General features: G+C 48.8%; 4 protein-coding genes and 2 long non-coding RNA genes across 17 annotated transcripts; 1 reads left to right on the top strand and 5 right to left on the bottom strand.

Moving 5' to 3' along the window:
• Nucleotides 1-6692: 6692 nt before the first annotated feature.
• On the bottom strand, nt 6693-52629 carry TRIM33 (tripartite motif containing 33). 2 transcript variants are annotated; one of them, XM_030231489.2, is made up of 20 exons: nt 52167-52629; nt 37551-37669; nt 36336-36483; nt 33880-34012; nt 30512-30628; nt 28236-28350; nt 27235-27381; nt 24997-25114; nt 23470-23717; nt 23056-23220; nt 21655-21855; nt 18706-18838; nt 17662-17725; nt 17202-17361; nt 16177-16523; nt 15500-15623; nt 14469-14543; nt 13454-13606; nt 11743-11793; nt 6693-11660 (listed from the first exon to the last, which is right to left on the bottom strand). In XM_030231489.2, the coding sequence occupies exons 1-20, from the start codon at nt 52591-52593 to the stop codon at nt 11448-11450; spliced, it is 3258 nt and encodes a 1085-aa protein (XP_030087349.2). In that variant the 5' UTR covers nt 52594-52629; the 3' UTR covers nt 6693-11447. The 2 variants fall into 2 exon arrangements, with proteins under 2 accessions (XP_030087349.2, XP_050840934.1); XM_050984977.1 differs by lacking the exon at nt 11743-11793.
• Nucleotides 40160-44985, top strand: LOC127060784 (uncharacterized). Of its 10 annotated transcripts, none has more exons than XR_007780088.1 (4): nt 40160-42539; nt 42608-42630; nt 42675-42793; nt 42899-44985. It is a non-coding gene; the product is annotated as an uncharacterized LOC127060784 (long non-coding RNA). The 10 variants fall into 10 exon arrangements; XR_007780091.1 differs by lacking the exon at nt 42608-42630 and having other exon boundaries at nt 40160-42579; nt 42675-42725; nt 42760-42793; XR_007780090.1 differs by lacking the exon at nt 42608-42630 and having other exon boundaries at nt 42737-42793; nt 42950-44985.
• Nucleotides 45398-46340, bottom strand: LOC127060785 (uncharacterized). Of its 2 annotated transcripts, none has more exons than XR_007780092.1 (3): nt 45936-46340; nt 45670-45886; nt 45398-45536 (listed from the first exon to the last, which is right to left on the bottom strand). It is a non-coding gene; the product is annotated as an uncharacterized LOC127060785 (long non-coding RNA). The 2 variants fall into 2 exon arrangements; XR_007780093.1 differs by having other exon boundaries at nt 45429-45536; nt 45796-45886.
• A 1673-nt stretch (nt 52630-54302) lies between the features above and the next one.
• Nucleotides 54303-57668, bottom strand: BCAS2 (BCAS2 pre-mRNA processing factor). Its single transcript, XM_018922198.3, has 7 exons — nt 57516-57668; nt 57339-57431; nt 57009-57079; nt 56584-56745; nt 55872-55922; nt 55253-55333; nt 54303-54749 (listed from the first exon to the last, which is right to left on the bottom strand). Exons 1-7 carry the CDS (start codon nt 57606-57608, stop codon nt 54620-54622), a joined length of 681 nt encoding a protein of 226 aa, XP_018777743.2. The 5' UTR covers nt 57609-57668; the 3' UTR covers nt 54303-54619.
• A 278-nt stretch (nt 57669-57946) lies between these two features.
• Nucleotides 57947-86755, bottom strand: DENND2C (DENN domain containing 2C). The gene is given in 20 exon segments (XM_050985259.1): nt 57947-58358; nt 58918-59004; nt 60731-60970; nt 63454-63559; nt 64471-64512; nt 64842-65019; nt 65377-65525; nt 66087-66227; nt 67394-67471; nt 67801-67870; nt 68770-68879; nt 70824-71005; nt 72640-72684; nt 73007; nt 73326-73421; nt 76083-76250; nt 76604-76716; nt 77245-77393; nt 78852-79770; nt 86643-86755. Coding segments are annotated over 19 exon segments (2772 nt in total). The 5' UTR covers nt 79637-79770; nt 86643-86755; the 3' UTR covers nt 57947-58326.
• A 232-nt stretch (nt 86756-86987) lies between these two features.
• AMPD1 (adenosine monophosphate deaminase 1) lies at nt 86988-97678 on the bottom strand. The gene is made up of 16 exons (XM_030232271.2): nt 97657-97678; nt 95914-95925; nt 94705-94879; nt 94052-94229; nt 92492-92654; nt 92094-92313; nt 91602-91731; nt 91138-91332; nt 90794-90925; nt 90549-90712; nt 90302-90428; nt 89446-89609; nt 88986-89106; nt 88372-88545; nt 87856-87966; nt 86988-87228 (listed from the first exon to the last, which is right to left on the bottom strand). The coding sequence occupies exons 1-16, from the start codon at nt 97676-97678 to the stop codon at nt 87073-87075; spliced, it is 2244 nt and encodes a 747-aa protein (XP_030088131.2). The 3' UTR covers nt 86988-87072.
• Between the last annotated feature and the right edge of the window lie 5753 nt (nt 97679-103431).

The raw sequence follows: 103431 nt of genomic DNA, 5'->3' as shown, positions 1-103431 counted from the left end.
GGAGCAGGGCTGAGCCCTTCACTCTGAGAATCTCTCTTTCCAAAGTTCCTTCCCTGTCATTCCCACACTGGGGGATCTCTAGGTGTCCTCAGCAGGGCCCTGTGAGGGGGGCAGATGAAGCAGGGCCGAGCCCTTCACACTGAGAATCCGTCTTTCCAAAGCTCCTTTTCCTTCCCAGCCATTCCATGGGCAGCACTGAGGGATCTCTGGAGGGCACCAACACAGCAGGGCCCTGTGAGGGGAGCAGATGGAGCAGGGCCGAGCCCTTCACTCTGAATCTCTCTTTCCAAAGCTCCTTCCTGGCCAGTCCCTGGGCCACACTGGGGGATCTCTGAGGGGCACCAGCTCAGCAGAGCCCTGTGAGGGGAGCAGATGGAGCAGGGCTGAGCCCTTCACTCTGAATCTCCCTTTCCAAAGCTCCTTTTCCTTCCCAGCCATTCCATGGGCAGCACTGAGGGATCTCTGGAGGGCACCAGCTCAGCAGAGCCCTCTGAGGGGGGCAGATGGAGCAGGGCTGAGCCCTTCAGTCTGAGGGAATCTCCCTTTCCGAAGCTCCTTCCCAGCCATTCCCTGGGCCACACTGGGGGATCTCTGGGGTCGCCCCACAGGTTCCCTCAGAGCCCTGTGACGGAGACAGATGGAGCAGAGCAGAGCCCTTCACACCAAGAATCTCTCTTTCCAAAGCTCCTTCCCTGTCATTCCCACACTGGGGGATCTCTGGGGTCGCCCCACAGGTTCCCTCAGAGCCCTGTGACGGAGACAGATGGAGCAGAGCAGAGCCCTTCACACCAAGAATCTCTCTTTCCAAAGCTCCTTCCCTGTCATTCCCACACTGGGGGATCTCTGGGGTCACCCCACAGGTACCCTCAGCAGAGCCAAGCCCTTCACTCTGAGTGAATCTCCTTTTCCAAAGCTCCTTCCTGGCCATTCCCTGGGCCACACTGAGGGATCTCCAGGGTTACCCCACAGGTTCCCTCAGAGCCCTGTGAGGGGGGCAGATGGAGCAGGGCCGAGCTCTTCACTCCGAGGGAATCTCCCTTTCCAAAGCTCCTTCCTGGCCATTCCCTGAGCAGCATTGGGGGATCTCTGGGGTCGCCCACAGGTGCCCTCAGCAGGGCCCTCCCCACCTGCAGAACCCAAAGCCGAGAGTTTCTGCCCCAGAGCGGCTCCTGCTCCCCCGAGCCCGGCCTGCAGAGCGCTGTGCTCACAGCACCACCTGCTGCCGCTATCCTGGCAGCGGATTTTAAGGAATGCGCAGTTAATTTGGGGATTCTTGGCAGGATAGTGTATGAATTACACACCGTGGTCCCTGCCTTCATGGTTGTCCAGAGCTCTCTGTGCTTCCCACCCCATCCCTGAAGCAGCAGCACCTTCCCTGAGCTCCTGAGCTGAACAATCCCAAGGCTGGCTCCAAATCTGTCTCCAAATCTCTGGTTTAGAAGCAGAATTCACCCTGAGCCTGGGCACTGCTGGTTGCAACATCTGCTTCCTCTGAAAACATTTAGGGCAAATAGAGAGGGTGAAGAACTTAAATTTGGGATTCCCTGGAGACACAAACTCAGAGAGGAAACGACTCCGTTTGGAATTTTGCACCTCATTCTGCCGTCAGCAGCAAACCCCTGTCAGATCCGGGGCACAGACCATGTTGCTGTGCCTGGTGGCAGTGGCAGAACTGCACCAAACACAGCTCCAAAAGAAAATTCCAAATGTGTGGAGTGGGGGTTCCAGGCACTTTCAGAGTGCTCTCTTTCCTGACAGGAAGGTGATCTGAAACAGATGCACACTGCAATGCAGATCCCATTGTCCACAGCACAGCCCAAAGGTGTATCCCAGCCCCATATTCCCACAGTGGTGTAAATCTTCAAAATATGTCATTTCCAAACACCTCAGAGCAATTCTTCCACAACAAAGTCTTTTGGTTTTGTCTCTGATACACAAGATAAAAAAATTAAAGATACTCTGAGCCAGTCAGCTGCCGGACAGGTTTACTTGGGATGGTTCATCCTGCCCAGCCCCAGAGGTTGTGTCTGAGGCAGGGCAGGGGCTGAGCTGCACAAACAGCAGCAAGTTCTGCTCCTGGGCACTGCTGGGGGTACAAAATGGGCCAGTCAGCAGATCACAGAATCCCAAAAGAGTTTGGTTTTTAAGGAACCTTAAAGCTCATCCCATTCCACCCCCTGCCTGGGCAGGGACACCTTCCACTATCCCTTCCTCTATTCCAAGCCCTCTCCAGCCTGGCCTTGGACACTCCCAGGGATGGAAGATGAACATCAGTGCCAGGATGAAGCAGCAGATACAGCCCAGCACACTCTGCCTGCTCCTTGGTGAGGGGTCCCCCAGCACCCCCAGCCACTGTGACCCAGCCTTGTGCCATCTGCTCAGTGAGGCTCTGTGCTAAACGTGTTCATCTGATGTGTCAATGAGAGGAGCAGGATTTTCTATCCCAGGTTTTTAAACCCTGCTAATTTAGCAAACATTATCCAGGTTCCTAAGCATTAACCCAGGTGGAGATCAGCCAGCACTGTGCTTCAGCCCATGGGAAGCAGTGGAAGGTAATTTGGCCAAGAGCTGTTTGCTCAGCCTTAAGTGCTTTGTTCTGCTCCATCTGCTCCACCAACACTGAGCAAAGGACACAGGAACAGTCAGGAGAGCAGTTCAGCCCCTCTCAGTCTGTTCAGGCACTGGAGTGACCCAGAGCTCACATGGGGAGGGAGATTAATCAGGGGAAGGAAGGCCAGTGCTCTGGAGGAGATCCAGACTCATCATCTCAACCCTCAGACAGCAGTAACTCCAAAATCATCTGTGTCTACAGAGATATCCACACCCTGGAAGTGTCCACAGCCAGGCTGGATGGGGCTTGAAGCAAGATGGGACAGTGGAAGGTGTTCCTGCCATGGCAGGGGTGGAACTGGATGAGTTTAAAGCCTTTCCAACCCAAACCATAGTGGGATTCTGTAACAGATGTGAATTCTACAGTAGCAGCAAGGGGTTGAACAGTTTAGCAGCCGTTTCTAATCCTGGGTAGGATTTTGGGATGGGATTTTTCACCCTGGGATGAAATGAAAATTGGCAATTGTGTGATGGAGTGAACAGCTCAGTGTCACTGGAGCAAGCCAGGAGAATTAATTAAAGCCAGGAGAATTAAACCCAGGGCATTAGGAGAAAGAAAATCCAAGCAAGCCTGAGCGGAGTCAAACAGAGGAGCTGCAAATGCCAGATGCCAGCCCAGCCATAAAGGCCAACTGCAGCCACCCAAAGAGCTGGAGCAGATGGGCTGGCAGGGCTGCAGCAGATGGGCTGGTGGAGCTGGGAGTGCTCTGGACACAGCCAGGCAGCACCTGGCAAAGAGAAACAAACCCCCTCCCGGGACCTTGATGCCTCAGGTTTAGCTTTTCTATTTTTCAGGTTCTGTGCTGCTTTAGTGTGAGGGTCTGGGCTTCAAATTAGGGGATGGTGAGCTCTGTGCACAGAGCAGGGAGACAAAACAATTCCTGCTGTAGCTGGGGACCAAGGACAAATAATCCAAATCTCAGACCCAAAAGTACAAACACCATGGGCTGGAGAGAGAAAAACAAGAAGGATGGGACTGCATGGGCTAAAGCTGTAACTGGACAATTAACTCCAAGATGCAAAGGGAGCAGAACTTACAAAAGTGAGAGACCTGGTGACTGGTCATGCATTTTGGGACCATTTGGGTTCATCCTGGGTTCATTTTGTGACCATTTTGGTTCATCTTGGGTGCAGCCCTGGCTGGGCTCTGGTGCTGCCCAAGATGGATCCATTGAGGAGATCCTTTTAATAAATCCCTGCTTTATTCTTCAGCTCTGTCTGGTCTCTGTTTTAGCTCAGCTTTCATAACACATCAGCCTCCTCACTGCTGCTCTGGCAGCTCCAGGGAGGCTGAGCAGGGCACTCCCACCCCTTGTGCCCACACAGAGCCAGCACCAGCTGTGCTGCCAGGGTTTGGGCTGAAAGTGCAGTGGTTCAGGTGCAAACCACCCAGTTTTGCCTGGGTCCTGGCTCTGCAAAGAGACTGGAGCAGTTGTTGGTTGGTGTAAAGTTGTTTATTGCATGAATACATCAGCCTCCAAGGCGAGGAGTTCAGATTATTAAAGTCTGGGCTAAAAAACCCTAAGTTTTCTGCCCTAGAGTCCTGATGTTCTGAGCAGAAGCAGCAGAAACTACTGCCACCTTTTTTTTTTCTTTTTTTGCACCCCAATACAGGGGGATTTTATTCATAAATCATCCATTCAGCTAAAAACATGATTCTACAACGTTTTTCCTACACCAATCTGAGCTTAATTCCATTGTGAGAAAGCAGGGTCAGTTCTTATACAAATAGTTCTATCTGTGTAGATTCTACACAAATAGCTCTATCTGTTCATGCAAATAGTTCCATTTGTTCATTCAAATGGTTCTATCTGTTCATGCAAATAGTTCCATTTGTTCATTCAAATGGTTCTATCTGTTCTATCTGGAAATGCAAGCAATGTTCTGCTATGTTGTTGTTATGTCTGGAGCTAAGTTATTTTTGTGAAATGTAACATTACTGAGCTTTAGGGCTGTTACTGGCTACCACAGTCTCTTAAGGCACTGAAGATATATTTCTACTTATTTAAAACTAAAAGTTACACTCCTACTTCATGTCTGTGAGGCTTGATATGTTTCAGTTTCTCTAAAGGTTGCAGTTCATTCCTCTCTCTCTGAGGGCCTCAGAAGGATTTCCTTTGATGCATTCCAGCAGGGCTGTTCCCCTGGGCAGGGAGCAGAGCGCTGCAGGTGCAGCAGAGAACGCAGGTGTGCTTTGTTTCAGCAAGAACAGAAGCTCCAGTGAAGCTCACTGAAGCTTTTCCCAGAACACAGCTCTCATCAAGGAGCCTCTGTGACACTCAGCCACCTCAGGCACTCCAAGAATAAACACAGAGGGAGAGAAAAACCGGAGTTGGTGATGAGCCTGAAGGGAGCTGCCTGGATCAGAGCCTTCAGCTGGGTTTTGGAAGTTCAGAGACACCCCCAGGCTGGGAGGCACTCCAGGGTACCTGAGCTCTCCCTCACTGGCTGAGAAAAATTATTTCAGGGGAATTTAGCTGAGGTGTGGGAAAAATGACCAGATAATATTGGCTTTCACACTTATGTATTGGATTTTGCATGCTGTTAGTGACTATAAATATTTAGAAATAGTACCAATTATAACTCTTTTTAGATAATAAATATAATTATAATATGATATGACAGGGATATAAGGTAAGATAATATAATATAATATAATATAATATAATATAAGTATAATATAATATAATATAATATAATATAATATAATATAATATAATATAATATATAAATATCAGCTTAAGTATGCACTGTGTTGCTCATAGAAATGTAGTGTAATGAATATAATATCTATGTATTGCTTATGGAAATAAGAGTGTGATGAGTGTATTTTATTATAGACTTAGCAAAAGATAAGATTTAAAAACAAAGGCTTTTGTGAAACTACAACCAGTGTAAGTCCATCCACTGTCCAAGTGATAACTGTGACACAAAGCAGAGCACTGGAGGACAATTAGAGAACACCATGGTAAATTTAAGGAGGACACACTAAATCCTTATCGGAGGATGTGAAACAGCAGGATGGAGACACAAGAAGAAATAAAATAAATTGACCTGACAGCCAGGACATCATGCAGTGTGAAGTCAAACAAAGGAGTTCCCAAAACATCAGAAAATTCACAAGAATGTTTGAATAATGCATGAAACACACGAATCTGCATGTGATGCTATAAAGATAACACTGTCTGCATGCACCTGTGTGTTCTTTGGCTGTTGGGAATGGATTTGTAGAATAATTTTTGAACCTTGTTTCTAGCTCCATTTCTCTCTCAGCAAACTCTGTCTCATTCCCTGGCATTTCTCAGTCAGCATTTCTTATCTCAGTGTTTGCATACAGATGCACACTGTGTGCGCCTCCTGTCAGGTTTGGAGAATTTTCTACAAATCCATTTCCCACATTTCCCCCTCTCTCTCAAATGGAAAAAAAAAACTTCTTTGATGGTTTAGAAGACTAAAAATAGAATAAAATGTTTTAAAACACCTCTCAGTGCCCTATCTGTGGGTCAGAAAAAGACATAATCCAACACTGGAGTTTTGTCTCTTATTTTATCCATGATTAAACTTTACAAAAATTCTTTCTCCTGTTTTTCACAGGTGCAAACTCACTCCCCTTCCTCCTCCTGGAGCTGCAATCACTCCTGGCTCCTGGCAGAGCCATCCCTGCTCCAGCTGCTGAGCTGAGCTGAGCTGAGCCCAGCCCAAGACCTGCAAAGCTCAGTTCTACCTCTGGTTCTGAGCAGGAAGCCAGGACACTGCTCCAGCAGCAACATCCCCACAAAAATTGGGATTTTACAGTGGTGGGAGCAGCTCAAGGCACATCCAGCAGCTCCAGGTGAGGGAACACAGCAGAATTGCAGGTGTGCAGATTTTCACTGCATGCAAAAGGTCCAGAGACCTCCCAACCCTTGTGTCCCGTGCCCAGGTGTAGATAAATGTGACAAATCATTTTTTGCAGCCTCAGCTGGGCTCACCTGGGCTCCTGCAGCCCAAATTTCACCCAATTTCTCACTGCAGGTGTTGTCAGGAAAGTCTTATGCCAGGTGTGGATCTGTATCTGATGACGTGCAAGAAAGAAACTCAAATTGAAAGAATGATTTTTCTAATTTAATAGAAATAACCAACCAAAATGGGTTCCAAACAATGCTTTAAACTGAGCTAATACAACTTCTACAGCACATTCCAGAGCACTTAACAAGAAATATTTACAGGCAGCTAAAGTATTAAATAACCAGGGAAAGAAAAATTTGATTTTAATTACACACCATCAAAAAAACACAGGAACAGAACAATCTGAAACAATAACTCTTAAAAAAAAAGTCAAATTGGATGATTCAGATAATACAATATCACAGAAACAGCACTTGGTTTTTTGTTTTTTTTTTTGAAGAATCATATTAAAAGATGAGGCAAGTTTATGATGTGCAAAATGAGCCAGCTCCAGTACTGGAAGCAGGAAATAATTGAAGAATCAAAGAATGCCATGATTGAACCCTTCCAGGAGGATGTTTACATGTAAAACAAGCTTTGCACTGCACAAATCTCTATAGGATTATTTACATGTGTCCTGGTGTTCTGAGCCTAAAATTCCCCCAGTGCAGGTGAGCACAGGTGTGCCAGGGGAGCTCACTCCAGCCTGAATCCTGCCAAAGTCCAGCTTACAAAATATTCCAGTACCTCTCTTTGTAGAAATCCCATAAATTCTAAAGCAGCAGCCTCCAGCTGTGATTTGACCCAACAGAAAAGGCCCAAACTGCATTTCATACATCTCACAGTCCACTTACAACAAAGATTCCCAAATTAACTGCAAGTTTGGAAAGCTGTTTCAATCCTGATGCATCAGAAAGCCCAGAAAAAAGGATCCCCATAAGCCAAGTGGAAGTAGATGGAAGAGTTACTGCACACACACTTTGAGAAGACAAAATAAATCACCATACCCAAAGATACAATCCATATGTGCCATCTCTGTAAACTGTGGCATTTACATTTTTATTTTAAAAAAGTACCTCCATTATTTGCTCAAACAGCTACTTCTTAAAAAAATATGGAACTTTCCCCAACGTTTTAAAATAAAATGCCACACTCTATATTGTCAGGAACGGCTGCAGACTTCGTTTTGAAAAGCTAGGCTTTGTAATTTGCATACAAACTTCCCTATAAAATCGTTATCCTAAGGAAAGGATTCCTGGCATGCTGACAGGCAAATGACAAAGCAGTTTTATTGCTTTTTTCTGAGGAAGAGAGTGAGAAAAACAGGGAAAAGCCAACTGGGAAAAGCCAATTCCCAGTACACCACACAAACAGATTTAAAATACTGTTGCAATAACCTGAACTTTTCCAGGTCAGCCAAAACCAGGTGATAAACCAGAAATTTGGGCTCATTTTAGGGACTTTTCCAGTCTCTTGAAATGTTCGATCCAGCATGAAGAGTGTCACAGTGAAGTGTCACAGTGACATTCCCCACTGAGGAGCAGCCTCTCCACCCTTAACTGAGCATTTCTGTTTGCAGAAGTTGAGAAAATCCCCTTTTTTGGAATAATAGCTCTGCCTGATTGTGCTCTTGATTGCAGGGCACAGCTAAAGAACAGCCCTGAGCCCATTCAGCTGTTGAATTCCTCTCATCACCAGGAATCCATGGCAGGACAGCTGCTCACACTGGGCACTTTGCACCCTCATTTCAAATTGCCTTTTCCTTCTTTGGATTAACTTAAAACTTCAGGGACAACCAAAATTCTCAGCCAAACTGATGACAAAAAATTTTGGGAGTATTTTAAACGAGAGCAGAGTTGCACCAAGTGCCAGATTCCTCCTGCCACCCCAATTTCACAGATTTCCTGATGTAAAGTGTGCTCTGATTCCCCAGGCAAAGCCAGTGACACGTTGCACACCCAGCAGCTGGCATGGAGAAGATGCCCAGTGAATTAATGTGGCTCATTAACACACACCCAGTAATGAGTTACACCAAAATTGTTCCCACTGAGCAAACCCTTCCCAGTCCTGTGATGAACACCCAGCCTACAGGGTCAGGGAAGGGATTAGCAGAGTTTATCTACCCTTCCAAATAATTTCAAATAGAACTTTGATGCTTTCAAAACAATCACCGAGTTGCTGCTTTGGGAGTTCAAAAATGAAGGGGAAGAAGAGAATGTTTTGTTTCTTTGTATAAAAGAAGCACTTGAGATTTCTTGCACACATTCAAAATTCCACATAATCCTACTGAGCCCTGGGGATGCATGGGAGGAGCAGTTCTGGAGGGTCCCAGGTCCAGCTCAGCTGCACTCCTGGTGGGCAGAAGATGCTGAGCATGAGCTGGCCAAGTTCTCCACCTGCAGTGAAGTGTTGGAGAGGCCACCTCAAAGGAAAGGCTGTCCCAAAACACTGGGAACTGCTCTGGGATCTGGGAGGGGAGCAGAGGGTTCTGGTCCTGCAGCAGCCAGGGGGCATGAGCTTCTCTGGAGGGTTTGGGGTGAGTCCTCCCCACTGTGCTCCACCTGGGATCCCCTGAGCTCCATGTGGGATCCCCCTGACTCCATCTGGGGATCCCCTGAACTCCTGGGATCTCCCTGTCTTATGCTGGGATCCCCTGACTTCATCTGGGGATCCCCCAGGCCCATCCCATGCTCTGGCTCATCCCCAGGGTCTCTGCAGGATCCAATCCCCAGCTGCTGCCCAGGGAAGAGCTCAAAAGGCACAGCCTGAAGGTACCAAAGTGCCCCAAAAACAGGAGGCCCGAGTGAAGAGAGTTCACAGAATCTTATTTTCATGATAATTTTAATAATATTCCTTTTGCAAAATGAAGCTGAGAAACTAGAAATGCATAAATAGGCAATACACAGAGCCATGAAATGATCCCTTGTCACTACCAGTGTCCTATTCACACATCAGCTTTTCCACAGGCAAAGTTGTTGCTCTTTGTCAATTTAACATGTTGAAGTGGAATTCCTTTTCCTTTCACATACAAACTGGCAAAAAATAAACTTAAAACAGCACTGTTCATGTCTAAGAAATTTAAAAAAACAACCAGTTTGAGTTTGAAGTGTAACATTTGAGTGAAGAAGTGAGCTGGAGGGTAAAAACATCTTCAGTCCCCTCATTTATTGCAAGAGGGAGAATCCCAAGGTACACAGACCTGGCTCTTATAAAAGAAACCAAATCTGCAGTGATTTGCATAAAAACTGCTGAGAGCATTTCTCAATTTGATATTGTGCTAAAATATTTCTCTTTACCATGATGGTAAAGCGTGGACAATGTCACAGGAATTGTTGTGCTGAGCACACCAAAGCCCCAGGGATCTCCCACAGAACTGCTGGATCCACACAGAGGATGGCAAACTCAGAGTCTGCCACCTCGAGCTCATTGCTTCCAAGAATTCTTCAACTTCCTTGAACAAGATCAATATGAAGGGCAGAAATTGTATTTATTTCTAGTGCTGACTTGTGTCAGTAAAGAAAACAACTCCTGGAGCTGTAACTCCTTGTGATTCCATGATTTCTAACCAGGAATGCTGGGATGGAGGCAGTGCAAGGGAAGGCACTGCAGAGGTGCCCCAGGGGGTACTGAGGGAACTGGGAAATTGTTCTGTTCTCACTCTTTGACCAAAAACCACTCGAGGCCAAACCCTGTGCAAGTGCTTTGTTCAATGGATGGACAGGCAAGCCAAACTCAGACTGATTCCAATCTTCCTGCACATTTCCCTCACAAGCTGCTTCTGAAGAAAGTTCTGAGAAGTACTCTAAGAAAAATAAGACAGAACCTCAAAATGAATGCAATGTTAGAAATAGCATATATTACAAATCTTTTCTTGATAGGAACAATCAATAAGAATACATATTAGCTTAAAAACAGTTCAGCAAATGTTGCTGACCTGCAAGAAATCTCAATTCACTATTTACAAATAAGACAAAGTGAATACAGGAAATTTTACACATTTGGTAGTTAATAGGTTATTGTTTGCCGAGTGGTCTATTAGAAACTGATATTTAGGAAGACTGGAAAAACACCCCAACCAGTTATTACCTCTTCAGTCTATATTTTAAGTACAGAAAAGTAGAGCATGAACACTGGAGAGAACATTCTGCCTCGTCAGGGGGTCAGGGACAGATGACAATGCTGAGACTTCTGCCATGGATGCCATTAAAATGTTCTGGGAACAGGAGTTTAATAAATACACCTTGTCCTACTGAAAGGGGTTGGAGCCACCAGCTTAGCCTTTCATCTGCCTCCCATTCCTGCACTCGCCCATTCAGAACAGTTTAATGATTTTTCATCTCTTCTTCCTTTTGCTATACATGAAATGGGGTAAAGAAAGCAAAATGTCAACAGTTGGATGGACACAGAAGATCAGATATTCACAGTCCTGCTTCAATGAGATGATCAAAGCAACGACCAACACACACTTGAGTGGACACAGAGGGGGTTTCAGGAGCTCTGCTCACAGTTTACACTGCAGTGTAATGCAAGACACAGTCACTGGGTGGGTCCAGTCCCAGGTCCTGGCACTGCAGTCTCATCTGCACATGGAACACCTCCTATCAAATCTGCTTCTCTTCCACATTCCTCCACCTCTGTCTGTGAGACCAGCATGAGTGTGTCCCCTCCATCAGGAAAAGAAAGAATATAGCAAGTAATCAAGGAAAAAAAAAAATACAAACCACCAAAAATTTACAATACAGGTTTTTTCCCCTTTTGATGCGAATGTTTTTCTGTACAAGTGTTTTTTGTTATCTAATACTGTTTAAAAAGCTATCAGCTTCTGCAAGATGGCCACTGTAGGCATGATAATATTCCAGGAACACTTAAATAACAGTTTTTACAATAAATTTTAGGTCCATCTCATTAGATTACTTTATATGCACTGGTCTCTCATCTGATTTTAGGCGTTTTCTACGTGGTTGTATAAAATCTTCATCGGAGTCCTCAGTTATTTCACCATCATCCTCTTCCTGCTCAAATTCAGGCAAAGGCTGGAAGGTCCTGTCTGAGTAGATCTCTGTAAGTTTATCTTCAAAGTACAATGCAACTGCCTTCCCTGCCTGTGCTACTTCTGAATCAGCCTGTGGATGAAAGAAGACAGGAATATTCACCTGTTGGAAATGCACATCCCTTCACCAAGTGTGCATGGTCTGAAACGCTTACCTTCAAATTAATCTCTTGTGTTTCTGCATAAACTTGAACAACTTTCATCATCTAAAAAGGATACCAGAGTCAAAAAAAATGAAATTATAATCCTTTCTAAAGTTACGAGATCGCACAGGGTTGGATGACTAAAGTCAGCCATAACAACAACACAGTTTGTTATGGTTTGTTAGCTTTAGTTCCCAAACTGAGGCAGAGGGTTCAAACAGTCTTAGGTGGTAAATAAACCTTCAACAGAACACACAACTTTTGTACAAGTGGCTCCCAGCCATTTCCTACTCAGGACTGCTTTCCTCAATCAACTGGAGTTGCCTGGACATGATTGTGGGAAATTCTCCTTGGGAGGGAGGAGCTCCAGGAGATTTCCTGGGGATTACCCCACTTGGAACTCTGCTTTGGAAAAGCATTTGGCTTAGAGGCACTCGACATGATGCTGCTGTGAGAGGTCAGAGTGACTCAACTTTTGCCATGAGCCAGGCAAGCTGAAACACATTTTTTTTTTCTTTTTAAAAAAAGTAAGAAAAAAAATCACCACATCTCCCAGTCCTTCCTGCCTTGTTGTACTCTGGTCTCTAAGAGCTGCAGCATGTTTTCCTCTAGAGTGGATGCTTCATTAATTCCCCTGATTGAGAAGTTCACATAATTAAATTACCTCATGAACCTCCCCTAATGCAGGGACATAAAAGAGTCAGGGCTGTCAAAATCCCAAATGCTTGTGAGCAGTTCCAGCATCACATCATTGACCCTGATTTTTCCTAGGGAGCTTTTAATTGCAGCTTTGTGCACTTCCTGCAGTTTCCTTCTGCACAGGGCCAGAAATGCAGCCCAAACACTGCAAGTCCAGGTTATATTTTGCAGAGAAATAAGAAATAATGGCTGTATTCTGCATTTTAAGGTCAGAAGAAAGCCATTCCCTGTGGTGCCTTCTGTCATTCTTGCTTTAAAGCATCTCAAAGATTAGGAACCCCCATAGCTCCTACTGAGTTTCAGCACAATATCACCTTTTTTTTGGATATTCAGATTATTTTTTCCATTGCTCCACTAACAGTAACATTCAGGTCATTTATCTCCCCATGTCACATTTCAGGTATAAGGGATATTTCATTATCAGCTGGGATCATTGCAAAATTAGTAAAAAATATGACCCCATACCCAAGTTATGCACTGAAAATGATTTTTGTGAGAGCCCAGCTACCAAGGAGTTCAAGCAGGAAGGTTAACAAGAGCCATAATGGCCACAAAGTTTTGTTGAATTTGTGTGAGGTACAAAAACCACAATAACTTCAGAAAGGCAGATTTCTCCTCAGTAGAGGAAGTTTCTCAACAGATTCTACCATGTTCCACGAGTGTAAAACAATTACCAGGGCAGCTTGAGACACTTTTAAGGACTCTTTGGTTGTCTTTAGGGCACTTCCTAAGCACTTCTACAACCAATGTGATGCTCAGTAACCAGGTCACCCTGCTCCTCATTCCCAGAGACCACTGAATGCATTTAATAGTTCCCTCTGCTCTCCCAATTTAACTAAAAAAGAGAAGTTATTCTGCAATTGCCTCGAGTTTGGTTTGCTTTTTAAGTGTCTGATTCAGCATCTGCTCCAAAAGCAGAAGTTACAGCTGGAAGCAGAGCTTTTCATGGGAGAAACTGCACAACCAGGTTGAAATAAATCTTGATGGAAAGGACAGATGGTGCTCAGATTGGAAGTTAACATACTTCATTAAACCTTTCACAGTTCTTGAAGATCAGCCGGACGTCGGCCACGAAGTCCTCGGGGGTCTGGTAGTGTTGGGAATGTTTCTTCTGCAGTTTCTTCTTCACCGTGGACAAATCCATGGGTTTCTTTATGATTTTATAGTAGTTTGGTATCTGTAAAAAACCAACAGTGATTTAGCACTGAATGGCTACAGAGCCCACAGCTGAATTTCCACACTGAAGGTATCAATCCCTTATCTCATTTCAGGCATGTTCAGCAAAGCAGAACAATTTCCTTTCTTCAAACTGAACTTTAAAAAGTCCTTTATAAGAGTATGGAGTGACAGGACAAGGGGGAATTGGTTTTAAATTGAAGGGGGGTAGATTTAGAGTTGATATTGGGGAGAAATCCTTCCCTGGGAGGGTGGGCAGGCCCTGGCACAGGTGCCCAGAGCAGCTGGGGCTGCCCCTGGATCCCTGGCAGTGCCCAAGGCCAGGCTGGACAGGGCTTGGAGCAGCCTGGGACAGTGGAAGGTGTTCCTGCCCTGATAGGGGTGGCACTGGATGGGCTTTGAGGTCCTTTCCAACCCAAACCACTCTGGGATTCTTTGTAACCTTCAGTGTCTCTCACAGAACAGCAAAGCTTTTCATTACAGTTACTTCTTTTCCAGCTGAAAACACCAGAGTCAAAGCAGTTTATTCCCTCCTCTCATTCACAAGTTTGTCCAAAAAGCAACAAAAAGCCCTCCTAAAGCATTCTGAGTTTCATGGGTAGCCTGAGACATCTTGTTCCAATTCAATAACTGCTAATTGAAGTATTTTTAAATATCTGGTTTTGAGACTGGGAGTGAAGAATTGGCCTGGAGCAGCTCCAGAATCAGCTGCTCTCCCTCTCAGCCCCAGGAAATGCTGGATGACTGCCAGAACTTTCAGACTGATCCTGGTGAAAGCAGTCAGCTCCTTCCCAAATTCAGCTGCAGACTCTGAGGGCTGTCCCACCACACAGCAATCCCCAGGTGTTTTTCAGGACACTCACCGAGGCTGGGACTGGCTCCTGGAACTCAATGCTCAGCTCGTGGCAGTACAGGTAAAGCAGGAGGCGTTCACATTTCTTAGAAAGAAACAAACAGGGTCAGATTCATATTTCATTTATCCCTAGCCCAGAAATTCACACATCCATACTTTAAATAGGCTTCCAATTTAACAGCATAGTACTAGAAAATTTAAATGCAACCCCCTGAACTTAATTAAAAAAGGTAAAGTTCTTAGGAGGGCAGAGTTGAGAGGCAAAACCCCATTTACTGCTCACAAATTTCCTCTTTGTTTTCTCCCTCCTACCAAAAGCCAAGGGCTGAAGTCAGTCATGGAGAGCTATGCTAATATACTGCAAATTAAAAAATAAAATACAACAACCACTTTTAGTGCTTTTGTCCAATCACAGCCACCTGTAACAGGAAAGGACTGAGCTGCAGACTTTTCTTCTCCCCACAAGATAAAACTGAACAATCTGAAAGCAGAGCCAGAGTGTTTCTATAAATTCCCTGTTGAAATATTTTTCCTTGCTTTGTTTGTAATTCCTTTAGAGGAATTTGATTTGATAATACTCCTAACAGAACACAGAGGCTGATTGATAAAGCTAAAAATAATTCTGATTGTCAGGATCATTAAAATTCCCTAAGAAAGCACCTGAATACTCCCAGCACCTCTCACAGAATGCACTTCAACACACCAAGCTCCCAGAAATATTTTATCAAGGTGACACCAATGCTAAATGCAAAGGACTTTTAATGAAGTGCAAGTTAAATGATGCATTTAAATACAGAATTTGTGTTCATGCTGAATTTTAGCTCCTTAATGATCACAGTCCCAAGGCACTGGGGCACTCCCATGGTCACCAACACCTGGAGATGTGGCCACAGCAGGAAAAATCTCATTTGGGTTGTTTTACAAAGCCATAATTACATTTAATTTGCTTCAGCCAAAGCAAAAGCATCTCCAGTCAGTGGGGGCAGCTGATGTGAGAAAGCATTTTCCTGGGAAGCAGATTCCTGCAGGTTTGACACCCACCCTTTGGTCCACAGGACTCAGGCCTTGTGCTGTCTTGCCCTTCTTGCTGTGCTGGGAATTGTCACAATCATATTCCACTTCAGGTTTGCTCAGGTCTCTGCAGAATGTACATATCCACTCTCCACTAAAGAAAAAACCACAATTATTATTATTATCATTATTATCAATATTATTATTATTATTATTATTAACCACAGACATCCAGGGATAAATTCTCACCAGTGATGACTACAAATAGTTTTTACTCACTCTTAAAGATTCACATTCTACTGCAGTAAAGACCTTACCCAAAGCTAAGGATTGACCCTTCATGCTCACAATAATTCTGCCAGTCAAGGCCATTTTCCCTGCCCTCATATGATGCTTTAATACTTTATATAAAGTATTAACTTTATAGTACACCCTTCTCACCTTGCCTTAAAATGAACTCTATACAACAGAATCGCATTGTGAGACTTTACACAAACAGATAAACAAACAGGATTCTGTGACCAGATAAACACTGATCAGCTACACATAAATAACTCAGGCAAGGCCTTGGAAATATATTTTTGTAGAATAAGAATATGATATTTTTGTGGTATGAGAAACCACCCAGAAGGAGCTGATTTTGGAGGAAACACCACTTTGGGCTCCGTGCCCAACCTCACCCACCCCACTGCTGCTGCTGGGGGTACCTGGGGAAGCTGAGGAGCGTGGGGACGTGGCAGGTGAGGTGGAACACCTTGGGGCACTTCTCACAGCACAGCAGGTCCCCCCCATTCTGGCACACAGCACACCAGTCCTCGTTGGGGTCGTCATCCTTGTTGTTGCCCTCTCCTGCCACGCGGGCCGAGCGGTGCATGAGGCTGCGCACGGGCGACTTCCCGTTCACCAGGCTGTGCCCAGACTGCTTGCAGCTCTCACTCAGATCTGCTGGCTCTGTCTTCACGTGGTTTTCCAGGCTTCCCAAAGCCTCCAGTTCACTCTCCAGGTGTAGGTTAGTGGATAGTGGTGGTGTCAAGCTGCTCTCGGGGCTGCTGAGCTGGAATGAAAGCAGCACGTGGGAAATCAGAGTTGATTTCACAGCAGGATCTTTCTTCAAAATCCTCCCACCATATCACAAAAACCATGGGAAATCATGAGGGAGGACTGAGTTGCACACAGTATTGATAACTGCTTTTTCACATGTCCTTTCTTTGTAGAACACTCTCATTTCTTCTGATATATAACATGAGAAATGCTACAAGAAGCCAAACACACTAAGTCATTAAAAGCTGTTAATGACAACTTGATTGTCATTAGGAAAACTCCTCAACTCCACCACCCTGCTCCCTGTACACAATCCTGTTCAATCAAGCATAGCTGGGAAACACTGAAAAATATTAATTTGCTAATTATTTGATTTATACTTTGGTGTAAGAACTTCTGACTGACTGGAGGGTTCCTGACTGCAATCACCTATGTGGGACTGTCCACTAGCAATGGGTGACTCACAGCTTTTAATAATTAGGGATTAAAAGCAGCAAATACACCCTATTACACTTCATTTCAATCATTAAAGATGAAATTTATATTACAGGTCACTCTGTACCTGGCAGAGCATTACCAAGGAGAAAATGCCTCTTAGAATAAAGCCTCAGAGTAAAAATGCTTTTATTGTTTTCCTTTCTAAATTCTTAAACATGCTGCCAAGAAAACATTGAGCATAAACTAACTTTACCATGCAAGCACTCCTTCTGCCATCCTCTGTTTTTTCCTGCTTTACTGTTCCTGAGAAGCTGCAGATCTCTTCCTCTGTGCCTGGCTCCTGCTTTACTTTCACTTGGTCGGCCTTGAAGCCAATGCCAGTTTTGTCAGCAGTCCTGCCTGAGGAGCCACAGCTGCAGAGACACCAGCACAGCATGAGATAAATATCAGGATAAATCAACAAGGCAAAGAGATTCAGGTGAGTGTTTCCCTAAAGAAAGGCAAAGGGTGTCAGCACATTTATAACAGCTCCAGTTTACAACACAGGAGAATCACAGAGCAGGCAAAAAAATTAAAAATGGGAAACTTCATGTAAGCATTCTTCCATTCCTTGGTCACAGTCATGACAAAGTACAATTTGCCAATTGCCAGATTTTTAATGGAATTATTCATATCTGATTCTTTTAGCCTGACATTGTTAATATGACACTCACCTTCCTCTGCTGCCTGTGCTGGAGGTGCTGGGAGGCCTCACAGGAGTGTGGGAGTTGGATAAACCTGCAAAGAAGCAGCACAGAAGCTGATCTGGCACAAGTTTACATTCACTGAGTAGAGCTGAGCAGCCCCAGAAATGCTGCAGGAATATCCCAATTTACCAAGTCACCTAAGCCAGCTCTTCTCTCAGTCTTGTGATCACAACAAATCAGGCACATCACATTAAATTAAAAAGTGACAACACACAGCTCTTAAGAGTCCCAATAATTATTCACCTAATCCAAACAGTGCTAAAGCCTTCAGACCACTACATCCTCAAATTTTATGCCCTGAGAGCCACCAATAAAGTCAGAAAAGCAGCCTCTGATGGTTTGCATGCAGGTTTGGAGAAACACAGGAAGCCCCGCTCTGCACCCATTCATTGACAGGACCTTACAAGTCCTGTAGAGAAAACCAAGAGAAACATCAAATCCCAGAGTGGTTTGGGTTGGAAGGGACCTCAAAGCCCCTCCAGTGCCACCCCTGCCATGGCAGGGACACCTCCCACTGTCCCAGGGTGCTCCAAGTCCTGCCCAGCCTGGCCTTGGGCACTGCCAGGGATCCAGGGGCTGCCCACCCTCACAGGGAAGGATTTCTTCCTATTGACTGAAATAATCTTCTTACTTATAAAAATGAACATTTTCAATGTTTAACTACCTCAGTATTAGGTACTTAATTTGTTCATGTGCATAGAAAAGCTCCACCATTAATGAGTTATACTCAGAATGACCCTGACAGTGTCTCTATATGGATATATATAAATATACATATACATATATATCTGGAATACTGCATCCATGTGTGCTGGCAGTTTGTTACTATAAAGACATCTCTAAAGGAGGGTAAAATTTAAATTTCCAGAAGAATCTATTTCTGAGCAAAACCAAATTTTAAATAGAACATTGCTTCCCTTCTAGCAGGAAATGCTAAGCAATTATTTTCAACTTAAACACCAGAAATACCCATCACATTCTGGAATCTCTAGAAAAACCCATCAGATTTACCTGATGACCCTGGAGACAGAGCTGAAGGTCCTGGGGAGGGATTCATGGTGCTGGTAGGCTGTGGGGGGAGGTGGCTGCCTGTGATGTATCTACTTAGCAGATTATCTAAACTACTGGAACCAGCATCTTCCAGCTAAGGAGGAAAAACAAAAACCTGAATCAGAGAGGTCTCATTCCCACCTTCACACTGTGATCACTGTCTTTACTGGAATTGTTCCCTCTCCCTTCAAGGATTCAGGACACAGCAAATATTTTTATCAGTTTCATGCAGAAATCAGGCTTTCAAACAAGTAATGTTTTTCAAAAGCTCCTAAATCTGAGGTTTTTTCCAGTATGATCCTGGGCTGCACATACACAGGGTCACTGCAAATTTTCTGGCTGCCAGCTGCTCAGTGTGTCAGTCACACACTTGGTGCTGTGTTAGCCATGAAATACCAGATTCCTGAGGCTGCAGAAGTCATTCCATAATTAAGATATTAAGGGAGGCCATAATCTTGTCTTTCCTTAACATGATGGGAAATCTCCCACTCACTTTCCAAACAGATTTTGGTACTTGTTAAACCCAAGGAAGCAGTGACCCTGTTGCTGTAACTGCTTCAATGTGTAAAATGCAATAATGTGGTTGAAACACTCTGCATTCCAAGTGGGGTTTAATGACTGCACCAGCAGCTTGAAGGACTAACACCTCCTACCCACCAAACCCAACTAAACTCCATTATTGCATGAACAGGTATAAAAAGAAGAGTATCTCAGCAGAATTCTGCATTTTCAGTGCACCTGGAAGTTGCATGGTGATGCTTTGTCCTAAAGCCTCAGCACTGCAGGCTGCTCACACTGGGATGGGATTCCTCCTTCCCCCCATTCTCACATTAAAAATGACCTGCAGCCTCCTGAGAACACTGAATACCAGCCCTGAACATTTAAGAGTTGCAAAGTTGCAGCTGGCCATCTTGGATGAAATTTATTTTGCATTCCAGCAGACCATCTTGAATGAAATTTATTTTGTTTCCTGTAGGGTGACCAAATCTCCTGGGTTTCACAGGGGCATTTCAAGGCAAAGGTCCTGTTCTCAGGATGAAGCCATCACTCTCCTCCCCTCCCAAACACTCCTGCAGAAAACACATGACTTTTACTTTCCTTGCCTCCATGTGTACATTACATTGTGCTTTTCACCTCTCCAAATGAGCTTCAGAGTCTACCTCAGCTTGTGTCCCCTCTCATGTCCCATGTCCCCTCTGTGCCTCCTTCTAGGAACATCCAAGAGAAACTCCAGGCACTTTAAGCCTGAATAAATCACCCTTCAGAGCACTCAAAATACATCTCCATTAATTATTCTATCTTCCCACATGATGGTCTTGTGGAAGAAAGGAAGTGAACACAGTACTTGGCATGAATTAAAGTCTTAATTTTACTACAAGACACATCAAATATTGATTAATCTAAAGGTTCCCAGGTGGAGCAGGTCCTTCTAAGGTTTGGGCTATAGACATAAAATGTTTCTTGGCATTGGCTTCTACTTCCTCACAGGTGGAAACCTTCTGGGGCAAGGTCAGGAAGGGAAACCCAAACATCCCCCAGGGTGAGACCCCAGGGCTGGGTTCCAATCCTTAACAAGCCCAAAGGAGACATCTGATCCATGACATCTGGGTTTCAACCACCAGCTTAACCAGAGTTCTTTGAAGGGTTTGATTCATCCTCTCCACACAACCACAACTCTGTGGATGCCATGGAGTAAAATTCCCATTTTACTCCCAGGGCTTGAACGACTTTTTGCAATATTTTAGAGGTGAAACAAGTTGGAATGGTGCAAGTTTAAATGTAAATTACACCAATCCACAGCCAAGTCCTGGTACCTAACTACAAAAGCAACTGCATGCCTAAGAGAAAGGCTGAAGATTTTAATTCTCCAACTTTAAATGCTAATTACACATTCCATGGCCAAGTCCTGGTACCCAACTACAAAACAGAGGGGGGGAGAAGCACTGCCCTGGGTGGGGGGGATGTCCTGCAGGGAGGGCAGGTTCTCTGGGCTGGTGACAGAACAACTTTTTGCAATATTTTAGAGGTGAAATGAGTTTGAATTCTACAACTTTAAATGCTAATTACACCATTCCATGGCCAAATCCTGGCAACTAACCACAAAAGCAGAGCAGCTGAGTGGAGCAGGACTACAGGACACATTAAATATTGATTAATCTAAAGGCTACCAGGTGGATCAGGTCAGCCCTACCTGCATGCCTAAGAGAAAGGCTGAAGATTTTAATTCTACAATTTTAAATGCTAATTACACCATTCCATGGCCAAATCCTGGCACCTAACCACAAAAGCAGAGAAGGAGGAGCAGCACTGACCTGCATGGGGGGGATGTCTGTCAGGGAGGGCAGTTTCTCCATATTGGTGATGGAGAACAACTTTTTACACTGTTTTGGAGGTGAAATGAGTTTGAATTCTTCAACTTTAAATGCAAATTACACCATTCCATGGCCAATTTTAAATGCAAATTACACCATTCCATGGCCAAATCCTGGTACCCAACTACAGAACCAGAGAAGGAGAAGCAGCACTGACCTGGATGGGGGGGATGTCTGGCAGGGAAGGCAGGTTCTCCAGATTGGTGATGGAGAACTTTTTGCAATATTTTAGAGGTGAAATGAGTTTGAATTCTTCAACTTTAAATGCAAATTACACCATTCCATGGCCAATTTTAAATGCAAATTACACCATTCCATGGCCAAATCCTGGTACCCAACTGAACCAGCAAAGGAGGAGCAGCACTGACCTGGATGGGGGGGATGTCTGGCAGGGAAGGCAGGTTCTCCATGCTGGTGATGGAGAACTTTTTGCAATATTTTAGAGGTGAAATGAGTTTGAGTTGTACAACTTTACACCATTCCACGACCAAGTCCTGGCATTTAAGCCCAAAAGCAGCGAAGGAGGAGCAGCACTGACCTGGATGGGGGGGATGTCTGGCAGGGAGGGCAGGTTCTCCGGGTTGGTGACGGACGGGATGAGCTCGATGGCCGACACGGACGGGCTGGTGGGGCCGCGGTTGGCGCTGGCCATGGTGGCCGTGGTGGGGCTGGTGGGGTTGATGGTGGTGTTGTGCACCGAGACCACCGGGAAGGGCCCGGCGTGGCCGGGGTTGGAGTGCTGGGGAGACAAAGACATGGTGCTGGGCACGGGGACACCGCCCTGGGCACGGGGACACCACCCTGGGCATGGGGACACCGCCCTGGGCACGGAGACACCACCCTGGGCACGGGGACACCGCCTTGGGCATGGGGACACCGCCCTGGGCATGGGGACACCGCCCTGGGCAAGGGGACACCGCCTTGGGCACGGGAACACCGCCCTGGGCACGGGGACACCGCCCTGGACACGGGGACACCACCCTGGGCACAGGGACACCGCCCTGGGCACGGGGACACCGCCCTGGGCATGGGGACACCGCCCTGGGCAGGGAGACACCACACCGGGCACGGGGACACCGCCTTGGGCACGGGGACACTGCCCTGGGCACAGGGACACCGCCCTGGGCAACGGGGACACCGCCCTGGGCAGGGAGACACCGCCCTGGGCACGGGGACACCGCCCTGGGCATGGGGACACCACCCTGGGCAACGGGGCCACCGCCCTGGGCACGGGGACACCGCAGCTCCCGCTGCCCTGAGAGAGACCTGACCCCGAGCACAGCACTGAGGGCAGAGCAACTGCTCCTCTTCCTCTCTTGGAAAGTAAAAAATACTTGATGGGCCTTGATTTTAAACAGACAGCACTTCTTCCACCAAGTATACAGTGGTGTTTTCTTAAAGCAATTACTTCCTCCAAAGATAGCTTTGGAGTTTATATGTCTGGGGTGTTTTTTAACTGTTTCAAGTAATATAAAGTCACTTTTGGTATTTCAGTCACATTAACATGCATTGTCAAGGATTTTTATTCTTAATGGCATGCAGAGTTCTGCATCAATGCTTCAGGTGTGAATTTAAAACCACTTCAGCAGCTGATTTAATCAAAACCCCTCAACTACATCACTTGGAACTTCACTACTCCCTAATAAACCTCTGAATGTTCTTTTCAGCTGAATGCCACTGAAAAGAGCAAAAGGAAATGTTTTACTTCCCAGAACTAAACTGCAACACAAACATTTCATTTCATTTCATTTCCACCCCTAAGGTTTGAATTTCCTTACGTTCAGCAAAACTGTCCCAGCACAGTAATGCAACATGGAGAAGCAGCATATAAATGTGTGTAACTGTGAGCTACAGAAAAACACATTTACAGCTGGAGGTACCATCTACTGGCATGAAAGGCTGGCACAATGGCACAATGAAGCATGTACACAGGATATACTTGTCTTTGAAGGTGAGGTTGCATCATGGAGTACTGAGGTCCATTGTGGCGTGGGATTCCTGGGATCCGAGCAGCATTCTGAGCCATTCTCATCTGATGTGCTTGGAAAGCCCCACAGTTCATGTTACCCCTCTGCATGGTCTGCATGCTGATCAACCTGGGAGGCTGCAAGGGGTTGGGATTTTTAAAATTTTTGTTTTTAACATGGAGAAAAGAAGCCCATCTCTTTCCACAGCAGTAGTAACATAACATCAAGCAAAGCCAAGAGCTGTCACATTAAAGTACCTCAAATCTCAAAAGATTTTAGTTTATAAACTGCTTTGTAAGTTTAGATCTGACAGGGCAATTTTAAATCTCAGTGTTATGGTGAAATGAAGTGAAAGAAGGTGAAATAAGAAGACATAAAGGACTCACCTGCTGCTGCAGGACTTGGGGGCTGCTCTGCCTGGGCACAGAGGCAGAGGATGGCTGGGCCATCCTCATCTGCTGCAGCTGCTGGTGTTTCTGGGCATACACCTGCTGCTGCATGTGCTGCAGCCGGAGCTGGGCCAGGTTGATTTGTCCTGGAGCTTTGTTGACGTGGTTTGTTCCTGGAGGAGTTTGCCCAACCACTACGTTGGGAGTGTAACTAGGGGCTGGTTTATTTTCAATGACCAGGTTACCTATAAAAACCCAAAGAGGCAATCAACAGTTAGATCTCATCATCCTCCAAAGGCTGACATATGTGGCATAATCAGATGTTTTTAATGCAGTTTTCTCAGAGCAATTTAAGAATGAAAACTTAAAATTTAAGCTCTTTGTGTCTTCAATACCACACACGATAAAAGCAAAAAGAGAACTCAGACTGCAAGAACTAAGTGCAAAATTAAAAATATGATCTGGGAGGGAAGAGTTAAAGAACTGGAACTGCACAGCCCAAAAGCCACAACAGACAGAAATGACTTCTCTGCTTCCACAAGAAATGGACAAGATGAGAAATAAACCAGACAAAAAACATGTTAAGCACAAAGTTTCTGTGTCTAAAGAAGAGATATTTGAGTGTGCCACCACTGAGTGACTTCAAACAGGTTCTACAAACACAACACCAAACCCTGCTACAAGCAAGTCCTGTCTGGCTCCAGTGTCATGGACCATGCTGCCTCTCCAGATAACTCCTGTCCTATTTTTATATGGAAAGGCAAAATGTTGATTTTTTAATCAATTTGTGAATGTGTACTCAGCAGAATCTGCACGTCCCTTTTTATTAAGGTTGGCAGTTTCCTCTCTACCCTAGACAATAAATACTCTTGGCTGAAGACAGGAACACCCCAACCTGGATGGTGGACTCAGAGCAAGAAGTGAGTACACATAAAAACTGGTATTTTGATCAGATTTTCCATGAAATTTTTATCCAACAGGGAAGCTCACAAGGAGGTGCTAACAGGTATCTCTGTCTCACTGTGCTCTGCCCTCTGCCCTCATCCCAAACCTGTACTTTGCAAACTCTAAGTGATCATATTTAATATACTGGAATAGGCACAGGTCCAGGGTTCAATCCAGAGCAGCTGTTGCTGCCCCTGGATCCCTGGCAGTGCCCAAGGCCAGGCTGGACAGGGCTTGGAGCAGCCTGGGACAGTGGAAGGTGTCCCTGCCATGGCAGGGGGTGGGATGAGATGACTTTTAAGGTCCTTTTCAACCCAAACCACTCTGGGATTCTGTGCTTAGGGCCATTCCTAGAACCAGTCCCAGTACAATATCCATTGCATCCTGGAAAAAATATCCACTGAGAGAAAGCTTTGCTGACAGAAAGAACAGAGGAGATAAGGAGGATAATCAGGGCTGGAAGGGTTATGAGAGTTTTTGTCTCCTGCATTGAGAGAACTGCACTCACTCCAGCTGGAGGAACCCCCAATCCAAGAGAGTTTTCCCTCTATCAGAAATTGAACACTCAGGGTTTCTCACCCAGGTTGACCACGTTCTTGGCCCAGAAGGTGGGGTCACAGTGGAAGCGGATGGCGCCGTTGGCAGCAGGGACGGGGTCACAGCGAGCCTTCAGGATGTGCCTCAGCTGGAAGGTGATCTGAGAGCAAACAGAAACAGCCTGCTGCTGACAGAGAAACACAGAATGAGAAACCAGTGTGTGCTCAGGCCATGGAGCACCAACAAGGACTGGCAGCAGCAGCCTGGGAAAGTCTCAATTTGTCAGGAAAATCCCCCACTGTACAATTCCTCACTCTGAGGACTGCAGAGCAGCACTTACACCACAACATTACTGCAATGAGTCCAGTGGAACAGAGAGCCCTCAGAGAGCTGACCCCATTCCTTCTGCACTAACACTGCCTAAACCCTGATGGGAAAGAGTGAAGTGTTGCCCAATTGCTTGGCTCTGCTGGAAGATCTGAAGCTGAAGATAGGGTGCCATGATGGAGCCACATGGCACAACTGGGTGTATCCTTTGGATTACCAACATTTGACCTCATTTGTGTCCCAGTCTCACTCTGGAGATATTTGATTCCCCTGCTCCTCTGTGTTTGTGGCTCAGGACACGTTCCCAGACTGGGAACACTGGTGGCAGAGTGATGCTCTACAGCAGCAGTGGTGAGCACACCCCTGGGCTTGCAGGTGCAGAACTGGGTGTATTCTTGTCAATAAAAGTGAATTACACTTTGGTTACCAACCCTTGACTTTGTGTCTTACCTCCCTCTGGGTATATTGGAACTTTTGCCCTCTCTGCACACATGGATTGGGACAGAATTGGCACAGCCAGGTCTGTGCAGTCACACAAGGAGAGGCTGAGGGCACTTTGTTCTGCTGGAGAAGAGGAGCCTGAGGAATTCCTGGCCTGGAATTCCTACCAGAGAATGTTTTGTGACATTTCTTGAGCTCTCAGATTAATTATTACCTATGTGACTGCCTCTTCCAGTGTGTAACATTTCTATGCTTGACAACGTTGTGTTCTGGGAGCCTCATTGGGGCTGCAGCTTCTTCCAAGGGACAGCTCTGATCTCTGTGAGCAGGGGCAGGACCTGAGGGAAGGGCTGGAGCTGTGCCAGGGGAGCTCAGGTTGGATCTCAGGGGAAGGTTCCTCCCCCAGAGGGTGCTGGGCACTGCCCCAGAGCTGATAGAGCTCCAGGAGTGTTTGTACAACACTCCAGGGATGCCCAGGGTGGGATTTTTGGGGTGTCTGTGCAGGGCAGGGCTGCACTGGATGACCCCTGTGGCAATCACAAATCCTCTGAACAGAGAGAGACAGAACTCTCTCCCAGGATTTTCCTGGGAAGCTGTGAGAAAGCTGAGAGAAAAGAATGAGAAACAATTCTTATCTCCACTTGCTGCACCTGCTGTTGTGCACATGGGCTATGTGTGATGGAGATTTGTTTACCAAATTTCTTAACTGGACACTGGATGGTGTTTGGATTGATTGACCAATTAAGTCAAAGCTGTACTGGACTGTCTGCAAGGGGATGAGCTTCTTGAGAAGTACAGTGTAATACAGTACAATAAAGTGATGGATCAGCCTGCTGTAACCATGGAGTCAGTGCTAATTATTCCCTGATTGTGCAAACCCAGCGCACCCAGGGAATGTTTCTGTGTCTGCTCTGGGTGCCCTGACCCCAGGGGAGCTCTGACTGTGACCCTCACTCATGGAGAAAGTTTCCTGGAGTTCAAGATAGACTGGAATCCACAAAAGTGTGAAATGGATTCTAGAGAGCAGTGTGGGTGTGTCAGTGGGTGAGAAATTGAGGGTTTGGGGTTTTTAGTGTGTTGGGGATGGCAGCAGGATGGAGGGCACAGGCTGTCATCCTGGGTTTCTTCTTCATGCTGCTTCTTCCTCCTTCTCCAAGGGTTTGGGTGGCATTTTGTAATTGGGTGGGAAAATCCCCACTGGGGCTCTGTGGGATCAGTTATTGGGTTAAAAGGGAAATAATCCAGGTGTCAGTTCTAAATTGGATAGTTTAGTTTTAAAAGCCCTTGGAACAAGAGATTGTTGGGCATTTTGTGCCTGCTGATGAAAAGCTGCAGAACTCCCAGCAGTGAGAGTGTTCCACTGATCAGAAATAATGAACACCTGAGTGTGAGCATGGACTATCACCTCAAGTGCCTTCAGGCCAGACCCAGAGACACCCACAGGGGGTACCCCCAGAGCTGATCAGGGGCCTGCTGCCCCCAGGGGTCCCTGGCAGCCCCAGGTGGCCTCACCAGGCGCTTGCTGTAGAGCAGGGCAGTGCTGCTGCCACTGGCAATGGCCCAGTTGGTGAAGTTCATCACGTGCTTCACTTGTCGTGACAGCCCAGTGATGTCATTCTGCTGCTGGATCAACTTCATCTGCCTCTCCTTTGTCACGTTCTGCAAAGAAACAGAGGCTTTACTACAACAAAGGAATTGTAAATTGCAAATTGTAATTTATTACAACGGGGCTTTCAGATGTAGGAGGAAAACACAAACTGCTTGGATCAAAAGGGAAATGTCCCAAGGAAATTTTAATGAATGCTAGGTAAATAAGAAAAGCCAAAGTTCTTGTAATTTTGCAGTATTTCTTTTACTAATGATCAAGTTACTCCTTTCTTCCAGGAACATTTGATTTCCTTGCCAAGTCATTGTTCCTTAAGCAGGAAAAATCTATTGTGATTCATCTGATCTTAAATCTTTCATTCAGGCTGGCCACATGCACTGAGCCAACTTCTTACAAGGGACTTCTTCTATTCAGACAAAACAGGCAATAACAAGTTACATTTTCATGGATTTTAAGTCAGAATGTAATTATTCAGAACATGCCATGTGGAAAGGATGCTTGAACCCATGGTCTCTAAAGCTCTATAATACAATTTTAAACAGCAGCATTACACCTTCATGTAGAAATACTGCTCTGACTGTTTCTACATGAACATTAAAAAGCTATTTGAGGGAAATATTACATCATCCACACCTTAGCATTATGTTAAAATACAGAATATGGCAAACAGAACATGAAAAGGAGATTTTCAGCCACTCCTGTACAAGGAGCCCAGTTTTGAATACAAGGCACAGCCACAAAACTGAAGGAGCTCTGATGAGAGGAGGAATAAGAGACTGAACTCCAGCACATCCCTCAGAGGCAGTTTCAGGGCTGCAGCCACACCAAACAAACCATTTTCAAACATTTCCCCCCAAGTAGGGGACTGGAAACTCAACACCACCACTGCTTTTTATTTCAGGTGTACCTCAAGGTGCTGCAGGAGAGATTTTCCCTTTTTATTGATTTCATTGATGAGGGTGAATATTGCCACCTTGATCTCCTGTTCCACTCGTTTGTTGGTCTCATTTACTTCTTTTATCCTAAAAAACAACAACAACAAAAGAGCAATGGATTGTCAGTCACTTTACACTTCACTCCAAATACAAATTCACGACTTGTTTCATTTCAAATAATAGAAAAGTCCTTGTAGTTTACACATTTTATACAGAGAAATCACCAGCCACAGCCACATGTGTCTGTATGGACATTTATAAACTCAGATCCAAATTGTGCCACTATGAAAAATTTATAGCTGATGCTTTCAACTTTTAAGATAATTTATATTAACCAGAAATCAACCCTGAATTTCAAATTAATTCCTCCCTTGTAACAAAAAAGTTATTACAGACCTGTAATTAATCCACAATAAAGACATTTCACTAATGATGTGCCTGGTATTAGTTTAGATTATTTGTGTTTACTACTGTCAGATTTTTATACCTCTTCATCACTGCCATTTTTCCTCAGTTTTAGTGCATTTTCAGCTTCTTCAGATTCAAACAAATCATCTTGAGCTCTGTCCACAGAATTTGAAATTACAGAATTTCTTAAACTCATGGAACATCTGGATTTATTTGACCCTACACTGCCTCAATCTAACAAGACCACATGGCAGCAGAATTCTTTGCCATGAGCCAAGGTGAAAACTTCAATTGTCCTTTTTAGAAGAGTTTTTTTGCTGCCAGATCAAGGATCTGACATCCCTCAGGCACAGGACCAGCACTCTCTGCTGGAGTCAAAGCCCTGCAGGCACCTGGGGCACACATGGATTTTGTGACAGCACAGCCTGGTCTCCTACTCCAAAAACACCCAACCAACCCTTCATTAAGTCCATGGCATCCACCCTTGGCTTTGGCACCCAACAATTATTCCAGCAGAGCTCAGGCTCCACCACCACAGATGATGGTGATTTTGTACCATCTGCCAACAAATTTGGGAAATTACCTCCATTTTTGCCATTCCCTGAAGTTTTTAGGGTGGATTTTGTGTCCTACACACCAGCAGAGCAGTGGAATGAATTGTCTCACCTGCAGCAGCCACTTGGCTCAGCAGAAATCTGAGATCTTGACACAAGCCCAGCTGCAGAAATTCACTGCATTCACTGAAGCCAGAAACTCTTGGGCAAAAACCCCAAACCCCAGCATTACAAAGTGTGAATTGCATCACCCATTCCTGGCCTGGAATTCCTACCAGAGAATGTTTTGGGACATTTTGGAGCTCCCAGTTGAATTTCTGCCTCTTCAAGTGTGTAACATCTCCATGCTTCACAGTGGGCTTGTGTTTTGGAAAATCAGCACATAAAAATCCCAATTTTCATTGCTTCCCTCTTCACACCTTTGCCTCTGTCATGCTCTCTGTTCTTCCTTCCTTCCACTGCTTTTTATTTTCAAATAGAGATGGCACCACAAGGAGTTAAAAATTTGCATCAGAGCTTCTCTTTCTCTCTGGGTGCACATCCTCCTCCTGCCCTGTGCTTTCCACCCCCAGCTGATGTGTCATCTTGCAAATGACCTCAAAGCTGCAGAAGGCTCAGCAAACCACAGAGAGTCAGGGTGGAATTCCCTGAGCTGCAGCAGAGCCAGCAGGGACCTCGTGCTCCCTCTGCCTCTCTTCTGGTGTTTAATGTGACTTCAATTTCAGCTAACTCTGGAGATCTTAAGTGAAGCCACCTAAAAAAACCCCAATCAAAACCCCACAACCAACCACAATTTCCTATTCAAATTCACACTAAGTTTTTGTTACACAGTTATCAGAGGCCTTACTATGCAACATAAACATATTTTAATATTTCAACTGTTACAGATGAATATTAAAAATATTTTAATATTTTAATAGTTATCAGAGGCCTTCCTATGAAATATAAAAATATTTTAATATTTCAACTGTTCTGTCACCTAGAGCTAATTTAAATAAATTACAGGATGGGTTTTCTTGCCTTTTTTATTCATTTTTTTCTCCCCCATCCCCAAAAGGTAATGAATGTGTCACACTTTGGTTCTATTCAAAGCTGTCACAAAAAACACAATCTTTAACATTTATTTCTTGTAAGAACTTCCAAGAGATGCAGAGTCTTGCAGGGGCAAATAAACATTATGAAAAGGAATTAAACACAGAATTAAGTGTGTTATTCTAGTCCCAGCATCCATCTTGCTGTGACTCATTAAAAGGCAATGCCACAGCTGATCCTTTGGGGGAACTCACCTATTTTGAACTTGGGCAGCTGCAAAATTTACATAATTCTTCTTCTCCAGGAGTTTGGCCAGGAGGTTCTCAATTGCACCCTTCTGGTTCTGAAAAGCTTCTTCCAGGAACTGGTACCTTTTCAACAGGCAAGAGAAGACACTGATCACCAAGGGACAGGGGGCTGCAAAGCCAGGGAATTTTGAAAAAATATGACTGAGAAAAAAAAACATTGAGGAAAAGAGAACACTGAGAACAATCAGCCTCTGAATACTCTGACCAGGGTGCAAAATGTTGAAAAAAGTCCTTTGGTACTGGCCAGGAGACTGAGCCTCTGTGGGAATGATCAATTCCAACCCCACAGGGCTCAGTGCCTCCTTCCCCAGGATCCCCAGAGTTTGATGAAGAAAATGCACCAAAAGTTTAAACACAATTAAAGGATACCAAAACCAGCCCCTAAACTATCCCAAATTCCCCTGTTTTTCAGCTGAGATGATCTTGATCATGTTTGACTGCTTTAGTTTAACCTGAAGAAAATTTCCCTATTAAAAAAACTTCAAATTTTTTCCACCTCTGCTGCTTCCAAGTGAAGAATATTCCCTTCCAAGGCCTTCAACTGAACAGCTGCTAGCACAGGTACTTTCCATTGCTTCATCTGAAAGAGGGGAAGTACCAGCACTGAGGGACAAGAACAGGATTGGTGCCTTCTCCTAAAATACTGGAATTAAGAATGCCACAGAAACACACTGCTGAACATGGCCAAGGGGAATTAAAATTAAAGCAGCTCCACGAATTTCTGATCAACTGCTCAAAATCCAGGATTCCTAACTTGCTAAGTCTTGTCTTGGCAAGAAATAAACCTCATGCTTCTGAAATGTAATTTGTTAACAATAGGGAAAACTTAATGTCCCAGAACACCTTGGCAATGTTTTCCCAATATTCAAACTGGCAGAAAATTGCTGCAATTAATGAAGCATTCTATAAGGTGCATTAGAAACAATTGACACCAGCTTCCAAAGAGAATGAAGAAGAAATTAGTGCTGTTTTCTGTCACAATGTAGAACATCACAACCCAAAGGAAAAGACTCTGGATTGTCAGCAAACCCAGAGCAAGACAGTTTTTATTTAAATGACTCACAGCCAAGATAAGAGAGACTCAGACAAAGAACATCACAACAAAAACAACTCTACTCCTGTTAATTCAGTTTGTACCAGCAACAGACAAATCTGAACTCCAAGAGTTCAAATTCTTCAGTCTCAGTGCTGGAATTTTGCTTTTTCTAAGAACAGTCTGAAGTTCTTGCAGACAGACAGCAGCACGAGATTTTAGATACTACAATACAAGAAAAAGGAGCATTCCTAAAGCCCAAGGAATTGAAATGTTTGGGAGCTGCTGATTTTCTGAAATTATTTTCATAAAGTACAAAATTATATTTCCACTTGAAGGAGAAGTGAAAAATCTAGTGCAAAAGCTTGCGCTGCTAAAATGTTGCTGTAGCTCCTTTTCTTTTTTCCAGCACTGCACTCCCAGTTTCCCAGTTGTGTGGACTGGAAAGGACCCAAATTAGAGGAATCTCACAGCACCAGGCTGCCCAGGGAATTGTCAGCTCTCACCAGAATCCCCAGCAATCCCTGCCCTGCCAGGCCTGGAACTGGATGATCTTTAAGGTCCCTTCCAACCCCAAACCACTCTGGAATTCTAAAATTGAGACTCTGAGCACTGGCCCTGAAATGGTGATTCACTCTCCTTTGGGGTAAATTGTTGGGATTTCAGGTAAGAAGAGAACAGGGGATTCAAATCAATTCTTTTTCTCTTGGCATGACTGCCCACAAAAGCTCAGCTGTACTTCAGGCAGACAGAGCAGTGCCTTAATCATCTGTAATTCCCACCTGCACTCAGAACCAGATGGAAAGAATATTCTGCAAAAAAAAAGCAGATTAATACCAACAAATTCTCCTTCTGGAGGAGCACAGGTGAGCAGGACAAGATCCATCTGTTAATCCATCAGCAACATGCACAGAACAGATGCCAAGAAAGCAGCTAGACCAAGTTAGTGAATAAATCCCAGGAGAGCACCCTTGGTGACAAGGGAGTCATCCAGGATATTTCTGCCTATGAAAGAACAGAGCAGGATGATTTGAGGGTGTTAATATTTTAATAATAATTATTTCAAAAGTAAAAGTTTGCCACAGGCTGCTGTAGCAGTCTGAGAATAATCACTATTCTGAGAGAAACAGAATAGTTTTTCCTAAAATAAAAAGAAAGCCAGAGCACTGAATTCAGTATTACACCTTCAGAGAGAAGAGCTCAGGAAAAGCAGCGCTGCAGTGGTTGATAAATATGTATTATCCCCAGATTCTCTATTATAACACTGCAAAATGTTGTTCAGACATTCAAACAGCTACACAGAGCTGCTAGAGAGCAGGAAGCTGGAATGTGTCTCCAAGGGGTTCCAGCTCCTTTTCCAGCAGAGGCAAACCCAGCATCTCCTTCTCCCTGGAATCAGGCAACTTTTAACCAACTAAACCCAACCTCTTTTTCCCCTCTGCACCAGAAGGATATATTAATGTAAGAGGCAAAATTTAGACTTTCCTTGACAAAATTCCCCTAAAGAGTGTTGCACAACCAAAAATGCCCTTTCAGAAATTGCATTACCTCAGCCATGACTCACTCTATCACTTTTGCTTCTTTTACAGCACCAGGTGTTCAGGGCTGCAGGAATTTCCAATCAAGTCCTGACCCCAGAGACAGCACTGGGAACTGCCAGGCAAATGAACACCTGAATCACTGCAAACCTCCCCAGCCCATCGTGCTTCAAACCTCAACTGACCAAGCTTCCATCACTCCACACAGGTTCTCTGTCACCATCATATTTTTTTTTTTTTAATCTTTTTGCCCAGGATTTTCTCCTGGGAAACTGAAAAACCTCAGAGAAAAATGAAAACAATGATTATTTAATTTACTTCTCTTGTATTTTGCTGCTTTGGAATGTGTTTGGACATTGTTTGATTGGTTTCATGTGAATTATTTTAACTTAATGACCAATCACTTCAAGCTGTGTCAGACTCTAGAAGGAGTCACAAGTTTTTCATTGTTGTCTTTCAGCTTTCTGTATTCTTTAGTATAGTTTAGTACAGCATTCTTTAATATATTACAGATCATAAAATAATAAATGAGCCTTCTGAGAACACAGAGTCAGATTCAGCACCCCTCCCTTCATCAGGGAACCCAAAAAATACCACAATTCTCTGCACAATTCTCTTCAGTCCACCCAGGAGGAAAAGCAGCAGAATTTCCAACACCAGCAGCTCCCATCAAAGGCACTCCATGCCCTGAGACAGCACAGCACAGGAGGTCAGACACACTGGGAATATTTGGATATTTGTACCTGTGTTCCTTGTGCTCCAGTAACTGACAGTCTCTGCATGTCAGCCTGTCACAGGTCTCACAGAAAAGTTTTAACTGCTCTTGTTTGTGGACAGGGCAGAAAACAGGACGTTGACCAGATGCTCCCACGGCCTCTGTTTTTAAAAATAAACCATTTGTGCATTTTAAAGAAAATTGAGACAATCTGAAGAGCAAAACAACCTGAGTACCCTCCAGCACCAACCAAGAAGTGCAAAGCAGCTCCAGAGGTGTTCTCAGTTGGATCACTGTGAGCACACCAGCTCAGGGGTGGGTCTGGTGATCTCAGAGCTCCTTCCCAACCTGCTGGCTCTGTGATTTACAGTGCCACTGCTGCAGAGCTCTTCTCACCTGGTTCACTCCTTTTGCTTTATTCATTTACTCATCCTTGCTCATGAGCACCCAAAGGCCCTGTGAGGCTGCATTAAATTAAATCCTTACACACCAGCACGGTGTTTGTAAGGATTTAATTCCATTTCATTCCTCTGACACACTGAAGGATGGCTCAAACCTTTCCAACCTTTTTAACCTTTTTTTAAACCCTTTTTACCCCATGGTTTTCCAGCTCAGCCCTTCCAACACCTCATTTAGTCAAACACAGCTGGAGTGGGAGCTGCAGAGCAAATGTTGCCCGAGTTAAAAGTTACTTAAACCCCCAAATAAATAAATAAATAATGGCAAAAAAACAGCTCTGGGTTCACTAAAAATTTTCTGTACAGTGTTCTGAAGATATTTTGAGCTTAGCAAAGAGGAAAGCAGCCTTTGGAAGGTACAGCAGGTAGGGTTTAAATTAATTTCCCTCACTCTAAAATGTTTTTGAAGCTGGTTATATCATGCAAGTTACTGTAAAGAAAGAGCTGATGAACCTACAGCTGCCACTCACTGAGAGAAATTTAAAGTCTCCAGGGCACATCTTTGAGTCTAAGAAGAAAAAAAAAACAATGACCAGCCCTTCCCCACAATCACAACAAAATTTCTAATTGAAAGTTTATTTTATAAACTTTATTTTACAAACTTTTAAAAATATTTTATACTGAAAATATAAAATATTTTTATATTTTAAATTATAATACAATTTTTTTGTTTTAAATATTTTAAAAGTTTAATTTAAACATAAAAAGTATTTAACTAACTAGTTAGTTAACTAACTTTGTTAGTTTAATAATAGTTTATTTTATAAACTTTATAAACTTTCTGGTTTTGGAGCAGTCACTTTTCAGCCTCTTCCCAGCAGGAATCAGAGGGAAAGCTGAGCTGGAATGTCACACTGAGAGTCACAATTTAGCATTCCTTGTAAAAACATCAATAATTCTTTCTTGGGCCCTGTAATTTGAATTTAAGGGTTTCTTATCTATGAGGCTTAATACATTAGATCTTAAATGGATAATATTTCTTATTAAAAATATTCATTAGGACACAAAGAGAAGCCTCTCCAAAATGAGGTTTATTTGACAGAGCAAATGAAATAAAACCCCTGTGTAATCCCAGAACAAAGCTCAAACTTTTTAACTATTGAACAATTTTTAGAAAGAAAAGTAATGTTTGTTCCTTTGAAAGGATACAACAAGACAATTATGGAGATCTTAATTAATTTTAAATGAATTTAAATGAGGAGAGCAAAGTGTTGACATCTCTCTTCCTCAAAGTGGAGAACCTACAAGTCTTTAAATCAGAACTTTTAACCCATCTACAAACAGAATTTTCTCATCTAAAATCCAGATACCCTGGGCCTGTTAGGAGAACATTTTCCACATTATCTCACCAGGCCATAAATGATAAAATCCAGCTAGCCTGGACCTGTTCTGAGATGATTTTCCACATTACCTCAACAGGCTACAAATGATAAATGATCAAACAACAGCTCAAGAATTTCATTCTAATAAGGCTGCACACCTGAACAAACCCTACACTCACTTCACAAATGAAATTTTGCTCACTGAGAGATTAAACCTAAAATAGACTCAAACTCTACATTTACTCAGTAATAATTCAGAGTGACAGCATATATTGAAGGTAACTATATAAAATATATAACTATAACTTTTTATAAACTTATATATAAATTTCTACAGGGAGAATTATAACCAAATACAACAAAATGGGAAATTTCAGTTCCTTGGACAATGGGTAAGATTATCTCCAGATTCCACCCCCTTCATTTAGTTACTTGTACTAAACAAAGATTATTAAGAATGGATCTAAATCCTTTCCAAAAGCATTGGACATAAATTGCACAAAGCAACACTGCCATAAATTAATTCTTCCTCTATTTTTACAGCTACTAATTTTGCACTGGGAACTTTCAAGTGCACTTTTCCCAAATCCTGGGGGAGAACACACAGAGCTGGCTGTTCCCTCCACCATCCTGCCCCTTTTTTTTAACACACAAAGAGAAAAGGCTCCTGGAGCAGGCAGGACAAAGTGACACCCAACCCTCACCTGAGGACACATCCTCTTTTTTCCTGATCATGTGGTCCTTGGTAAACTTCACTCGCTGGTGAGCCTCGATGCAGGTCTTGCACAGCCACTCCCCACACTCCACACAGAAGCCCACAGCACTGGCATTGTCCTCACAGCTGGTGCACACCTGGGGGGGACAGAAACCAGAATTAGCCTGGGCAGCCCCAGAGGGCAGAAAGGGTTGGGGGAAAGGAACCAGAATTGGTCTGGGGAGAGCTGACAGGACCAGGGAGCAGAAAGGGTTGGGGAAAAGAAACCAGAATTGGTCTGGGGAGAGCTGACAGGACCAGGGAGCAGAAAGGGGAGGGGGAAAGGAACCAGAATTGTTCTGGGGAGAGCTGACAGGACCAGGGAGCAGAAAGGGTTGGGGGAAAGGAACCAGAATTGTTCTGGGAAGAGCTGACAGGACCAGGGAGCAGAAAGGGGAGGGGGAAAGGAACCAGAATTGTTCTGGGGAGAGCTGACAGGACCAGAGAGCAGAAAGGGTTGGGGGAAAGGAACCAGAATTGGTCTGGGGAGAGCTGACAGGACCAGAGAGCAGAAAGGGTTGGGGGGAAGGAACCAGAATTGTTCTGGGGAGAGCTGACAGGACCAGGGAGCAGAAAGGGTTGGGGGGAAAGGAACCAGAATTGTTCTGGGGAGAGCTGACAGGACCAGAAATCAGAGAAGGGGTGAGGAAAAGCCACCAGCATCATCCTGGGGAACACTGACAGGACCAGAGAGCAGAAAGGGGAGGGGGAAAAGGAACCAGAATTGGTCTGGGGAGAGCTGACAGATCCAGAGAGCAGAAAGGGTTGGGGGGAAAGGAACCAGAATTGTTCTGGGGAGAGCTGACAGCCCCAGAAATCAGAGGAGGGGTTGGGGAAAAGGCACCAGAAATGTTCTGGGGAGAGCTGACAGGACCAGAGAGCAGAAAGGGGAGGGAAAAAGGCACCAGAATTGTCCTAAGGAGAACTGACAGGACCAGAAATCAGAGGAGGGGTGAGGAAAAGCCACCAGCATCATCCTGGGGAACACTGACAGGACCAGAGAGCAGAACGGGGAGGGGAAATGTAGAGGAAGGGTGGGGAAAAGGCCCCAGCATTGTCCTGGGGAGCACTGACAGCCCCGGAGAGCAGAGGAAGGGTGGGGAGAAGGCACCTGAGGAGAACAGGCAGCCCCAGAGAGCAGGGGCTGGGGCAGGACAGTCCCTACCTGCTCTGACTTCTCGTCGGAGCTGCTGGGGCTCTCCGAGGTGTCCTTCACAAAGTAATTGTCCACCAGGTCGATCTGCCGGCACTCCTGGCGGCAGATGGGGCAGCGGATCACCCCCACTGCAACACAGAGCACACCACGGGCTCTCAGGGCAGCACATCCCAGCAAAACCCAGCAAAATACAGCAAAACACAGCAAAACACAGCAAAACACAGCAAAATACAGCACAACCCAGGCTCTCAGGGCAGCACATCCCGGCAAAACACAGCAAAACACAGCAAAATACAGCAAAACCCAGCAAAATCCAGCAAAATCCAGCAACACCCAGCAAAACCCAGCAAAACCCAGCAAAACCCAGCAAAACCCAGCAAAACCCAGCACAACCCAGGCTCTCAGGGCAGCACATCCCAGCAAAACACAGCAAAACAGAGCACACCACGGGCTCTCAGGGCAGCCCAGCCCAGCCCAGCCCAGCCCAGCCCAGCTCAGCCCAGCACAGCCCAGCCCAGCCCAGCCCAGCCCAGCCCAGCCCAGCCCAGCCCAGCCCAGCCCAGCCCAGCACAGCTCAGCCCAGCCCAGCCCAGCCCAGCACAGCTCAGCCCAGCCCAGCCCAGCCCAGCCCAGCCCAGCCCAGCACAGCTCAGCCCAGCCCAGTACAGTACAGCCCAGCCCAGCCCAGCCCAGCACAGCTCAGCCCAGCCCAGCCCAGCACAGCCCAGCAGAACCCAGCAGAACCCAGCCCAGCCCGGGCTCTCAGGGCAGCCAAACACAGCACCCCACTGCAGCCCCACATTTCTCTTCACAGAGAAAAGCAAGGCCCAATTCTTCCCGAGAATATTTCTGGGTTTCACATTCTGTGAACATCAGAGATAGAAAGCACAATTCTCCTTTGCTGTGTTTGTGCCAAAGCAGAATGCAATGTGGAGATTGTTTGCCCACAGTGATGGGGTTTTGTTTCCCATCAGGGCCAAGTGTGTGTGTTGGGACTGTCACTGACAGACACAAGACTCTGGGCAGGGTTCAGTGCTTGGCAGATTCAGTTTTAGATGTATAGAATAATTCTGTATAATAAGTAATTAATTAGCCTTCTGATATCCATGGGAGTCAGATGTATCATTTTCTCTCCCCTTCCACAGAACACCTGCAGTATTGCAATATGCCACAGGCTCTCAGGGCAGCAAAACTCACAAAGTAACCTGCCCAAAGCACCAAACACAAATCACACTGCTCTCTCACCCCAAACACAGAGCACACTGCCCCTCTCACCCCAAACACAGAGCACACTGCCCCTCTCACCCCAAACACAGAGCACACTGCCCTCTCACCCCAAACACAGAGTACACTGCCCTCTCACCTGGTAAAGGATTCCAGGTTGGCATTGTCATTAAAAAACAGCCAGTACAGGTGTGGAACAGTTTTCACCCCAAAATACACTCCCTCAACTAATCCCAAAAACCCCCACAGACCTCTACAGAAAAGGATGCCCCACCTCACTGGGGACTTCCCTGATTTCCCTAATTTCTACCTCAAACCCAGTTTTTCCAACTTATTTCTTCCCCAAAAAATCCCATCTTTTCAGCAAAGCAATTTGCTGTCCCTAAACAAATATTTAATTTTGTTTTCCCTGTTGATTTCGGATAACAAACCCCAAGACACTTGGTTTTCTTAGATTATTTTTTAGACCAGTCTATGCTCCAGCCTGACTCGAGACAAGCATTAAGAGGGCTGTGCCCAGATAGCAGAAATTTTTGTTCTTCAGTGATGAAGAGCTCCAGGGATGCTCCTGAAAATGCCACAGGAGTGGCACTGAGACACAAAGTGTCCCTCAGGGTTCTCCCAGGTAGCCCAGGAAGATTTCTCATATAATCTATTTCCATGAGGTCAGGGAGGCAGCTGAAGCAATAAAACACCAGCATCCTGCTTTGTTATCCTTTGTAATCACTAAATGAGTTTGAAATCCTCAGCAGAGCTGCAAAGGGGTTACCCCATGAACCAAACTGACATTTAAAGATGTCTGTGAACAGCCCCCACAAAGGTTTGAAAACCTATTTATAACTTAGGTAGTGACACTTCACAGAAGTGTCATTAGATCTTCAGTCAAATTTCTAAACAATTTATTGAGAATATCATCTTCAAGAAGCTTCCCAAGCCATTGGGTATTTTTGCACACTAAAACAACTTTGAGAAGTGTAATTAAATGATGCTCAGCTCCTTTGTGGATACTCGATTAGGACAGCAGGACTTGTTTCAGGGAGATTAATTACATTAGTAGTGGAGTAGCATTAATTTTTTTCAAGTGCCAAAATTAATGATGGCTTCAGAACACAGGAGATTCACTGCAGAGCAGCAATAATCCAAGTAAAAATTCCCTGTCTCACCAAACCACACACATCTCAAGAGCAGGATATGAAAAATAACCAGTACTGCAGACATCCAAGAGCTTTCACACACAGTGAAACCTTCTCCATATGCAGAACTTTGAGGTTTTCTGACAACTGAGAGACAAAATTCTGTAGGGAACACCAGCTGAAAGCCATCCAGCAGCTGATGTGTATACACTTACAGAACAAAAATTCAGATATTTACCATTAAAACTACTCCATCCAAACCAAACCAAACCAAACCAAACCTCAACTTGCTTTTTAGTGCTGCCTCGGGTCAAACAAACAAAATATTTCAGGAAAACAACAAAACAGAAGAAGCTCAAGATCTGTAATCTCTGGACATCAGAAAAGTCAAATTCTACAGATGAAAACCCCTTCCTGTAAAGCAATTTTTGGGTTGGTTTTAAAGTAGCCAAACCAATAAAATCTTGAATAAAATCAAGCCTTTTGATGCAAGTGAGAGCCCACAGGTTGGATTCTGGCCAGGGGTAACCCAACACCCAATTTTTGCACCTCCACATTGAAATAAAACCTGCACACAAAGCGCCCCCAGTGTTCTGCACAAACCTCAAGAGATCAAAACTCAAATTCAAGGCTTTGCCATTCTCATTTGGCACATTACACTCCTTTTTCACATCTCAACACCCTTTATTTCCAACAGCAGCTTTCCAATAATATATGAGCCACTAAACATCTCATATCCTGGTCTTTTAATCTAATAAAAACCAAATTACTGCAGCACCATTTGTACTAGAAACTGAATGCACTGAAAAGATACAGATGTGGCTCATTTTGTAAGGTAGGAGGGAAAAGTAGAGAAAATCCCACTGAAATAGCATTTACATAGAAAAAAAGATTCTTAGCTGTCAAAACTTGAGATTATTTGTGAGCTAACAAAGTTTATTGCAAAGAGTTTAGTGAGAATGTATTTTAGGATAAACTAAGATTCAAATGTTTATATAACCTCTGTGAAAAACAAGTTTTCACTGTCAGTTTCCATTTCTAAAAAATCTTATATAAAAAAAATAAAAGTAAATACAGAAGTATCATCCTATTTATACTCCAGCAGAACTCACTATGTTGTTTTTCTGCATCAAACAAATCAAACACATTAGTCTGGGTACAAACATTCCCACTGTAACTCTGCTTTCCAAAAGCATTAGCACATAGCAAACACTACTGTTTAAAGATCAATTTTATTTTTCAAATCACAGATGAATTAAAATAAGACACATTCACACAAATTCTGAAGGTCACACTGGTTTATGATCTCCCCCAAGCCTAATTATTACCCTCCAGATTTCCAATGTCCTCAGAGGTGGCTCCATCTGATTTTTGAGCTGTAAATTGTTGCTGCAGAGGTCAAGAGCAGCACTGAGCAGAGAAGTGAGCAAAGGGAAGTTTCTTTCAGGAAGTTCTGACCACACCACGTGAAACCCTGCACAGGGGCTGAAACCCTTGGTGCAGCAGTTCCTTTGTGCCTTGCAGAGCACTGCCACCAAAACCCTGCCCTCAGCATTAACTGCAGCAGCACAGCTCTGCTTCAGCTCCCCAAGAAAGAACAATTCAGCACCCTAGAAACTTCACCACTGCTGTGGGTACCAGCACTTGCATAAAGAAACTCAGGGAGAATCATCCTTTGGACCTAAAAGGCCACAGGAAATGAGGAACTATTTGACAGGAGCTGCAGATAACAGGAGTGGGCTTCCAGGCCTCTTTAGCTGTTCTTTAGGGGACCAATATTGCTCATTTTCCCACTTGTTTCTATCACAAGACCTGTAACAACCATGAGCTCCAACCAAAAATAACATTAATAATCATTAATAATGCTAAAAACCAAAACTACTCATTATCCCTCTTCCACAACTCTCTGCACCACATTTCCCCTTCCCTCATTTCCTATTCCCAACTAATGCTGCAGCTCAGACCAGATTCTGCTTTTGGTCCCACCCTTGTGCAGAACAGCAGAAATCTCTGCAATCACACCCATTCCCTGTCCCCCATCTGCTGCCACACACAGCACCCAGCCCAAATGGACTCTGGATTTTCCTTTCACCCTAAAGGGAGAAGCAGGAAGAGTTTCCTATCCAGTTTTTGAGGTTTTTTTTCTCCAATCTGGAGATTTGGATTGTCAGGAAAAGCCTGCCTGGCACTGCCAAGCCTGCTCTAAGGGAGGTGGGTTTCATCTCCTCACCTGAGCCATTCCTCCCTGCCAGGACCTGTGACTCAGGGAGGAAAGAGGAGACTCCCAGGGAGCCTCCTGAGCCTTTCAGGAGCTGAGGAGCAGCACAAAGCACTGACAGAAACCCAGGAATGTGCCCAGGGATGGATCTGTAGGAGCTCCAGGAGCCTGCCCCAGGAGCAGCTCTCCCAGCACATTGCTGGGAACTGGAGCAGAGCCCACACTGCTGACAATGGGAATTTTGGCACATCCCAGGAATGCTCCCTGTGCTGGGAAAGGCAGCTCCTGCCCCACTGAGAGCCCAGGTCACTGCAAGTCAGCAGCAATGAAACCAAGGACACAACAAGAACCTTCCTGGAGGCTCCAGGACCTGCCCTTCCCACCAAGGGAGCCCAGAACAGCCCAGGAGAAGGTTCTGCCCAGGTGAAGGTGCTGCCCAGGAGAAGGTTCTGCCCAGGTGAAGGTGCTGCCCAGGAGAAGGTTCTGCCCAGGAGAAGGTTCTGCCCAGGAGAAGGTTCTGCCCAGAACAGCCCAGGTGAAGGTGCTGCCCAGGAGAAGGTGCTGCCCAGGTGAAGGTGCTGCCCAGGAGAAGGTGCTGCCCAGGAGAAGGTTCTGCCCAGGAGAAGGTGCTGCCCAGGAGAAGGTGCTGCCCAGGAGAAGGTGCTGCCCAGGAGAAGGTGTTGCCCAGAACAGCCCAGGAGAAGGTGCTGCCCAGGAGAAGGTGCTGCCCAGGAGAAGGTGCTGCCCAGGAGAAGGTGTTGCCCAGAACAGCCCAGGAGAAGGTGCTGCCCAGGAGAAGGTGCTGCCCAGGTGAAGGTTCTGCCCAGGAGAAGGTTCTGCCCAGGAGAAGGTGCTGCCCAGGAGAAGGTGCTGCCCAGGAGAAGGTGCTGCCCAGGAGAAGGTGCTGCCCAGGTGAAGGTTCTGCCCAGGAGAAGGTGCTGCCCAGGAGAAGGTGCTGCCCAGGAGAAGGTTCTGCCCAGGAGAAGGTGCTGCCCAGGAGAAGGTGCTGCCCAGGTGAAGGTTCTGCCCAGGAGAAGGTGCTGCCCAGGTGAAGGTTCTGCCCAGGAGAAGGTGCTGCCCAGGAGAAGGTTCTGCCCCAGCAGGGAGATGCCAGCACACAGATTTCACTGCCAGTTACACAACTGCAGGCCCATCTCCTTCCACTGCAAATTAGATCTCCTGATTTGTCCAAGACTTTAAGAACACTAATGAGAGCAGCATCTCTGTAATCCTTTTAAGTGCTTATGGTGGAGATAAAGCACCCTGAGCCAGAGCCCAGACATCAAAGCATGTCAGAAAGCACCACACTGAAGGAAACTCAGGAGGAAAGTTGATTTTGTTTTCCTAGGAACAGAAAGGGGGCTAAAAACCCTGCCTGATAATCCAGCAGCAAATCACTGTGGAACCCTGCAAAAACCTTCACATTTCTAGTGGAAACTGCTTTTAATCTACCACTCCCAACTCACACCTAAAACTGCAACACAGTTTATTTTTCTTAATTGTTCCTCAGAACTCTGTGAATACCTTTTATATATTTCAACTTAACTCTTCCCAAGGGTAACTGTGTTCCTCTGAATGCATCTCAAAACAGGTAATTTTTTCAACAGTTTCATCTTGAATTAGTTTCAATAAGGCAAGTATTAAAAACCTGCTTAGAACTGCTTCCTCCAGGCTGACATATCAATACCAACAATACCAAAATACTGCCAAATTTCAAGGATGGTTGATTTCTCTGAATTTCTTGTAGGATCAAAACAGAGACTCTCAAAGAGTCAACTCCTCTTTGCCCTATGTCCCCATTCCAGCTTGATATTCAGGAATCAGAGTCTGTTCAACTCATACCCATTGATTTAGCACCAGAAAAAAGCTGGAATTTTCTGAATCTTCTTTGCTCCCTACCCACCCTTCTGGGCATTTCCTTCTGGAATCCCCTCAGATGTTTGAGGCCAGCTCTACAACAAGGCTGCCTGAGGCAGTAAGAATTAACCTGTTCCCCCTCCAAACCCACCCACAGCCATCCTCTTGATCTGGTTTTTTAGTTTTTGTTTACAAACACTACAGAAGCCTCCAGCCCTGGGAGAGAAGGGGGAGGTGGGGTGAAAGGAAAGGGGAACACACACAAGGAGCCAAGGAAATTCATCTACTGCCTAAACCCAGCACAGCAAAATAAGGAACTTATAAAAGAAGCACCACACTGAGGGCTCCACATTCATTTGTTGGCTTCAAGTCCAAGCTGATTTAATCAATTTAAAATAAACACACCACACTGAAAATCTCACAAAGATTTCAAAGTGAAAAGAGATTTCAAGAGAACAAAAAGCCATAATGGAATAATTAAGAGAGTTATTGATCTGGATGAACAAGGGAGGGCAGATCATGGACAAGATGTACAAGATCCAAAAATCCCTCTGCACCTCAGCAGCACCCAATGGATCCTCTCCATCACTGGGACATTGCAGGGAACCTTTCCAGCAGTTCAAATTAATAAATTCAAAGTTTATTCAAACACTTGTGTTCCTAAACACCTCTACTCACAGACTACAATTCCTATTTTCAAGATACAACTCCTTTAACATCAGCTCTGATGTGCAGCACAAAAATCTTTATCAATTTTTTAGATGCTTCATAACATTTGGAGTACTGAAACTATAAAAAAAAACACCAAAGAGGATAAATAAGTAAGTTTGACCTCAATACCCTAAAATAAAATGTTTGAAGTGTGTTATGGACAAGTTGAACAGGAGCCAAGAGCAGATCCTTCAAAAGACAGCAATGAGTCCCAGGCTGCACCAGCAGGACAAGGACAGCCATCCCTCCTTGTGGGAATCAGAACAACAGAAACTTCCACAGACACTGAGGGATTTGATCTGCAGCCTTGGGAGAGGCTTGGATTGATGTAAAAATACAATACACAGATATTAAACAGAAAAATCACACACTTGTATTTCTATAGCTATAAGTAAGAATATGCCTTAAGTAAGTGAGAGAATGTATTAATAAGAGGGTGAAGGGTTTATAATGTAGGGGTGGGGTTGTGTAGAATGAACTGAGAGTTTAGAACTTATAATAGAAACACAGGTGGGCCTCTGAGAAAAAAACCCATTAGATAAAAGTATCTGCAGAGCAGTAGAAGTAAAGGTGATAGGTTAGAAAAGCAAAATAAACCCTGTAACAACTGTCCATTGGGATAGAAAGTTCTATATTGCCTTGTAACAAAAAAATCTTGTGATTACTCTTGAGCTGTGGCTGAGTGCCTGCTCCTCTGAAATCCCACAGCCTCTGAGACTGGTGTTCATCTCAGCCATAAATCATTTTAGCTTGAAAATAGTCCCTTCATTACCAGCAGTGACACTGACACCTCCTCCTGCTCAGCACTCCAGGAGACCTCACTGGGCCAGTACAGGGCTCCCAGGGTGGGACCTCACTGGGCCAGTACAGGGCTCCCAAGATGGGACCTCACTGGGCCAGTACAGGGCTCCCAAGATGGGACCTCACTGGGCCAGTACAGGACCTCACTGGGCCAGTACAGGGCCTCACTGGGCCAGTACAGGACCTCACTGGGCCAGTACAGGGCTCCCAGGATGGGACCTCACTGGGCCAGTACAGGGCCTCACTGGGCCAGTACAGGGCTCCCAGGGTGGGACCTCACTGGGCCAGTACAGGGCTCCCAGGGTGGGACCTCACTGGGCCAGTACAGGACCTCACTGGGCCAGTACAGGGCTCCCAGTACAGGACCTCACTGGGCCAGTACAGGGCTCCCAGTACAGGACCTCACTGGGCCAGTACCGGGCTCCCAGTACAGGGCTCCCAGTACAGGACAGGCTCCCAAACTGGGGCAAACCCACAGTGCTGAGCCAAGGGCTCAGGGCTGGAGCACACAGGGGTGAGGAGAGACCTGAGCACTGCCTGTGGGCCAGGGGCAGAGCCCAGGGTATCACAGTATCAGTGTCACTGCTAAAATGAAGGGATGGGGCTATTTTCAAGCTAAAATGATTTATGGCTGAGATGAACACCAGTCTCAGAGGCTGTGGGATTTCAGAGGAGCAGGCAGTCTGCCATAGCTCAAGAGTAGTCACAGGTTTCTTTGTTACAAGGCAATACAGAACTTTCTAACCCAATGGACAGCTGTTACAGGGTTTATTTTGATTTTCTCACCTATCACCTTTACCCACTTCTGCTGCACTGTGGATATTTTGTCCAAAAGGCTTCTGTCTCACTTGCACACAGATGCTTCTATTATAACTTCTAAACTCTCAACTTAACCTACACAACCCCACCCCTACATTATAAACCCTTTACCCTCTTATTAATACATTTTCCCACTTACTTAAGGTATATTCTTACTTACAACTATAGAAATACAAATTTATGATTTTTTTGCTAAATGTCTGTGTGTTGTATTTTTACATCAACCCAAGCTTCTCCCAAGGCTGCAGATCAAATCCCTCAGTGTCTGTGGAAGTTTCTGTTGTTCTGATTCCCCCAGGACAGCACCAGCAAGAAGAGAGGGATTTCTGCTCCCCAGGGTCCAAGGAGGATGGTCCTGCACTGCTCCTCCTGGACCAGGCTGGAGGAAGCTCCTGTCACTGCTGTCACCAGAGCAGCTCTGGGCAGGGGTGGGGCTGGGCACACCTGGCCCTGCCACCCCACCTGATGCCCACTCCAACCACCTTTGTGCCAAAGAATGGCTTCAAACTCTGCTGATACAAGGGAGACAGCAATGAGCACAAGCCTGGAACTATCACATCACCCCCAGACAGCTGGGGATAGCTCCCCAAGCCCAGCTCCTGCTGAGCAAGCAGCTCCCTTGGAGACTCAGGCTCCACACACAGCCCTGGGCTGGGGGCAGCCCCACACTGACTGCCCACACATGCACTGAGGGACTGCAATAATTAAAGCCCTCTCAGATGTTTACACTGTTACAAATGATGCCTCAGGTTTAGCTTTTCTATTTTTTAGGTTCTGTGAGGCTTTAGTGCGAGGGTCTGGGCTTCAAATTATGGGATGGAGAGCTCTGTGCACAGAGCAGGGAGACAGAACAATTCCTGCTCCAGCTGGGCACCAAGGACAAATGATCCAAATCTCAGCCCAGGAGCACAAACCCCGTGGGCTGGAGAGAGAAAAACAAGGGTGGGACTGGATGGGCTAAAGCTGGGATGGGACACTGAACTGCAAGATGCAAATGGAGCAGAACTTACAAAAGTGAGAGACCCCATGACCAGTTGTCCATTTTGGGGCCATTTTGGTTCAAATTTGGTTTATCCCTGGCTGGGCTCTGGTGCTGCCCAAGGTGGATCCATTGAGACCTTTTAATAAATCCCTGTTTTATTCTTTAGCCCTGCCTGGTCTCTGGTTTAGCTCTGCCTTCTCAGGGCATCACAATGAACACAAAACTTCCCAGTTCAGGAAATATTTGCAAGCACTTGTGCAATCCAGCACCTCCAGCTTCCCTTCTGGGCTCAGGCTGGGCAGGGGATCAGCCCTCTCAGGAATGAATCTCTGCCAGGTCCCACTGATTGTAGCAGTTACTCCATAATATTGTGCATAATATTTATTTCTCTAACACTACAAGGGTCCAAGCACGTTTCTGCACAGCCATACATCAAAACCTGCTCTAATTTCAGTGATTAGACCTTGAAACAAACCCTCACAGGTCAAGGGAGTGATACAATCAGATTGAAATCTGTCAGAATAAAAATACATTTTAAAAAATTACCTGCTTTCAAGGTCTATTCCTAGCTCAGCTTTTTGGTTTTTGAACAATCCTTGACTATATTGCAATTATAACACACTGAACTGACAATACATTATATTTATTAATAAAAAAATTACAGCTGCCACAGTTATTAATTCTTATAAAAATAACACATGCCTTAATGTTGTCTAATGATGGAAATATTTTACAATACACTATTAATTTAGACTGAAATTTTCACAGCAAGATTTTAGTAAATCCAGAATATGAACTGAACATTTTCCAGGACCCAGCATATATTCCTGAGTCTCACTTATGAACACAGGAGAAAAGTAAAGAATCAAGAGAGTTCAGGGGATGTCTACTCACACCCAGTTTAATAAAACTTAAGATGCTGCATTTACACAGCTTAAAGAGCCTTATTTGATGCAGGAATTTTCATTCTTCTAGACTGAAAATACAGTAACTACCACTAAACTCAGAGTAAGGGACATGTCCCATCCTCATACACACCAGACCTTTTATGTCCTCCTTTCACAGCAAATTAAAAAAGGCAAAAAAACTTCATGTGTGATTAATACAACACAGCAACAGTGGGTACAGGAGCTGATTTCAGCATCTCAAACCCATTTCTGGTACCACACATCACAGCCCTGGTAGTAAATGTGTTGTTCCTCAGTTTACACACACAACCACCAACTGTGGAGGTTTTTCAGCCTAATTGGAATTGTGACATTCCCAAGGAGCTGGGAGAGCCCCACGCTCTCTCTGCTGAGATAATCTTCTTTAGAGAGATTGGAAATATCTCATCCAGGCAGTGAAACCACAAAACAACCTCAGCTCCAGGAGCAGGGGCAGCAGTGGGTGCAGGAGAAGTTGTTTTACAGAATCTGTTTCAGTCTGAAATCTCTAACTTAGAAATCAGGGGGTTTTTAAGAATACTGTGATATAAATGCAGGCATTTCCTTGTGACCTACTCAGCCTGAAAGGAGGAGTCCAGACCACTACAAAATCATCCATCCACCAAATAAAATGCACATTCTCATACCCAGTGTAGAAATTAAACTGAATATGAGATGCTACTTTTCAGGTTAAACAAATGCATATTTTAAATATATGAAACAAGAATCTTCTATTTTTTCCCTACATAAATGGAATCAACAGCAAAACAAACCTTTTTCACCAGCAAAACAGGTAGGACCCACCAAGAACTTGTTTTTAATGCAGCAAACCACAAGTTCAGATAATTCTTTTAAGCTTTAGTCAGGGGTTCTCTAAGTTTTAGGAATTGAGATGATTCTTCTGTGCTCTTCAGCAGTGGCTCTGAAGGGAGTGGGAGCTTGGCAGGAGCAGAGATGCTGATCCAGACCCAGCTCTCCAGGAGGACAGAGGAGGTGCTGGCACTGAGAGAATTGCTCTGGGGCACCAACCTCACCCTCCATTTCCACAGTTTTTACCCAATAAATACACAGATCTACTGTTTTAAGTCCTGACAGCTCTCACTGAGCAAACTCTCAAACTAATTAAGAAAGCAATTTTTATGAAAATATCACTTTTAATACTTTTCTGGTTTATGTGAAGAGATGCAGAAAGATAGCAGGGACACAATCCAGTGAGAGCCTGCAGCAAAGTGCAACCTGCCCCAGGTACAGCTACAGGTGCCACTTCTCTGTAATTCTTCCTTCATGAAAAAGCACCTGCTCGTCATGAAGGAGACTTGAGAATCAGCAGAAGTGGAAGTAACACTTCACCCTCTGTGACTGCCAGAAGAGGGAAGGAACCTGTGTGACTAAGCACTGTGGTGCCTCTCAGGAGGCTCAGAGTGTCCATTTTCTGTCTGATTTACTGGTAACCATCTCCTGCGCCACTCAACTGATTCCACCCTCAAGGTGCAGAGAGCTGCCCACAAAAATGCTTCTTGCAGGTCCATGGGCCATCCTCAGCTGGGGATGAGCCAGTCCTGCCATATTTCAGGGTGTATTTGTAATCCCAATTGGAAAAGTACCAAATACAAAAGAAACAAATTTGTAAGTCCTCAAGGAGATTCCCTCTAGAAATTGGAAATATTTGACTCCAGCCAAAGTTTGGCCCAAGAGAGCATTTCCTACTTTCCTAAGGAAACAGATTAAAACTAAATACCCAGAGACATCAGGATGTAGCTGCCAGTTCCTGTGCTCCTGCAGGCTGAGGTGGCACCACAGCTGGATCCACAGCTGGATCCACAGCCCTACAGGACACTCCCACAATCCCACAACAGCACCTCTGTTGGAAGGCACCTCTGCAGATCACCCAGTCACCTGGAGCAGGTGACTCAGGAATGTGTCCAGGTGGGTTTGGAATGTGTCCAGAGAAGGAGACTCCACCCCTTCCCTGGGCAGCTGCTCCAGGGCTCTGCCACCCTCCACAGCAAGAATTCCTTTCTCATGCAGGTGGAACTCCTTGTGTTATAATTTATGGCCATTGCTCCTTGGTCTGCTCTGAAAAGAGCCTGACACCATCCTCTGACCCAGCCTGGAAATATTCTTACAGATTGATGGGATCCCCTCTCAGTCTTCCTTTCTCCACACCAACCAGGCCCAGCCCTGCAGTCTCTCCTCACATGAAAGATGCTCCTGCACCTTGCTCACATCACCTAAAACTTTTTATTGCAACACTCCAAACATGAACTCTTTCCACACCAAAGCACACCAACAAACATTCTTAAAATGTGTACAACAAGAAGTGATATTCCAGTTTGTACCCAGTGGTTCCCACACCTGTGGGGAAGACACCTCCCACAGACACAGCAGGACTCAGATAACTCTGCTAATCCTAACAAACTAAACCCTGCTTCCCAAATTCTGTGTATGTCACTGGCACATCACTGCCCAGGCAGGGTGGGCAGGCCCTGGCACAGGGTGCCCAGAGCAGCTGTGGCTGCCCCTGGATCCCTGGAGGTGTCCAAGGCCAGGCTGGATGGGGTTTGGAGCAACCTGGGATAGAGGAAAGTGTCCCTGCCCAGGGCAGGGGTGGGACTGGATGGGCTTTGAAGTCCCCTCCAAACCAAATCACTCTGTCACTCTATGATATAACACAAAATGTAGAATCTGGAATTTACAAACACGGATCACAAAACCATCTGAGTGCTCTACTGAGTGCACTGGCAAACTGTATTTAATACATCATCTTTTTACCACCAATGAACTTCCTAGGATCACATCCCAGATGGACTTCTGAACAGTCTGGATGAAAAAATCCCTACCAAGCCAGGTTAATTCCTTCACTGGGGAACACAGGAAGGGCTTGAGTGCAAAGATGTCACCAAACAAGGTCTCCCTGACCAGAGAGCCCATTTAGGACCTGCAAAACCACTTACCAGGGCCCTACTTTGCTCTGTACACACAGCCCATGAGTCACCCCACCCAAAGCACTCGAACCTTTTCAATTCCATCCCTGCACAGAGATGAGAAAAGAAAAATCAAACCCAAGCTGTGGTTCTGCTAAGAGCAGGTGGAAGGAGCAGTGCACTCCTGTCCCCTGGTCCAAGTTCTGTAGAGGCAGAGCTGACAAACAGCACTGCAAGGTTTTATCTCAGCACACAGCAAAGCAGGGGCAGTGCACACAGCGTTCCCACCTGGGCAGGTAATGCTGCAACAAGAGTGAATCTCAATTGAACCAGACACGTTTTACCTCAGCGCCGGAGAACCCAGCAGCTGCCCACCCCTGTGTCACCGCTGAGAGCCAACACAAAACACACAGGAGGAGAGAATGACAGAAGGTTTGGGGTTGGAAAGGGCCTTTAAAGGTCATTAGACCAACCCCCCTGTCACGAGCAGGGACATCTCAGATCCGAGCAGGTTGCTCGGAGCCTGATCCAGCCTGACACTGAATGTTTCCACCACCTCCCTGAGCAATTTGTTCCGATGTTTTAACACCCTCATGGTAAACATTTCTTTCTCACACTTAATCTAAACCGATCCTGCTCCAGTTTAAAACCATTACCCGCAGTCCTATCGCAACAGGTGCCGCTAAAAACTCTGTCCTTATTTCTATTGCTGACTCCCTTTAGGCACCAGAAGGGGCTTTAGGGTCCCCCTGGAGCTTTTCTCCTCCAGAACATCCCAATCCCCCCGGAGCAGAGCTGCTCCACGCCTCCCGCCAACTCCAACAGGTCCGCGTCCCTCCTTCCCGGGACGGAAAGCCCCGGCCGCGATCCGCACTCCCGATGCCAAGAGCTCCCGAGCCCCGCCGATCGCAGCCCCCGGAGCCCCCGCGCTCCCGGACGGGCCCGGGCCAGCCCCGGGAGCTCCGCGCTGCGGGCGGGCGGGCGGCTGGCGGCGGGATGTGCCGGAGGAGCCCGCGCTCGCCGCGCTCACCTTGCTGCACGTCGCCGTTGGCGCCGCCGGGCACGGGCACGGTGAGCTGGCGCTCGGGCTCGGGCAGGCAGCGGCGGCAGAAGGAGTGCAGGCAGGGCAGCAGCTTGGGCTCGGCCTCCCGCCGGCTCTGCAGGCTCTGCGCGCACACCGCGCACGTGTCCAGCAGCGAGAACGGCCCCGGCGCCGCGGGCGTCAGCGGCGGCACCGGGCTGGGGCCGGGCCCCGCCGCCGCACCGGGCCCCGGCGCAGCCTCGGCCTCGGCCTCGCCGCCGCCGCGCTCCGCCGCCGCCGCCCCGGGGCTCTCGCGCTCTTCGGGCGGCGCGGCGGCGGACGGCGAGCCGGCGGGAGGCTCCAGACAGCCGCCGCCCCCCGGCGCGGCCTCGGCGGCCGCGTCCCCGCCGCCGCCGCCTCCTTTGTTTTCCGCCATGTTTCCTCCTTTGAACCCGACCCCGCTCCGCGCACGCTCCGCGTCACCGCGTCACCGGGCGGGACCGGAGCCGCGCACGCGCGCGCGCTCCCGCGGCAACGGCGCGGCCGGGGGGGGCGGGTCGTGACGTCAGTGCGAGGCGGGGCTCTGGATCCAGGGGTGAGAGCCTATTGGGTGGTGGTGGCGGCAGGGGGTGTGGCCATGCCCCCTCGGGAACGCCCCCAGGAACGGATCACCGGGAATAGGGAATAACGCACCGGGAATAGGAACCGGGCATCGGCAATAGGGAATAACGCACCGGGAATAGGGAACCGGGCATCGGCAATAGGGAATAAGGCACCGGGAATAGGGAACCGGGCATCGGCAATAGGGAATAAGGCACCGGGAATAGGGAACCGGGCATCGGCAATAGGGAATAACGCACCGGGAATAGGGAACCGGGCTGGGAATAACGCACTGGGCTGGGGAATACCCCATCGGAAGGGGGAATTCCGCACCGGGAGGGGGAATAACGCACCGGGAACGGCGCACCGGGCTGGGGAATAACGCACTGGGCTGGGGAATGCCCCATTGGGAGGGGGAATGCCGCACCGAGGTGGGGAATAACCCTTCCGGACGGGAAATGACACACACAGGCTGGGAAATAACCCACGGGGGAGGGGAATAACCCACCGGGCCGGGGAATAACGCGTGAAGACGGGGAATACTCATCGGCATGGGGAATAACGGATTAAAGCGGGGAATATCCATCGAGGTGGGGAATTCCCATTTGGATGGGGAATAACCCACCGGAACGGGGAATAACGTCCCGGGAAGGGGAATAACCCACAGGGAATAATGCACCGGGGTGGGGGAATGGGGCACCGGGATAGGGAAAAACCCATTGGGATAGGGAACAAAGCACTGGGATGGGGAACAGGCACCAGGATGGGGAATAATGGACCAGGATGGAGAACAGGGCACCAGGAACAGGAAATAGCAGAGCTGGATTGGGAATACCCCACTGGGATGGTGAGCAGAGCAGCAGGATGGGGGATGGCACACCAGCATAGGGAAAAGGGCACTGGGACACAGAGCAGTGCATTGGGATGGGGAGATGGGGACAGGGGACAGACCAGTGGGAGGAGGAAGATCAGGAATTATGCCCTGGCATGAGGAACAGGGCAGGAGGTGGCACGTGGCAGAAGCTCTCTGGCCACAGAGAGCAACACACAACTTTCCCAGGCCTTTCTGGGGAAGGCTGTGAGGAGATAGAGAAAAGAGAAATGAGAAACAATTCTTATCTTCACTTGCTGCACCTGGTATTGTGAACATGTGAGATTTGTTTACCAAAGGGTGGTTTCTTAATTAGCCAATGGTGGTGGTGTTTGGACTGGAGGACCAATTAGGTCAACCTGTATTATAAATATATGATATTTGTGTATTATATTTGTATATTATGAGTATATAAAAGCAATGGGTTTCTTAATGATATAATAAAGAGATTGATCAGCCTTCTTTGAATCATGGAGTCAATGCTAATTATTACCCAGCTGCAGTGGCAGTGGCACCAGAGTCTCCTCTGTGGGCACTGCACAGCCCCAGTGCTGCAGAGACTATCCCACCCCAAATTCCAGATTCCCCCTGCAGGGGATTCCCAGGGTCCATCTGGCCCAACCATCTCCTCTCCACAGCTTTGGGCTTTGGACATGAAGCAGAAACCAGAGAAATAGCAAAACAGGATTTATTAAAGGTGTAGGGGAAAACACAACCACAAGAGCTCCTGCTTTAAGAGCTCCTGCTTCAAGTGTATAAAAAGTGAAACAATTCACTGTACATTTAATGGTGCCTGTGATACATTTAAACAGCATGTTAAGAGTCCACCCTGCCTCCTCCTAGAATTTAAAATAAGGAAAAGAAAGGATGGAAATATCCTTTTACCACCTCACACAACTGCAACTAGAGGTGTCTACAGACACAGCATCTCCAAAGTGTGTCTGGTTTGTAGCTTTTAACACATGCAGCACTAAGATAAGTCAGGATTAATTCACTGAAAGTCTTGCTGGATATTCTCCTTGTTTGCTTCCCCATGCTGCTGCTTGATTTGTGAAATTTCATTTTCCAGCTGCACAATGGTTCGTTCAATCTCATAATTTTTACTGACAAGAGAGACCCACCTGGAAGGGAAAAGAAATAAAAAGAGCCTTTAGATGTTATGTAACAAGACTCTGGAAAAAAATCAAAGACAACCATTGCTCCAAAGCAAGCAGAAACACTAAATAAAGCAGTATTCCTCCTAACACATGACGATCCTTAGTTGACATCAATGGTCATTGGAACAACCAAAGTGACAATGAGTAATTTTTAACCGTTAAACCTGAAAATACAAAAAAATTAATCACTTGACTCATCCACCAACTGCCAATATTGAGATATAGAAGAGTTTAAGACAACTTAGGAGATTTGAAGCAGCTAATAAATATCCCCTCTTCCCACCCGTTGATCCACTCAATCTCAGTAATTATAATATGGAACCAAACTACAAATACTTCAAAACACCTCCTGCAAAGCAACAGTATCCTACAGCAGCAACAAAGGATCACTGAATTTCAAGTGGAAGGTGAATTTCAAGCAATGGAGAAAGCTGTGGAAGGGTTAACAGAGAACTGGCAATACTCACGTGGATTCCATCTCTCTCAGCTTAGCCCCAGCTGTGAGCTGCATGTTCTTCCTCTGCCAGTTCAGGTCTTGAATGTTTTTCCTGGGGAGAAAAAGATGTACTTTTATTTCCTCATTTCTTTGGCATCTGCAGTACCTGTTGCTAATTTCCAAGTACACTCAATCCCTGGAAATACTGCCAGAAAATATCTGTGTAGCCAGGACTGTAATGAAAACATCCAGATGGACAAATCTCACTACAGGGCTCACAGAGAACCCTGAGATAAATCAAAATAAAAGGTCAAACCAAACATCAGGGAAGATGTCCTTACAGAGACAACTGCACATTATAAATAAATTATCAGGAGTGAAAAGAAAGCATCGCTACATTTCAGGGAGGATTCTACAAATCCAGAGCAGAGGTTCAAACAAACCAAACACAGAACTTTGAGTAGAACAGACATGATGAATGTAACTGCCTAGGGAGGGCAGGGTCACATTTCTTAATTATTGTTTTTACTGGGTCTTTTTCCCTGTGACCATGGCAGCAGCCAGCACATACATCTTCCTCTGTATAGCATGGGGAGAGAGAAAGGTTCACTTCCAATTTCAGTACAAAAATATAAATAAGAATGACCCACCTCAATTTCTGAAGCTCTTTCTGGGCTTGTTCTATCATATGAACCAGGTGCCTGACAACAGAAAGCAAGCAAAGCATTAAAAGTACACAAATGGTAAACCACCCCATTTTATCTGACATTTAACTTCTCAGAGTTAAAGGATTCAACGAGTCCCTGCAGCACCTTGGCCCAGCCAGCAGATCCTTTACCTGCTTCCCCTCTCCTGAGCTCAGGAGCCCTCTGCCTTCTCTCTGAGCTCAGGAACCCCCTGCCCTCTCTCATTTGGCATTCCTCTGGCCTACTCCTTTATCTAAGGCTAAACCAACCCTTCTCAAAATGGACATTAACATTCTCTGTCTGAAACAGCCCCAGTGCTTCCTGCAGCCACACTCCACAACCTGTTCTTGGCTTTTGCAGCAGCTTTATTACAGCTCCAGGCTAAGTCCAGGATCTGTAGTAACTCATCTTCATTTCCACTACTGAGTTGCTCCTTCACAGGCTATCGCTAGCCTTAATTAACACCCACTATCATCAACAACAACCCACAACATTCAAGACAGGGATGTATTAAAACACATGCTGTTTCTTGGCTTTGAGATCAGCCTCTTCTTTCTCTTCCAGGGGTTCATCTATCCCAGCCTATGTTCTAAAGACCCCCACTGGATTTACACCCAATAAATACACAGAAATTCAACACAGAACTTGGTGCCCAGCAGAGCAGCTGAGGCCTTACTCGTTGTACACCTTCCAGGCATTGCAGCCGTGCTGGGACATGAGCTCCAGGTTCTCGATGCGCACAGCCTGGTGCTCCAGCTGTGCCATGGAATTGTTCACACATTCCTGCCACGCCGTGATGTCGTTCTTCTGCCCGGAGGAGGGGGCGGGCAGCTCGTACCTGCAAAGAGCACGGCTCACCCCGGGGCATAGATGACCCGGGGGCACCGGGCACGGCTCACCCCGGGGCACAGATGACCCGGGGGCACCGGGCACGGCTCACCCCGGGGCACAGATGGCCCGGGGGCACCGGGCACGGCTCACCCCGGGGCACAGATGACCCGGGGGCACCGGGCACGGCTCACCCCGGGGCACAGATGACCCGGGGGCACCGGGCACGGCTCACCCCGGGGCACCGGGCACTGCCCTGCCGGCCCCCCTCACCTCTTCATACTGAGCAGCTCCAGGGGCTGTCGGGCCGCCAGGCGCTCGAACTCGTTCCGCATGATCTCGGTCTGTGGAGAAGGCAGCGATGGGACAGAGGCGACACAAGCGGGGTATGGAGGGGAGGACGGGGACAGGACACAAACGGGTAACGGGGGAGAGACACAGGAGGGGTGCGGGGTGGGCACGGGGGAAGGACGGGGACAGGCAGGGTCTGTCCCAGCCAGGTTACGGGGTGGGGACAAGCAGGTTCTGGGGGCACGGGAGCCCGGTCGGGGTACGGGGAGGCACCGGGCCGGGCTCTGGAGCTGCCAGGCCGCCTCAGCTCACCTCGAAGGCGCTGTAGTCGTGCGCGGGCAGGTAGCTCAGGTAGTTCTTGGTCGGCCGGTACCGCCGCGTCTCCTCCTCCACCAGCGCCGCGGCCTAACGCATACAGGGCGTCAGGCAGGCGGGCAGCCCGCCCGCCGCCCCGGCCCCTCCCCGCCGCCGCCCCGGCCCCGCACGCACCGCCTCCCGCACGCCCGGCGCCTCGTAGCCCTGGTCGAAATAGGGCAGCGCGTCCACCACAACATCCCCGGCCACCAGCCCCGGGCCCGACATCTTGGCCGCGGCCGCGCGCACTGCGCGTGCGCACTCACGCCACGCCCCCCCGTGGAATAGCACACGGCTCGGCCCAAGCCCCGCCCCCAGCGATCAAACCCCGCCCCTCAGCCCAGGCCCCGCCCCTCCCGGTGTGACTCCAGCCCCGGTTCCGCCGCTCCGGGAACGTTTCCAGGGCTGCCCCGCCGATACCGGTGAGATTTCGACCCTGGCCCTGCCCCTCCCTGCCCGGTTCAGCCTCTCCCGGCGTGACTCGAGCTCTGGCCCCGCCCCTCCCTGCCCGGTCCCGCCCCTCCCGCCAGGCCACGCCCCATTAAGGAACTGAGACACATGAAGGGTCGGATCGATGAGCTGTTATTGACCCATGGGACTGGTTATCGGTCTGTGGAACTGGTTATCGATCCATGAGCTATTATCAGTCTATGGACCTTGTTATTGATCCATGGAACCCGTTATCGATCCACGGGCTGTTATCAGTCCATGGACCTCGTTATCAATCCATGGGCTGTTATCGATCCATGGGCTGTTACGGATCCCTGGGCTGTTATCGATCCATGGGCTGTTATCGATCCCTGGGCCATTACGGATGCCCGTGCCGGTTGTTCCCGCAGCACACCCGGAGCCCCCAGCCCGGCCCGGCCCTCCCGGGGCCCGGCTCAGTCTGTCCCGGTCGGGGTCCGTGGTTCCCCCTCCGCCGCTGTCCCGCAGCAGCGCCCGGTCACTTCTTCTGGAGGAATTTCATTTTACTGCCTGCAGAGAAAAAACAGCATTAGGAGCTTTAGGCGAGGGTGGGCAAGCCCTGCAAGTGTCCAAGGCCAGGCTGGGCAGGGTTTGGAGCAGCCTGGGACAGTGGGAGGTGTCCCTGCCATGGAAGAACTGGTCCCTTCCCACCCAAATCATTGGGGGATTCTGTGAGCTGGAGACACTCCAGGACTCATAAGGCTGAGGAGCTTAAGGTGGGAAAGCCACACATGGCCACCTCTGCCAGCAGACACAACTTCTGTCCCCTGGGCATGTGCTCAACCAGGACCAAAGTTAAGGAACAAGCACTCAGAGCAGCAACTCTCACAAAGTTTATCTAAAGATACAAAAGCTTAAAAAGAAAAATCTTACACAGTGTGCAGTGCCCCCTGAAGCAGTAAATGTAAACAAGGGAACATTTTCCTTCACAAAGGAAATGTAAACAAAGGAAAACAGTTTGCAGAAGGCAAAGCAGCCTTTCTCTCCTCCATAACAAATTAATTATTCAATAGCTACAATTAATAAAATAAATTTTAACAATGAACAAAAGCAAGGGGTCTTCCTTTACCAAGGCTGCGAAGGATTTTGTTCATTCCAGTTCTTTCTGTCTCTGGAATACGCTCCAAATGCTCCAAGGCACGGACCTCAAAAAGGCCTAAAGAGAAAAAATCAATTAAAAATTAAAAATCACTCACCAAATGAGTTACTCCATCTTTTAGCATGTGGCATCATGATTAACAAGGCCACAAAAGCAAATCCTGTATGTAGTGTGTGCAAGCTGCAGGATGAAGGAGAAAGGAGAGATATGAAGAAATTCTTCATAAAATGAATTATTTTGAGTAATTACAAGGGCACAGGGCAGGTGACATTCTCACTGAGCAACCTAGTCCAAGACACAAATCCTACAGCATTTACATACAGCCTATAAGAATCATTACATTACCACACTGTGTTCCATTTTAAACCCTACAAACTCCTCTTTGGGCCCTTCTGCCAGGCCAGCAGGGTCTGCTCTGCCCCTTGGAGCTGTCTGCAAGCACAGGGTGTTGTTCCAGCCAAAGGGGATTGCCTTCAGCCAGCCACACCATTGTTTGCCAGGTGTTCAGTAACTGAGGCATCTCAGAGCTGCTTTCATTTCAATCTCACTTAGAGTTTCCATATTCTCAAAATCTTTTGCCAGACAATCACATTTATAAGGCTTTCCTGTTTCACTTTCCCCAACATCAGAAAGCCCTGGGAGAGAGCTGTCTCTCTCTGTTCAGAGGATATGTGATTACCACATCTAGCCTCTGTTCTAGGTGAGGCTTTGCAGCAGGCCCAGGTCCTGCAATGCCTCCATGGCATTCAGGAATTCCAGGTCATGGGGACTGGGCTAGAAGCCCCTCTCTTCTGCCTTTGGACCCTTGCTTATCTCCCTGTAACCCTATAGGTCACTTTCCTTGGACCCTTGCTATTGGACAATTTCTGATATCCCTGTACCCTATATAAAGAGCTGGTTTTGCCCAGCTCAGCAGAAGAGCTGTCACTGGGAACCTTCACAGAAGAATCAATGAAGACACTCCAGTGGAACCTCACACAGCCTTCTCCTCTCTCTCCCTGTGTCTGCCTGCCTAGGCACCCAGCAAGCTGAGAGCTGAAATCACAATGTGCAGTGGGGAAACACTCTCTTGTGCCCCGAGGGTGCTGAGGGCAGCTAGGCCAGTGACCTTTGCAGCAGAAGAGACACTAGAGCCATGGCAGAAAATAAAAGAGCCAACTCTTAGCAGGGGTTAATCCAAGGTTCCATTCTAGGAGTCCTGAAGGAGCTCCTACACCTCAGTGGGCTCCTGCTGAGAGCCCTGGGAGATGTGCCAAGGTTACATTTAGAGGGAGTTGGAAACCTAAAGGAGATAACATTTACTGACCAATAAGTGACCCTGAGGGATGGGTACTGGGGGACAGACATTTGGGACAGCATATGGGGTAATGACTGAGGGGTTGACCCCTGGCCTCTGGCTAATCACTCAATGGCCTGGACTGAAACTTCTAGATAGAAGGGATGGGATGCTGAGTGATTGACAGAGAGCCAGGGTGGGGATTTGGGGATGATCTCAGCAAAGGAAAGGGATTACACAGGTAAAGGGAGGGGGGTACAATCTGGAATAAACCACTTGGGAAAAACACGGGGATACAAAACCAAACTCTTACAAAGTATTACAGACAATAAAAACACACTACAACAGCAATGAGCTGATAATCACTAAAGAGCTGAGATCACTTAAGCTTGCTAAGGTTGCCTGTGGCTGAGCCCTGCTTGGGAGCTGCACCATCCAGGACCCTGCAGCCTGCTGGGGACACCCCGAACCCAGCCAAAGCCACAGCAAGGCTTCACAAGGCGTCACCTTTGGCCAGGCTCTTGCTGAGCTCGCGGTCCTGGATGAAGCCGGCGAACATCTGGGTCTCCATGAAGCAGTGCAGGAAGTGGCGCACGGTGCGCGAGCCGTGGCTCTTGCGGAAGGGCTCGCGCTGGAACACGCGCTGGCCCTGCTCCGTCACGCTCATGTGCAGCGAGTAGTGCCCCACGATCTCCACAAAGAACTGCACAAAAGCCTCCGACACCAGGGAGTTCAGGCTCATGGCACCTGTGGGGAGGACATGTGGCACTTTGGTCATTCCTCTCTGTCCCACATTGCAAGGCAAGATGGCAAGATGGATTCTGTTTACCATCTGCATGGCAGCTGTCTTCTGTCCATTGGGCAGTTTTCCTTATCTCTTCCACACTCACTCCTCTCTCATGGAGACACCTGCTGATACCAGGCCATTGAATGTCCCTGCATGGCTGATAAGAGCTACAGCATCCCATTGGGAGATGTGAGCCCAGGGGGAGGAGCCAAGCATTCCTACCCGGATAGAATCTGGAGATTCTGGAACACCAGCACGGCTTCTGCACTGGATTTCCCAGAGGAGCAGCAGCTGCCTCTGCCCCTGGCCCTTCAGAGGCAGAGTGCACCTTTCTCCAGGATCCCTGCTCCAGCAGAACCAGCCCTGGCCCTGCAGGAGGGCTGAGCCACAATTCCAGTGGCACTGCTGCCAGCCCCCTGACCCACAGGGTGTCAGGCTGTGCTCTGCCTCTGCCAGGGCTGGGTTGGGTCACTGCATTGTTTATTTTATCCTTTTATTTTCTTCTCCAGTAAAGAACTGTTATTTCCTGCTCCCCTATTTTTTTGCCTGAAAGCCCTTAATTTCAAATTTATAACAATTCATAGGGAGGGGGGTCACATTCTCCATTTCAGGGGAGGCTCCTGCCTTCCTCAGCAGACACCTGGCTTTCAAACCAAGACACTCTCTATCAGTTTCTCTGGGTCTGGATTGAAGGCACTTGAGATGACAGTTCACGTTCACACTCAGGTGTTCATTGTTTCTATCAATGTCACAGTCTCACAGCCTGAGTTCTGCAGTCTCATTAGCAAGGCAAAAAATGGACAACTATCTCTTGTTCCAAGGTCTTTTAAGGCTGAATTATCCAAATAAGAAATGACACCTTTTTCCCTTTTAACCCAATAACTGATCCCAAAGAACCCACAGTATGGACTTTTCTGTCCAATTACAAAATACCAACCAAACCCATGGAGAAGGAGGAAGAAGGTAAACAAGAACAATTTGTCTCTCCCCTTAAAACCTCCATCTTGCTTCATATTTGTTTCTATATTCTAAAACCCCAAACTCTAAGTTTTCCACCCTGTGACATGACACACTTCTAACCAACTCCACACCCACAATCCCAGTGCTATCAATCAATTCTGGACACCTTCTCCACAGCCTCAGATCAAATGCAGTGCTCTCTGGTGAGTCTGTGCCTTTCAGCACAGAGAGTTTAAAATTCTCAGCATCCAGGGCTCCAACACTAGATAAGCTTTCCCATGAACTGGTCTGAGGGAGCTGGAGAGAAAGAATTAAAACAATCTGCAGGTTGTGTTTTGTAATGAGTTGTTTTCCTCATAAGATGTTTACCAAAAGGGTGGTTTCTTAATTAGGCAATAGTGATGTATTTTAATTAAAGGACCAATCAAGTCCACCTGTAGCAAACTGGAGTATAAAAAGGAATGGGTTTTTAATAAAGTGGTTATTAGCTTTCTGACCTTATTACCCTTCCTGACTCAGTGGTGACACTCTCCAAAAGCTGATAGGCCAAGAAACACTTATAGTGCATTGTAATTAGGAAATGGTTAACTTCTGATTGTGCTGGTGTGAATTCTAACATCTGTACTGTCTCACCCTTCTCATGAGACTGAAAATGGAATAAAAGTGTTTAAAACACCTCTCAGTTGCCCCATCTCTGGGTCAGAATGAGCATAATCTGACCCTCTCCTAAAGGAGGAGTGGCTTTTTTAGAGAGCTCAGTCACTTTTTGTAGTGGCTGTCCCAGCCTAGGAGATTGCAGGTGATTGATATCAAACAAGTCTCAGCTCAAATATTCAATCTCCCAATGTCAACTTTCTGCTGCAGTTAGGACAGGTTTGGTTCCAAAGCTTTTCCAGAATTTAAAACATCCATAATTTCATTTTCCCTTGCAAACATCTGGTATGTAATGAGCTGTCAGCTTATAACAGACTAAGTTTAATTCTCTTCAAGAATTAGGCAAACTACAGAAGACAAACTCTCTGAAAAACAAACTTTGTTTTTAGGGAATTATATAATTTGCTGGTTCCATTCTCTCAAGCCACTCAGAGTTTTTTAAGTTTCTCACACTTCCTTATCTGATGAATCATGTATAAAGCAGTTCAACTTTGAAAATGATCAGCCAGATTACCCTCTAAAATACAGAAATTTTCTACATTCTCTGAGAAAAACATTGTCTCTGCCACTTAGAAAAAGAGAATAAAAAATTCAAAGCACAAAGGAACTGATGCTGCTGGCCCAAAGGAAACTACAGTTCTGCACACACTAATTGTGAAAAGAGGAACTGCCAGCACACCAAACTTCTCACACATTCACAAGATGTTCTCAGCAAGATCACAGGGAAAGAGCTAAAATGTCACTTCTTAGCATTTATTTCCATGTGCTCATTTTATCAACTCTGTGATGGAGATCTGCTAATGGGAAAACATTTTTCCACAGAAAGTACCTTGTGTGTCACTCTGCTCGTGTGACAGGATTTCACTCCGCTCTTCCAGGATTTGTACAAGTGCAGCCTGCAGTTTGTGGGGCAGGATCTCATCCTCATCTGACACCTACAGACAGATTCTGTGTTATTCCCATCAGCAGGAGAACCAGGGGGTAGATTAGAAATATTCATATCATGCCTAAAGCAGTTAGAGAGGAGTTATTCTGTGATAAATCTTAAGGGAGATAATATCTTTATCTTGCAGCCACAGAAATTAAACACATTTGCTCAGCATGCCCCAAGATTTGATTAGAGTCACACACACTACTGGCCACCACACAGACTCAGGCTTAATTCACCAGTAAATCACACAAACCCAATAAAAGTCTGTTGAGAAAACACAACAGGTCTCAATAATATGGTTTTAAAAATCCCCCATTCCTTTAATACCTTTCTCCAGTTGCAGGCTGCAATGCAAAACAGAACAGTGAGGCAAGGAAAAGGAGAAGCAAATTTCCTGAGCTAGTAATGAAATCCCAGCATTCTTACAGCTACTGCTCTGGGGTTGCAGAAGCACTTTTGGAGAAGTTCAGCAGAGAAACCCAATGGAACTGTGATAATTTGTTCCCTAGACTGTCACTCCTGGGAAAAACAAGAACCCAAACCAATAAACACTCCCCAGCTGGAGGAGAGAGGAGAAAGTGCTGCACAGAACAGGGAGAGACAGACAAAAAGCAGCAGAGAATCTTAGGGACCCCTTCACGTAAGAAACCAAGTAACAGTTTTTAAACTCAGCTCAGATAAGCAGCATCTTTGTTTTTGCAGAGCTCTCCACCTCATGCAACCTCAACCTTGCAGCAAGGATTTGTAAGCCTGTTCCCCTCTCTGTCAGTTCAAAAGGATTCCAAGGTATTTCTTCAGCCACTGGACTCTCCACATGAACACCAGCTTCTCCTGATTTCTTTTTATTTTTTTTTTTTCATCAATGCCTTTTCCTGGCATGAACCCACAAGTTACTGGTACTGTTTTTTCACTCACCTCTTGCAAGAACTTGTCAGCACAAAGATCAACAATCAGAACCTGGGGAGACAGAAAACACACTGACTCATAACCAGGTATGTTGCTGTAGAGAAAAAAACCCCAGGTTTTAATTTGTTTTTTAGATGTGGGATGTTTTTTAAATAGGGCTGTCACACACAAAACACAAGTTTTGCATGGGTGCAGCCTGTCTCTGAGAACAGTGAGTATTATTTATTTTTGACAGTGCTGGAACATCCTGACATTTATCTGGCAAATTCACCAAGCGGCTCAGAGAACTTTGAGAGTTTATACTCAGACAGAATCCAGAGATTATTCCAGAGATGTCAGCCTCATCCCACTGACAGTGTCTGTGTCTCACATATCCTCACCTCCTCTAGGGGCAGGTCCCAGAGCTGTGGCAGGGAGCAGGAGAGGATGCCAATGAGGAATGGGGTCGGAGAGCACACGATGTCGATCATGGAAGCTGGCAGGACAGGGATGTAGGTGTGCTGCCAGGTGAAGGGGTAAAGTGTTGCCACTGCAGCGTGCCCACATTTAGACAGAGTGCTGGAGAGGTGGGAGAAGCACAGGGAGGGTGGTCAGTGTCTCCTTCAGGGCAGGTGTCACTCGTGTACAGCCTGTGCATCAGCAGAGGCCCCAAGCACCCACTTCTGAACTCACTTATGGGGAGCTAAAACCACCATCAAGCCAAGCTAAAGAGGCAAAAAGGAAACATTCCCTTATCTCCTCTTGTGTAAACAGCATAACCCAAATCCTAGGCATGCACATGCTGTGTGGGGAGTGCAGAAGGTTTTCAAGTGGAACTAACTGCAAAACTAGACAAGCTTGGACATGGGACAGGCCCAAACAATAACATCCAGTGAGAGCCTCCCTCAGCAGCAGCTACTCAGACTCATCTCTTACCTTAAGTTGTCAGCCACAAAGATGACCCTCCTTTCCAGCAGGAGAGAGGCAAACACCCGGATGGTGTGGGACACACTCAGACACTGCAAGAGGCACTCAAAGTCCACATGCTCCAGCCTGGAGTCCAAGGGGCGGCACAGCTCCATCACCTGGGAGCACACAGACACAGGGAGAGCTGGGGAGCAGCCCAGAGCAGGGAGCTCAGCAGCTCCTCCTGAGGGGCAGGACCAGGGAAGGGCTGGAGCCATGCCAGGGAAGTTTAGGTGGGGTATCAAGGAAAGGTTCTTCCCCCCTCAGAGGGTGCTGGGCAATGCCCAGGCTTCCCAGGGAATGGGCACAGCCCTGAGGCTGCCAGAGCTCCAGGAGCATTTGGAGAAAGCTCTCAGGGATGGGATTGTTGGGGTGCCAGGAGCTGAACTCAGTGATCCTTGTGGGTCCCTTCCAGCTCAGGATATTCTCTGAATCCATGATTTTACATAGAATCCCATGGCCCAGACAGCTGGCAAGGGGCAGCCCCAGAAGCTCTTCATCAAGAAGCAGGGAATCACCTCCATGGCAGATGATTCCACAGCAAACACATCCCTGGGACAGCCTCCCTTCCAACCCCAGGATGTTTTCTTCACACTAACTATTTCCAGGCACCACTGTGCAGTTTGCAAAGAGCCTCTGTGCCCCAGAGAGAGCAGGCAGCTCAGCCTGACCTGTGTTACCTCATCTCCTGCTCCTGGCAGGAAGCTCCTGACGGTGATGGTGCGGCCCGGGGCGGGGAACGGCGCCTCCATCACGCTGCGCATGAAGGGGTGCACCAGGGCTGGGGACATCTCCCTCCTCTTCTCCACCTCATCCAGGATCTGCAGGGACACACACAGAGCCTCAGGTCACTGCTGCTGCTTGTGGCATTCACATTCTCTGGGAACATCCCTTCGCCCAGGATTTTTCTCCTGGGAAGCTGAGAAGCCTCAGAGAGAAGGAAAACAATTCTTATCTCATTTGCTTCTCCTGAGTTGTGCTCATGTGGAATGGGTTTGGGGATTGTTTACCCACAGGTGATTGTTTCATTGGGTTCTGCTGTGAGTTGTTTTCATTCTTTGACCAATCTGGGCCAAGCTGTGTCAGGACTCTGGAAAGAGTCACGAGTTTTCATCATTATCTTTCTAACATTCAGTATCCTTTCTATATTCTTTAGTACAGTGTAGTATTCTTTAATATAATATAGTATTATAAAGTCATAAATTAGCCTTCTGAGAACATGGAGTCAGATTCATCATTCCTGCCTTCGTCAGGGCATTCCCAGCAAATACAATGGCTGCTGAGCAGAGGGAGAATCCATCACTCCCATGGAGAAGGCTCCAGCACAGACCCACTGTTCTCTTCCACCTCACTTGGGACCCCTGTGAAATTCATCTCAAATGTCTGAACAGTCAAACAGGAACAGCTTCCTGTGAGCACAACTCTCCAGTCTCCTGCTACTGGAAGGAAATGTCTTGTATGTAGTAATCAAATTCTCATTATTTAGAGAAGTTAGGAGGAGGAACACCCATCCCCCTCGCCAAGAAACCTCCCTGAAATGCTGTTCTAGAAACTCTGTGCTCCAACAAATCAGAACCATCTTCCATCAAAGCTTGTCCCTGCTGCAATAACTGCCCTTTATCTGCAGCAGCTTTCCCCAGTCCTTACCTCCTTATCTCCCCTCCTCATGGTGCTACAAAAAGACAGGGGAGATCCAACCCCATCCCAAACTGATTTTCCATTTCCAAGTCACAGAAGAAGAGGATGAAGGGGCACCCTCTGTAGCATCAAGTATTAGAAGGCCCTACCTGGCAGTAATTGCTGAAGGATTTGTGCATTGGCTGACAAGGCTCAGCACTGGGATTTTATTTCCCTGCTCAAAGCAAAGACAGAGAGGAAGCACCACTCTCCTGGGATGAGCTGCAATCACTAAGCCTGACAGAAGCACCAGTCACTCTGTGGAGCCTGCAGGCTGTCAGGGCTCAAGGGACAGGCTGTGCCAGCTCACCTTGGAGAAGAGGTTGAAGCAGCCCAGGCGGCTCACGATGCAGTACACCTCGGGCAGGCGCTTCCCTTTCCCTTCTGGCTGAAAGGCAACAGCAACAGCTCTGCTGAGAACAGAGGGGCAAGGAACAACCCAGCACCCACACTGCAGCTGATCTGCAGAGCTCCTTCTGCTGCAGCCCCCCCTACACTTATAACTATGAAGGTTCTCAAGGAACACCCAGTTCCAGGAGCTGGTTCATGCCCAGAGCCCATTTCGCTATTTCTGGGCACCATCGTGACCCTTCCCACTGCATCCCAAGGGTTGGCACCACCACAGCAGCACAGGATGGGCAACCCACGTGGGAAAGCAGCCCTGAGTCATGTCCTGACAGTGCTCCCTGCACCCCTAGCCCTCCCAGAGATGCTCACCAGGAGCTTCCTGCAGTACCCGAACCAGCGGCTGCCGTCCTCCCCCGTCAGCACGAAGGAAAAGGTTTCACTGAGGAACAAGGCAGAGTCAGGGTTAAATTCCCCACACAGCTCAGGGGACAGACTGACAAGGCACACAGACTCCTTCTGGTCATGCTGACAAGGGCCAAGGCATGATTACAAGGACTTTGGGATCTGTTCAGGGTAAAAACTTGCACCCCGTGAGCTTTTCCATCTCTCCTCCATCCCAGCTCCTCTCACTGAGCTTTTCCATCTCTCCTCCTTCCCAGCTCCTCTCACTGAGCTTTTCCATCTCTCCTCCTTCCCAGCTCCTCACTGAGCTTTTCCATCTCTCCTCCTTCCCAGCTCCTCTCACTGAGCTTTTCCATCTCTCCTCCTTCCCAGCTCCTCTCACTGAGCTTTTCCATCTCTCCTCCATCCCAGCTCCTCTCACTGAGCTTTTCCATCTCTCCTCCTTCCCAGCTCCTCTCACTGAGCTTTTCCATCTCTCCTCCTTCCCAGCTCCTCACTGAGCTTTTCCATCTCTCCTCCTTCCCAGCTCCTCTCACTGAGCTTTTCCATCTCTCCTCCTTCCCAGCTCCTCTCACTGAGCTTTTCCAGCTCTCCTCCTTCCCAGCTCCTCTCACTGAGCTTTTCCATCTCTCCTCCTTCCCAGCTCCTCTCACTGAGCTTTTCCAGCTCTCCTCCTTCCCAGCTGTTCCCCATTCAGCCAAGGAGCAGCAGAAGCACTTCCAGCCCCAGCAGCTGGCCTTGGATAAATTCTTCCTGTTCACAGGAAAGGCAGCAGCTGCTCTCTAGCCCAGCTCCACACCTCATCCTCCCTCCTAGCACAGGGATTTCCTGGATCCTTTCCCCCTTTCCCCTGCTCTGGCTGCAGCTCCTCTGGCACAGCCCAAAGCTCTCAGCATTGCCTGTCTCAGTCACAAGTGTTCAAAACCAAGTCTTTACCTTTTAAGGTCTGATGAAGGGAACCAGTCTTTGGGATCTGGAAAGCAGAATTTGGGAATGACCTTTAGCCTCTCTTCAGTATCCTTTGATGGTCTGAAGGGATGGTCAGGCTGGAGGGGTAACAGATGCATTTGAAGTCACTGAAGTTGGTGCATTTAAAATACAGAAAGCATCTTCCTGACACTTCCAAAGGCTGACCCATCCCATAGCTAAAGCACAGGTACAGGAGAACATGTTCTGAGCATTAGCAGATTCCCAGTTCCCTCTTGCATTTTTCCAGCTGATTAGGCCTTTGTAAAATGGCCCAGCTTGGTGAGGATGGAGTAAGGATCTACAAGCATGGGTAAGTTTATTGGGAAATGAATGTAGAAACGAGCTCCCAAATGATGGCTGGGTCAGCCTGCCTTGGTTCTACCTCTGGGGATTTGAAAACTCTCAAATAGGAGCAGGAATGTGTTCTGCTTTTGATGTGCAGATCACTCATAACTGAAATGCAAAAACTGTCCCTGAATCACATGTTCCAGCCACACCACATGTGGGTTCAAATCAAATCCCTCAAGGATTCCACGACACTTTCCATGCTCAAAACTGCCCAGAAAGGGCAAAAGAAAGGTGTTCAGGTAAGAGGCTCCATAAGAAATGTAAGGAAATTTTACACATTTAAGCAGGAAAAGCCCCTGAGAAGTAGAAAGTTTATTGCATGAAGTTGATTTTAGGCACTCAGCACATCCAGGCTACTCCAGTGTCCCAACTGTGACAGCACAAGGTGTTAGGAAAGCAGAACAGCATTTTCACAGAGTAACAGTTGTACAAAAGCTTAGATGTCCTTGGGCACACAGCCCAAAGCAGAGGGTGACAGCAGATTACTTGGAAGCAAAGCTAATATTAGAAGGGAGACACCCAGTCTGACCCACTGTCCCATCTAAGTCACTCACCAAAACACTTTCCCTTGAGCAGAAGATAAAGAAATCTGAGAAAATAATTTTTTGTGTCAGTGCCTTTATAAAAGCCAGCAAAGAGCAGGAGGGGAACCCTGCAGTGCCCTTCCCAAAGGCAATGGACAGACTGAGAGGCTGCACCAGGGAAATCCCAAATCTGCTGCACTCCCTTCTTCCTCCCAACACCCCAGAGTTTGCACTTTTAGCAGATGTTATTTGGGTGTGTTCAGTTTTACCCACTAAATGAACACTGGGCACTCTTTCTGGCTGTAGTTCCTTATTCCTCTTGTGAACCCAAGGCATTTACACATTTAAGACACTGGAGTTATTTGCACACAAATCCTTCAGGCAGCAGGAGCTGGGACACAGTGGGGCCTGCTGGGGTCCCACACAACCTCCCTGAGTGGATCTGACATGCAGATTCCTCAATCATCCCTGGCTTTCTGAAGGCACAGCCAGAATTGCTGGCTCTGTTCTGTTTTCAGTGGAAGGCAGCAGGTATGAGCCCAGACACTGACAACTGAATATTCATCTCCATCTGGTACCACAGAAACACCAAGGTTCCATCTCAGCTTCCCAGCTTAGCTCACTGAGCTATAATTCAGTCACACCCTGGTGTTGTCACTCATTTGGGCTGAACAGCTTATTTCAAAGGGCTTGGTTTAGCTTCAACTCCCACAGCTCTCCTGGTCTTGGGGGCTTCTACAAACAGCTTGGCCATTTTATTATCATTCTTTTTCCAAACAGTACAAATAAGCATAAAAGCCCTGGGATTCCTGTGCAGCATCAGTGCCTCACTCCTTGTTTGTAAAGGACAGACTGCCAGGATGAGGTTCCTGCCAGCTTTGGGACAGAGCTCTGCACTCCTTCCTCTCCTTCAGCTGGTATCAAACACCCCATGGCTTCATGAACTTGGAATTAAGTAGGAAAAAAGCAGTTCAAAAAAGACAATAAACTCATTATCAAGACACATATTCAACAACCTCCTGACACCACACATTAGGTGTGTAATGGAGCAAGGTGTCACACATCCCAAACTCAGGTCCTGACCAGTGCAGCTCAGGAGGGGAAACAGAGCTGAGCAGCTCCCTGGGCAGGTTCCCACACAGCTCCTACCTTGCTGGGGAACTGCTGGATGATGTGTGGTGTGTAGGTGACCTCAGATGCCTTCTTGTGCAGGGACACCACCACGAAGAGCTCAAAGAGCTGCTGCTCCTGGAGCTCGATGAGATCCCTCTCCAAGGTCTGGTAGTGCGGGTTCCTCCTGGAGGCCGAGCGCCTCAGGCACCTGTGGCGACCTGGGGAGAGCAAAAAACCCCAAAGCTGCCTGGGCTGGCACTGCCACACACCTACAGGGCACAGAAAGGACTCAGCATTGCCATCAGAGGGGGGAAAGGGATTTGCCCAATATCCAAATGCTCCTCATGGGATATAAAACCTGTGTCAGCTCCTCGTGCACAGAGCTGATCTTCCCCCAGGGAACAATGACAGGAGGAGAGGAAATAACCTCAGATTCCACTGGAGGAGGTTTAGTTTGGATATTAGAGACAATTTCTTCACTGGAATGGTTGTTATCATTGGAGCAAGCTGCCCAGGGCAGTGGTGGAATCACCATCCCTGGAGGGGTTTAAAAACTGTGTGGATGTGGCACTTGAGGATGTGGTGTAGTGGTGCTGGGTTGATGACTGGACTTGATGACCTTTGAGGTCTTTCCCAACCTTAACAATTCCAGGATTCTGTGATTCAGAATGGGAGCACTGGCCTGCAAATCCAGAACCCTGCAAATCTGCAGCTCTGCAAATCCCCCCTGACAGAAACTGAAATTTCTCCTGCTACCCTGATGTTCTTACACATCTCAGAGTGGCACAACGGGGTACCAGGCAGTGAAGGCCAGCTGCTCCATGCAGGTCAGGAGCTGCCAGGACTCAGGGAGCCACTCCAAACACCAGGGGCACTCAGGAGAGGCAGAGGCACCCCCAGGCTGGGCTGTCCTGAGAGGCAGCACAGGCTCACACAGGCACAGCCCTCTGATGTCAGAATTCCTGTGACACATTCTAGACACTCTCAAACAACTCTTCCATCAGGCAGTGACTCAATCTTTCTGAAGAAATCTCAGTATTTCTGCTGAGGTTCTTCACTCTCCACTACTCTCATTTACATAAAGAAATGGGAATTTCACTTTTCATTCCAAATTAAAGCCTTTTGAATGTTTCCCTCCAAGTAAATGAAACACCTAAAATAAAATCATAGAATAGAATCATAGAATTCATAGAATCCTTGAATGGTTTGGGTTGAAGAAACCTCAAAGCTCATCCAGTGCCACCCTCTGCCATGGGCAGGGACACCTTCCACTGTCCCAGGGTGCTCCAAGCCCCATCCAGCCTGGCCTTGGGCACTGCCAGGGATCCAGAGGCAGCCACAGCTGCTCTGGGCACCTGTGCCAGATCTTTTTGTTTAATCTGCCTTCACATGGAAGCTAAAAGCACCCAAAACCAAGTAGGTGTTTCAGGTCTGGACTTTGGGTCTATGATCCAGCTCAGGACATTGGAACCAGACAAATACCCAGGTGAATTCTCCCCAGAGGAAAGGGCATTTCACAGCATTACATAAAACAGAAGCAAAGGAAGGAATCAGGAGGGAAATAACCTCAAGCAGCAGCAGCAAAGGTGATCAGGAACAACCTCCTACCAGCCCAGAAATGACCCTGCTTCTGCTGACTGACAGATTAATGGCATTAAACCTCAAGAGCTCAGGGGAAAGGGCAGAAACAGAGGCTGGTTTGTCACAGCAGCAGCTCCCAGACTTGGCCCTGTGGCCTCTGAGAGGCTCCCTGGCCCTGTCTCAGCAGATCCCCACATGTCAGCTCATCCCAGCAGGGCCCCAGCCAAGGGTGCAGTGCTGTGGGACAGGACCAGCCCTGTGATTCACTCACTTTTGGGCTGATTTTCCGTATCGCTTTCATTCCCGCTGGTTTCACCTGAAACAAACACAGTTTTCACTTATTAGCCATGCAGAAGGAAGATGGGCAACACCCAAAGTTGGGAAAGAGAGACAACCTGAGACTCATCAGATCAACATCCCTCAGGGCTGCCCACCAAGCCTGCCCAAAGCATCAGCCAAGGGCAGCTGGAAAATGTGTTCCAACAGCAAACTGCAGAAAGCAGAGCTGATATCAAGCCAGAGGTGCCAGTGAGTGACCTGCAGGTCGGCTGAACATGGGCAGACAACACAAACCAGGTTGGTGGAGGCTGCTACAAAACTTAACAGAGCTGCTGAACAGAATAACTATAAATAAAGACCCTACACAGTCAGAACAAGGCACACAATGAGTGCAGGAGTCACTGGTAGCTCTCATGCCAAGTGGTTTTCTGAAGAATTTTTGCTTTAACCTGCTTTTTTTGAAAAAGCACTTTTAACCCAGGCTCAGAATCCCCTCCTTGTGACAGTGTTAAATTGGGGTTAGGCAGGTGCTCCTTGAGCTGAAAGCTCAATTCCAGCCACAGGTGTGGGGGTTGCACTGCTGAGTCAGCATGAGGTGGAGGTGCCAGGCCAGGGGCAGAGGAATTGTGCCACTCAAGGTGTTTAGAGCACAGACAGTGGTGCTGGAGACCCCAGTACCTTTCACTGAGCTGCTTCTCTCCCAGCAGGACTGAGCAGCTTCACCTTCTTCTTTCCACGCTTGGAATCAAAGATCTCCTGTATTTTTAGTACCAGCTGAAATCCAAAGCAGAAGCAGAGGTTAATGTGAGGGTCCAGAGAAGGCTCCAGGTGCCAACAGGAGGGCAGCCCAACAGCCACCACCCAGGACCTGGAGAAAGCTGCCCAAACCCTGCAGGAACCCCGGCTCAGAGGTTCCTTCTAGCCCAGCTCACTGCATAAAGAATGAGCACAGATTTCTGCTGCAAGAGAGAGATCCCTGTCAGCACAGCTCAAAGCTGGCACCAGACTGCACAAGCACTCTGCAAACTGTCACACTTGCCTTCCCAAATAGAAGTGACAAACTGTCTGGCATAAGATCTCCATTTTCTATGCAAAGGCACTTGCAAGAACATCTCAAACCCTGCAGCACAGAGCACTCAGAACATGCTCCCCAGCACCCCAACTCCTTCCAAGCCCAGAAAAAGCAGAGCTCTCTCACTGTAGCTTGGGGGTTGGGTTTTGAGTTTGCTGCTGTGGTTGATGTCAGCTCAAGTCTCCTAAAGGCCAAGGGAGGCTGCTCCAGGCACAGGCCCTGCCCCAGGTGTTTGCTGGAATGAGAGGATGATGCACTCAGAGCACCCTGCTCTAGTGGAAGGTGTCCATGGCCATGGCAGGGGGTGGAATGAGGAGCAATTTAAGGGCCTTTCCACCCAAACCATTCTGTGATTTTGCACAAATGAAAACAGACAGTGGGACAGAACACTGGCTCTGCTGCAGGACCACACACCTGGACCAGTGGGAGAAAAAAGCTGGGTAAAAGCCCAGCCCAGTGCAGACTAAGCACAGACATGAAAGAAGGGTCAGCACTTTGACACTGCATTGGTGCTGCTAATCCTCCTTCCACTGGTCACAGCAGCCTTACAGCCAAAGTCCTGACACTTTCTGTGTCCCTGTCACAGCCTGCTCTGTGCTTTCCCCTCACCTGCCACTGCCCCAGGGGCTCCTGACTCCCCACATCAAAGGCGACTTCATGGCAAGAGGGATTTACCCTAAACGCAGGGAGCAGGTCAAGTTCATTCCTGCCTCAAGAATTCATTAAACTCAACACAGGAGGGTGGGGCCCAGCCATTTGTCATCACAAATCCAGCATAAAAAGAAATATATTAGAGAGAACCTGTTTGTTCAGCTCAAGTGTTTAATCCCCAGATCAGCAATCCAGGCTTAGGAATCCTTTTCCAACGGATTTCTCCCCATTTTCTTTCTCAGCCAGCCCTCCCAGCATGAGGAGGCTGCAGGGAACAAACAGCCCACTGCAGAGAGCAGTGCTCCTCCTGCCAAACCTGCCTTCTTTCCTTTTTACCCAGCCTTACCTAGGAGATCTTCATTTCTGTCCTGATTTTTGTGCAGCTGAGTCACCACCCTGGGTGTGTTTAAGGCAGCCATGCGTTTCTTAGGCAAAAGGTTTTGTCTTTTTAGACCCCAGTCCTTTCCTCAACCTCTCAAGCAATCTTGGCTCAATTCCTCCTGAGCAAAGAGAGTAAAGTGCTCTTCCTGCATGTAAATTGTTACCAGATTTTTGGAATAGGTTTGCTTTTGGAGAACATTTTATTTTCCCTCTCCAAATGAGAGATACTCTCCATCACAGCATTTTTTATAATCTTGCCATCTCCTTCCTGATTTTCCAGACCTAAAATTTGTTTAAAAACACAGACAGAAGTTACTTGATACTCCAAAGCACTTTAAAGGTTTGAAAAGTCCTTTGCAGCTGTCCAACTCTACCTCACAGTCTTGTGCAATCTGAGCAAATACACGTGATTTTCAGATGAAATAAAGATCTGCTGGAGTGAAATGATTTTAGCACAGCAAAAAGAAGTCTTTCTCACTACCACAACTGGAATTTCAGTCCCATGCACCAAGTGCCACCACAGTGGCAGCTGCAGCTGTCCTTCCACAGCACGTGGTGCCTTTTGTCACAGAGGGATGTGAGCTGGTAACCAACAGGAGGATCTAGAAGCCTTCCCAAGGCACCAAACTGAACAGTTTGAATGTGCATTGAAAGCCTTCCTCACCCCTCTGGCCTCAGCTGCATAACTGACTTTGCAGCCAGGCAGGAGGGAGAGGCCAGAAGGGACAGCTGGATGAAGGCTTTGTGAAATGCTCTTATCCCTGAGAGTTCCTCTGCACCCTTAAACTGTGAAACAGCTGCTCCTGGTGCCAGTCCAGAACTCCAGGCCAACATTCCAAGTAACCAAGGGCCCCACAACTCTCCCACAGCTCAGGGCCTGCAGTGGAACACCAGGATCAGCCTGGGAAGTCACTGGGAGCAGGGACACGTGCATACAGCATTGCAGAGCTGCCCCTGGAGCTCTCAAGAGCACAAACCCAGCAGCAACACTCCATGGAAACACTGGGAACAAGGCTTAGGTGACAAAGCACGAGGAAGGGCTTGTGCTCACACACAGCCCTGACCTCCAGGCCAACACTGAGCACTTTTGTCTGCCCACAAAAACACCACTGTGATTCTTGACCAACAAAACCACCACTGTCCCAGCTAGAACTGGCACTCAGACCCCCAAACACCAGCCCTGCCACTTGGAGAGGGAATGGCTGGAGCAGCAGTGCCAAGCAGCAATCACCTGCCTGGCCCACAGCTCTGTGGCCACTCACAAAGCACTTGTAAAGCAGCAAGAGCTTGAAATGCCAGGCAAGAAGTGAAGTTTTAGATTTAAATCTCACCCAGGGCAGGTTCTTTCTCCTGCTGGCAGCCTCCACTGCTTGGAACAGCTTCCACTCAGACAGAGTGACAGGCAGGGAGGTCTCCTTCCCCACCTTCCCCTGGAAATTTGTCTGGGAGGGCTTCAGCTCCAGGGACTTACGGCTGAGGAAGGGAGGTTTTGGGGGAGGCTGGAAAACAGAAGCAGAAGAGATAGTTAAACATGAGATCCAGCTTTGGTCCAAGGTCACAGGCAGAGGAGTCAGATTACAGCTGGTAAATCTGCTCTACCAAGTCTCCATCCCACCTCCCCACTCAAGCCTCTCACCAAATCTCTCTTGTTCCCACTCTTTTGCTCCTTAGCAGCTTAATCAGCTGCCATGGCTGTTCATTATTTACATTATATATTATTTACAGTGATAACAAGCAATAAAACAATAAAGCAAACCAATGAACTGCAGTGTGGAATGTGAGGCTGAGCACAAATGAGAGCCCTGTGGGAATGGTTCTGCAAACACCTGACCCTTCAATCCCCCCACCCTACCTTGGGAGCCCTGCTGATGCTGCGGGGAGGGGGCAGCTTCCACACAGATGGGACCTTCCACAGGGGCAAGGGCAGTGCTCTGATATCTTCATAGGGATGGTCTTTTGTAGGACCTGGAAAAAGCATTGGATGGGGATTTATGAAGGAGATAAAGCCCTGTAATTTCAGCCAGGGCTATAAGTGGGGAGAACATGACAATAACAGGGTCTGAGAGACCTGTTTAAAGTTGGATGAGGCTCCCACCACATCCTTCTAACCCACTGCCATCAACTTGGCAAACTGTACATGGACTCAGCAGAACAAAACACTTCTTCCCCTGCAGAGCAAGCAGCTCTATTGCAAAGCAGCTCATTTTGGCAGTGTTCACACTGATCTCTGTGCAACTCAAGCAAAGCATTCCAAGGGCTAATAAAGAAACCAATTCAGCACAGGCCAACTCCAGTGACCTCCCATGACATCTGAAATCAGGCTGTTCACACACAGATGTCACAAACACCAACAAAGAACCCCAGATGGGGAAAACCTTAAAAACCCCAGAGCTGGAAAGAGCCTCGATGCATCCTCACCTTCACTCCTCCCTCCCCAGCACAAGTGCCACCCTTAACCACAGTGAGGACACCCCAAGAAGCCCAGGCACATACAGATAATGTCCTCGTAGATGTTGTCTTCAGACTGAGTGCAGAGCAGCCTGGATCCTGCCGTGCCATTTGTCTCCTCCCGGGGTCTGTGGGAGCCGCCGCCCGCCGAGCGCTTGCGGAAGCCCTGGATGTCCTCAAACTCAAAAGATTTCCTAGAGGAAAACCAGGGTGACTGCTTCTAAAGGCACCTGCTGGAGTTGCTGTCTGCAGTCCACACACAGTGTGGCCCTCCAGCACACGGATGCTCCACTCTGGGCTCGCATTTCCAATGCTTGAGGTCTAACCCCAGGCAGCAGCTCAGCCCCTCGCTCCCAGCCCGTGGGATGGGGGAGGGAATCAGAGGGTAAACAGAGAAAACACGTGCATGGGTCAAGATAAAGACAGTCTGGAAGGTAAAGCAAAAGCTGCAGAAGCAAGGAAAAGCAAAACAAGGGATTAATTCCCTATTTCCCTTGGTGTTTGGCCATGTCCAGGGGCTCCAGCATGTGTAACGGTGACTTGGGAACACAAACCCCAAATTTCCCCCCTTTCTGCTTCTTCCCCAGTTTTTACTGCTGAGCAGAACATCACAGGGTCTGGAACATCCTTGGGATCAGCCATCCCTGCTGTGTTCCTTCCCAGCTCTGGGGGAACACAGCTCTCACACTGCTGTGTTACCAATATTTTCATCACAACCCCCAAACACAGCAGCACCCAACATGCCAAGAAGAAAATTATCCCAGTGAAAGCCAGCACACCAAGTGAGTTCTGCTCACTTTGGGATATTTATTAAGCAAGAAAGGGAGCTGGAGGCTCCGTGGCCAAGCACACTCCAAGCAGGCATGGCCAGCCCCATTCTGTCAGAGGCAAGAACCCAAACCATGTTTTACAGACTTGCAGCAGCTCAGAACCAGGGCACTGCTTCCTACTGGCCTCTCCTACTGGTGCTCAAGGTGTTGTGGATTGGCATTTCCATCCACTTGGCCACTATTTTGAAATTAGGGCACTGAGGTCACAGAAGAGCTGGCAAGGATTTAGCCCATCATCATCACAAATCTGGGTTTTTGCTGCACACTTTGCCACAGTGGAAGGTTTCAGAACCTCAAGTCACATCTCTGCTGGTACTGTGCACACCATTCTAGCACAGGCACTCATCTCTGAGCAGGATCTGCATCAAGCCACCTCAGAAGGGTATGGGAAAGAGGGAGAACCAGCCAAACCTACTGCAAGAGAAGTACCCACAGCCTCCAGCCTTGAGCAACAAGAGAATCTTTCACTCCCAGAAAAGCCAAACACTCAGCAGCCACAGTGGGCCAAGAGAAAGCTACTCTGCCATCCCCAAACTGCAGCTGAGGGCAAGCAGCAGGCAGGGAGCTCTCCCTGGGGCCAGCATATTGTCACTCCACTCTGTTCTAAGGCGTGGGCTGACTTCTGTTTGGAACCTGGAGCCTTCCTTGCAAGACTGTCAGCAGCAAAAGCAGGATACTCTCACCCAGGAACATCCTTTCCCCATGAAAAGAGGCATCACCACCAGCAGCACTCCACAAGGCCATCATGCCAAGCAAACTCCTTAAACCCATCTAGAAAGTGATTTAAGGAAATGTTTCAGACATGAGAGATGGATTACGTACCTCTGGGCTCTCCCTCTGATCCTCCTGCTGGCTATTTTCTTCTCAGGGTTGTTGGAGGATGACACCAAGTCCCTTCCACACTGCTTTTGCAGGGGACCTTCCCTGGTGGCACTGGCAGCTCTACGACCACCAGCACCCTTCTCTGCCAGGTAGCGGAAAGTCCTGCGGGGTTTGGGTGGTGGATCAGGAGCTGCCTCCTCCTCTTGCCCCTCAACCTCAGAGTAAATGTTTCTCAAGCTCCTCTCTGCCCTGCAGAGAGTGTCCACTCCTTTGATTTGCAGTTCTCTTTCCGTGGAGCCAGAGCTGCCTCGCTTCCTCTGGAGGTCCAAGGCAACAGGAGAGGTTCTGCCAGGCAGGGGGGGATCTGCTCTCCTCCACAGAGCTTGTGAGGTATAGAAGTTCCCTGGGGGCAGTGTCACCCCCGGGCTCAGGAAGCCTGTTTGCCCCTCTCCTTTCTCCTTGGCTGGGCCACCACAGCCCCCGGTCTGCCAGCAGCTCCGTGCACCTTCCCTGAAATCCAACCCCAGGCTCTTTGGATCTTTGGAGCCAGCCCTTCTGCCATTCTCTGTGCATTCTGCCTTCACTTTGGGTAGTGCATTGCAGCTGGGCTCATACTTGACTCCAAAGTCCTTGGGCTGGGGCCTGTCCTTGCTGGGGCAGCTCCGTGTCCTGCCCTCCCACTGCGAGATCTTCTGCTTGATGTTGCGGCAGTGGCTGCGGGACAGGGTCTGGCTCTGCAGGGCCCCGCGGGAGAAGCTGCTGTCCCCAGCCCCCACGGGGTGCATGGCAGGGCCACAGGGCTCACACACAGCCCATGCCCAACCCTGGCCACGTCCTGCAGTGCCCTGCACACATCAAAGCTGGCACCACGCTCCCAAGTGCCCGGCGGTGTCACGGAGTCGGGGCTGGCAGCTCACACCTGCAGGCAAAAACAAGAGCCATCAGCTGCACTCTGTGGTAATCACAAAATTTGAGAAAAAATGGTGAAAATTTGGGAAGAAACAGTGAAAAAATGGAGAAAATGAGTGAAGAAATGGTCTAAAAATGGAGAAAATGGGATTAGAAATGGAGAAAATGGACCCTAAACCCAGCTCATCCACCTTCACTGTGTAGATGTCACTTCCTAGGGAGAAAAATCACAAAAATGGGAAAAATGGGGAGAAAATGGTGAAAAATTTGGTTTAAAATGGTGAAAAAATGAGGAAAATTGGATTAGAAATGACCCAAAATTGATCCCGAACCCAGCCTGAACCCAGCTCCTCCACCTTCACTGGGCAGATGTCACTTCCTGGGGAGAAAAATCACAAAAATGGGGAAAATGGTGAAAATGTCCTCTGAACAGAGAGATACAGAGCTCTCCCAGGTTTTTCCTGGGAAGCTGTGAGAAAGCTCAGAGAAAGAATTTAACCAATTATTATCCCAATCTCTGCACCTGGCAGGCAATCTCTGTTTGTCAAAGATGTTTACAAGAAGGAGTTATCCCTTCTTGACCACCAGGTGAGAGAAGATTCCTAAAGACCAATCAGGTCTTAGGTCCACCACTGTTTCTATAAGAACTGTGGATTTCTAATAATAAAGTGCTTTTCATGCCTTCTGATGATGGAGTCTCTGTATCACCTTTGTCCCCTTGGGTGTCAGCACCCCAGCCATGCTCCCCTCCCCAAAGTCCCAGCAACTCCTGGCAGTGGCTGCAGAACATTCCTCCCCAAATCACATCCACCACGTGCTCAGGACAGGCTTCCAGAGCTCACTCCCCACAGGGGCTGTTTGTGCACACATGGAAAGGGAGCTGAGGCTTCACCAGCTTCAAAAACAAACACAGCAGGCACAGAACACCCTGAGGGATCCCAGGCATGCAAACTCAAGGAAATTATTTAATGGCAGAGGAACAGAGCAGCGTGGATCTCAGCCAGCCCTCCTGCAGGAGTGCAGCTCCTCCTGATGCCCAGGCAGCAGAGACAAATCCCTGTGGCACCTGAGCTCCCCACTCAGCAGAGACACAGCAGGACACGAGGCACCAGGACAGCTCTAGGAGAAAGGAACCACATCTGCCTCTCCAGAGAGGAGCTGCTGCTTCACACAGGATGAGAAGAGCTGTGGTGGCTGGGGAAGAGTGCATCCTCCTCCCAGAAGTGCTCTCTTGCTCCACAACACAAGTGAAAACCTGCCTTGTTCTCTGTTTGCCAACACCTGACCTAAATTTGCCATCCAAGAGACTGGAGGGCAGTGGTGCCCAGCCTGTGGCTTGCAGCCAGGGGAATTTCAAAAGGCAAAAGAAACAGGTGAGTTTTCATCTTCATGTGAAAAATCACCCCATGTTTAGACCAGCAGAGAAGGAATGCTAAAGAAACACCCTTGGCTTCTCCCAGCCAAGCAGAGCCTGCACAAACAGGAGCTGTGCTCTTTGAGACTTCCCACATGTGTAATCCAGAGGATACAGCACACATCCTCCAGAAAATCCAGCAAGGAATGTGGGGAAACCACCAGGGAGAACTGGGGTGGCTGTACAGAGCCAGCACCTGCAGGTCCAGCACGGCCTCAGTACAGACATCTCATGAGTGGAATCCTCAGCCTTGGAGCCCTTTGGCTCTATCTGGAGCTCACAAGGCATCCCCAATATTCCCAAATATGCCAGCACAGGTGAAAACTCATCCTGGACAGAAGACAGCAGCTCAGAGGCTCTAACAAGCCCCATTCCTCCCTTTCTCTGGGCAGTTATCCCATTTCAGAAGTTCCAGCCCTCCAGCTGTATTTAACAACCTCCCTCTGCAGCAGGAGACAAGTGCTCAGCTCAGGCCAGGGGCCACACTGCCTCTGGTAACATTCCCCTGGCACCAAGAATCTCCCTGCAAAGGCAGGGAAACAGCAGAATCCCACACATGCACAAAAGCAGAGGATCCCTGCAGAAAGCAGCCAGACCTGCTCCAGGTGGGACCAGGGGCCACAGTCACACCAAGCCTGTGCTCAGGCTCCAGCTGCCACTGCCACTCTGGGCACGTGTCCTCCACAGCCACTGCCACCACACCCGGCCAGCACTGAGTCACCACAGCCTGGCAGAGTGGGCAGAGCCAGGGATGGGCAGCAAACCACGCTGGGAGACACAGGAGCTTAAACCTGCCCGGCAAAGGGTCATGTCCCACTCTCCAGGCTGGGTGTGGAGAGGCCCCACCACAGCAGACCCACACCCTGCCCACTGCTGGGACCACACCTCAAATTCCAGGGCTCGGGGTTATCCTGGAGCTGCTGATCTGCTTGGCAGAGGCATCTGCAGTGCAATTAAAAGCAAAGAACTGCCCTTGGCAGATCTCCTTGATAGCACTAGTGAGAAAGCTCACTGGTCAAGGACATCCCAGGGCTGCCAGGCAGTTTAGGCATGGTTTGGGCACACATGGCACCAAGCCTTGCCTCTGCTGCACTCTCCCCCTCTACCAAAGCAGCACAGTTGCTGTGGGAAGCAGCTCCCTGTCTCCACAGCATGGGCTCCTGCAGGCTGGAATGGCTCAGCCCATTGTCCCAGACAGCTGCTGGTAACTCTCCCACTCAGCAGTGAATGGGATAAACTTGGACAATCTGGGTAAGCCCCAAGCTGGGCATATTTGCTCCATCATCAGCCCTCTGTCCCTCATCAGCATTCCAGCCAGTGCTTCCTAGCCACTGCAGACCCTCTTCCCACTGCAGCGAGGGGCCCCTGCCCTCTCCTATAAATAGGCACTGCTGCCAAAACATCCTGAGCCAGAGCAGAGCCATCCTTCCCCTCTGTGTGTCTGCACAGCCCTGATTAGCAGACAGGAAAGCAGCTTTCCCTCTGCTGTGCCACTCAACTGCTGCAGCTCCAGGACACTCTCAGGACCCAGCTGGCAAAGGACAGGCCCTGCCTGGGGACAGGGCTCAAACAGCCTCCCCAGCAGCCCAGCTTCACCCCAGGATCCTCCAGGGGCTGTCAAACCTTCAAGCCCAGCATTGCTGGATGCAGGGCTGGCACAGGGAGCAGAACCCAAAGGATCTCATGGTGTGCAGCAGGGGTTCATCCCAGCACTGACCCAGTCCAGCCCATGCCCACAGCTGCACTGACTCCAGCAGCACTGGCTGCTTCCTCCTAAATGCTCTGGCTGTGAGCTCCTCTGGGAGCAGCCTGGCAGAGAATCATGGATCACACTTGGAAGGGAACCACAAGGATCATCCTGTCCAACTCCTCCTGGCCCTGCACAGGACAATCCTGCAGCTCTGGCAGCCTCGGGCTGTGCCCATTCCCTGGGGAGCCTGGGCAGTGCCAGCACCCTCTGGGGAAGAACCTTTCCCTGACACCCTCCACCATCCATGGGGACAAATGACTGCTCAGAGGAGGGTGAGTAGCCCTGCACAGCTTTCCAGGTGGGTCCACCCTTGCTGTGCCCAAGCTGGGCAGCTATGCTGGCTGCCAGCCCGCCCCACATCCTTCCTGCCATGGCTGCAACAAAAACTGCCTGTGCTGCAGCTTCCTCAGCCAGACACACAGCCAGCCAGCCAGACAGACAGACAGATCCACTTCCCTCTCCCACTGCCCAGGTCCCTGCTCCCATGGTAAGGCACAACCAGGAGCTGAGAAATGTGGAGGAGAAGCTCAGCCTTGGCCAGCACATGGAACTCCAGAATCCCAGAACGGGTTGGGCAGGACTGGAAAGAACCTCAAAGCTCATCTCCTTCCACCCCCTGCCAGGGCAGTGACACATTCCACTGTCCCAGGTTGCTCCAAGCTCTGTCCAACACGGCCTTGGACATGCAGGAATGGGATCCACAGACAGTTGAGCACAAGCCTAAAGTTCTCCCTGCTCAGTGCTGCACCCCTGGATTGTCTCTTCCAAAATATCCATCCAAGGAAGAGAGGAATGCAGCTTTTCACCTGCCCAGGCTTGCCATCAAGAACCAGGCACTGGATCTCAGCTCATCACGTGAGCCCAGGCAAGGGCAGAGACTGATCTTTGGTGAAGAAAGAGCACACTGGGGTGGTGTGATCCAAGTTAAGTAACTCTCAAATGTAGTCCAGGACAGGATAAAACACAGTTCAAGGACACAGAGCTGGCAGAGACCACCTGGGTCAGCAGCCAGCACTTGTATCAAGCACTGCACAAATCATTCCTGACACAGAATAACCAGACTTGTGACTGCTTCCATCCTGACCTCCCCTTCCAAACTCCTTCAGTGGCCCCAGTGTGCCTCCCAGTATTTCCAGAGAAGCCAAATTCATCATCCTTACTGCACCAGGACTTAGAGGAGATCAGTGTAGTTAAGAATACTGAATTATTTCACTGGAAGCAGCAGTTTGGGGGGAAATTACATAATTTCTAGACAAAACACCACCCATTTCTGCCAAAAGACTGCCTCTCTGATCCACACTGTTTGGAAGCTCCCAAAGCAGAAGAATAAGGCACGTTCCCAGCACATGACAGGTAGCCCTGACTCTTTTTCCAGCCCTGAAATCCAGAGAGCACACTACACATTTTCCATGCAAAGCCTCAAGACAATTCCATTTCCTGAAACCACATTCCCAAGGAGAGAAAGCTGCCAGTTCTGCTGTTCCAAAATAAATCCCTGCCTAGTGCTGAGGTCAGCCCCCCCCTTCCTGTGCTGCTGGAAACCCCCAGCACCCAAGCACCCTCAGCAGAGGCACAGAGAGAGCAGAGGCACTGACACAGCACCTTACCTTGTCCTGCTCCTGGGAACACAAACACTGCCTGGACCAGCCCGTGCAGCTCTGAGGCAATCTCAGTCCTTTTGTGAAAGCTGTGCTGTCCTAAACCACCCCAAGCCCTTGTCACCAAGCCTCCTGTGTTAGCAGCCAAATAAAAAGCAGTTTCTGGTCTTGTGCAGCCTAGGGAAGCTGGCAGCTCGTTCCTGGAGGGAAGGGAGCCCTTCCAGAGCTCTCAGCTACTCCCATCCTGCTCCTCTCCAGAAGAATCCTGATGCTCCTCAGAACAGCTCTGCCATGCTGATGCCTCAAAGACATGGGCAGTACCAAACGAGCAGATTTTATATCAAAATAAGTAACTCTCCAGGAATGCAGAGTGCTTAGTCATTTCCATCTCGATACAAAGCTACTCTAACCACGAGGTATTAACTCCTTCCATGCTGCTGCATCTCCTACTGAGGAGCAGTTCTGCCTCATTAGATCCATGGCCACAGCCCCTGGACAGAGAAAATGTGCTGCTAATCCCAATTACACAGCAAAAGCAAAAAGGAGGTTAAGTCTGACCCTCATGGGTCCTATGAATTTTCTACTGACTGTTCTTTTCTGAAGTAATGAAATTCAACTTCCTGAAAGCAAGTTATAAAAATACCCCAAACCAGAGCACTTCCAACATGTAAGCCCTGAAGGCTGCTACACCAGGGTGCCCATGGACAAAACCCACAATGTACTATTTTTAAAGTCGTGGGGTTTTGACCTGACTCACAGGATCTGAATGCCCAGGGTAGCAATACTGACAACAGCAGTTGACTCAGCCCCTACAGCCCAGGCTGGCTGCCAGCCCCAGGAATGCTGCAGCTGCACACCAGAAATGAGGCACAAGCTGGGCATGGAGTTAAAAATCAATCACAATTTATCCTGGAGCACTTCCTCAGTGCCACCATCAGAGGTGAGGTTCCAAAGGAAAGTCACAAAGCCTGTGTGGCTTTACATGGGCCACACCAGACAGGCTGTGTGGGGCCACAACCAACCACTCATTCCTTTGGGAATGTCTCAGCAGCACCCAGGCAGCTGCTCCAGGAGGTTCAAAGGGTGCAGACCAAGGCAGCACCAGAAAACCTCTCAGACACCATTCAGATAATGTGTTCCAGAGCTGCCCACTGAGTCATATCCATGTTAGATTATTACAACTGAGAAGACTGAGATAAAAACTTTGCCAAGTAGCAATGGACAGCACTAGGACTCAAGGTCACATCCAGGTCAGATCCTCCAGCCACCGGTGCTCAAATACACATTTCCAGGGGCTGGTTTTCCTGCAACTTCTCTTCTACTTTTCTTCCATCACTCCCAGCTCCGAGGAGGAATTTCTCCAGCAGAGCCTGGGCTCTGTCACAGCCAGGTACCCTCCCAGCCAGGCCATATCACTAGAACAGAGGGCTGTGTGCATGCAGCAAGCCGGGGAAGGCAAGGGGAGACTGGCCCAGCGTGCCCAGGGAGCTCTGTACCCATCCAGCCCCACGCACCTCAGTGCAAGAAAGCACAAACACCCAGTGAGCCCTAACCCAGCACAGCCCAGCAGCGCGTACAGCTCCGCACAGAGCCACAGAACGGGGCGGTGGGAGAGACCCTCTGCAGGTGTGACCTGCTCTGCTCACACAGGGGCACCGACAGCACGATGGCTTCTGGCCATCCCTGCGGGCAGACACCCGCAGCAGCAGCCCCGGGCAGCCCGCGCTCCATCGCCCTCACGGGAGAAGCGTTCCCCGATGGCCAGCGGGGCCCTCCCGCCTGTGCCCAGCACCGGACACCCCCGGCTGGGTTCCTCCGGCACCCTCCCCGCAGGCATCTGCACGAGTGGGGGAGACGAACCCACCCCAACCCCGGCTCCCCTGGCGAGCTGCGTCTCCTCCGGGCAGCGGGAGCAGCACCTGCTTCCTCCGGCCCGTCAGACACGGGCAAGATGCTGCACCGGCCGCTGCCCGCCTGTCCGCAGCCGGGACACGGGGACTCCTCGGAGCCTGCAGCGCCGAGTCCGGCCGCGACTGCGGGGAGTCCCAAACCCCCGGGCCACCCGCTCGCCCTCCCGGCGTAGCCCCCAACCGGTCCCGCAGCCCCCGGCCCCATCTCACCGCGGCCGCGGCCCGCTCCCGGCCCCGCTCCCGCAGGACGCTCCGGGCGCGCACGGAACCACCCCCCATTGGCTGCTGTAGCCATCATTCAAGCTGTGATCCCGCCTTCTCCCCGCCCCCACCGCGCCCCGTCCCGTCTCTCCGCAGCCCCGGTCCGCTCCCGCAGGACGCTCCCGCAGGACACTCCCGGCGCTCACGGAGCCTCAGCCCATTGGCTGCTGTGGCTGTCACTCAGACCGAGATCCCACCCTCACCCTGCCCCAAGGCACACAGAGCCATCGCCCATTGGCTGGCGTGGCTGTCACTCAGGCCACAGTCCCGTCCCCTTTCACTCTGTCGCTCGGAGCCGCTTCACAGACGGGGTTTTACTGCGCTGCCCCGGCCTCCCTCACAGTCCGGCACGGCCCCGGCCCCGCGGTCCGGCCCCCGCCTATTCGTTCTTCAGCCCCTCGGCGATGAGGTTGAGCTCGTAGCACCAGGTCTCGTAGCGATAGGCCACGCGGATCTGGGCCACGTTCGTCTTCCGAATGTCATTGCCATCGGGCCCGTCTTCCTCGTATTTTTCACCCAGGAACTTCACTTTCTCCTGCCAGAGGGAAAGACAGCGGTACCGACCTCAGAAGCCCCGCTGGCAGCGCCCGAGGGAAGCCCTGAGCCCACGAGCGGAGCTGGTGCCGTTCTCAGGCCGTGGGCAGGACCACCCCAGAAGGACACACACCTCGTGGGACAGGAGACACTGCAGGACCCCCCTGCGTGGGACAGGACATCCACGATGTGGCAGAGGACACCCCTCATGGGACAGGACACACTGCAGGACACCCCCCTCATGGGACAGGACACGCTGCAGGACACACCCCTCATGGGACAGGACACCCCTCATGGGACAGGACACGCTGCAGGACACACCCCTCATGGGACAGGACACCCCTCATGGGACAGGACACGCTGCAGGACACACCCCTCATGGGACAGGACACCCCTCATGGGACAGGACACACTGCAGGACACCCGCCTCATGGGACAGGACACACTGCAGGACACCCCCCTCAGGGGACAGGACACCCCTCATGGGACAGGACACTCTGCAGGACACCCCCCTCATGGGACAGGACACCCCTCATGGGACAGGACACCCCTCATGGGACAGGACACCCCTCATGGGACAGGATGCCCCTCAGGGGACAGGATGCCCCTCAGGGGACAGGACACCCACCTCGTGGGACAGGCCGCACTGCAGGACGCTGTTCCTTGCGATCTCACACATGTCACAGGTGCTGAGCTTGAACACCTGGGCAGCGATGGCGTACTCCTCCATGAGAGGCTCCTGCAGTGCAGGGTTAGGGGTCAGCAGCCTCTGCCAGCACAGCCTGAGCCCTGCAGGGGCTGTCCCACAGCTCACTGAATCTTTAGGGCTGGAAAAGTTCTCCAGGATCAAGTCCAGCCTTCAACCAACACCCCCATGCCCACTAAACCATATCACAAAGAGCCACATGTTCTCATTTTTTGAAAACTTCCAGGCACCACTGCCCTGGGCAGCCTGTTCAGATGCTTGACCCCTGTTTCAGTGAAGAAATTTTTCCTACTATCCTACCTGGACATCTGCTGGTGGAGGGGGAGATGGCCCAGCATGTGCTGGACCTCCTGCAAGTGCCATTGGCTTCCAAAAAAACTGAGGCCCACACAGTGCCAGCCCCACAGTCCCAGCCCCAGTGCTCAGCTCACTCTGTACCTTGGTGTAGTGAAACTGCATGGGGTCGTCTGTAGAAAGGGACACCATGAGCCCTTTCTGGTGGAAGTCAAGCAAGGGGTTCTTGGCGTACTCCAGGAAGAGGCTGTTGTTGCTCAGCGGGGACATGGCAATGGGAATTCTGGCAAGGAAGTACAGGTACTGCAGCACTGGGCTCTGCAGAGAGGAGCAGAGGTACCACTTTAGGAATAAAGTTCTGCACCTTCCACCTCTCCAGGGTCATTCCTCAGATCAGGCTGGTCCCAGCCAGGGAGTTGTGTGCAAGGAGAGAGGTGGGCCAGCCAGCAATCAGTGCTTCAGGCTAAGGAGCACAAGAGGCCAAGGAGCTCTCTGATATCAAACTCAGCTGGATGCAGTGATGGCAAACATATTCTGTGATGGGTCTGTGAGGCCAAACCCCCAAAATCTAATACACTGCTCAGCCACATCCCCAAACATGCCTGGAGAAGCCCAGAGAACCATTTAACATCTGCCTGAAGCCAGGCTGTGTCAGTGCAAAGCAGAGGCACAGGTCACTGCCAGCTACCTGAGGCAGCTGTGAGCACTTCTCCCGCTCTGCCGTTCCTGGGCTGCTCCTGGCAGCCTGCTCCACGTACCTTCTTGAGGTTGAGCCCATGGGAGATGTTATCAGCTGTCATGAAGGCTGCCAGCAGGTGTGTGATGGCCCCGGCCTCGCCGCAGTGCGGGCGGAACAGGAATGTGTTCATGCCACGCTGCCTGGGCACAGGGAAGGAGCACTCAGAGCAGGCAAAGAGCAGGGTTGGGTGGCTGAACCCAACTTCAGGCCCAGCTCTGCCCCTACCATGAGTCCCCAGGAATGCAGCTTGACCTAGGAGCACATTACTCCTATTTTCTCCTCTGTGTGTGCAATAGATGCATCTCTGCAATCCCTGAGCTTTCTCCCCAGTCCATCACCCCTCCTATCCAGGGGGGTCTGGATTGCCCTGGGATGTGATGCTCCAAATACAGAGCGAGGAGAGCCCCACTTCTTCCACACCAACAATCAAAGAACTGAGGCAAGGCACGAGGCAGCCCTTGGCAGGGCCCAGGCCTCACCTGCGCAGGTTGTTCAGCACCAGGATGTTGGCATACATGTAGTAGATGTAGTAGGTGTAGGATGGGTTCTTCTGGGAAGTCCACTCCTCTGGTTTTGGGCTTTTAGTGCTGAACATGTGTCCACTGTGCTTGGATTCATCATCCACACTGTCAAAGCCCGTGATCTGCTTGGCAAGGGAGCAAAAAGGTGCATCTCACACTCCCCACATCATCACTCCCCCAGGTGGGCTCACTCTGCCTCACCACAGCTCACCAGAGCCTGGCTCTGCCCCTGTGCCCCCCAAGGGCAGGCTTGGGCAAGGCTGCAGACCTCGCTCCTCACACCCCCCCAAGCACTGTCCACGACCAGGAGTAAAGATCACACGTCCCCAGGAGGTGGGTGCACAGCTCACAGGTCCCCAGGAGGTGGGTGCACAGCTCACACGTCCCCAGGAGGTGGGTGCACAGCTCACACGTCCCCAGGAGGTGGGTGCACAGCTCACACGTCCCCAGGAGATGGGTGCACAGCTCATACATCCCCAGGAGGTGGGTGCACAGCTCATACATCCCCAGGAGGTGGGTGCACAGCTCATACATCCCCAGGAGATGGGTGCACAGCTCACACGTCCCCAGGAGATGGGTGCACAGCTCACAGGTCCCCAGGAGGTGGATGCACAGCGATTCCCAGCCCCACAGCCGCCAGCCCAAGCAGTCTGACCCCTCCTGCCCTTGTGGCCACACCCCCTTCCCCGGAATGAGGCAGAGCCCCCTGGCCCACGGATGCCATTTCCCATATCAGAGCCAGCACCTATTTCTTGTGCACAAACAGGAATGTGACTTCTCCCCACACCTGACAACATCACCAGGTGACACTCACGTGGCGTAGAAAGACACTCAGCTCCTTGTGGGCTTGGGGATTGACTGTTGCCTCAAACACAGGAACAAAGATGTATTCCAGCATTTTCCCAAAGTGGGGGAGGAAATTCTTAGACCTGAACACATCACTGTGGACAGAGACAGGGATTAGTTGCTACCAGAGGGACAACACAGCCCACTGTCCCCACAACCCTTTCAGGGATGAGGGATCTATAAGGCACAGTGCCCCCTCAGCCCCAAGCACATACTAAATCCTGGGCACTTGGATCATCCACTTCATGTTGGGGGAATAGACCCGGTGGGTGTTGAACCACCTGGCCAGCTTGGGCCACTCCTCAGGCGACCGCCCGTAGATCGAGAGCCGGGGCTCTGTGTGCTGGTACTTGGCATCCTCCAGGTCAGAGCCAACCTCCTGCAAACCAGAGCACACCATGGCAAGGGAAGCCAGAGCAGCAGCACAGCTTCACTCTGTTCTCCTGCCCTCTCTCCATACCTTGATGATGGTAGCAAAGTACTCGCCGTTGATGGCGTTCTCTGTCTTCAGGTAGAGGTCCCTCAGCTCGCTGGCCCCCACGGGGTTGTACTTGTCATTGAACTTGTCAAAGCGCTGGAACGTCTGCCGGCCCTGCAGCAGGGAGCTCAGGCTCAAACACTGCCCTCACAGCTTGGCAGGGAGCAGGGACTGAGCCAAACCACCCAAAATGGCATCACCAGGAGCTGCTGCACCCTGACACAAATATTAATGCACGCAACAAGTGTGGGTGCACAGGGAAGGCAAAAGCCATGGGGGGAAGGGTGGCCCATGAGTGATCTTGTATTAAATGTCCTACCACTTACAGCATGGACATCCAGGGAATCCACTGTCAGGTCGTAGGGGTGCAGTTTGAGCTGCTGGAAAAGCTGTTTCAGGGTGAGCTGTTTGCCCTGGGCGTTGTAGACCACGCGGTTGGCATCCACACAGTAAGATTTCTTGATGAAACGCAGAAGGTGCTTCTGGTTCATGCAGGCTGCAGCATGGATGTGTGTGTCCACCTGGGAAAACAGAGGGACAGCTTCAGGCTGGGCTGCTCAGGTACCATCCCAGGGGTGTGAACAAACCCCTCAGGTTGTGTGTGAGCAGGGCTCAGCCCAGCAGGTGAACACAGCCAGAGGGCACAGCTTTGCCAAGAGATCAAAGGCAGCACATCCCCTTCACAGGAGCAATGCTGCTGCTACACACGTGGACTCTAACATCCAGCTCCCAGGGAGGGGCAGGCGCCATGACTGCTCCTCTCCAGGGTCCTCTAAGCCTTGCCTTTTACCTTCCTGCAGTTGTAGAAGTCACGGTGGGGGTTGTTCTTCAGCTCCTTCATCTCCTCCATCTCATTGAGCATTTCATGCACTTGGAACTTGGACGAGAGGAACTTGAGGCGCCGGTGAGCGTAGGTCTTCCTGGTGAGAGCAAAGGGGAGAACAATCACTGGGCTCCTCACCCCTCAGCACGGGGACACAGATTCCACCTGGGCTGGAGGAGCTCATGCTGGCCAGCCCTGCTCTGCTGAGATGCCTCCCCTGGCTCTATCACAGAGCTCTGAAGGAAGGCTGGCCAGCTGGGAGACAACCTGCAGGTCCTGCCTCCAGCCCCTGAGTGCTGCTTTGCTTAAGACCCAAGCCAAGAGGGCTGACAAGCACAGAGGACACTTGTGCAGCCAAGTGTGTCACCAGCAGGTTCCTCCCTCTTCCCTGGAAGGGGAGGGGGCTGCCCTCACCTCCCTCTGCCCACCAAGGCAGGACCTGGTGGGTTGTGCACTTACACAGGCCCCTGTGCAATCAGGACCAAGAGGAAGTTCATGTCATCAACGAAGTTCTCGAGGATGGGGTAGGGCAGGTCCTTTGGCTCGTTTCTGTCAGCTGCTGCCTTGTCTGCATAGACATAAACTATCCCATCCTTCATCTGCACGTGGTATCCCAGGTCCTCAGGGAGGTTCCCGCTGTCGAGGGGGTCCTGTCCTTCCTTCACTGGTGGAGTGAACACTGCAGCAAAAGGAGAATTCCATCAGGCTGCCAGCCCAAACCTCCCAGGTCTACCTTGCTTCCCCACCCCACACAGCAGGCCAGGACACCCCACCACTGTGACACCAAGGAGAGGGCCTGGGCAAGTGTCTGAGCCCTGCCCTGTGCTGAAGGCACCCCCTGGAGTGCCTGGATGTACCTGGGCCAAGGTCACTGGGTTTCCAGGGCTCGCCCTCGATGGAGCGCAGGTACTGCGAGGGCGTCTTGGGGAACCTCTGCAGCGACTGCTGCATGTTCTTCTCCCGGATGCACAGCGCCCGGTACAGGCCCCTGCACACCACCTCAAAGTCTTCCACTGTCACCTGCAGGAGAGGTGATGCTGAAGGCAGTCACACAGCTGGAACACAGGTGTGTCCAAGAAACACACCCTGGTGCACCCAGGTGGAGGGAGATTTTGGTCACGGCAAGATAAATGTCCAGAAATGGTTTGGGCTGGAAGGGATCCTAAATCTCATCTTGCTCTAGCCCCTTCTGTGGGCAGGGACACATTCCACTGTGCCAGGGTGCTCCCAGCCCCATCCAACATGGCCTTGGACACTTCCAGGAATGGAGCAGCCGCAGCTGCTCTTGGCAGGCTGTGCCAGGACCTCCCCAACCTCACAGGGAGCAATTCCTTCCCAATATCCCATCTATCCCTGCCCTCAGGCAGTGGGAAGCCATTCCCCCTTGTCCTGTCACTACATGGTATTGTAAAAAGTCCCTCTCCAACTTTCTTGTATCATATAATCATATCATGATCATATCATATAATCATCTATCTCATCATATCATGTATCAAATCATATCATATCAATGTCCCACTGCTCTGCCTGAGCAGGGCAAGGAAGGGATGATAGGCAGAGACCCAGGCATGGCAAAGGGAAGCTCCTGGCTGCAGAAACAGGGAATTCTGATGTCACCCCCTCTTACATTCCTCACTGCAATCAGTAATGGACCCTGAAATGGAAGCCAGACCTGGGCAAAACATTAAAGCTATTTTTGGAGGCCAGGCTGAAACTGAAGCAGGAATAACAAGATGCACTAACCCTGTGTGTCAATGATTTTTGATTTACTGCACAAACAAGTGGTTTGGGCAGTCAGAAGAGACTGGAGTGGAATAGGTCAGGAAAACAGCACTCCCAGCTAGGACAGTCATGGCAGGGGGAATGTGCTCAGTACAGGGAGGGATTTCCAGATCCCCTCTGCTGGGCAGCTCCAGGCTGAGCAACCTTCCAGCAGGTTCTTAGAAGCAGCACAAATGTAATAGGAGGATGAGGAGGAGAGGGAGGCAGGATTAGCACGGGATGTGATAACAGTCCTGGTCAAATGGCTCTAGGTGACCCTGCCTGTACCAGGGGCTTGGTGACTTCCCTCAGCTGTTCTGGGATCCCTGGAAGTGCACAGACCTCAGACAGAGCTGTGTGCAAGCAGAGAGGATGTGACAGTGAGCACAGCCTGTTCTGCCAGGCCCTTTCTGGAGGATCCCACGGGAATATGCAGCACCCCACAGCTCCTGCTAAGGAATTCAGCTCTGGATCCCCAGGGATGCAGCAGGGCACCCCCAGATGCTTGTGAGGCACAGTGGGAGACACCCTCCCCACTGCAGCAGGTACAGACTCCTGTAATTGACCCTGAAAGGGGGCACTGGGCACAGCTGAGGGACAGGCAGGGAGCAGAGGGGTGGCCAGTGTGCAAAGGGAGCAGCCATGGCAGTACCTACCCCAGAGGCATAATCCCCAGTGATCTGCACCCGCTGGAAGTCGGGCACAGCCTGGTACTGGGGGCAGATGGAGGTGGCCTCCTCGGTGGCAGCAGGCAGGCTGGGGACAGCCCCCGGGGCCACGGGCGGTGCCAGCGCTGTCGTCTTCATGGTCTTCATGCGGATCAGCTTCTTCCTGCTGCAAGGAAAGGCTCAGGCAAACAGCCCCGTTCTGTGGTCACACACAGCTGCAAGGCCAGGATCAGGGTCACACACAGGTCCCCCAGCTGTGTTCCAGCTGTGCACACCATGATGCAGCTCACTGGTGATTTCTGGGCACCTCAAACAGGCACTGCCTGAAGGCCACAGCACACAAAGTAGCCACAGGCTTTGGAAGTTGCAGCTTTCCAGAGTCCCCAAGTCTCCCTCCCCAACAGCTCTGTGGCCTGGGCTGTGCTGGCACCCAGGGAATGGGCCAAGGGTGTCTTTCTGTCCAACACTGGAAGCAGTTGGAGAGGAAATCCTGGAGTACCTGACAGATGCCCTGGGATTATCAGGGATTTATTCCGCAGGTGTGGTGAGCTGTGCCCAAGGGCCTGATTTACATCCCCCTGTTTGCTGTGGCCAGGAGGTGCAGGCTGTGCTCCTCTCCTTGCTCTCTCCTGGGAACTCACCGCATTTCCACGGCGGAGCTGGCCTCCTGGAGCATCATGTGCACTGTCATTTCCGTCCGGGAGATGGGGCAGACATCTTCCACATCAAAGTGAGAGATTTCCCCCCTGACCTCCTCATCCTTCACCTCGGAGGCAAAGACCTTCTCGGCGAAGGAGCGCAGGGACTCGTCCAGCTCTGCAAAGAGGAGTTCAGAGTCCCACAGGGAGGGGATTCCCAGCCACTGGGACAGGCAGGTGCCCCTTGCAGGCAGCTCCGTGCTCAGCTGCCATTTCCTCGTGGCCCCTACACTCTAGAGAAGACTCTGAGCCACCTCCCAAATTTGCAGCGAGGCTGGGCCACACCTGGTGGGCTGGAGGCATCCTTGATACCCCCAGCACAGCAGGAAAAGTAAACACAGTCCAAGAATGCTGCCAAAAGGCCCAGAGAGAAGCAGGTCCTTGGGAAGGGCAGTTTTGGGAGCATGCACTGGCAGGAAGAGGGGAAAGTTGGCAGAGCCCTTAGAGCTCCAGGGAGCCCAAAATCCACTTGGTAAAGCAGTCAGGGGGAGACAGAGGCATGGATGGGGGCAGAGCTGGCAGCCCAAGCACTCAGCTCCACCATCCCAGGGCATTCCCAGCTGGGCACTCCCAGCCCACCATGTGCATTGTGCTGCAAAGGTGCCAGGGCCAGCATTGCCACAGGGCTGGCTGGAGCTTTATGGAGGAGGAGAAGGAAGGTTAAAAGGCCTTCCTCTGCCAACAGAACACCATAAAACAAGAACCCCAGGGTTCTGCTGGCAGCAGCTCCCAGAAGCAGATGTTTGCATGGCAGCACAGGGGCTCTGACAGCGGGTTTTGGCAGCTGGACATGAAGCAAGGTAAAGATCAGTGCCCAAGGCTGGACCTCACCATCGAGTGTCACACAGGACATGGTCACAGGTGAGGACCAAAGCAGAACAGACAGAGCGTTCTCAACAGCACTCAGGGTGCCAGAATGATATTTAACAAATTGCATCTTTTGGTGCTGTATCAAAGGATCAAGAGTGGGACCATTCTGTGTAACACCGATGGGCAGAGCTGGCACTGCCAGGAAATTGCATTTCCCAGCTGCTGAAGGATCACCATGATCATGATCTACACAATCATGATCTTCATGATCTGCTGCATGGTTCCAGTGATCACGTCTAGGCAGTAACACAGCAGAGCATAGAGAAACCCAGCAATACTCACGTTTTTGTTCTGCTGTTTGAGATAAAACAGAGACAAAATAAAAGCTGTTGTGATCAACCCCTCAAAATCTGAGCCTTTTTAGCCTCGTCACCTCATCAGTCTTTAAAAAAGGGATTAGCAAAGTACAAGTTTAGCCAAATCCTTCCACTTAGAAAAGAATCATAGAATCCTAGAATGGTTTGGGTTGGAAGAGACCTCAAAGCTCACCTGATGTGCAGGGACATCTTCACTATCCCAGGTTGCTCCAAGCCCTGTCCAACCTGGCCTTGGGCACCTCCAGGGATCCAGGGGCAGCCCCAGCTGCTCTGGGCACCCTGTGCCAGGGCCTGCCCACCCTCACAGGGAGGAATTCCTTCCCAATATCCCACCTAAACCCACCCTTCTTTAGCTTAAAACCATTCTCCTCATCCTGTCATTCCCTGCCCTTGTGAGAAGTCCCTCCAGCCTTCTTGTAGCCTCTTCAGGCACTGGAAGGAAAAGGCAGAGCAGAAGTTGTCCCTTTGAGGAGCACAGAGGGACGTTGTGCACTGCCTGTCCCACGGCAGAGCCTCGGTGGTGCCTCAGCCTGGAACCAAACCCCCCTGCAGGTCCCTCCCTCCCATCCAGCCCAGTGTGGCTCTGGCACAGCTTCTGCCTGGCACAGTCCCTGCTTTCCCTGCAGTGCCCAAGGTGGAGCATCCTTTGGAACCCAGATCCTCTCTCTCCACTCCTGGCAGGCAGCAGCCCTGTGCTGAGGCCCAGCTGGCCTGGAAGGGCTCTCCCTGCACCTGCAGGGCTGCAGAGGGACACAGGGAGGGCAGCACAGCCTTCTGCTGACCAGACAAGCAGATATTCCAGGGACTCAGAGCACCAGGCTTTGCTAATTTTTGCCCTTGAGTGCCCTCCTCTGTGTCCCTCAGCATGGGTGGTCATTTCAGAGATGCTGAGTTCCATCCCCCTGTGCTCACAGCTCCCCTTGTTCCCCAGCAGGGTCAGACAGCTGGGACACTGCAGTCCCACAGAGCCTCTCTGCAGCATTCTGAGGCCCAGCCCCTGCCCTTCCCTCTGACCCAGCAGTTCAGGCTGCAGCTCTGGCATCACAGCTGCTGACTGCCCAAAGCCCAGCCTGTGGAACTGCACGCATTCATCTGCCTACAAAGCATCCCAGAAATGTTTAGTTTGACCTTTCATCTCTTGAGTGGATGGAAATTACACTCAGGAAGGTTCACAACCTCCCCCTGATTGTGCAGGGCCAGGTTTTAGCACCAGCTTCATGCGCTGGGACAGCGTCTCTGACACCACAGCCCTGCAATTCCAAACATGCTCCTATCAGGGCTCTTTGGGGCTGTTATCACCCAGGGCTCTGCAGTCACCTGCCACATGTCCCTCTGCACACCCTGCAGAGCCTGGCTGGCCCTGCTCCTGCTGCCATCCCCTTGGGGCTGCAGCTCCCCACAGCTGAGCTTCACCAGGGTGCCCAGAGATTCCTGAAATCCCTCTGAGCCCTTCCCAGGGATTCAGTGATGTCACACCAGGACACATCACACCCAGGAGAGACAATATTTTCCTTCAGTACAAGCAGAGGAAGGTTTTAACAATAACACAGCTTCTTTACTGCACTATCCAGAACCATCTCCAAGCGGGAAGAAAAATGCCCAAAGGCCCCAGGGAGGTTCCCTGGACACCACACATCCAAATCTCTGAGGCTGTGGGCCTGGAACCTGCCCTGTGGCCCCTTGGCTCACACTTGGATTTCAGACCTACCTGGAATTCTCACCCGAGACATCTCAGCAGCGTTTGCAGAGCCTCAATAACACCCCAGAGTCCCCGAGCACAAGGGGCCAAGTGACTGCCTGGCAGCTCAACACTAATTTTACTGCTTTCCCTTCCCTGTAATCAGACTCTCCCACTCTAAAAGGAGAGTGGAGATCAACTGTGGGACTATTTAAAGTGCAGCCACAAGCACTTGCACTGAAACAGGTGAAAGCAGGGCTCAAATTTAATTAAATTTTATTTCATTTAATTAATCAAATTTAATTAATCATTTTCTTTAAGTCAGGTTTGCATTTTTCATTTTGTGAAGTGTCACCTGGTGTCTGGCCAGATTTCTGATTTCCAGGGCAGCTGCTCCTTTCTAATGTGATCTGTGGAATTCAGTCTTTTAAGAGAGACTAAAAGAGAGACTTAAGAGAGAGACTAAAGAGAGAGACTAAAAGCTGATTCCTTCCATGCTGAACCAAAGGTTTAAAGGAAATTCCCAATCAGAACAGGAGCTGTGCATAGGTACAAACCATGTGCTCTCACCTGAGCTGTTCAGAGGTTTTTCCTGAGGGAGGGATGTGTTTGAAAGCCTGGATTTTACCCCCAGGGCTGCCCAGATGTCCTCACTTCTTCACAGGTGCAAGGAGGCACAGTTTGCTCCTGAGCTTGTCAGGAACTGTCTTTTCCAAGCTTTGTGCCATAATGTAGATCTGCTAATCAGTTCTGGATGTGGTGAGCCACAGCTGAGGTGGAGCTGACAGAGAGCAGCTCTCAGTCAAGGCCAGGGTGGGTCAGGGAGCTCCTGCCTCAGCCTGGGTCTGGCACAGCAGCTCTGGCCTTGGGAGGCACCTCCTGCCTCCATCTGAAGCAGGTTGTTTCCAGCAGATTGGCTTTGGGGGCTGCACCTCCTTCAGGGTGTCCTCAGACCTGCTCCAGATCTCACCTGCAGCTGGAAATCACCTCCTGTGTGAAGAGAGAGGGCAGAATTTGTTGTGTCCTGCCTGCTGCCAGGACAACTCTGAGCTCCTGATTCAGATTCCTGGTGGGAAGTGGTGAAACTGAACAGGTCAGGAGGATAAAAGAGTTTTGAGGTGAAGAAGAATTTTTCCCTGTTTGTGCTTCTATTCTTGATGGCATTTGAAAAGCTGCCCTGGAATAGGACAAAGCGTTTGGGCTCTGGTTCAAAGGGTGGCTTTGGTCAGAGCATAGAAGGGAACAGAAAAACCACCTGGAGCAGAACCATTGTTTGGACTTCTATGTCCATCCAAGGGATTCCTGGGCCACGTTTTGCAGGAGCAGCTATGGAAAGCTCTTGTCCAAGAAGAAAGCTGGAATAGGTGAGAGAATCACCTGCACAAATAAAATAAAATAAAATAAAATAAAATAAAATAAAATAAAATAAAATAAAATAAAATAAAATACAGAGCTGGAAAATAAAATAAAATACAGAGCTGGAAATAAGAAGCCATGGATTTTGTCCTTAGGAGCACAGGAATCCAGTGAGGTGAGACCTGGAGCAGCTTCTCCAGCTGAGATCATTTCCACAACAACCAGAAACTCTCTGGAAGAGATGTTCCCATTATTTGATGGGCACAACTTCAAAACAAGCTGGGTGACAATTGAGAAATTCTCCAGAATTTAGGGAATTTTACCCCTCCCCTTCCCTGAAAATATAAATTTCCCTCCCTCCAAGTGCAGAGGGGCAGCACCAGGGTAAAGCTGGGATGGTGGTACAAGTTTGGTCTCCCCCTCATGCTGATAAAATTTTCAGGTTCTGAATTCTTCTTGCTCTCACCCATCCCCAAGTTTGAGAGTCTCCACACCACATTATTGTTTAACTGGTTCATTCAAGGCCCATAAAATCTGTCTCCTCTTGTTTGCTCTCCCACAAGGACTAAATCAGCCCTTAACCCTCCTTGGGATCTTGGGATTCACATCTGAAACCAAAAATGACCTTTAGGACACAGAGGTCATCTTCCTCAAGAGAATCTTGGTCTTTTGATCCCTCAGCTTTTTTAATCACAGGGTGAGCTTGGGTGGGCTCATGGTGGAAATCTGAGTAAAGCCTGGGCATGCTGTGCTAAAGTTAGATCCTGTGCAAGCTCAAGGGCTGACAAAAACAGCCTCTCTTCCCACTCTTTTTCAGTTGGAAAGTGAGGGATTCCCACCCAGAGGCTTTGGAGTGCCTCTAAACCCCCCCACTTTTACCTCTGAGCTGCCCTGGTTCCACCCAGGTCCAGCCAAGGGAGAATGGTTGGACCAGAAATTTGGGTTACAGAGCAGGATCTTCCTCCAGCTTGCACCCACAGAGGCCAGGGGCAAACTTTGCTAGGAAATGTTTAAATTCCTGAAGAGGAGGAGTCTGAACAGGAGGGGACAAGGGGGATCCCACCAGGGCATCCTGGCTGGGCTGGGGCTTGGATCAGGCACTGGGGAAAGCCTCAGCAGATTCTCCTCTCCCCAGCCTGGGGTAATCACACATGCCCTGAACAGAGACAGAGCTCTCCCAGGATTTTCCTGTGAGAAAGCTCAGAGAAAGAATTAAACCAATTATTATCTCAATCTCTGCACCTGGCAGGCAATCTCTGTTTGTCAAAGATGTTTACAGGAAGGAGTCGTCCGTTTTGACCACCAGGTGAGAGAAGATTCCTAAAGGCCAATCAGGTCTTAGGTCCACCATTGTTTCTGTGAGAACTGTGGATTTCTAATAATAAAGTGCTTTTCCTGCCTTCTGATGAGTCTCTGTGTCACCTTTGGCTGTCCCCAACACCCCTTTGGTGGCTGCTGTATTTGTGGGGTGCCCCATGGCAGGAATGATGGCTCTGACTCCATGCTCTCAGAAGGCTGATTTATTATTTTATGATACTATATTATATTAAAGAATACTAAAGTAAACTATACTAAAGAATGCAGAAAGGACACAGACAGAAGGCTGAAAGATAATAATGAAAACTCCTGACTCTCTCCAGAGCCCTGACACAGCCTGGCCCTGATTGGCCCAAGAGTGAAAACAACTCCCAGCAGAATGCAATGACACAATCACCTGTGGGTGAACAATCTCCAAACTCATTCGAAAGCAGCAAAACACAGGAGAAGCAAATGAGATAAGAATTGTTTTCCTTTTTCTCTGAGGCTTCTCAGCTTCCCAGCAGCAAAATCCAGGGTGAAGGGATTTTCCAGAGAGTGTGAGTGCCACAGGTGACACCACCTTGCTGTCAGTCATCCCCTGCACAGACCCCAGGCTGCTGCAATCTGTTCCAGGGCACAACCAAAACCAGCTCCTCTGCAGGGAGCTCCTTTGTAGGGTCAGGGAACAAACCCACTGCAGGGAAACCTCTGCAGAAGCCAAGGACCCCCGGGGCTTTCAGCAGGCACCCCAGCTCAGGGTGGGAATGTTCTGGCCGCAGGCTGGACCTGCAGTGGCAGGAATTGGGTGTCCCTGCTCCTGGGGATCTGTTTTTAAATTCCTGGCATAAACCCCTGGTTGGACTCCAGGTTTCAGATGCCTGACACGAGGTCTGAGGAGAAATACCCTTGAAGAACATTCTCTGACTGTGTGCTCTGACAAAATTTGCCTTCTTGCAGGAGGGAAGGCAACAGGGAAATTTTTTAGAAGACTGAATCAAGCAATGTAAAAGGCTAACAGAGCATGATTTGGGCACAGCAGTGATTTAACAGCTGGTTTTGCCATTGGAGTATCAAGTAAAGAACTGACTTACATTTTTTAATGTAAATCAGCATGAGAGACCCCAGTGCAAACAGAGATTCAGCAGCAGCAAGATTAAAACTGGACAGGACCAAGGCTGTGGCAGTCTCAAGGTCACTCTCATTGCTCATTGATGCTCCAGGGCACATCTGTGACAGAGCTGCCCCTGTCCCAGCACAGAATGGAGCAAATCCCACCCACAGGCAGAGGGCTCTGTGCTAAACCTCCTGTAACTCATGGATCCTGCACCCAGAACCCAAAGAAAACAACCAAAGAATTCAAAGTTTATTCTTTAAAAAAGTTATTTAGGAAGCAAAATAATTTACTTCAATCCAAACCAAAAGAGATGCATTATTGAAAGCAAAGAATTAAACAAAGTAACAACAAATTAGCCCTTGGGTTAAAAGTCCAGATCCCAACATTTCCTGACCATCCTGAGGATTACCACAGATACACACTCAAGGTTTGGGGTTTCTGGGAGCACAGACAGGTCAGAATGTGATCCCCCACAGGCCTGAGGCTGCTTGAAATCCAATTCTGAGGCTGAGCTGTACTAAAAATGATGGCAGCTTAAAGATCCTGGTTAAAATCCAAAGTCCCAGCAAGGCCAGGGACAGAATCTGAGCAGTTGTTTGAGCAAGAACACGGAGTGAGGACACAGAGAAACACCCCCAGGATTCCCCTGGCTCCACTGAGCTGAGCTCAGCCACAGAAACAGAAACATTTGTTCCAGTCATTGGCACTTGGAGGTTCTAAACAAGTTTTACCCTTTTTTAATATTTCAATATTTTTAATATTTTACCTCAAAAGTTCTTCCTGTCTGTTCTGCCCAGTCAGGGCAGTGAAATCAGCTTGGCACTAGTGCAGAGTTGTGCTGTTTCAATAACAATATTTGGACCAAATCTACTAAACCAATTTTTCCAGGGACCTGTCTTGGGTAAAACCTTCCGTGCTTATCTTCTAAACAACTCTCCCCAAAGTTCACAGGGTTTTGTCCTTCCAGTTCTTGGCTGCCACCAAGCCCAGGGTTCTCTGTGAGGCAGCTGGAAACAAATCACAACCACTCAGTTCACTCCTGACCAGTACAACACCCTGATTTTATATTTTTTGCTGGATTTGGAACTGCATTTATGGACTTGGAAGTATCACCTGTGCAGGTCAGCTCTGCAGCACCCTAACAACTGAAAAACTCCTCAAAACCATTCCAAAGGTTCCAAAGGTGACACAAATACAGACTTGTCCTCACCAGGGCTTTGTCCCTTTCCAGGTTTTACAGAGCCCAAGAGAAAGGGAACAGCAAAGAGCAGCAGATGCATGTTCCAGTCAGTTCCCACACACTGCTGAGAATTCCCAGCTTTGGAGCTCCAGCTGCTGCATTTTACTGCCAGCCAGAGCCTGCTGAGCCCTGTGGAGCACTGCTGGGATGAACCTCCATCCAAATGACTCTCCAGGCTGACCACAGACCCTTCAAACATCAAATGCCAGAGGTTTCCCATGGCCACAGGCAGCTGAGCTCTGGCCAGGAAACAAATTCCTGCATTTCCCAAGAAATCAAACCCCACCCATGGACCTGGATGAGAGAATGTCACCGTTCAGGGCCCTCACAAACTCCACACTGCCCCTTCTGCTGGTCCTGTGTGTATCCCAAAAGCTTTTCCCCATCTCCCAGGGGTGTTTTGAACTGGCTGCCCTTCAGGAGCAGACCCACAGGGAAGGCTTGCACAGAAATCCTCCTGACAAAGCTTTCTCAGCCCTGGCTCTGCAGGGTGGCAGCTCTGCCAGGTTTAACCTGCACTCATGGAATGCTCTGGGCTGGAAGGGGCTTTAGAGCTCATCACATGGGCAGGGACATCTTCCACTGTCCCAGGCTGCTCCATCCTGGCCTTGGACACTTCCAGGGATGGGGCAGCCCCAGCTTCTCTGGGCAACATCAAACAAACTGAACTGGAGCCAATGGTCCCCACAATTCTGCCCACCATTGTGTGTATGGTGCTGGAAAATAATATTTTATGTTAATTTTTTTGTGGATTTAGTTCCTATCAGTCACATCAGTCAAAGTTAAAATAAATTGA

Source organism: Serinus canaria, chromosome 26, assembly GCF_022539315.1.
Source record: "Serinus canaria isolate serCan28SL12 chromosome 26, serCan2020, whole genome shotgun sequence".
Taxonomy (NCBI): Eukaryota; Metazoa; Chordata; class Aves; order Passeriformes; family Fringillidae; genus Serinus; species Serinus canaria.
The sequence above is the reverse complement of the archived record's forward strand: the minus strand, read 5'-3'. Positions and strand labels throughout refer to the sequence as shown.

Excerpts from the sequence above, each read along its gene's own strand:
- TRIM33 (XM_030231489.2), bottom strand. The coding sequence starts at position 52,593 with ATGGCGGAAAACAAAGGAGGCGGCGGCGGCGGGGACGCGGCCGCCGAG. Across the intron at positions 36,484-37,550 it reads CCGACGAGAAGTCAGAGCAG|GTGTGCACCAGCTGTGAGGA; the intron begins GTAGGGACTGTC and ends TGTCCCCCCCAG. Across the intron at positions 27,382-28,235 it reads CTCTCCTGCAGCACCTTGAG|AACGTGACAAAGGAGAGGCA; the intron begins GTACACCTGAAA and ends GTTTCTTTGCAG.
- BCAS2 (XM_018922198.3), bottom strand. The coding sequence starts at position 57,608 with ATGTCGGGCCCGGGGCTGGTGGCCGGGGATGTTGTGGTGGACGCGCTG. Across the intron at positions 57,080-57,338 it reads ACGACTACAGCGCCTTCGAG|ACCGAGATCATGCGGAACGA; the intron begins GTGAGCTGAGGC and ends CCTTCTCCACAG. Across the intron at positions 56,746-57,008 it reads GAGCTGCTCAGTATGAAGAG|GTACGAGCTGCCCGCCCCCT; the intron begins GTGAGGGGGGCC and ends TGCTCTTTGCAG.
- AMPD1 (XM_030232271.2), bottom strand. The coding sequence starts at position 97,678 with ATGTCTCGGGTGAGAATTCCAG. Across the intron at positions 92,314-92,491 it reads ACCCAGTGACCTTGGCCCAG|TGTTCACTCCACCAGTGAAG; the intron begins GTACATCCAGGC and ends CTTTTGCTGCAG. Across the intron at positions 87,967-88,371 it reads TGCAGTTTCACTACACCAAG|GAGCCTCTCATGGAGGAGTA; the intron begins GTACAGAGTGAG and ends CCTGCACTGCAG.